Below are 144,179 nucleotides of genomic sequence, written 5' to 3' on the forward strand. Positions count from 1 at the left end.
ACAAATCTTAAGTAGTGGTTAGACTATATACACTCTTTTTTTAAGCATTCATTATGATTTGTTTATGGGACAGTTACATGACAATGACCGTTCATCCTGATTTGCGTGTTTACTGGTCTTTCCATTAATAACTGATTCATCCCACATTTTCTATTGAATATCCCTATCACGATTATGCGGAATCGGCAAAGTTAACAGTCAAAATAAGAGAACCTATGATGATTGTTTTGTGGAAGAATGGAAGCCTTTTGTGGATTACTTAAAGAAATACTATAGTATGATGAACTCGTGAGCAGGATTTGAACTATGAGCAACAGAAGGAATTAGAGATTCTTGTATTGTTGTTATGGTATAAAGGGCAGAAGATAGGGTGCAGCAACAAAGGGGGAGAAATAAGAAACACCATAGAAGAAGGGGTGGGAAGTCAACAAAAACAAAAGAAAAATTCATGCTATATTGCAGTGCACATGTTGACTTTTTGAACATTTTTATAAAATATAATAAAAACAAAAAATGAATTTCCCTATCAATTCCCAAATCTTTTTTTTAATCAGTTTTTTTAAAAGGGTTGTTGTTGTTCAGGAATGGGGAACCTGTGGCCCTCCAGATGTCAGTGGACTCCCATCAGCCTTGACCACTGGCCATGCTGGCTGGGGCTGATGGGAGCTGGGGTCCAACGACACCTGAAGAGCCACAGGTTCCTCATCCCTGTGCTAGGGCAACATAGTAGTACTTTAATTCATGTTAAAGAAAGTTAACATAAGTGCTTGAATCCCTCCCTCAAAATACTGACATTCTGGAGGCACCCATAGTCTTTAGGTACCACAGGACTTCTTGCAGCTTTTGGCAATAATAATAATAATAATAATAATAATAATAATAATGTAATAATATGGGAGGCTTTCAACAGAACATTAAAAACAGAATAAAACTTCAAAGATTAAAAACTTCCCTAAACAGGGCTGCCTTCAGATGTCTTCTAAACATGAGATAGTTGTTTATTTCCTTGACATCTGGTGGGAGGGCGTTCCACAGGGCAGGCGCCACTGCCAACTACCGAGAAGGCCCTCTGCCTGCTTCCCTGTAACTTGGCTTCTCGCAGTGAAGGACCCGCCAGAAGGCCCTCGGAGCTGGACCTCAGTGTCCGGGCAGAACAATGGTGGTGGAGACGCTCCTTCAGGTGAGGCTCTTTAAAGAGCTTTAAACACTTGAGAATAACTGTGTGTGGTGTTCATTCTGCTTGTTTAAGATTGCCTAAAGTTTAAAAACCTTTTTCTAGGATTTACAGCAAAGTTGGCTAATCTTTGGCCCTCCAGATGTTGCTGGACCAATGCTCCCATTGCCCCTGACTACTGGACATGCTGTCTGGGGCTGGTCATAGTTGGAGTACCATAACATCTTTGATATCATATAAAACTAGATATGATAGGAGCACAACCCAATGCAGCTTGGGTTGAAGTTCTGTGAAGTGGAAGTTCCAGGAGAGCACAGCATCGACAAGGGGTGGGGTGGGGGGCAAAGAATCCTGTCTCACCGTGTACCCCCCAAAAAACTATTGTTTCCCATCTGTTTTTCAAAACTGTGGGGATTACCTGGTTTCTTTTTGCAGTTTGAGCTATCTGCTATGACTGATAGTAGACTCTCTCTTTTGTAGTTTCAAAATTGTACTGTATAGCTAAATGAATGAAGCAGGACCCCAAGTATTATAGTCAATTGTGTTCACTGTTGTCCTAAGTAGGGCCAGTTCTGCATCTCTATTTGACATACTTTTACTGAGAATTGTCACTTTGATTTGAATGAGACTGAAGCATAAGTAAATAGGCTTAGAATTGTAAATTTGGTGATAATTTTACATATTTCAGGAGTACTGTAAATACTTTGTCACTGGTGGAGTGGCTCAGGTGTTGTGCTTGTACCATGGAGGTCAGAATTAAAATATCTGTTCAGTCATACAATGTACCTTGTTGAGTTAGTGTGATAACAACATGGAATAACAACAATGTATGTTGTTCTGAGTTTTAGAGAAAGGGCTGGATACAAATATGAGGGGTAATAATTTGTTCCTCATTCTCTGAAAAGGACGGGAGGACCACACAAGTGTATGGTATGTTGAATAAGCCACACAGTCATTCACTGAAGCATAAAAATGATCACAGAAACACATAATAGCACAGTAGCTTATTTACATAATTAGCCCCTGATTAATTCACTCCATTGAATTCATCTGTACTTGCTGGGTTTGATTCTGAACTCTCAAGAGAAACTGGGAGTAATGCCAGACAAATCAACAGTTACAAATGTGCAAAGAGTCAGGAGTAAGCCCTTGTTTCCAAACACTGCGCTATGAAAAATAAATAACTGAAATATCCTGGAGTTATTTTTTTGCTAAATTAAGTGGGTTTTAAGTGGTGCTTAGGCACTGTCTGACACACACAGCACATGGTGAATTTTGCTTGTAGCATGAGATCTGTTTTGAGAGATCAGCAACTGCCTCTCCCAGTCTTCTTAGTGCACACCAGTGTGACTCAGAGTATAATTTGGTTGCATAATTAGTCGAGTAGGTTTGAACTATTCCTTTTCATTGTGGAACACATATCTGCTCCAGCAATACTTAAATTGTAATCTGATGCATGCTTACTTGGGACTGAATTCTACTGAGTGGGACTTAATTCAGAGTAAACTTTCAAAAGGTTGTGTTACGCTATGTACAAAAACTGCATGACTTGAGCAGGAGAGCCACTTGGGGAGTGCACTCACCACTGCCTGTGCAAATGAACAAATCTTCCTCCAGGGTCAAGTTCAGGAAAATCTCGTTCTACTAGGGCTGCTACTCTAGTGTGCACTACAGTATATGCTTCTTGTCTGTTGACACAACAGTCAAAGACAGGAGCGGCAGTTAGGAACAAGACTTGATTTTATGCTATGGACAGGCCTGGACTTTCTATTCTTCTCTATACTAATTCCCACTGGCTATGCTGTTTTATGGCATCTGTGCCGAATTGGATGGAGGGGACACCTGTGATCTAGAAATAACTGGCATTGTTCTCGTGGTATTTGTTCATTATGAACAGATGTTGTTCAAAAAGTTGAAATCCTACAAGAATGATACAGATGACACTTCTTGGCTCTTTTGTTTCCAAACTGGATTACTGGCATCCCCCCACTTCCATGCGATCAACTCCTGCGCAACCATGGATAAAATTCATAACCAGAAATGGCAGGAGACAGCTGGAGAGTCCTCATGGCTCGCAAGGAAACCCTCCGCAGAGCACGAAGAGGACGTCAGTGAGGGCGAAGGAAGCCCTGAAGGGACAACAGGGCTTTGTTTACACTGCTCAGCCTCCCTGCCTAACAGCTGATCTGCGGGGCAACACAGCAGCCGCTTTCCCATGTATCCTCCAGCTTCCTGCCAGCCCCAGCTTCAATTATAGTTGTGGATATTTTTTGATACAGTATTAGATTGAAGAGAGAGCAGCAGAGAGGGTGTTTAAAGGGTGTTTAGATGGTGCCCCCCACTTTATGTGATTTCACTTATGTGTGTGGGGCCCCCAGAATATAACCCCTGCATAAGTTGTAGGGATGCCTGTACTGCAATGCAATGCACTGAATGTGGAGGATATAGATGGCCTGCAAATGTCAATTAGTGCAAAATGCAGCCCCCTGAATCCAAATAGGGACCAGAAGGCCTAAACATTTCACCTCACTTCTGTGCCAATTGCCCTAGCTACCAGTGTCTTTCTGAGCTAAATTCAAAGTGGTTGTATTAACATTTAAGACTGTGTTTGGGGATTGGTTCCTTAAAGGACTGTCTGCACCTGCTCATAATCTAAGAACCATGTTGGAGGTCCTTCTGCTTACGTGCCTACTTGTGAAATTGGTTAGGCTGGCAATCGCATGAGACAGGGCCTTCTTGGTGATGATTCCGCAGTTGTGGACATCTGCTGAGTCTCTTTAGTTATGGCATTCAAGAAAGCCTTAAATACTTAAAAAAAAAACCTATGTCCTTGCTTTAGGAGAGTTATGTGTTCTAATTCAGTTTATCTCATGCATCTATTTGTCTGTATCTACTCAGTTCTTCATATTCTACTACAGTGGTTCCCAATTAGCTGCAGACCCCATTTTTCAAAAGCCAAGTCATGGACCCCTTACTTAACATTTTTGATATATCTATGGTAGTTTTTGTTATGTGACTGGTGCCACAGTCCCTCTGAGTGGGTTACGTGGACCCCCTGGGGTTCATGGACCACCAACTGGGAACCACTGATCTACCATATAAGTGGTACCTCGGGTTAAGTACTTAATTCATTCCAGAGGTCCGTACTTAACCTGAAACTGTTCTTAACCTGAAGCACCACTTTAGCGAATGGGGCCTCCTGCTGCTGCCATGCCGCCGGAGTACGATTTCTGTACTCATCCTGAAGCACTATTTCTGGGTTAGCGGAGTCTGTAACCTGAAGCGTATGTAACCTGAAGCATATGTAACCCGAGGTACCACTGTAGTCTATTGTTTTTCTTTCTGTACATTGCTTTGTGAGAGTTCTGCTGTAAAAAGGGACAGAAAGATAACTAATAAGCTAATTTGTTAAATTGATGTGACTAGTAATACTGCTGCTGCCACCACAGCAGCCACAGCCTTTAAAAATATAAAGAATGGACAATAAATAATTGAAATGAATGTTATAGCACCATATTTCCATATATTTATGATTGATTTTAGAAGCCATTAATCAGGAGTTTTGAAACAAGTGTTTCGCAAATGGTAGATTGGGCCTAAAAGTGTGTCATATATACAGTGGTGCCTCGCAAGACGAAAAGAATCCGTTCTGCGAGTCTTTTCGTCTTGCGGTTTTTTTGTCTTGCGAAGCAAGCCCATTGACGGAGTAGCGCTATTAGCGATTTAAGGGCTAAAAACGGCTTTTTAAGCCTTGGGAGATTAGCGGTTTTGCTGCTAAAATGCTTTTAGCAGCTTAGCGATTCAAAATAAGGGGTTTTGGAGCAAAAAAAAAACAAAAAACAAAAAAAAACAAATTTTTTCGTCAATTTTCGTCTTGCGAAGCAACCCCATAGGGAAATTCGTCTTGCGAAGCACCTCTGCAGACGGAAAACCCTTTCGTCTTGCGGGTTTTCTGTCTTGCGAGGCATTCGTCTTGCGGGGCACCACTGTCTTTTGTGACTATTTCATCAATCCAATGGCAGTTGAAGTCAATCTAAAAGTCATGTGTTACAGTCAGAGGGTGGTAGATCAAGCTATGTTAATCCTTAAAGAGCTGGACCAACGCAAACTCCACTGTACAAAACTCCACTTTGTACAGGAAACATACAACTCAGTATCACATATTAGCAATTGTGTAGCAAGCAACTCCATGCAAGTAGGCAAGCTCATGCACAGAGTAGTTTTCAAAAGTTATAACTATGTACTACATAGAGCCATGTAGAAGCGGTGCTGTATTCACATGATGGCCATAGAATCATAGAGTTCAAAGGCCATGTTCAAACTGGCCTTAACAAAGATGGAGACATTGTATGTGACTTGAATGAACAGTCTCGCTGCAAAACTACATGGTGTATGTATATATATATATATATATATATATATATATATATATATATATTTGTCAGATTCCCCACCATTGTGCAGCATGGCTACTGAGGCAGCAAGTCCAATGGAAAGACCAATGGGACTTTTTAACCCTTTCCCCTCATTCCATTTTTCCTCTTTTATTCTGCAAGGAAACAGACATGGGTACCAGAAGATGGAGAGATTGGCTTCTTAACTCTGTCCCAAACCCCTATCTTCTGCTCTAGGCTGCAGCCTTCATGGCTACACTGTAGAAAACAAAAAGAAATTTGAGGCTGCAACCAATGCAGGTCATTGTACTGATTTCAGTGGGACTTACGGTACTTCTGAACAGACATTCACAGGATTGTGGAAAAACATAATGGAGTACACATAATATCCTAAGCTCTGTCCTAAGTCTGCAATCCTATGTACAACTAACTAGAAAGTAAACCTCACTGAACTCAAAGGCACATATTTCTGAGTAAACATGGATCAGAATGTTGAGATACTACAAAAAGTAAATATTTAATTTTTAATGTCATCAATGGAGTAGTTTATTTATTACACTTTCAGGCCTGGTACACATGCAGATGCGCCACAGATTTACATTGAGCTTATTTCCAAGTGAGAATGGGCAGAATTGACATTATAGTGGTACCTCTAGTTGCAGACATGATCCGTTCCGGGGTGCCGTTCGCACCCTGAAAAGTCTACAACTAGAGCAGCGCTTCTGCGCAAGCACAGAGAGCAACAGAGTGTTCTGCGCATGCACGAAGTGTGTAGAATGCTTCTGTGCATGCAGGGCAAAACGCTGAAGTGTATACTTCCGGGTTTGCCGTATTCGCAATCCGAAAAGCCACAAAGTGAAGCAAACGCAACAAGAGGTATGACTGTATTCAATAAACTAGCATTTAAAGAGCATGTAAACTAGCATACAGAGTATTCTTTAAGATCAATGGTTCAGATAGCTTAATACTGTCAACACTTGCTTGAATTAGCTTTGCTGCCTTTAGCTGGAAATACTAGACACCAACCCCGCCTCTTGCTTTGCTCTTCAAGGGGGGGGGGGGGTCTCTGTCAAAAGGAAGAGCCAGAACCAGGCTCAGATAGTTGATTTGTAGAGAAGTGGTGACTGTCTTTGCTTTGAATGAAAAACAACCACCACAACAAAATATACACCGAAAACAAGAAACTGTAAGCTTGTGCCAGTTACCATATTTTTCGCTCCATAGGGCGCACCGGACCATAGAGCGCACCTAGTTTTTAGAGGGGGAAATCAAGAAAAAAAATCTTATTTCCCCGCAGCCCCAAAGAGCAGCATACAGGCTGTGCGCAACCTCTCCCTGCCAGAGGTGTTGCGCGCGGCTATGGCACAAGCCAAGACAGCGAGCGGTATGAATCCCGCTCGCTGTTTTGGCTTCCTCTTTAGCTGCATGCCACCTCTCCATCCAGGAGAGGCTGCACGGGGCTAAAGAAGCCATAGCCCCACATAGCCTCTCCCTGCCAGAGGGGTTGCCCACGGCTATGGCACAAGCCAAGACAGCAAGCGGGATGGATCCCGCTCGCTGTCTTGGCTTCCTCTTTAGCTGTGCACAACCTCTCCAGCTGGGAGAGGCTGCGCGGGGCTCCCTGGCTATGCCTGAAGCCTTCTGAGCGCAGCACAAGTTCCCGCTGCACTCCTCAGGCTTCGGGTTCTTTTCGCTGAAGCCGGGAGAGCAAGACTCTCCCGGCTTCAGCGAAAGGAACCTGAAGCCTCCAGAACGCAGTGGGAACTCGCGCTGCACTCCGAAGGCTTCAGGGGGCTCTCCCTGAAGCCTGGAGAACGAGAGGGGTTGGTGCGCACCAATGCCTCTCGCTCTCCAGGCTTCAGCAAAAGCAACGCGAAGCCTCAGGAGCGCTCCCTCTGCGCTTCGGAGGCTTCGCGTTGCTATGCCTGCATTCGCTCCATAGGACACACACACATTTCCCCCTAATTTTTGGAGGGGAAAAAGTGCGTCCTATAGAGTGAAAAATACAGTACTTCACTGTATTACGTTGTCTGTAATGCAGCATGCATCTATTCCTATATCCCAATGGGAGGGTGAGTCAGCTGACAGTGCATGTTGGAAGACGGGATACCTCAAAGGATGCTGCCTATGCTGGGGTGGTAAAGGCAGAGTATTTGTCGAACTGTGCTCCCTGGATGAGATTTCCCAGAGAGCTGTGCTCTTGGAGGCAGAGGAAGATCACCACATTAGTTGGCAGATGCTGGGGTATGTTCATGGGGTCACTGATAACAGCTACTTCTTTTTCGCAGCCATTCCTCCCTGCTGCAGAACAGAACTATGTGTGACATGTGTGCTGCTGCCCTCAGGAGTGTTGCAGGATGATACCCCTTTGCCAGTGAAGATTGAGCTGTTAAGTCTTGTTGGCTTCTGTCTGCCAATCAGCAATATATCTTGGGTCAGCCCTGCAGATGGGACCTCTCCTGCCCTTGTGACTGCTCCTGTGCTCTCTTCCTATTAATTAGGAAAAGGGGCCTTGGGGAAGGGGCCAGCCCCCTTGTGGTCCTGGCTGGAATGCTGCCAGCCATTGTGCCACGTGTACCTGAGTGGGAGTGGCTCTCTCCTCCCAAGCTGAGACCTGCATTTCCCCTCATGTTTCAGATGCCATTGCCAGTCAGCAGGGACTTGGAGGCCTCACACTGACTTTGAAATGATCTGCACACAAACATGCACACTTTTCAGCTTGATCCACTTTGAGGACTCTTTCTTGTGACTTGAATCCATTGGTTTGGGTCCTACCCTCTGGAGGAAAAAAACAAGCATACTCCATCTTCCATGTGACAGCCCTTTACATATTGGAAGATGGCTATCAAATCTCCTCTCAGTCCATGGGCATAGCGAGGATTTATTTTGGGGGGACAGGCTTTATGCTGGGGGGGGGGGGTTTATCTGTGATGCAATTGGTCAGTTAGTTAAATATTTTTATTTATTTATTTACTTGCTGGGGCGGTGCAGCTTCCATGTCTCAATCTCCTCTTTTCCAGGCTAAACATACCAAAGTCCCTCTACCGTTTCTCATAACTTTCCATTTCCAAGCCCTTTCCCCCCAAAAGTGACACCGAAGGTGGATCTTCCCCTGACTAATGGTAAGACTGGCTCTAAAGTCGATCACAAAACATTTATTTACATTACTAATCTATCCATAAGAACCCACCCTGGGAGGTCATATTAAAATCCTCTTACAAGATCAGCATATGATATCTATATCTATATCTACGCTGTTAAAATAATCAGCTGCTTATCCTACCATTAAATGCTTGCTCATACAAACCTTGCATTCCTTCTAGAAGATCCTTGGACTTTTGAGGGTGCTTCAACACTAACATTTAGTGTGGCATTGCTACTGTTGCATTGCCACTGTTTGATCATTCATTTTTATGGGGTAACCGTGTGAAATGAATGTATCAAATCCTCATCAAGTCATCTTTTCTTTTCTGAGACTGTTTTTAAAGAATGGAACAGTAGCAGTAGGCAGTGCTTTTTTTCTTTAAAAATGTTTAGGGGTACTCTCATTTCCCTACTCATATTGAAATACTGCCTCTCAATGAGGCCAAACTTAGATTCACAAAATGCATACCCCTGCGTCCCCCCCCAGAAAAAAACACTGCCCATAGGTGTAGATATTTATTCACACATATATATTATTTACATACCTTCTTTATTACAGCCCAAAGACCCACAAAATCAATTTTAAAAGGAAAGTACAGCAGAAATACAGAAAATACATTACTAGGCAGTCACTGTGATTTCTCCAAGACATGTTGATTTCTAATTCTTACTACCTTCGAGAGAAATTTTGCCACACCCAGGGTTATATCATTTTGCTTATCTTCAAATAAGTACTTGGCCACCCCAACACCAACCCAGACAACATCAAATCACACTCCCCATTCCCCAACTACCCCAACAACCCACACTCTCAGCACCCCCCCTGCTCCAAGGACTCCACCCATAACAAAAAAAGGGCCACACATACAAAAATAGACACATACACCAACCTCTCCATCTCCTTCATCACACAAAGGCAACAAACAAAACAAGCAGGTAAAAGAAAAGGAAAACAAAGAAAGAAACCCACACCAAGTAAAATAATAACCCCAACCTCAATAAAACAATCCACAAACAGGCTAAAATCTGACATACAAGCAGCACAATGGTGGCTCCAGAGCGTGCCAACACCCATATTCCTACCCCAACATACCAATGATGTTGTTAATAACACTGACAACGTTGCTTATAAACTTATACCCAACACATGCGTCACAAAGACGCTTAACACCATCTCACAGGGAAGACGGTCTGTTTTTAAACAGGGCCCTCCATGCCAGCTGAGACCCAGGATGAACCGGCTAGATGCCAGATGGTCCAAGATACCCCAAATAAACACCTATATGACTACATATAGGCTACTTCTGTAATCTAGCCCACACTCTTTAACCCAAATCTAATCCTAATCCCCCTCCTCCCCCACCCACTATACTCTAAGTCAGCACACCTTAATAGGTTTGATAGACAATACAACGTGAGAGACACAGGGCAACCCAGATGGGTTGGCAGGGAATCATCCTACAAAGTAGATAAGCAAGATGGCTAGCTGAAAAGCAATTATATTAAATGTGAGGGCGTTGGGAAATCCTATCAAAAGAAAACGTATCACCTTGGATGTAAACACCATGAAACCACACATTGCCTTCCTACAAAGAAGTACACAATCCACACAAAGGAAGCAAACTCCTGAGCGATACCCACTTCAGTCAACAATGGATTGCACCTGGCTCAAGAAAGGCCGACAGAGTAGCCATAATACTCAGTAGAGAAATGAACTTTCAAGCCATGACAGTCCTAAAAGAAAAAAAGAGGCAGATTCATTTTTGCCAAAGGCACACTAGATGGCAAAACTAAACTGACAATTGGCTCTGTATATGCCCCAAACTCGAAACAACTAGAGTTCATCCAGAAAACACTAAACAAGTTCCTCTCCTTCTCTGAAGGGAAAGCAATCCTGGGAGGTGAACTCAACCTAAATATGAGAGGCATCTCCCTGAAAGACACCCACCTTACAACACCATGGGCAACCTTCCTCCAAAGGAAACCCCAAACAATTAGGGACTCTTACAAGTTGCTAAAAAACAGAGCTCTCTATGACATTTGGGGTGAAGAAAACCCAGGAGACACCAGCCACACATTCCAGTCCGGGCGGCATGGCACAGTGTCCAGACTAGACACCATACTGCTAACATATCGTTATATATCATTTCCCAGAAGGTCTTAATCCTTGGGCACGTCCACCAAAGATGAAAGAAAGTACCTTCCACTTCTTTACATTTCCAGCATTTATTGTCGGGCAAATGATAGATTTTTGCAAGCTTGACTGGTGTTAAGTACCAGTCATTTTCATTAAATTCTCCTTTAAGGCATTACATGCCGTAAATTTCATGCCTGTGGTCCATAACTGTTCCCAGTCAACCATCATAATGTTATGTCCGACATCCTGTGCCCATTTAATCATAGCAGATTTCATCATTTCATCTTGAGTATTCTATTTCAACAGCAAGTTATACATTCTTGACAAATTTTTAACTTTGGGTTCTAACAATTCTGTTTCCAACTTTGATTTTTCCACCTGAAAACCTATTTTTTTGTCCAATTTATATGCCTCCATTATTTGATAATAATGGAGCCAATCTCTCACTCTATTTTTTAGTTTTTCGAAACTCTGCAGTTTTAGCCTATCTCCCTCTTGCTCCAAGATTTCCCAATATTTCAGCCACTTGGCCTCCATATTGAGTTTTTTCAATGCTTTCGCTTCCATTGGTGACAACCATCTTGGGGTTTTACTTTCTAAGAGATCCTTGTACCTTATCCAAACATTAAACAGTGCTTTCCTAACAATATTTAAATATACCTTTCTGAAGAAACCAGAGGCCTTTCTCCTGGGCATGGTCGGCCAATTGGTGTTAAAGAAAGATAGAACCTTTTTCATTTATGCTACAATAGCAGCAAGAATACTTATCGCAAAGTATGGTTCCTCTTCATCCTGGAGAAGAGTGACTAGTGGGGTGCCACAGGGTTCTGTCTTGGGCCCGGTCTTATTCAACATCTTTATCAATGACTTGGATGATGGACTCAAGGGCATCCTGATCAAATTTGCAGATGACACCAAACTGGGAGGGGTGGCTAACACCCCAGAGGACAGGATCACACTTCAAATCGACCTTGACAGATTAGAGAACTGGGCCAAAACAAACGAGATGAACTTTAACAGGGAGAAATGTAAAGTATTGCACTTGGGCAAAAAAAATGAGAGGCACAAATACAAGATGGGTGACACCTGGCTTGAGAGCAGTACATGTGAAAAGGATCTAGGAGTCTTGGTTGACCACAAACTTGACATGAGCCAACAGTGTGACGCGGCAGCTAAAAAAGCCAATGCAATTCTGGGCTGCATCAATAGGAGTATAGCATCTAGATCAAGGGAAGTTATAGTGCCACTGTATTCTGCTCTGGTCAGACCTCACCTGGAGTACTGTGTCCAGTTCTGGGCACCACAGTTCAAGAAGGACACTGACAAACTGGAACGTGTCCAGAGGAGGGCAACCAAAATGGTCAAAGGCCTGGAAACCATGCCTTATGAGGAACGGCTAAGGGAGCTGGGCATGTTTAGCCTGGAGAAGAGGAGGTTAAGGGGTGATATGATAGCCATGTTCAAATATATAAAAGGATGTCACATAGAGGGAGAAAGGTTGTTTTCTGCTGCTCCAGAGAAGCGGACACGGAGCAATGGATCCAAACTACAAGAAAGAAGATTCCACCTAAACATTAGGAAGAACTTCCTGACAGTAAGAGCTGTTCGACAGTGGAATTTGCTGCCAAGGAGTGTGGTGGAGTCTCCTTCTTTGGAGGTCTTTAAGCAGAGGCTTGACAACCATATGCCAGGACTGCTCTGATGGTGTTTCCTGCTTGGCAGGGGGTTGGACTCGATGACCCTTGTGGTCTCTTCCAACTCTATGATTCTATGATTCTAAGTACTGGAAGACACAGGAACTACCCACTCGGGAAGAATGGCAGATGAAACTGATGGACTATATGGAAATGGCGGAAATGACCGGCAGAATCCGAGACCAGGGAGAAGAGTCGATGGAAGAAGATTGGAAAAAATTTAAAGTATATTTACAGAAATACTGCAAAATTAATGAATGTTAGAAGTATATTGGAATGAAGTTATATGGTTTTAGCAGAAGGGTTATTAAGAATTATATAAACATTAAGTGTTAATGTGTTAAACTGGGAAATTGAAAGTTAAATTCTGTTATGATAAATTACAGACCAAATTGAAGAAGAGGGAAAGGATTTGTTGAACTAGATAATTTGAACCAGAATACAAAAAAGGGAGGTGCGAGGAAGTCGAGGAAATAAGCTAATGAAAGTTTTGGATACAAAAATTTGGATTTGTGTTTTTGTATTTTTTTCCCTTATGTTGTATTGTTGTATTGTATTTTCTTCTTTTTTATTATTTCTTTTTATTGTTGATGTATTGTTTGTTGAATTTATGTATTGTTTTTCTTTTACTGTTTTTTCCTTATAAGTATAAAATATCTAATAAATTTTATTTAAAAAAAAAAAAGCATTCTGCTAACATAAGCTCTGATCCCCTTGGTGCAATCAACGAACATAGGTAACGTTAAAATCACAGATCACACCCCAGTAGAAGTTACCCTTAAAATAGGAGAAGGAACACAAACCACCCTATCATGGTCCTTCAGTACCATCCTAACCACAAATAAACAAATTAGAGAAAGTCTCACAAAAACTCTCCAAAACTACTTCAATGAAAATGATGTAGAAAATATAACAACCCCCCTCCTTTGGGACACAATGAAAACAGTCACCAGAGGAGCTTGCATAAAAACTAACCTCCTCAAAAATTAGCAAAATAGAACAAGACATCATGGCCCTCTCATCAGGCTACAAACGAACAGGAGCTAAAAAAAACTCCTTAAACTTATAGAACAAAAAAGGAGGGAACTAGACTCCCTAGAAATCAACAAAACAATGATCAACATTCTATCCTCTGAACAATGCTTTTACTAGTATGGAGAGAAAAACTCCAGACAATTAGCAAACGGGTGTAGGAAAAAAATCACTCAAAACAATAATACATTGCATCACCAAAAAAGACAGCAACATAACATTCTCCCTCAAAGAAATAACCTCAGAATTTCAGAATTTCACTTGAACCTATATACCTCCCACAACCCGCCAAAGGAGAAAATAAGAAAATTCCTAGCAGGACTGACCATGCCAACCTTAACTGATGAGGAAGAGAAATTCATGGATAGTCCTATCACCCCAGAGGAAACAGTCGTCAAAAACCTGAAGCCACACAAAGCCCCAGGCCCAGACAGCTTTACAGCAGAATTCTATAAGAAATTCAAAGAACTCCTGATGCCCTACATGACCCGCCTATTCAATGACATCATAAAAGTGGGCCCCATTCCAAAAACCTGGACCTTCTCCAAGATAGTCTCCATCCCAAAACCACTGAAAGTAGAATCAAAGTAGAATCAAAGTAGAATCATACTGCCCAATCTTATTAATAAACCAAGACTACAAGATATTCACATCAATCTTGGCCAACCACCTAAAAAATTTCCTACACAAAATAGCCTGAGACCAGACTGGCATCATCCCAGGTCGCAGGTCGCAATATAACAGACCCCATCAGGAAACTACTAAATCTGATTGCAAGGCAACTAAACTCCCACTGACAATTATGTCCCTAGACATCCTCAAAGCTTTTGATTGCTTAGAGTGGAAATACCTACTAGCAGTACTAACTAATATAAAATTTGGTCCCAACTTCTTACAAACCCTCAAACAAATATACCATAGCAATCCAAAGAGGCGCAAAACAAGGATGCCCACTATCTCCCTTCCTTTTCACCCTGACTCTGGAACCCTTAGGAATCTGAATATGAGCAGCCACAGACATCAAAGGAGTGGAAATAAAAGTCAGAACCTATAAAAAAAAAAATTATAAATAATTTTTATTCAATTTCCAATAAACATTTTATCCAAATTTATCATTTGTTTTATACATAAACATCTTTTGGACTTCCATCAGCCTATCTGACAATTCTCCATAGTCTCACTACATCTCACATTTCTTAAATTTATATTGCACTTTATCTCTCTTAGTCTTAACCTTTCTTTCAAACAACATTTCTATCAATCTTTTTCACAAAGCTTCTTGAAAGCCAACAAGCATTAGTTGTTCCTCACATTCATTTTTGATATATTCTGTAAATTTGCTCCAGTCCTCGGAAAATCTCTGGTCGCGTTGGTTCCTTATTTTCCCAGTCAATTTGTCCATCTCTGCATATTCCGTCAGTTTCGTTCTCCATTCTTCCTTGGTCGGCATTTCTTCCTGCTTCCATTTCTGGGCCTTCAAAATTCTTGCTGCTGTCACTGCATACCTAAACAATTTCACATCCTTCCTACTTATTTCATTCCCTACTATTCCAAGTAGAAATGCTTCTGGTTTCTTAATAAATGTATATTTCAACATTTTCTTCATCTCATTATAAATCATTTCCCAGAAGCATTTCACTTTTTTACATTCCCACCACATATGGTAAAATGTTCCCTCTTTTTCTTTACATTTCCAACATTTGTTACAGATTTTATACATCTTACCAAGTTTCACTGGTGTTACATACCATCTGTACATCATTTTCATTACATTTTCTTTTATTGTAGTGCATGCAGTGAATTTCATTCCCTCTTTCCACAATTTTATCCATTGATCAAATTGAATGTTATATCCAAAGTCTTTGGTCCACTGAATCATTACCGATTTCACTTCCTCATCTTTGGTATGCCACTCAAGCAATAATTTGTACATCTTTGACAGAACTTTAACATCATTATTCAAAATCTCCTGTTGAAACCTCAATTGCTTTTCTTGGAAACCTCTCTCCAACAATGTCTTTTTGAACATTGCATTTATTTGATGGTAATGCAACCAATCGTTTACATTTTTCTTAACTTCTTCATATGGTTTTAATTTCCATTTGTTACCTTCTTTTACTATCAAATTCTCATATGTAATCCAATTCCCTGACATATTGACCTTTCTTACACTCAAAATCTCCAATGGTGACAACCAGTGTGGCGTTTTAAATTCTAAGAGGTTTTTATACCTATTCCAAACCTCATTCAACGGTCCTCTAAAGATGTGGTTTTCAGAGCCTTTATGCACTCTGTACTTTTCACACCATAAATATGCGTGCCACCCGAATCTGTTGTCATACCCTTCTAGATCCAACAATTGTGTGTTTTCTAATTTTATCCATTCTTTTACCCAGCAAAGACACGAAGCTTCATAATACAACTTTAAGTCTGGCAGGGCAAAGCCTCCTCTTTCTTTCGCATCCATCAATATCTTAAATTTTATTCTTGGCCGCTTGCCCTGCCAGATATATCTTGATATTGTTCTTTGCCATTCCTTAAATATTGTCACACCTTTAATTATTAGGGCTCTTGGCAGACGACCTAATGGTCACAACATCAGACCCCATAAACACAGCAACCTCCCTAATAGGACGCCTATGAAAGCCTATGAGATGGCTATGAAAGCTGCTAAAAAATCTTACTTTGCAGCTTCCATTGCATCTGCTAGCTCTCGCCTGGCACAACTTTTTAGAATAATTAGGTCAATAACGTCCTTAGGACAACCAAATTTAAGCACAAATTCGACCCACAGCTGTGAGGCATTCGCGAGCTTTTTTGCGGAGAAAGTCCTGTTGCTCTGCCGTGACCTCCCTGCCAATTTAGATACAGTGACCGAACTGGAGGCCCCTCGACTGACTTCAGGTCCAGTGTTGGACCATTTCGATCGGATACTCCCTACTGACGTGGATAGATTCCTCCAAGTTAGTAGGCCCACCACCTGCCTCCTTGATCCGTGCCCGTCTTGGCTGATTAGGGAGTGTCCAGATGTTGCGCGGACCCCCCTGGTTGAAATTATCAATTTGTCCCTTGACACGGGGACATTCCCAGGGGAACTGAAGGAAGCAGTGGTGTGTCCACTCTTAAAGAAAACTTCATTAGATCCCTTAGACCTATCCAATTACTGCCCAGTTTCAAATTTTCCATACCTGGGTAAGGTAATTGAGAGAGCGGTTGCTGAACAGCTTGGTAGGTTTCTGGAGGAAACATCGGCATTAAATCCATTTCAGTCCGGTTTTCGTCCTGGTTTTGGGACGGAAACGGCTCTGGTTGCCCTAACAGATGATCTCTGTAGACAACTGGATTGAGGCGGGTCAGGACTGCTGATCCTTTTAGATTTGTCAGCAGCCTTTGACATGGTCGATCATGATCTTCTGGACCACCGCCTCGCAGACGTGGGGATACAGGGCATAGCCCGTAACTGGTTGTGCTCATTTATCTCTGGTCGGGGACAGAGGGTGGCACTAGGGAGGGAAATGTCGTCACGCCACTCCTTGGTGTGTGGAGTGCCGCAGGGTGCAATTCTCTCCCCGATGCTTTTAAACATCTTTATGCGCCCCCTTGCCCAGATTATCCGGAGCTTTGGGCTGGGCTGTCACCAATATGCTGATGACACTCAGCTCTATCTGCTGATGGATGGCCACACCGACTCAGCCCCGAACACACTGACCAGATGTTTGGAAGCTGTGGCTGGATGGTTTCGTGGGAGCCGATTGAAACTAAATCCTTCAAAGAAAGAGGTCCTATGGCTAGGTCGGGATGGCATGGGGATGAGGGACCAACTCCCTTCTCTTGCAGGGGCCCAATTAGTGCTATTGCCTTCTGTTAAGAGTTTGGGTGTAATCCTTGACGCCTCCCTTTCCATGGAGGCGCAAGTTACAGCAACAGCCAAGGCGACATTTTTCCACCTTCGCCGCATCAAGCAGTTGGTCCCTTACCTTTCCCGTCCCGACCTGGCCACAGTGATCCATGCGACGGTCATCTCCAGGCTTGACTACTGTAATTCGCTCTATGCAGGGCTGCCCTTGAAGCTGTCCCAGAAACTCCAGCGGGTACAGAATGCTGCAGCGAGGCTCCTCACGGGGTCTCTGCCATGGGAGCATATTCACCCAGTGCTTTTCAAGCTGCACTGGCTCCCGGTGGAGTACAGGGTCAGATTTAAGGTGCTGCTTTTGACCTTTAAAGCCCTTCACGGCCTAGGACCCTCGTACCTACGGGACAGCCTCTCCTGGTATGCCCCACGGAGAGCCTCAAGGTCCATAAATAACAACACCCTAGTGGTCCCAGGCCCTAAGGAAGTTAGACTGGCTTCAACCAGAGCCAGGGCCTTTTCAACTCTGGCTCCGGCCTGGTGGAACGCTCTGCCTCATGAGACCAGGGCCCTGCAGGATCTGATTTCTTTCCGCAGGGCCTGTAAGACAGAGTTGTTCCGCCTGGCCTTTGGCTTGGAGCCAATTTGATTCCCTCCCTCCCTCTCTTTCTTTTTTCTTTTCCTTCTCCTCCTGCGATGAGGCTACATTTTAATATTTTAATGTTCCATTATTTTAATGTTGTATTTTACTTTTGTTTTTAAGTTGTAATCATTCATCTTGTTTTTATTATTGCTTATAAGCCGCTTTAGAATCATAGAATCATAGAGTTGGAAGAGACCACAAGGGTCATCGAGTCCAACCCCCTGCCAAGCAGGAAACACCATCAGAGCACTCCTGACATATGGTTGTCAAGCCTCTGCTTAAAGACCTCCAAAGAAGGAGACTCCACCACACTCCTTGGCAACAAATTCCACTGTCGAACAGCTCTTACTGTCAGGAAGTTCTTCCTAATGTTTAGGTGGAATCTTCTTTCTTGTAGTTTGTATCCATTGCTCCGTGTCCGCTTCTCTGGAGCAGCAGAAAACAACCTTTCTCCCTCCTCTATGTGACATCCTTTTATATATTTGAACATGGCTATCATATCACCCCTTAACCTCCTCTTCTCCAGGCTAAACATGCCCAGCTCCCTTAGCCGATCCTCATAAGGCATTGTTTCCAGGCCTTTGACCATTTTGGTTGCCCTCCTCTGTACACGTTCTAGTTTGTCAGTGTCCTTCTTGAACTGTGGTGCCCAGAACTGGACACAGTACTCCAGGTGAGGTCTGACCAGAGCAGAATACAGTGGCACTATAACTTCCCTTGATCTAGATGCTATACTCCTATTGATGTAGCCCAGAATTGCATTGGCTTTTTTAGCTGCCGCGTCACACTGTTGGCTCATGTTAAGTTTGTGGTCAACCAAGACTCCTAGATCCTTTTCACATGTACTGCTCTAAACCCGGCCTTGGCTGGGGAGGGCGGGGTATAAATAAAAAATTATTATTATTATTATTATTATTATTATTATTATTATTATTATTATTATTATCAGAGAACTCAACAAATTTGCAGTGGTGTCGGGCCTACAGCTAAATTTTGCAAAGTCTGAGGCTATGTGCTTCAACACCCACCCTCATACCCAAAAATAATTCTCCGACATCACCAAGATAAAACTTTGCCGCACCAAGTTCAGATATCTAGAGGTACAAAAAACCAGAAACCTCAACAAATTATACCTCCACAACTACAACCCCTTGTGGTGACAAATCAACAAAGACCTGAGGAGATGGAACAACACCAACTTCAGTCTCTCAGACAAGATATCCATGATCAAAATGATCATCCTCCCAAAATTAACCTACCTATTCCAACCCCCCCCCCCCAAATCTGGATTATCCCAGCCCAACTTTGCAAATGGCAGAAAAAATTACATTCATTTATCTTCTCACACAAAAAACCAAGAATAAGCCCCAAATACCTGGACCGCCCCTCCTCAGAAGGAGGATGGGGAATCCCAAACATGGGAGCATATTACATCACATACACAGCCCAACAAAACAAGAACCTGCCAACAGCATGTGAATCAATCTGGCTAACCTGATCCCAAAAAAATCCACCCCCACCCCCATTCACACATGAAAACAAATTTCTCTACAGCCAATCAAAGACAACCAACCACACCTTAAGCCACCCCCGAACCTCACTCACCACCAAAGAAATACAAGCGGATAATAAAGAGAACCCACACAAGTGACGCTGACACAAAACCCCACACATACACTACGTAGAATAGAAGCATTGCCACCCACTCACCATTCCCCCTCCACCTCTTTCCCCCTTTGCTTCCTAATGTAACACTAATGTCTCAACAAATGAACCTGATCTGCAGAAAACGTAGCTTGAAAAAAGAAACATTGAACACACTTTTGTAAACCAATAAATCTTTAATAAAAAGATATTATAAAAAAGGAGATAATTGGGATAAAAGATATCAGAGTTTCCAGGTAAATTTACCAATGAGGGCTTAATTAATTGTTTATAGGGACACGGGTGGCTCTGTGGTCAATCAGAAGGTCGGCAGTTCGAATCCCCACAACGGGGTGAGCTCCTGTTGCTCGGTCCCAGCTCTGGCCAACCTAGCAGTTCAAAAGCACCTCAAAGTGCAAGTAGATAAATAGGTACCGCTCTGGCGGGAAGGTAAATGGTGTTTCTGTGATCTGCTCCGGTTTCGCCAGAAGCGGCTTAGTCATGCTGGCCACATGACCCAGAAAAACTGTCTGCGGACAAACGTTGGCTCCCTCAGCCAGTAAAGCAAGATCAGCGCCACAACCCCAAAGTCGTTCGCGACTGGACTTAGCTGTCAGGGGTCCTTTACCTTTACCTTTACCTTTTTAGCTTGTTTATACAGTCCACAGTGTGGTAAAAAATGTTTCATGCAATCAACAGCCTGAGAACATAAACAGAGTCTATTCTGGTAAGGTATACCAGTCAGTCTGCCATTTACGACTTCAGGTGGGAATACATTTAATCTAGCTTTGGTACTAACAAATTCGTAAGATATGAGGGTAAACAGAAAACACGCCCATAGTGAATTCTGGATGCAAATGGTCCTCAGGTTACATATGATCAAGAATGAAGATCGCTGTATGCCATATCAGCCATAGCCTCTGCCTCAAGGATTTAAGGGCTATCTGTATCATAACCCAAATGCGATAAAAAGGACGGTGAGAGTACAGTTGAGGCGGCTTTCTGGGCCATACTTTTCGACCAAGGGCTTATAAACCCCTCATTGGATAAATGTCCCAGTAATCCCTTATCCAGGCCGAAACTGACATCTTTAATCAGTTCAGCTGTACCTTGGTTCTTGAACGCAATCCATTCTGGAAGTCCGTTTGACTTCCAAAAGAATCGAAAACCAAGGCGCAGCTTCCAATTGGCTGCAGGAGCTTCCTGCACTCAAGTGGAAGCAGCATTGGATGTTTGGCTTCCGAAAAACGTTCAAAAACTTACTTCTGGGTTTTCAGCGTTCGGGAACTAAAATGTATGAGCACCAAGGTGTTCAAGAACCAAGGTATGACTGTACAGTGGTACCTTGGTTTTTGAACAGCTTAGTTCATAAACAACTTGGAACTCAAACACCGCAAACCCGGAAGTAGGCGTTCCAGTTTGCAAACTTTGCCTCAGAAGCTGAATGTCTGGTGTGGCCTCCAATTGGCTGCCGAACGCTCCTGCAGCCAATCGGAAGCCAAGCCTTGGTTTCTGAATATTTCGGAAGTTGAATGGACTTCCGGAACGCATTCTGTTTGAAAACCAAAGTACAACTGTATTTCAAAACAGCCCGCCACACTTGGATGGAAAGAAGTCATTCATCAGTTTCCAGAAACAGAACTGAATCAGAAACACAATTTGGGACCTGAAATAGGGATTGAAATAACTTTGCCTGGAACCCGTCTAGCTTTGGAAATGAACCACAGTACCAGACATTTGCAGCATTTAGGAGTTGGGAAACAGATTTTGCATTAAAAACTCTTATAGCTGATGGAACATACTGACCTCTATTGGGGGGGGGGACAGAGCATATTGCAAGTTTTCTCATCTCCACCTTCTGACAGCTAATCTGCCAGTGGAAGCTCCAAGGCTTTGTGCGGTGAAGCAACAACCCTAAGTACCGGAAACATTTAGTCTGCTCTAAATTATGGCTAATACCTATTTAGAAGGGGAATAACTTTCCATGAAGACAGGTGCTAGGAGCACCCTTAGAGGTAACTTCAGGGAGGCTTTGCATGTCATTTGCCTGAGTTCTGTGAAAAAAACCCCACTTTCCACAACTGGAAGCAAGTGAGAAAACTAGGCATGTCGCCTGGTAATATGTTACTTCTGTCACTATGTATAAAATCATGCATATGTACAAACAAATCTGCTGTCAAAGCAAATGTTCCTGTAAACAACTTCAAAAGCATCCATATGTACCCCAAACACTTTCTCATAGGCACATCTCCTTGGCACCCTTACGCCAGAACCCTCTCCCTGGAGCCCCCCCCCCCCAGCCCTTATCTCTGGCTTATCTCAGGAAGCTTCAACTCTAGGCAGCTACTTCCACCGCCCTCGTTATGACACTCGCTTCTCCCCATGTTCCTGATGGCGACCCTCGAATCTTCCTTTATTATTACTTTTATGATTACCAGTGCCCCTGGCCCATGACGGAGTCGCTCAAAGCAGAGGGATTCCTGGGATCTGTTAGGTTCCCCTCCCCTGCAATAACTTCGCCCGCATCACCTGCTTGCTGAGGAAAGACTGCGCTGGCGGCGTTCATTCGCCTTTGCCCCATGTTGCGGCGCAACTTCGAGGGGTTTTTTTGTGTCTGCACATGGTTTGAATGGATGCAGGAATGGTAAAATGCACAAGTTCAAAAACTTGGGCTTACTTGTGAGGAAGAGAGAGGTGGTTGCCCCAAGTGCTGCCGTCCTAGGCCCACTTCTTTCCACGGGAGTAATGCCACTGAACTGGGGGGGGCAAGCTCCTCGGGGCAGAGACCCCGGCGAAAGCCCCCCTCAAGGCTCTCGGCCGCTGCCCGGCGCCGCCAGAGAGCGAGCCGACGGACCCCTCCCCCCCCCCCGGCCGGAGGAGCCGTTGACGGCTGCGCGCCTCCCGCCGGAGGAGGGGGCTCCCGCAAGAGGCGCGGGCGCGCAGCATGGCGGAGGGGGAGGGGCACTCTCCCCTCCCCTCCCCCCCCCCGCGCCGCGCGCGAGAACAAAGAGCTTCTCCCGCCTTCCTTTCCCGCCCGCACGTGGGGGGCCGAGCAGGCCCCTGGCCCCGCCTCCCGCGGCCGCCGGTTGGTGGGTTGGGCGGCGCGCGCGCGGGCGGGCCCGTCCAATCGGGGCGCCGGCAGGCCCTCGCCAAGGAGCGCGCTGCCCATTGGGCCGCCGCCGCCGCCGAGTTTGCCGCCCGCGCTCTTGTCCTGAGCGGGAGGAGGAGGAGGAGGCGGAGGGAGACGGCGCGCGGGAGACGCGGGCGGAGAGAGGGCGCCCGAGGGAGAGAGCCAGGCCGGCGGCGGCGGCGGCAGAGGGCGCGAGGGTGAGCGGCGGGCGGGCGGGCGGCCGCCTGAGGGGCGCGGGGGGGGGCTGAGGGGCGGGGGCTGCCCTCCGGGAGAGAGCGCCCCTCCCCCTGCAACTGCCACGGGCGGGGGGGGGGTCGGGGCGCCGCCTCTTCTTCGGGGAGCTGAGCAGGTAGGGAGGGGGCGCCGGCCGGGCATGGGCGGGGGGGGGGTCCGGAGCCTCCTTCCCTCCCGGGCCGGGGGGGGGGGCAGGGGCGCTTCCTCCCAGCCCGGGACGCGGCGGCGCTGGGCTCGGGCGCCGAACTGTCCTTTGTTTGAATGGGCGCCGCCTCCGCGCGCCCGAGGAAGCTGCCGAGCGGGAAGCCCGGCTCCGGGCGAGGCGTCCCTGCCGCCGCCGCCGCCGCGCCCTTGCCTGCTTCATTGGGCGTCGGGGGGTGGGGTGAGGGAGGGGACCCTCCTCGCACCTGGCGGACCCCGGAGCAAGGGGGGCTTCCATGCATTCGCCGTGCGCTGGCTGCTCCTCAGACATGCTGCTTTTCAGTCTCAAAATGCTAAGAGCTCTAATCGGGATTTACCTTTTCTGGGGGGAATCCAGTAAGTGCAAACCCCGCCTCTGATTCACCTCAGTAGCGCCCCCGCACCAGAGCCCCCCAGGACGCCTCAGCCTTTCGAATCGAAGGTGCTTTCCCACTTTACCAGAAGCATGATGGGTGGTGCCGGTGGAAGAATTTTGAAGAAGTTGCTGCCGCTACTGTTTCCAAATTTGAAAAGCCTTGCGTATCAAAGCAGATCCTGTACATGTGTACTTCAAAATAGACATGCATAGGATTGTGCTGCAAGTCTTTTGTGTGACAGGTATTGGTAGAAAAGATTAATATAATGCTTGCTTTAAAGTAATCCACAATTTTGTTAACCCGGAGGATGGATTTAAGCAGATTCAGTCCTCCTGATGGCAGTGATAGTAATTAATTTTTGTGGCTGGTGTGAAGCCTGAAAATACAGTGTAGCCCATTGTGGGCTTTCACTAGAATTTCCATCAGTGGAAGTCCTGACATTCATCTGATGGCTGCAACTGTGTTTGAAGGTGTCACTTGATTAAACAAACAATGGATGGATTTTATGTCTGCAAATGAATGAGCAACATGGAAAGGAAAACATTTGCTTTTAGATAATGCCTGTATATGTCGCAGTAGGTACCATCTCAGAAGTATTTTAATTAATAAATAACCATGTGTAGAGGGGGGAGTGATTGTTTTTGTTTGTTATGATGTTAGTATTCTTGTGTTTTTATATTGTAAACTAACCTGTGATCCTCAGATGAAGGGTGATACAGAAATTTAATAAATAAAGCAACAATTTCTTGCTGTAGGGTAAGGAAGAATTCCTATTCTAAGAAGCTAGCTGCCACTAGCGGTTTTTGTAAGCTTTATATGAAATAGAAATCAGACTGGAGTCCTAGGCATACATTATTTCAGAGCTTTCCAAACTGTGTGTCATGACACACTAGGCTGCAGTGTGTAGGTGTGTTGCTCGAATGCCCCACCCCCTGCTCCTCTCAGGGCTGGAAAGGTGTTAGTTTAACCTGTGGTTTGCTAGTAAAACTGAATTACTGTGTCAAGAAATGATGCATGTCCTAAAAGTGTGTCACCAACATGAAAAGTTTGGAAAGCTCTGCATTACTTGCTAAGGAGTAGGCCTAATTGAACTCAGTTACTTCAGAGTTGACAGGTGTATTGTTGTATTATCAGTTTCTTTTAAGAAATGTGCTGCCAAGTTGATCAGGAATAATCAGGGAAACCCAGCCAGATAGCAGGGTACAAATAATAAATTATTATTATTATTATCAGAAGATTTTTGGTTGGTCAACCAATTAACAAACATTGCAAGCTTTATTAAACTGGTATCACTTTCTAGCCCACTTTAATATGTTTCCACAAAGCTTATTCTTGTGCAATATAAAAATAATTTTCTCTCTCTCCCCGGTATGTTTGGTAGGTATAACAATTTGATGCTTTTAAAATGGGTAGGCTAATGAATTGAACAAAATGAGCATGATACTTAAAAGGAAATAGTATGTCCAACTGTCTTTCTTTGTGTTTTTTAAAGATACCACATTGTGAAGATAGACATTACTTTTCTTAGGCAGCAGCACTAATTTTGAGAGAAGCCAGCTTAACTGTGTCCTAGTGCCACTGTTACTCATTGTGGAAAAGTCACAAGGAGGATGTTTAGTTTGATGCACGTTTATAGAGTATGCCTAATTGGCTGTGACTTTCTGTCATCTGATATATTTCCAGTATATACTGTTTACTGGCAACATACACACGTTTCACTTGTGCAAATTCAGCTTGGCCAAATAGGTAAAAAATCTGCCATTGCCCTCATCTTGGGAGAGCATTCAGAGGTGCAGGTAGAGTACATTTTTTGACAATATGCAATTTTGTTCAGGAAGCTATCCGCCAGCCTTGGGAGCCCGGCGCGACTTCCCGCCAGGCTCCCAAGGCTTGCGGACAGCAGCCTGCAGCCCGAAACCCAGAGAGCGCAGCGAAGCTACTTCTGGTGCTTCTCCAACCACGCAGCACAGCACCGGTAAGAGCGAGCGGTGGCAGCGGGCGGTGGGGGTCACCATGGGCCGGATAAACGGGTCCCGCGGGCCTTAGTTTGGGGGCCCCTTGTAGGCTGCCATCTGTGGCTGATAGACTTCATTTGAATTTGGCAGTCACAAGTTCTGTGAATACATTCGAAAGCCTAAGAGGCAACTGCATTCATTTCACATCACAGTTTCTCATTTAGGGGAAGTTTTTGACAATTATATATTGCTGAGTATTGCGGGGCATGGTAGCACATTCCTAATGTGCGCTTGACTAACATCTGTGTTCATAATCCACTAAATATTTTTAAACTTGCTGATGTAATAACAGAGCTTCCTTTTTCTAAATAATCAGCAAGCTATTATTGTATTAAACTGAAAACGTGTACATTGCAGTGCATTTTGGTATGCAAGGGGAGCGAGATCCATAGCACCCAGAAATTGCGTCCTGTTTTCTCTTCCATATTTTCAAATTCTTCTTGGTAGTAACTTCAAGATTAGGATCAGAATCCAGGTGGCAGTACCTGGCCCTCTTGAAGCAGAGCAAAAGTTTAGTTAGTCGCTGTGACAAAGTGGCAGAGTTCAAAGTTTGACTTGGTTGCTTTTGGGTAAAGTGTTTCCGTATGGAATTGGGGGAGAGGAAGGAATACGGACTTAATGGCCAGTGGGGTGTGGAGAAAACAAGACCCAGAAGCTATTAATTTATCACACAGTTTTTGTAAAAATAATATGATCCTGCTTATTCCAAGAGTATGTGTGTAGGTAGTTTTAAAAGTAGTTTTAAGAACTGTGTTAGTCATATTTTAAAATCCTACAAACCTTGTTTAAAATGAGCCTTTTAAGCGAGTTCCTTTAAAAAAAGAAGTCCCTAGTCTTCTAAATTTCCTTTTCTTTCTCTTTTAACCTCTCTTCTATTTCTTTTTTAAAAATCTCTTACTTTATTCCTTTCTTTCCCCCACCCCAATGTTTTTATTGTATTTAGATCAAAGTCATAGTTTGGACAAAAAATGGGAAAATATATTTGATATTAAGTTCTGTATTTTTCTCTATAATGCCTAATAAAGGTTTTTTGGTTTTTTTTTTAAAGGGGGGGGGTCTCTTGGAGCATACCTGTGTAGTATTTCAAAACAATTGAGTTCCATTATCAGGATCTAACTTGTGCCTAATAGGAGCAAAATAGAGCTTAAAAGGAAAGGGAGAGAAGTTGTTGGCTTGGCCCTGGTACTAGTTGTTAAGTCTGGCATTTAGATATTGCTGCTGTTAATCAATAGTCTGGACTGCATGGTGTTGCAGTGCGAGCCACATACAGCCTCTGGTGGTCCCATTTGTCGGTTGACTTAACATAGCATATATGTGGTGGCCATTAGGCAGGGTTTTTCATTTGTTCTTTTTTCTTAAGAAAAGCAATACAAATGGTTGAATATTTAAGGTGAGCCAGAATGGTTATCAAAATTAAGACAGCATGGCATGCTAGACAATAGTTGTTATTCCAGTCATGAGATGTGCAGATTTCAACCCAATAAGTATGCAAAGAAATAGTACTCCCAAGTACTGTTATTGAAAGGATAATCTCAAGGGCCAAGAGTCTAAGAAGAGGGCATTGTGTTTCTTTGCATATTTATTGGCTTGAAATCTGCACATCTCATGACTGGAAGGCCAGCAAGTGAAATTGTACTAGAAAATGAATAGGAACTTAGCAGAGGGCAATAAAATAAGGTACCTAAGGATCTTGATTTGAGTTCTTCAGTTAACCTACACTGTTGGTTGTCATTTCCAAAAAGACCTATAATTGTAATTTTAATGAAACAGCATTTCATTTTATCTTTGTGTCTGTTTTGGACATTCCTCAATCTGTTCAAAGAAATGAATATGGAAAGTCAATTTTTATCATATTGTGGGGGGACTGTTATCATATTGTGAGGCAACTCCCCATTTGCATGCTACCGAACACCCATGCGGTGCCAGGAACCCAGAAGTGTAAATCAGAAATGGGGAGCATCCTGGAGAGTCCTCCTGGCTCACAAGGAGACCCTTCCCAGAACCCGAAGAGGACATCCTCTTTGGGCTCTGGAGAGGGTCTCCTCATGAGCCGGAGGGACAGTGGATCTTGTTGAGCAGCTCAGCTGATGCACGGGGAAGAAGATTCCCCATGCATCCGTGGTGCAAGCCCCGCTGCCCCTCCAGGGTGCTCCCAATATATGTGATTTTGGTTACACGCAGGGAGGCCTGGAACGTAATCCTCACATATATTGGTAGTTTCCTGTATGTTTCCTTCTCCTTATGAACAATGTTACTAGCTGCTTCCACCACTGTATGCCAATTCCATATATTTATTAAAATAGCTACAGAAACTTGCTTATTTCAGATGCAATTATAATGTCTTCATTATTACAACCCAGGGCATAGACATGTCAGAGACCAGGCTGAGGAGTACTGCTCTGATGAGGAATGGTGAGAGCCTCTTCCTCCCCCTGCTCCTGATCAGGATCCTGAAGCTGCCCAGGAGCAGTGGAACAATATAGATTTAGAACAGTGGTTTTGCAGAGGAGCATAGTTCTGAAGACAAAAGTTGGGGCGAACCGGGGCGGGGGGTGAACAGCAAGGTGAAGAAGAACTGGAAGAGAGAGCTAACAGACTCTTGCTGGAAAGTGTCCAGTCTATCAGTCCAAGGTCACGTAGAGCAGATAAGGTAGCTACAGAAAAAGCACAGAGGTTGCGAGATCAGGTTGCAAGGCACGGAAGTGACTAGGGGGGAAGTTGGTGGAAACCTTAATTGGGAACATCTTCATTCTGAGAATGGCTGCTTTGTTCTTTTGCTGTGATCATTAAATAATCTTTAAATTGTAAGTGACTCTTTTCACTTTGTCCTGCTTATCTACGGCCAAAGGTGGGGGAAGGAAGCTGTGTCCCTGAAGCCTGACAGGACATGAAGCAGATCTACTAATTACACAGTCATTCATGTGTGTGGTTTATTTTAATTTGGAATCCAATTAGGAAAGAAGCTATATTCTATGTAACCCCATACTATGAAAAGCCTTCACTTTTATCATCCCTTTCCAAAAAGAAGTAGCAGCTGCCTGCTGTATGTTTTCAGCTACTCACCTTCATAGAATCATGGAATTGCACAAATTGAAAGGGACCACAAGAGTCAGCTAGTCGAACCCACTGGAACTCAGGAATCTTTTGCCCACGTGGGGCTCAAACCCACAACCCTGAGATTAAGAATCTCATGCTCTCCTGACTGAGCTATCCCAGTTCTCAATTGTAGGTAAAGAATTATCTTAATATTCTTATAAAAGCCTATTACGTTTAAAATAAATAATTGAGGGGTATCAATTGCTAACATGCAGATCACTTATTTTAAGAATGTTAAGGAAAGGCTCGTGTACTATCAACTATTTATTTATTTATTTGTTACATTTATGTGCCGCTGTTTTTTTCCAAAGACCTCAATGTGGTCCACATGATTCTCCTCCTCATTTCATCCTCACAACAACTTGGTGAAGTAGGTTAGACTAGGAGATGGTGACTGGGCCAATGTCGCCCAGTGAGCTGCAGGGCTGAGTGGGGATTTGACCCCTAGTCTCCCATGTCCTAGTCCAACACACTAACCATTATGCCACACTGGCTCTTACGGTGTTATTCTTACTTAGTTGTAATGAATTTAGTTTTGAAAAGAAGGCAAAGGCTATGATCTCTTTGGAGATAGATGGGGTACATGTAAAATACAATGATAATGTGATCTCCAGTTCTGTTTATTATTGCATCTCAGGCCATATATATCTCCCAGCATTCCATTGTTTGCTTATTGTATAGGATTTAACTTTACACAGACCTTTCTGTATGTGTACAAAAATAATTTTACAAATGTTAAAGGTAGCCCTGTTCTCCCATAAGAAAAAAAATCCCATGCTCAAAGCATGGGCAAGATAGAGACCTAAAGGAATACCATGACAGTTCATCTCCTTCCCTGTTAGTTTTGAACATGCATATTGTCAAGAAAAAGTAGTTGGAGGTGGCGAGGTGCCTTTTGTCTTCCCAGAGGGACAAAGCTGCAATTGGTAGCAACATGGGGGATGGTCCCAACCGGGGAAAGAGGCTGACAAGGCACTTAAGGAGCAGAGTGTCAGTGCATGGGCAGAATAAATGCTGACTCCGACTGAAGACTCAAGCTGACATAGATTACACCAAACATTGAAGAATGTTTAACATCTCCGTTGCTTTTAAATTGCCTTTAATTGTATTTGTACTTCTTTTTCTTACCATGCTGAATTCCATATCCTTTTTTTAAAAAAAAAAAAAGTTGAGCATTTAGTGCAGCAGATTACAAATGCTAAACAACAGGCAGAAAAACCATTAAGTGGTCTGCCAAGACACTTACCAATTTTCAAGTGGTCTGGTTGAAAGAAAGGAGAACCACTGTACTAGAATGAAATGCTCCTGGTAGTAGTAATTAAAGGGACATGGAGTTGAGGACAGTGACATTTACATTGTGTACCTCGCTGCGTAAGTTTACTTACATTATTGATGCTTGCGATTCTGGCTAATACGTTCCCCATGTTCTATATGCAATTCAAATGAAGTTTAAATTCTGCAGAAACGCCCTAAACAACTAGAGCTGCCGTTTAGTTCATTTTCTTCAAACCCCACCCCTCAACATAACCATGAGCTTTATGGTCCTCTTAATAATACTTCGCAAGTTGAGTGTGCTCTCATTTTGCCTGTTGAGATTTTATTTTTATTTTTACAATAATCTCACTCTATTAGACGCACCGGAAGATAGGATGCACCCAGGTTTTAGAGGGGGAATGCAAGAAAAAAAAGTATTCTTTAAAGGGAGCACTGAGCAGAGCCTGTATGCATCCCAGGCTCTGCTCAGCGCTCCCTTTCACTAGCCGCGTGGAGTGTGTGTGTGGCGCTTGCAGGCTTTCCCCCGGCTCTTGGGGGCTTTTCTGGGAGGTGGGAGAAGGGATAGAGCCATGCGCTCTCTCCCTTCCCCCACTTCCCGCAAAAGCCAGGGATAGCTGCACGAAGCCTCCGCAGGGCAGCGGGTTCTCGCAAAGCTAGAACATCTAGAGGGAGCGCTGTGCAGAGCTCCCTCTAGCTGTTCTGGCTTCTGGGGTAGCCCGCAAAGCCTCCGCAGGGGAGCGGGATGAAGGCTCCCCACTCCCCGGCAGAGGCTTCACGCACCTAAGCTAGAAGCTAGAACAGCCAGCGGGATCGCAGCGCAGCGATTCTGCTCGCTGTCCTGGCTTCTGGCTTAGCTGTGCGCAGCCTCTCCGGGCAAGGGGAGCCTTTATCCCCTGCTTGGGAGAGGCTGCGCGCGGCTAAGGCTCCCCCAGGAGCCGCGCTCCCTTTAAAGAGCTGTGGCTTTTCCCCGAGGAGGGAGAAGAGAGCAGAGCCTCCTGCCTGCAGTCACTCCATAAGATGCACACACATTTCCCCTTACTTTTTAGGAGGTAGACCTCACAAGGCAGTTTACATAAGATTATTTCAATAATAAGCATCATTTTTTAAAAAAAACTTGCAATGGAATGGAAAAGGCAACTTGTTTGTTTTGAAAAAATATGTAACCGCCCCTTCTTATTTGGCTCAGGGTAAGATGGTTCTGCCCTATCCATTCTTAAGGAAATCAGCCCTGAGTGCTCACTGGAAGGACAGATCTTGAAGCTGAGGCTCCAAGACTTTGGCCACCTCATGAGAAGAGAAGACTCCCTGGAAACGACCCTGATGTTGGGAAAGATTGAGGGCACAAGGAGAAGGGGACGACAGAAGACGAGATGGTTGGAAATTGTCCTCGGAGCTACCAACATGACTTTGACCAAACTTTGGGAGACAGTGGAAGACAGGAGTGCCTGGCGTGCTCTGGTCCAGGGGGTCACGAAGAGTCGGACACGACTAAACAACAAAAAGATGGTTATGCAGACTTCCCTGGGGTAACAGATGATGGGGCACTATGGGAGCTGCATGGCGACAGTTCCTTAGACTTCTTTCTTTCTTTGAGCCAGCGAACTGGAAGGAGACACTGAAGGAAATCAGTGGTCCCTTAGGCATTTGAGAACAGCTGGTCCTTGTGCGTATCCTTGGTTTTCAGATACCCTGTTTATAAAATGATACCAATGCCATGGGATGACTTTTTAGGCTTAACATCTGGGTCTGGGAAAACTAAACAAATCACAGTTTGTATATAACAGCCCTGTCTGTCGCCTTGCTATTTTTTGTGTGAAACACAACAGTTTTGTGGAGGAGCAGAACAAAGAAGAGGAAACTTTTTTCCCCTTTGATGCAAGTGATGGGAATACCGTCTCCATTTCAAATCTTATCTGCTCTGCAGATTAGCTCTGCCTGGTTTTCAGTAGAGTATGTTTATATTTACTTTGAGAAGTTGTGAATGTTGTTGCAGCTTTGCAGTCTGTTCTGCAGTGTTAACTAATGTTCCGTAAAGGAACTTGTCCTTTTGTTTTTTACAGTGAAGTTATTTCTTCTATAGAAGTAATACAGTACTAGAATTTCTGTGCTCTGAAAATTCATGCAGATGGTGTTTTCTTTCTTGAGCATTCAGTGAAGCTCCCTGTGGCACAAAAATGTCTTTACTTGATGAAGAAGCTGCAGGACATGAAATGTATAGGAATTAAATTAGTCAAAAGGGACTGGTACAGATAAGAGGATTGGAATCTGTGCTGGTAACAGCCCAGGCCTGGACTTGTAGCCTTTTGATTTGGTTTGCATGATGTCTGGGGTAGTCATGGGCTGTGTTTTGTCTTGGTTCAGTGTGAGAATGTTCAAGCCATTTGTTGCTTTTTTAGAGAAGGTCTTTGTAACTAACTTAAGTATTGACTGCTGTATACCAAATACATGCAGATAACAGCTTTGTAATTGTCTAGTTCCTTTTTAAGTTATTGGGGCAGTCAAGAGTTTCTGAATGTAGCATAATTGACTTCCTTCATTTTGGTTTGATATACTTTCTCTTTCTTAAACTTACTCATTTGTATATTTCTGCTCTTTGGGTTTATGCGATAATCAGATTCAGAATTAATTGCTGTTTTGCAGAACAATGCCAATTATTGTGCCATCCAAACCCGAGATCCATTGGAGGGGGCTAGGATACAGCAGAACTGGTTCTGTCCCAGATACCAGGAAGGGACCTTTGGGCCTCTGTGCCTCTCCAGAGGATGGGAGAAACTGGCATCCTCAGGAATAGGCCTTTTTTGTACCAGATTGTGGTGGCTAAACCTGAGGTGGTCCTGTGCATTCGTGATGGGGGCCTGGATAAGGAGTGCAGCAGGAAATGGTACACAAATGCTGTTGAGAAGAATAGCACCCTGGGCACCCCCCATCGGGGATTGCATGTTCGAGTGCTGTAATAACACTGTGTGCTTTGGGAGATCAAGTTTGTTCAGGCATGCCATTCCAGGAGGCACTGAACAAGAAGGCACTCACACCTATCATGTCTTATGAGCCAGTGCACGGCAGTGGTGTTGGCACCCTTACAGAAGGGACACACTAATGGAGTGGGGAACACAGGTGGTGGATACTGGCGTTACTTCAAGCATAGTGGTCATGCCTCTTCTCCTTCAGTCTTCTTGTCCAGTTCCAGTTAATCCCATGCTGACCCAGAATGTCTATGACAGTCAGCAGAATGCTGGTCACCCATCTGCACCTGTGGGCATGGTGGTCCGGCAGAGGAAGTGGTGGAGGGTGTGGAAGCTGCCTGCCTGCTCTGCCCATCCATCCCTTTCCTCTTTTTCTTTAGAGCCCCAACAGTGAAAGTGAGTTTCGTGCATGTCTTCCTGTGTTCCAGGGGTAGCCCCTATGGGCTTCTTTGTTGGGCACAGGGATGGTTCCCTGGACCCGGATTAGTAATGCCCCTTCCTTTGGTCCCCTTGCAGGCATTCTTCCCATCGGCCCAGCAGCCTTTGTGAACATAGTGGCTGGGCTCCCTCCGGCTGCCTGCCTGCCTTCTCTGGCCACCCTCCCATAGCACACACAAATACTGACACTGCTCTGGGTAACCACAGATGCCTCCAAAGCAGCTGTGAGGCAGAACCTGAGTGGTCAGTGGTGACTGTGGTAGAGTTGCACAGAGACATTGCGGTGGGGCTCTCCTCACTGCGGGGGGGGGGGGGGTTCTGTGGTAGGGGAAGGTGGTGGTGCTATGTCTGATGCTGCATAGCAACAAGGGTGCCAGAATGCCCCTCTGAGCAGGCTGTGGAGCCAGGCAATAGTCCACATTTGCATAAGGCATTTTGTTTGCAGTAAAGGCTTGTTTTTGCATTGGCCCCTGTGAAGTGCCAGGTTTCCTTGGTCTGATGTGGGGATCATTGAGTGCTTGCACTGCTGGCATAGCCATGTGCATGAGTTCTGCGTGTGCTGATGGTTGGCCACGTGTGTTTTGAGTGAGGCAAGTGTTCCTTTTAGGTGGTGTGTTTGGATTGGCTGGCAATGGCAGCATTGCTGTGAATGTCATGGGCCTGTGTTTGGGGCTTCTGCTGAGCTCTTAAGTTTTTAGCTGGCTTCAGATTCTTTTTTCTCTGGCAGAGTGCATGATTTTTTTTTAGCAAAGTGGCCTGCTCAACTACAAGCTAAATACTAAAGGCCCTTGTATGTGTAATATATCTGAATATTTTAAATTTCCTATAATTTAAACTTAAAAAGCATTAAGGCTTACTCAGCTCTGCAACCTTGTAAATTTCTGTTGTGCCTTTCTTTCTAACACAAGCTTCCATGGCAGCTATCAACATTTCTTCATCATAGTAAAAGAATTATCTACACAACTTAAAAATGATTTCTAATTGGGAGGCCCAGGCTAAGTTATCTTAGCACTGAGATCATCTCATGTTTAAGAGTGAGGATTGATGTTCATTATAACTCTGCTAATAACAGGTTTCTTTTCCCCACTCCTTGTGAGCACTCTGCATTTGTGACTAATGAATTGCTGGAGTTATTTGTCATGACTAGAAACTGCAATCTCTTATCAGCACGCAACCTACATTTGTAAGATTTGCAGTGGTGAATCTAAGGAACGGAGCAGAAAACAGCTGCCGCACACTGAACCTCAACCTAAATGTCAAGGATTATATCTTAATACTTCTGTGGTTTGTGGAACCCATACTATTAGAATGGAGTGGCAGCAAAGCCTAGACTTATTTACTACTAAGGCAGGGTTAAGGATAGGACTCTGGAGTATACTATCATTTGAATTTTCCAGCTGAAAAAGTAGCACTGTAATGTTGGAAATGAGCGCTGCAGATGGGCTATAGCCTGTTTCAGGTATAGACTCCATTGCATGCATAATCAGACCCTTGGTGTTAGAATAGATATCAGCCACTTAGTAGGCCTGACTGTGTTTGATCATATATCTAGGTTCTGTTCCTTGCAGGGATAATCATGGGTCAGACCGGAAAGAAATCTGAGAAAGGACCAATTTGCTGGAGGAAGCGTGTAAAATCAGAATATATGCGACTTAGGCAACTCAAGAGATTCAGACGGGCAGATGAAGTAAAGGTAACTAAGACACCTAATCCCAATAATAAGGTATTAAGATGACTCTTTTTCAGTATGAATTTGTTTTTCTACTGTAGTTTTGTAGTAAAATATTTTGCTTTTGACTTTCACCCTGTATTGGTTCTCATAAAAGGGCAACCATGAGAGCATTCAGCTTTAAAATGAGGCTGTCCCTCGTTGAGTTTTAACAATTGCTCATGTTGTGATCTATTTAGTTCTGATGATACCCTGACTCTGGAATAACCTTCTAGGGAGCCTTAAACAGTGCTGACATTAAAAAATTTTTAGAACACCAGGTTTAAAAAGTTATTCCCTTGGGCATTTTAAATTGTTGTTATGGCCTCTGTTCTGCCTTTGTATCTCTGTTTTGTTTTGTATTTTTATTGTCTCAATCAGGAATTACTGTGAAAATAAGAAGGGGGGGCACACACCAAATGTTATTCTTGCTCAGGGCACAATATTACCAACAATGTACAACAATAAAAATACATTATAATTCTAATGCAACAGAATATCCCTCAAACATTGATAACATTGACAAATTATTGTTATTATTGTTATTATTATTATTATTATTATTATTATTGTTATTGCATCCCCTTGGCTCCATGCCCTGTGCAGGGGAGCTGCCTGCACAGCCCTAAATACAGCACTGCCTGGAATCCATTTGAGCAAAGGGCAGTCTAGATATTTTAAAAATAAGTAAATAAATAGCTGTTTTCCATTCAGTATTGTTGTCCCTTTTAGAAAGATTCATATACTGCATTGGCATTAGAAAAAGTTATACTTATATATGCAAAGTGCATAATATCTTACCACCCTCAGTACAGAAATTGGATTTTTGCAACATAGCAACTATACTCTAAAGAGCCCAATGGGATTTCTGACTTTGAACAGTGGACCACCCATGTCATATTGCAAACTACTTTTGAAAGTGTTGTCAATTTCTGAAGGGATCTACTAAGTGGCACACAGGGCTGCTGTTTGAAAAACACAACCCCCAAGGAAATCTTGGGCTCATTGGCGAGCCCCGAATTATAATTGCCATATAATGCAAGTGGAGTAAGCAGAATGAATGGTGTCCTGCAAAATTTAATTTAAAATATTATTTTTGTTGAACACAAATTTAAGTACCTTCTAAAGGTGATGCTTTATTAAAACAGCTTTCATCTTTTCGAACTGTTTATTCACTTTAATATTGTTTGGAAAGAACTGTACTCTGTAACTTTTCAGGACCTCTTTCCCATAGCATCAGTCAGCCCTCCTGTTGCCAGTTGCTCCTAGAAGTCTGGGAACATGGAGTGGCATCTGGTACAGTGTGAGGGCCTGCGGTCAGAAATCAAAGTTGTAGACAGTCCAATGCTCTAGGTGCGAACATGTGGTTCTTTAATCAATATCTTAAAACAATAACCCTGATGGTAAGCTAATATTACCCATATATTGCAAGGGGTGTGGGCTGAGAGAGATGGTTGCCCAAAGCTGTCTGGAGAGATTCCTAGTTCATAAGTCATGTTCTTAAGCTCTACATTACACTAGTTCGCACCTGGTTTTGCTGTCTATAGCATTGACATAATGAAGTATGGTATTGTATGTGCATAGCTCTTGGTCCATCTTTATATGCTGCTTAGCAAGTCTTGTGATTGTCCATAGTAGAATGCCTAAATTAGTTTACCTCTTATTTTGTCAGATGCAATGAAAATATTCTAGTGGACTATTTTTGAGAAAAGGTGTGTCTGAAAATCAGTACGGGTCAAGAGTTCTTAAGCATCATTGTTTTGAGGACCTTGGGAACTTGCCCAGTGCAAATAGTGCAAACCTCACGGTTCTGCGCATCTTGTTTTAAGCTCCTAGAGTCCAGCATTTTGTCATTATTTGCTTTTGAAGAATATATTAGTTGTTTTCTTTCATTTTTTTATTTTGTCAGAGACCATTTGAAAATATACTGTGGACCACAGTTTAAGCACTCTTAAGGTAGATGATAAAATACCCTTGCCTCCTGAAATATCTGGACAATAATGAAACCTCTAGCAGTTTTGGTCAGATGCATATGGCATAGTTATCAGAAGCTGCTTTATTCTGAGTCTGATCATTGGCCGTGGGTGTCAGGGCTGAACCGGGGGTCTTCTGTGTGCAAAGCATGTGCTCTGCCACTGAACTACAGTGAAGTCAAACTCCAGTGTTTCAGATGGGAGACTTTCCCAGTCCTGCTTGACAATGCAAGGGCTTGAATCTGAGACCTTCTGCACGCAAAGCAGATGTTCTGCTATGGAGCTATATCCCTTCCCTGTCTTTCACAGTCAGACGAGCATTGTTTTTAGATACCCAAATAATTTTACAAATGCTTGTGGGTTCTCGGTTCTTAAAACATTATTTTATTTCCAGAGCATGTTTAATTCTAATCGTCAGAAGATCCAGGAAAGAACAGAAATATTAAACCAAGAATGGAAACAACGCCGGATACAACCTGTGCACATCATGACTTCTGTGAGCTCATTGCGTGGGACCAGGGAGGTTGGTTAACATGATGTGTTTGCTTGAAATGTTGTTAGAAAGTACACATTACCTTTACTATGTATGGTGTGCACCATACCTAAGGAACAACCCTATCTGAGTAAAAGCAAACATTTATAAGCACTTTTCAATGTTAGCATTTCTTTTTGAATTAAAACTGTTCACTTTATCCCTTCGAAATGCACACCTTTGTTTGTCAAGTCAGGTTTTTGCTGCTGTTTAAAAACAACATACTACTAGTAGTGTAATTGTATCTCTTCTTCCAGTGTTCAGTCACCAGTGACTTAGATTTTCCAAAGCAAGTAATTCCCCTCAAGACTCTGAATGCTGTTGCTTCAGTACCCATAATGTACTCTTGGTCTCCCCTTCAGCAAAACTTTATGGTAAGTGAAATACGGGACTAAACCAACTGAAATGGAAACCAGCAAAAGAGTCTGCTGAATAATAGTTGATGCCGTCTTTCTAGTATAGTGCTACTATGCCCAATAATAGTTTTAATGGTTCAGCAAACCTCATTGTGTGTCAAATTGATTCCTGATAAAATTAATTTTATTATTTTCAAACGCTGGATTTTGCAGAAAGCATCTGAATGCATCTTTTGAGTAAAGTCACAGTGTCATAATTCTTCTTCATGGATGAATAAATCTGGGCATATTTGTTTGAGGAAATTTTTACAGAACTTGCACCAAACATTTAAGAAATGTAGGAAGTGTTGGCTACTCACTGATGCTTTATGGTCTTCAGAAGCTGATTCACAAAAGGACTCAATTTTGGACAGATAATTTGGCATCCAATAGACAACTCAGAGTAGCCAGAATAAAGAATTAAAATAGAAGAGTTGCATTGAGCTGTGCTTCTCGGCTGATGGTATGGTTCGTAAGGTAAGTGGGAAGGGAAGCAATTTTCAGCGTCTTTCTCGCAGACTCTCCTTCGTTAGAGGCTTTAAAGCAAAGGTTGGATGGCCATCTGTCATGGATACTTTAGTTGAGATTCCTCCATTGCAGGGGGTTGAACTAGAAGACCCCCAGGGTCCCTTCCAGCTCTATAATAGCAGGTCACCTGAAGTCATTGTGATGTCAGGGGATTGGCAGATGACTCTTCCCACCAGTTAAAATTAGCCTGCAGAGGGTGAGAGAGGTAAGGATCTGGCCCACCAGCCTGATCCAATTCCCTTTCCCCACACCTTAAGAGGCATTTAAAAAGAATCATTAAGCCTATTTTTATTTGTTTTATTTTCTGTTCGAAAAATAACACCTCCAACAATAAATAAATAAATCATCCATTAAAACCAGTATTAAACTAAACAGAAAATTTGAAGGGCAGTATGAAATGTGTAAATAAATTGCTGGCGTTACCATGTCAGTTGAGCAACTTGCAATAGATAAAACTGATTTATAGAATTGCATTGACTGTAGCAGGTATATATTTTTGGTTTAGAAGAAATAGGTAGGCCAAATGCACCCTTTCCTCTAAATATACATTGGTACCTCGGTTTAAGAACAGGCCTGTTTACGAACGATTCAGTTTACAAACTTCACAAAACCGGAAGTAGTGTCCCAGTTTGCAAACTTTACCTCGGTCTAAGAACAGAATCCGAATGGTAGAAGGGCAGTGGTGGCAGGAGGCCTCATCAGGGAAAGTGTTCCTTGGTTTAAGAACAGTTTTGGTTTAAGAATGAACTTCTGGAACGAATTAAGTTCGTAAACCGAGGTACCACTGTATAGAGAAAAAAAATTTCAAAAAAGGTAGTAGCACAAAAAATAGTATAGTCACAAAATAAATATTTTATGCAACATTTGCAGCAAGGGAATTCCTTAATAGAGTTCCGCCTTGTGGGATTTACTTTATTTCTTTTTGCCAGAACCTATATAGAGAAAAAAGAAATACATTTAGAATTAAATATTTCTGTGTCCAGGTATTTGTTTTGTGTACAGGAACTAAGCTGAGCTCCGTCATCCCAAGCAAAAATTCACTTCTGGTTACCCCTAGCTAGCAGTATAATTTAGAGCAGGGAGACTTCAGTTGGGAGTCCTTGCTAATCTTTGCAGATTACCTACAGATCTATCAATAAATTCCAATCTACCTTCTGCCCACCCCTCCCTAAATAAATAGGTTTTTAAAAGTATTGTTTAACTATGATTTTATGTATTCATACACGCGTGCGCGCACACACACACACACATTCGATTATAAAATACAATATGCCTTTTATGTCTTAATATGAGTACAGAGCTGTTTAATCTATGCAAATGATTAACTACAGAAGGTCACTCTTCCCTCATAAATGTGCAGGAACATACACAGAAATGCTGTTACACGAGCTTCTGCCTCACATGGTGACTGTATACTGCATATGACTCCTGTAATGCGCATGACTATGGCATTTGGGAAAAATTTCCACTGAAATGTCTGCTAAAGAAATTGCTATGGCCCTTTGTGTATATTCTACAAGATCACTCCTGACTACACCCCTTGCAATGATCTGGATGTCCCTCCTGCACTTTTGTAGGGTCACAAAGTATGAACTGTGCAATAGTTTAGCTTACAAAACAGTTCATTACAGTGAATGCTCATTGAACAGCAATTTCTACCACAAGCCTAAAGGAAAACGAGTAAAGACCATTTAGACCATTGCCCAATCCAGAATCTAGCATGTGTGCTGGCCTCTTCGTTTCAATGGAAAAATCACATGCATGTGTACAAAGGAATGTGCGGTTGGCTTTGGTAATTCTGTTCTTAATGAAAGGGACATCGCTTTCAGATGAGAGGAGGAAGTAGAGATGAGATACCATTCTTAGGAGACCTTGCTATATAGAGGTACCATATATTAGTGGACGGCTATGGAATTTTGATTAAGTATCCATGGATTTGTTGCTTTTGATGCGAGTTGTTGGTTGCTTTGCTTTTTGGCTTTGCCGTGCCAGGGATTGATGAGTGATCAAAATTTGTGCTTGCGGTGAGAGACTTCTCCCCCCCCCCTTTGTTATATTTTTTACCTTATGTCTAGGTAGAGGATGAGACAGTTTTACATAACATTCCTTATATGGGAGATGAAGTGCTTGACCAGGATGGAACTTTTATTGAAGAATTAATCAAAAACTATGACGGAAAGGTGCACGGAGACAGAGGTGAGTTTGGATGTGTATGTTTGTAAGTTGACTGCTACTGATCGCCAGTCTGGGTGGCCTGTGCTGTTCTGAGCTTAACTAGCTAAAAAGCCAACCACGATATAAAAAGCACAATTATTTTGCTTCACACAGAATGAGAAACGCATGATTTAGTACAATAATTATGCCTTTGGAAATAAACATCAATTCTCATATTTAAAAACAAGAATGAGCAGTAGTACGTATTTCCAAAAATGTAATTATTATTCTAAATCACATGTTTTCCATGAAGCAAAATAATTGTACTCGCTGGCTTTCCAGATAGTTGGCTCCACCTGCAGAATACAGGAATATACCCTTTTTTACTTCTCACATAAGGGTTTTGTGCCTCTGCAGAGCTCATTCAAGGAGCCTGTAAAACCAGGCTAGAGTTTTGACCTGTGTCCTACCTTTTCATCCCTTCAAAGTATGTGGCGCCTTCTCACTTTTTACCACAGCAGTCGCTTGTTCAGAAAGCCCTTTGGGCCTGGAGCGTTCTGAGAAGAGACCTGTGTGGACCACCTGGGCTGTTCTGCACCCAGTCGGCTGAGGGTGCTTTCCCATGGCCAGAGTTGATGATGTCACAGAGTCTACAGCTGGCCCAGTCAGCTTCTGCAGCATTTTATCCTTTGCCTCAGGAAGCAAAATGTCTTTGTCCAACCTTGTCATTTGTCCATTTGCAGGGACAATGAGCAACTTTCTTGGTGTGAGTTTATTTTGCAGCTGTTTCTGTTCACAAGCAACATTTTAGTTGTAATAGCATGTGCTCTGAGAGCAAGTGAGGTCTGACCGCTGTAACTTGGCTCTGTATTGGGGTGGAGTGCTTGTTGAGACCTGATGCTTTCCTCCTTCTAAAACTTGTCATTGTTCCTCCTCCCTTGTCCTACCCGTATTTCTTCCAAGCCTGGCATTGGACATAAAGAGGGCTTTAGATACCTTGGATCTGAGCCCTCCTTTTACTTGATGTGTTAGGGGGAGTTGGTGGCAGTTCATCTGCTATAAGATGGCAAGAAGAATGAACCTCTCTCTACACAACATTTTGCTTCTGGATTTAATTGAAGGTTCACCTCCACAATGAGTTTGGCAAAGTTCTCTGTTCTGGAGTAAGTCCAATCTTACTCCACTAGGGTGTCTTCCCCAAGAGTCCTGCTGATGGACTTCTGCTGTGCTAACTCTAGGTTTCAACCTTTATTCATCTGCCATTTCTGACTTTATCTGAAAACCTGGGCAGATGACTTCTCTGAAAGGACCGTGCTCATCTCTTTCATTTCATAACACGTGCCTTGCATCTGGTCAGTGAGCTTACTACTGCACCTGTGTATGGGGATAGGCAAAGACCACAAGAAGGAATACATTGCTCCCTTGTTTATATAGTTGCACAACCCACCTGCCTCTCCCGCTGCATATGCTGCTGTGCCTGTTGCCCTTCTCTCCCTCACCTGCAGGGCTGCTGTGTCAGTCCAAAAATGGAGCTGAGTGGGAATTGGGGAAAATACTTCTTAATGCATGCACATGAAAGAGTCAGGTGGAGTCCCTGTGAAAACACTAGCCCAGTTTTGGAAGCTTCCTGTTTGAGTTCTGCACAAGCACAGAATCCATATACATGGCTAAACAGATGACTGCTTTAATATCTAGCGTTAGATGTTCAACCTGTTCTTTATAGCACAATCCTATTCATTTCTGCTCCAAAGTAAGTCCCATTGAGTTTGACTGGACTTATTCCCAGGTAAATGGACGAGGATTGCAAAAATAATACTGCTCTGAATTATCTGTGATTAGGGATAGGAATGATAATGAAATATTAAATATCTTTCTGTCTTTGGCTTGGCTACTCTCTCATTTTCTGCAAGAGAATTATCCCAGGACTCAGCTATAAAGTTGCAAATATAACATTTTAAGTGCATGATACAAATGTGACACTAGATGGCAATGGAGAGCTAATGGGAAATTCAATATATATATTACAATTTTTTTAAAAAAGGCATGTTCACAGTGTTTTTTATATATGTCTAGATTCAGTGCAAATAAAGTTCTGTGTTGTGTCCTGAAAGACTAAAAAAGCATAGTTGAAGAGAAATAGCTACAAGATCTTATTCATGTCCATTTTCCTGTGTTTCCAAAGTTAATTTACTTTTAATGTTTTTCTGCGTAGTGAGCTATGCTACCTGAGGATATGCACAGCCTGTTTGCAAATGCATATCTCTTCCATTTATGTCTATACCTGATTTCAGAATGTGGGTTTATCAATGACGAGATATTTGTGGAGCTGGTCAATGCTCTTGGGCAGTATAGTGATGACGAAGACGATGAAGATGACGACGACGATGGTGGCGAAGACGACAGTCTTGATGGGAGAAATGAAAAGCAAAAGAACCGAGAGGCCAGCAGAATTGGTAGGTTAATATGGTGCAAAGACATTTATTTAAATGCCTTTCCCCTTCTGCAGAGGTGGGAATGTATTAGAATGGTCCGCTCTCAGATGGTGATGGCTCCAAATAGTTTTCAGGTGGCTCTGGGGGATTTTCCAGCTGATATATATGACTGGCTCTCCTGTTGAACCCCTGGGTAATTTGTGGAATACAGAGGACCTAGACCATGGACATAATTGCTTCTGAAGGCCTTCCTCCTGTTGGGCTTCCCCTCAGGCCCGCCCTCAGGCTCTAGCCTGAGGCGGGGGCCTGAGCTCAGGGCAACAAAGCAAGCCGTGAGAAGGGTTGAATGCGAGTGGAGGAAAACACCAGGTGTGACGGCTAATTATTGAGCCTACTTGGTGGCAGTGAAGGCAATGAAGAAGAACCACTTAGTTGTTTTTATTGCTTTGTTCATATGATGCCTAGAGCGGCTTTTCTTGGTAGTACAGGGCCTCTTACAGTCTCACCTGAAGGGAAAAGCAGGTGGCCTGCTGTGACTTCTTTGTGAAGCATTTGGAGGACAGAAGCCACATCTGCTGGCATCTAGACTCCACTGTTCCATCAGATGAATTTCCAGAGCCACCTGGAACACTTTCTAGGCTTCTTGTGTTGGATAAGTTTCAGTTAGTATGGCTTGAAGACACAGACAAGGTTCGGTTGACTGCTTCTGATCTTGCCCCTCATGGCTGATTAAATCTAGCAAGGAGGGGACAGCCTGTTACAATCAAAGCCTCCATGGGGGAGTGGGTTGTCCGTGCCTGCCTATATAAAGCAGTGGTAAGAAACTTTAAACCACAGAGCCTAGGACTTGCCGATCAGAAGGTTGGCGGTTCGAATCCCCGTGACGGGGTGAGCTCCCGTTGCTCGGTCCTAGCTCCTGCCAACCTAGCAGTTCAAAAGCATGTCAAAGTGCAAGTAGATAAATAGGTACCGCTCCGGCGGGTAGGTAAACTGCGTTTCAGTGCTCTGCTCTGGTTTGCCAGAAGTGGCTTAGTCATGCTGGCCACATGACCCGGAAGCTGTACGCCGGCTCCCTCGGCCAATAAAGCGAGATGAGCGCCGCGACTCCAGAGTCGGCCACGACTGGACCTAATGGTCAGGGGTCCCTTTACCTTTAAGAAACTTTAAGAAAACTTCTATGGACCAGAAAATCTAAGCAATCAGTTGCTAGTGTCCCCTTTTTGGACAAGGTTCTTCAGTGTGTGGTCACAGGTCACATCCAGGCTCTCTTAGATGAGACTTGATGTTCTAGATCAATTTCAATTGGAGTTTCGACCCCGTTTTGGCACAGAAACTGCCTTGGTCACCCTGTATTATTATTTTTGTTGGGAGAAAGACAATGGGAGTGTATCCCTGTTAATTCTCCTTTATCTCTCAGTGGTTTTCAACACCATCAACCCTTGTATTCTTCTGCAGTGATATTCATTGTATTCTGGAATGGGCTGTACTTCTTTGCAGTGGTTCCAGAGGTTCCAATCCTACTTGGATGACTGTCTCCAGGGATGGTGCTTGGGAGGATGTTGCTTTCAGTGTGAAGTGCCACATTTTATTATCATAAAATATATGATAATATATTTTAGTATGTCAGTCTCTGGTAAATAGCACCTTGTACCATTGAATGGCACTGCAAAAACCAGTTACTGGCACTAAATATATAGAAACCTCAACTGTTTAAATCAAGGCCACTATACACATAATTGTATAGACCTAGTTACTTTTAAGTGTATAAAGCATTAAAGCTACTTTCTGTAAAAAAAAACCACACACCGTATGGCCAAGGGTATAGAATTGCTAAGAATAAGGTCATATCAAAATGGGGGGCGGGGAGGCTATTACATATGGTTGAAATACATACAAATTCAAATGTTCATCAAATTAAATGAATAACATTTTAAAAACTTTTTAACAAATGTTTTCCGTAGCTCACATTTCAGAACAGCCTATGGTGAATGACACAATTCCTAGTAATGTAACTGGATAAAATATAAATTATTCATTACTTACACTGGCAATAGCACAGCTTGACTTATTATTTACTAGATTTTTAAAATGTGGGTTGTAAAAAGGTTCTTACATTAGAATTTACAGTTTGTGGGGAATATTCTCCGGATAATTTTCTAGCAGAGAATATTCTCACCTCACATCACTAGGCCGGCCATATTGGGCCAATGACATGCTGGGACAGCTCCATGGTCACCATGGAAGTCATGAAGTCCTGAGCCACCCCAGAGCCAGTCGCTTTGGCACCTCAGAACCAGCAGTCTGGGGCTTCCGGTTCTGGCTGCCTTCATGGAGCCAGGTTCCACGACAACGGGAGATCGTTGGCATAGATGAATCAAGGATGATTGAGGATAATTATCCTTGTAAACCCCTGCCCCCCCCCCCCACAGGGATGGGGAAAACAGGCTGCACCTGCATATCGTCTTGGTACCTGGCTTTTGCTCTGGCATGGAATGCAGGAGGCAGGGAGGCACTGAGTGCAAAAGCACTTCGCCTGTTGGTAACCCACCTACGCCACTATTAAGAAGGTTCTGTTCATTAGAGATTATTTGAGACTAATGTACAGACGTACGCTGGAGAAGATGGGATAAGCTCACAAACTGCCAAATTGAAACAGCTACAAGGTCGTTAAGATTTGAATTGGAAATAAGACTTCATTTGATGCAAAAGACAGTATGTAGTATGGAAAATCCAAAGTTCATAGAGGATTTCTAAACCATATTGTTAGAAAATCAATTTATGCTGTTTGGGGGAAATATAAGAACTTATTAGAGAATAAAACCCCATGATAGATATCACCATTGGAAGCGTCAGTTAAAAAAAAAATGGAAAAAGAATGGGCAATGTATAATGAGTTGACCATGGAGGAAAATCAATTGAAAGTAAAAAAGTTTGAAGACATAAGGCATCTGTTAACTGATTGGCTCCAATATCACCAATTAAATGACATCTTTAGGTTGGATAAAGCGGTTGGTTTTGGTAAAGAATTTTCGAGATTACAGAAATAACTGTTGGGAAATAATGAAAAAGTTCTGTCAAAAATGTTTAAATTGTTGCTGGAATGGGAAAGAAAAGATGAGTAATTAAAATCTGTAATACACTGGGCAAAAGATGTGGGATATAATATACAACTTGCTTCATGGGAGAAGTTATGGAATGAGGATTTAAAATTTACAGCCTGCTGTACGTTAAAAGAGAATTATATGAAAATGATGTACAGATGGTAATTTGACTCCTACAAGATTATCGAAAATGTATAAGAATTCGACCAACAAATGTTGGAAGTGTAAAGCTAAAGATACATTCCATCATATGTGGTGGACTTGGAAAATAGCAAAGGCCTTCTGGGAAATGATTTATAATGAACTGAAAAAAATGTTTAAAATAATTTTTGTTCAAAAACCAGAGGCCTTTTTATTAGGTATAATAGGAGAAGAATTACCGAAGGATAAGGAAGTACTGTATGTATGCGACAACAGTGGTAAGAATGTTATTTGCCCAGGGATGGAAAAAAGAAAGAGCCCCATCGAAAGAAGTATGGATAATGAAGTTGATGGACTATGTGGAAATGGCAAGGCTGACCGGGAAGATCAGGCACCAATAGGACAGTAAATTCAACAAAGAATGGCATAAGTTGGCCCCTCTATTAGTCAACTTATTTACTTTAATTGACAAATTCAGGATATTACCAGATGATTGGCTAAACATAATCACTCCTATATTTTAAAAAAATGACCCGAAGCAGCCTAAGAATTACCGTCCAATAAATCCTTGGCAAAAAGCATGATTTTTTCTCAAAGTCATCAAATTGTCAAATGGAGACTAGATAATCACCCCACTGACCAGTAAAATCTTTCAAATACCTAGGGATACCTACCAGTCAAATTTAAACTGAACAACACACAGACGCCGAATGATCATCCAAGCAAAATGCACCAGATCTGCGATTCTTCATTTTTTCTTCCTCAGATGCAACCAGATGGTCCCGCTACAATAAATATTTTTAATGCCAAGGTCCTTTCTCAGTTATTGTACAGCATTCCAATTTGGATACAAGCATTTAATAGAGAAGTTGAACAAATTCAAGCAACTTTTCTTTGTAAGATCCTTGCTGCCCCTAAATGTATAAGTTACTTAGCCTTATGTGTTGAAACCGGTCAACATCTGATGGAAACCAAAGCATGGCTGACTACAACCAAGGCCTGGCTGAAAGTCCACTGTAGAACAACAGCTAACTCCTTCTTAACCTCTATGCTTGAAGACCGCATTTCATCTAGATGGTATAGAGCAATTCAAGATAAAATTTGTAGTTTGGGCATTGCTCTCGAGAGCCTTGAAGCATGTGACGAAAGTTACATATTCCAAATAATCGAGCAGCAACTCTACGACTACCAAAGACAGCGCTTGTTACTTCATACTCCGAGATCCTGTTCTCCGGAGGCCTTAGGTGTTACAACATCCTATGGAACCTGTGCCAAATATCTACTACTCCCCTCCCATTGAAGAGCCTTTATGTTCACGAGATTAAATGCTTTCCCTTCTGCAGTGACCAAAGGCAGATTCTCACATACTCCATATCAAGCCCGTTTGTGTACCTGCAACCAAGGAGTACCTGATTCAATGAACCACATTCTCTTAGTTTGCTCTCTACACAGCAGACCTCGCCAACTGATGCTGAGGAAAATGTTGGACTTCCAGCCTATAACTCCGAGAAGAAGTCAAATGAGGTTTCTCCTGGCAGATCGGGACAAAGATATCACTGCTTTAGTAGCCTCCTTTTTAGCCACAATCTTAACCAAAAGGTTTCCCAGTGATCCATCCTTTTGGGGAACAGACAGGGTGAAGCAGAATATCTAAGTGCACACGATCACAGTGTGACCTTATGACCCTTGACAACTTTTAATTGTCCCAGTGACTTGAAATGTTTTATACTTTAATGCCAGTAAAGGTATTTGATTTGATTTGAATGGCATAACTTTATAGAATATATTAAAGAACACTGTAAACATTTAAAAACGTTAGCAGGATTGACATAGCACTTGTAATTTAAAGTGAAGAGAACCCCCCCCCCCCCGCTATGTGTGTGGGCGCGCATGCACAGTCTGGCCCGCCACAAGCTCTGAGGGGTGGTAAACCAGCCCCCTCCTCAAAAAGTTTGCTGACCCCTGGTTCAATGTAAACAAGAGTGTCTGTGTTTAACAAATTATTGTTTTTTGAAACTTCGAAAATAAAAAAATTAAAAAAGAAAACAAACCACAGCAACAAATCCCCCCCACAAATTAAAAAGGTAAGACAGGGGAGGCAATTAAAAACAGTTAAAACAACGCATCATGTATTGGACCTTCGACACTTCTCAGCTTGACTTTTGGGCAAAACACCCTCTCCCATTTACAAGGTGGCTCTGAGACTAAAGGACGCCTGACAGTTAAGTCCAGTCGTGAACAACTCTGAGGTTGTGGCACTCATCTCACTTTACTGGCCAAGAGAGCCAGCATTTGTCCGCAGACAGTTTTTCCGGGTCATGTGGCCAGCATAACTAAGCCGCTTCTGGCAAAACCAGGGCAGTTCACGGAAACGCCGTTTACCTTCCAGAGTGGTACCTATTTATCTACTTGCACTTTGACGTGCTTTCGAACTGCTAGGTGGTCAGGAGCAGGGACCGAGCAACGGGAGCTCACACCGTCACGGGGATTCAAACCGCCGACCTTCCAATCGGCAAGCCCAAGAGGCTCAGTGGTTTAGACCACCTTCAATATTTACTGTGTTTTGAGATTCCTGCATTGCAGGGGGGTGGACTAGAGGCCCACCGGGGTCCCTTCCAACTCTCCGTTTCCAAGCTTGGAGAGTTTTTCATAGAACACTACTATAGAATCCAGCTGCATAGTCCTCACTGTTGGTATCATTTCAACTACCTCATTAGGCAGTCACATGATGGCTGCAAACTTGACTCGCACACTTCTGCAGCAACTGCCTTTGCTACAGAAGGTCCTTTCTCTTCTACACACAGCTACTTAACCTGTCCATCCAAAGTTAAGTAGTGGAGATCCCATTGGGAACATAACTGAATTTTGTTTCTGATTTCAGTTCCTTGGAAATAGGGGAGAAATTAATTAATGGAATTAGGGCGATATATGATAACCAAAAAGCAAAATTGCTAATAAATAACGAGATCACCGAAGAGTTCAGCATCGAAAGGAAGACAAGACAGGGGTGCCCTCTCTCCCCACTTCTTTTTATTGCCACCTTGGAACCACTTTTAATATCAATAAGAAAGGATAAAAATATAAGAGGAATTAACCTAGGAACTCGATACTACAAAATTAAAGTCTTTGCTGATGATGTAATTGTAACCACTGAAAATCCAGTGGAAAGTATCCAAAAAACGCTTGCACAACTGGAAGAATTTGGGAAGGTCTCTGGGTTCAAACTGAATAAAGGAAAATACAAATTATTAACGAAAAATTTACGTAAGTTGGAACAAGAGGAACTGGAAAATACAACATGTTAAAAGGTAGCCAATAAGGTAAATTATTTGGGGGTTTGGATCACCAATAAGAATATAAACTTATATAAGGATAATAATAATAATAATAATAATAATAATAATAATAATAATAATAATTTATTTATACCCCGCCCTCCCCAGCCAAGGCCGGGCTCAGAGCGGCTTACAATCAATAATAAAAACAAGATGAATGATTACAACTTAAAAACAAAAATAAAATACAACATTAAAATAATGGAACATTAAAATATTAAAATGTAGCCTCATCACAGGAGGAGAAGGAAAAGAAAAAAGAAAGATAGGGAGGGAGGGAATCAAATTGGCTCCAAGCCAAAGGCCAGGCGGAACAACTCTGTCTTACAGGCCCTGCGGAAAGAAATCAGATCCTGCAGGGCCCTGGTCTCATGAGGCAGAGCGTTCCACCAGACCGGAGCCAGAGTTGAAAAGGCCCTGGCTCTGGTTGAAGCCAATCTAACTTCCTTAGGGCCTGGGACCACTAGGGTGTTGTTATTTATGGACCTTGAGGCTCTCCGTGGGGCATACCAGGAGAGGCGGTCCCGTAGGTACGAGGGTCCTAGGCCGTGAAGGGCTTTAAAGGTCAAAAACAGCACCTTAAATCTGACCCTGGACTCCGCCGGGAGCCAGTGCAGCTGGAAAAGCACTGGGTGAATATGCTCCCATGGCAGAGACCCCGTGAGGAGCCTCGCTGCAGCATTCTGTACCCGCTGGAGTTTCTGGGACAGCTTCAAGGGCAGCCCCGCGTGGAGCGAATTACAGTAGTCAAGCCTGGAGATGACTGTTGCATGGATCACTGTGGCCAGGTCGGGGCGGGAAAGGTAAGGGACCAAGTGCTTGATGCGGCGAAGGTGGAAAAATGTCGCCTTGGCTGTTGCTGTAACTTGCGCCTCCATGGAAAGGGAGGCGTCAAGGATTACACCCAAACTCTTAACGGAAGACATTGGCACTAATTGGGCCCCCGCAAGAGAAGGGAGTTGGTCCCTCATCCCCATGCCATCCCGACCTAGCCATAGGACCTCTTTCTTTGAAGGATTTAGTTTCAATCGGCTCCCACGAAACCATCCAGCTACAGCTTCCAAGCATCTGGTCAGTGTGTTCGGGGCCGAGTCGGTGTGGCCATCCATCAGCAGATAGAGCTGAGTGTCATCAGCATATTGGTGACAGCCCAGCCCAAAGCTCCGGATAATCTGGGCAAGGGGGCACATAAAGATGTTAAAAAGCATCGGGGAGAGAATTGCGCCCTGCGGCACTCCACACACCAAGGAGTGGCGTGACAACATTTCCCTCCCTAGTGCCACCCTCTGAGATAAAAGAGCGCAACCAGTTACGGGCTATGCCCTGTATCCCCACGTCTGCGAGGCGGTGGTCCAGAAGATCATGATCGACCATGTCAAATGCTGCTGACAAATCTAAAAGGATCAGCAGTCCTGACCCACCTCGATCCAGTTGTCTACGGAGATCATCTGTTAGGGCAACCAGAGCCGTCTCCGTCCCAAAACCAGGACGAAAACCGGACTGAAATGGATCTAATGCTGATGTTTCGTCCAGAAACCTACCAAGCTGTTCAGCAACCGCTCTCTCAATTACCTTACCCAGGTATGGAAAATTTGAAACTGGGTGGTAATTGGATAGGTCTAAGGGATCTAATGAAGTTTTCTTTAAGAGTGGACACACCTGCTTCCTTCAGTTCCCCTGAGAAGAAGTGGAAGGAAATAAAAAAAGAATTAGAGACTTGGGGAAAATTGAATCTGTCCCTGTGGGGGAGAATATCCACAGTTAAAATGATGGTATTGCCAAAGATGATTTTTATGTTCCAAACAATACCTATAATTAGAGGCGTAAAGTGTTTTAAGGATTGGCAGAAAGACCTTGCCAAGTTTATTTGGCAAGGGGAAAACCCACGCATAAAATTTAAGCTACTAACAGAGTTGAAGGAAAAAGGAGGCTTCGCGGTCCCTGACCTTAAACTGTACTTTGAGGCAGCGTGCTGGACATGGATTAAGGACTGGATATTAATTAAAAACACGGAAGTTCTAGATCTGGAGGGATTGGATATTGTGTACGGATTGCATGGCTACATAGGCTATGACAAGGTTAAATCCCACAAAGGATTTTTAAATCATATTGTGAGAAGGGCATTATATGAAGTATGGGAGAGGAGTAAGAAATCAGTAGTAACCAAAACACCATGGTGGCTGTCACCAATGGAATCTATGTCGGTTCACAGAATGAATATGAACAGCGATTGGCTAACATATAAGGATTTAGTAGAGGAAACAAGTAGTGATCTGAAAATAAAGGACCTAAGCGAATTGAAACAGAAGGGAATAACCTGGCTGGAGTATTACCAATTAAAAGCCGCCCTTGAAAAGGATAAAAGAAGCAAAGGATTTGACAAAAAAAATATCCTATCTGGAGAAGGATATTTTCTATAATAATCAAAAGACACTTTCTAAAATGTACAAACTACTTTTGAATTGCACTTGGGCAAAAAAAATGCACTTGGGCAAAAAAAAATGAGAGGCACAAATACAAGATGGGTGACACCTGGCGTGAGAGCAGTACATGTGAAAAGGATCTAGGAGTCTTGGTTGACCACAAACTTGACATGAGCCGACAGTGTGATGCGGCAGCTAAAAAAGCCAATGCAATTCTGGGCTGCATCAATAGGAGTATAGCATCTAGATCAAGGGAAGTTATAGTGCCACTGTATTCTGCTCTGGTCAGACCTCACCTGGAGTACTGTGTCCAGTTCTGGGCACCACAGTTCAAGAAGGACACTGACAAACTGGAACGTGTCCAGAGGAGGGCAACCAAAATGGTCAAAGGTCTGGAAACGATGCCTTATGAGGAACGGCTAAGGGAGCTAGGCATGTTTAGCCTGGAGAAGAGGAGGTTAAGGGGTGATATGATAGCCATGTTCAAATATATAAAAGGATGTCACCTAGAGGAGGGAGAAAGGTTGTTTTCTGCTGCTCCAGAGAAGCGGACACGGAGCAATGGATCCAAACTACAAGAAAGAAGATTCCACCTAAACATTAGGAAGAACTTCCTGACAGTAAGAGCTGTTCGACAGTGGAATTTGCTGCCAAGGAGTGTGGTGGAGTCTCCTTCTTTGGACGTCTTTAAGCAGAGGCTCGACAGCCATATGTCAGGAGTGCTCTGATGGTGTTTCCTGCTTGGCAGGGGGTTGGACTCGATGACCCTTGTGGTCTCTTCCAACTCTATGATTCTATGAATTGGCAAAGAAAGGAGGAAGATATTAAAGAAATTACAGTAAAATGGGAGAGGGACCTGGGACATATGATCAAACCCAATATTTGAAATGAATTATGGACTGAAAATATAAAATTCACGGCTTGTTTCCTTATAAGGGAAAATCTTATGAAAATGTACTATAGGTGGTACCTGACCCCTGTAAAACTTGCAAAAATAAATAAATCAAATAATAACAAGTGCTGCCGATGTAAGGAACAGATAGGAACATATGTGGTGGTCCTGTCTAGAGATAGAAAGATTTTGGAACATGATTTATGAAGAGATAAAGAGATTGATAAAAACTACATTTAGCAAGAAACCGGAAGAATTTTTACTAGGAATGGTTTCAGATAATATTCCCAAAAATAAAACTAGGCTATTTATGTATGCAACGTCAGCAGCAAGGGTTATAGTGGCAAAACACTGGAAAGATAAAAATACACCCACTAAAGAGGAATGGGTAGTCAAATTGTGCGAGTACTTGGAGCTCGCAAAGCTGACAGATGCAATAAGAGAGAAACCTAAAAAATTGGTGAAAGAAGAATGGGCATGTTTAAATAATTATTTAGGGGACAAGGGCTCAGCAAGACAGACCTGGCTATGTTTAGAATGATACCGCATAGAGAAATGTTCCCTGATACCAAGATGAGGGATTCCTTTGGAATGCAGATAGAGATAATTGATAAGAATAATGATCTGTTGTGAACTTGACGGAAGTGTACAATAGATGAGCTTTCCTGCTTTGGCTCATCTTCCTTTTCCCTTTTCTTTTTTTCCTTTTCTTTTTTCTTTTCTTTTATCTTTCCCATAATTGCTTATGTTCTGTGTCATGTACTTCGATTTTTTTGTAGTTTTTTGTAGTTTTTTTCCCATTACTATTAAGGATTTTTTCTTTGTAATTTTGGTTGTCTATATTTATATGTACCTGTTTACATGTACCTGTTTAAAGCAAAATAAAAGTTAAAAAATAAAAATAAAGGCAAGCGGAATGAGGAAGCCAAGCACTCTGTCAGCCCCTGCCTTCAGTTTCTAAAGGAGGGGGGAAGCTAATGCCTTGTCCATCCCCAGCACTTCCATTTCCGTTGCCCTGGGTGAATGAGATGTCAGTGTGGAATTCTGCGTCTGACACAATTCAGTTTGCCTGCCCCTTTGAGAATCAATGTGGGAAGATTCTAAGCTTTAGAGAACATTGCTTGTGTTTTTGTTTCTATGTAGATAAAGAGAGTCATCCTCCTCGTAAATTTCCTTCTGACAAGATATTTGAAGCCATTTCCTCAATGTTTCCAGATAAGGGTACAGCTGAGGAACTGAAAGAAAAGTAAGATGTATTTTATTTATTTCATAAAATCCATACACCGTTTGAACATGGACATAGCCAAGGGGGACAGGGAGAGGCAGCTGCCCCCCCCCCCCATGTTTAAATAGGAATTGTTGACCAAGTTTTGTACAAAAGTTTACTTTGGTATGGGATATGGAATCTAAGTAATTTTGAGATGACTGGGCAGGGAGTCACTTTAATGGAACCCTGTTTAGTTTTATTATTTTTTAATTAAAACATCTCATGGGTGCAGCTGTAACCTCACATAGGGTATTTCTCTAGATTTATTAAATTACCAGAATGAATTATTGCAAGCAGGCGTGATCCAGCAAAGTTAAGGAATTCAAAGGCCCATTGATATTGATAGGCTTGCTGAGCACCTTTATAATTCCCTCTCCCTGAAACAAATAGAATTTGGCTAGGGCAATGCCATCCTCATAGCACTTAAAGAATGTCAGCATTGGCTATTTGATTAGGCAACTTCTTCCCTTTTCTTTACAGCATCACAGATCAATGAAATAAGCAATGAAGTAAATGGTTTTAGCCAGACAAATGTCATTTATGTCAATGCCCATTATTTAGATTAACTGCATAAGCTGTACTTTTCCTGCAAGGACAATAAAGCCGGGCGTTTGGCATATAAAATAGGAATGTTTTTACTACTTCTGTAGATACAAAGAACTTACAGAGCAGCAGCTTCCAGGAGCTCTTCCTCCCGAGTGCACACCAAACATAGATGGACCAAATGCTAAATCTGTTCAGAGGGAGCAGAGTCTACACTCCTTTCATACTCTCTTCTGTAGACGATGTTTCAAATATGATTGCTTCTTACATCGTAAGTACTAAAATATTTCAGTCTGTCCCTTGCATTCAAGAACGTTGAGATATTTTGCTTTATCTGCCCCAAGCCTTGGACTGCCTATGTCCTTTTAAACACGTTTGTGGGAGGGGGTGTTGGTTTGTTTTTGTTTTTATTATGTATTTTTAATTCTCATCTTATTTTTTATGTTGTGAACTAGCCTGTGATCTTTGGATGAAGGGCAGTATACAAATTTAATAAATAAATTTTATGTAAGTAAGTCATGGCTACCCCAGCTGTTAAAATCAATAGAAAAGGCTGTATATTAATTGGAACCTTTAAGTGTGCATGATTTATGTCAGCTGCCTAATTGATCCACTTTTGTGAGATGATTAAAGTTTGATTTTATGCCCTTTCTCAGCCAGAAGTACACCCCTGCAACAGTATATAACAGGTTAAAGTACAATACCAGTGGTACCTTGGGTTAAGAACTTAATTTGTTCTGGAGGTCTGTTCTTAACCTGAAACTGTTCTTAACCTGAAGCACCACTTTAGCTAATGGGGCATCCTGCTGCCGCCGCACCAAGAGCATGATTTCTGTTCTCATCCTGAAGCAAAGTTCTTAACCTGAAGCACTATTTCTGGGGTAGCGGAGTCTGTAACCTGAAGCGTGTGTAACCCAAGGTACCACTGTATGTTAAATAAAAGAAACAAAAATCCCACAATCAGTTATGCCGCACAGTGTGATGTACAACCAGAGAAGAGAGAGAGAATGCACAAAATCTGGGAGCAAAATAAAAGACTGAAGTATTATAAAAAGCCTGATTGAAGAGGATGGTTTTCACTTTTTGTCAGAATGAGGAAAGAAAGGAGGCTGAGGGAAGGCATTCCTGAGGCCCGCAACTGGGTCTGGGATTAAAAACCTCACCAATTTCATGCGGGATAAAAACCTCACCAATTTCACAACCAGGGAACCACACATCCCTCCAGACCACATCCAGCCTTTCACCCTACAAAATGGTCTAGAGAAAAAATTAACACACTCCCCCCCCCCCGCCCACTCAGAGAAACAGACAAACAACTCCACAAATAAAAGCATGGCCAATTTTTTAAAAAATGTGTTAAAAGCTCTTAAGAGAGCACATCGTTTTTTTCTTGGCTATTGAATCAGTTTACTCAAATGTTCCTCTCAAATTTTATTTTATTTTGGTTTTCTTTATGTGACCATATTTTGTTCACTTGTTTGCCTATTTATTTAAAACGTTTGTATACTCTAAAGTTTTAAAAAATCTCCAAGCAGCATACAATATAAAAACAATAAACAATATAATTAAAATAAAAATACAACATAAAACCAGTAAAATAGTATAAAGGCATATACAGTCAATCCTAATTTTCCATTCCAGACCCCTGTGCGTGTCGGCAGGGCGCACAGAAGCCCTCTCTGCCACTTTTCATGAGATTTTATGACGTATGGGAGCTGCTTCCGGGTTTGGTGCTGTGCACGTGGCACATGTTTGCAGTCCCACATCATTTGGACATGGCTAAACTGGGAGTTGCCTGTAAAACAGGAATTATGGTGATTCTTTCAAACGAAAACAATGTTGGAACAAAAGCTGGAACAAAAAGCTACATCTTTATCAGATGCCTCAAGTGTCTCATGTGTGGGAGAAGGAAGGACATTCTATGTTGCAGGGAGAAGAGTGGGAGACTCCCATTTTGGGGTCACCAACCTAGGAGATTTTATAGAGCACAGAACCACAAGTAGAATTTGGATCTTCCATCAGGGGTATCCAATGGAAGGGGATACCTGCAGGGGCTGTTGGACTACCACTTCCATCATGCCTGATCTTTCCCTCTGGCTGAGCTGATGGGAGTTGCAGTCCAGTGGCATCTGGGGGAAACCACCTTGTCTTTGCTCAGTCCAAGTGTACCATTCTGCTAGGTGGTCTTCCAGGTAATTTCACTTTTAATATAATTTCTCCTTACAAATATTAAGTTTGTTCTTCCTTGCATCTTTCAGCAAGCAAGTGCTCATGGCCAACACCAAGAATTAAACAAACGGCACGCCACCCCCAGTTCAGCTGGAGGCCTCTCCATCAATGATGTGGGGCGTAACTTTTCACAGAGCAATGTGTTATGCAACACTTTCTAAAGCACCTAGGCTTCTGTATACCATGGTGCCAGTGATGCTCTGGATTGTAGCTTATTATGCAAAGGGTTTTCTTAAAATTGTAGTGTAGCCATTATTATCCCTGCAATGCAAAGTAGCCTGTAAAATCCTGGGTACCTATAATTTATTGCATTGTTTTTATATTGTTTCATGCTGGTTGGAGACTCTTTGTTTAAATGAAGATTCATTATCAACTTTTTCAGTATTATGGTCTTTTCTTCTTTCTTCTTTTTAAACAATTTTCTGTAGCATTCCATGCAACTCCTAATACTTACAAACGGAAAAATACGGAAACAGCAATAGATAATAAACCTTGTGGGCCACACTGTTATCAACATCTGGTAAGACAAATGTTCCTTTGGCTTAAGAGTTAATTAGCTCTCTTTTTCACTCTTGGAATAGAAAGAAAGGTACAGCTGATGATAAAGTTGATTTTATTTAGCTGTTCCCAGGAAAAAAGTGCTGGAATCAAATAGGATTTATGATTTGCTGAATGCTAACATCTTTATGTGAAAATTCCTGAGGAACCTCCTACTGACTTTGAGCAGCATCTTTGGCTTTTGTTGATTGAGCTGTCATTTGGCTAGAGATGGGGCTGAATAAACTGGCACCGTTCTGATCATTGCGTGTTGCTGTTGCTGCCAACTAATTTGTGAATTCTTCAACAAAAGCTCAAAACTCTGTATTTTTCAGATTCTATGGTTGGGATGCACAATTTTAAAAAAGGTTGACCTAATTTGGCTTACACCTCCCACTTTCACACTTTGGGGTTTTCTTGACCACAAGCTGTCTACACATGGTCAAAGAGACCTTGGGTCCTGCAAGTATGTGCTGATTCTGGGATATTTCTTCAGAGCTAGGGCGCACTTAGAGTTTTGTGCTGGCAGTGTTGGAATACCAAATTTTGTGATGAAGCTAATATTTATCGTTGCTTCTTTCGTGGTAGCAGTGTGTTTTTCTGAGCTAAACCATTTCTCATAACTGATTCATATTACACTGAGGGTATTTGTAGGACTATAAAGGCAGTTTATAATTAAAAGAGAGAGTTTATACATAGGAGCTTGATTGGACGCATTAGATGCCTCTTACACCTACCTTAATATGCAGAACAAAAACACTGGAGAAGTGGAGTGGCTTATGGGGATACAAATGGAGAAAGTCTTGGCCTCCATACTGCTTGGCTTTTTGATCTCTACTAGCAGCAGTCTTTAGTAATTTTGTGAAAACTGTCAAATGTTACCTACTTTCTACACTCAAACTCACAGAGCCCTTGGGAATAAGCACATTGCAGTGCTTCGTATGCAAGGCTAGGTGGCTTTTCAGTTCCTCTTTAATTTCAGCCATTTATTTGACCAGCAGTAATCATCTTCCTGCTTTGTTTAACTCTGAAGGCCACGATCCATTAATTCTTCTCACACCCAATAAAAATTGTCACAAATTGAGCTCTCTGGGTTATCCCTCCTACTTACTACCTTTCTATACGACCCCACTTTGCTTAAAGCTTTTCACTTCCAGATTTTGTATGTGCCCAAAGCAACCAGTTGCACCCTCACTTTGTTCTTTAGAGAGAAGAGAATAACGAATCAGCTGTCTTCCCTTTGTCCTTGTGCAGGCAGCGTGTCAAGTGGCATAGTCCTGTGAAGAAATAGCTATGTCTGAAAAAGCAGCTTTCATGCTTTTCTTTCTAAAAAAATCTGTCATGTGATGAGATGAGTACAGTGGTACCTTGGGTTAAGAACTTAATTCGTTCTGGAGGTCCATTCTTAACCTGAGACTGTTCTTAACCTGAAGCACCACTTTAGCTAATGGGGCCTCCTGCTGCCACCATGCAATTTCTGTTCTCATCCTGAGGTAAAGTTCTTAACCCGAGGTACGATTTCTGGGTTAGCGGAGTCTGTAACCTGAAGCGTCTGTAACCCGAGGTACCACTGTATCTTCACTTTCAGTAACAAAGATATGACGCCAGATAATCTCAGTTCTTTGGAAGGATTGTTCTCTCGTCAGAGTTTCACCACTTTCATATCTTCCTTTCTACATGAAGGACTTTGCTTTTCATTATTCGATCAGATGGTGTGCACTAGATGAAAAGAAATTACCTACAAGTGAAAGTGCCTGGAAAGTATCCCCATCTTTCCATGCTACATTGATAACAGGAATGCCCTCCCATTGTCACTTCAGCTGCTCAGTAGTTCAGACACTGAAAGCCTCCTAACACTGAGGCTTCTAAGACGAGAAGCGTGGACTCTGTATGACAAGAGTGGACTGCTTTTCAATAACTTCATCAGCTTAGGGAGTTAATGAGAATTACCCCATGTGTTGAATGAACAAATCATGCTAATGGTTCCTGCAGCCACTTATATGAGTAGCATTTATACTGAACTGTTATTTATTTGTTTTGAACAGAAATATTGCTCAGAACATAACTAACGAGAGAATGTATGTGGACCACTAAAATGAAAGCTACATAAAACAAATATTTCTTAATAGTGCATCCCTCTTGTGTAGCACATATACCTGGTGAGCATGAGGTTGAGTGGCATCTGTCATGGGTGCTTTAGTTGATATTCCTGCATTGCAGGGGGTTGGACTAGAGGACCCTCGGGGCTCTTTCCATGTCTACAGTTCTAGGATTCTCTGAAAATTATCCTGAGTTGAAATTCAGCTAAGCAGTTGCTGTCTAAACAATAGAATAATAACGGAATATAACTTCAGCCAAAGAGCTGACTACCACTGTGCATCCAAGGAAGGTTGAACTTGGATTTTTCAAGAGCAATGTTACATTTTAAGGTCTGGCACAAAAGTAAGCATCTATTTTCCAAAGGTGCAAAAGGCAACAAGCAGGAAATCACCCTGAGCCCCCATTGCAGCTCTATTTTCTAGCTGAAAATGGTCAGCCTATTTTCAGCTAGAATACATCAGCCATACTTTTTTCTCCTTTCCTTAAAAATCCATGTCGTGCATGTGTTTCTATTCCTACGTAGGAAGGAGCCAAAGAATTTGCAGCTGCTTTGACTGCTGAGCGAATAAAAACACCGCCAAAACGCCCAGGAGGTCGTCGAAGGGGAAGGCTTCCAAATAACACCAGCAGGCCTAGCACTCCCACTATAAATGTGCTGGAATCTAAGGATACAGACAGTGACAGAGAAGCTGGGACTGAAACAGGAGGTGAAAATAATGACAAGGAAGAGGAAGAGAAGAAAGATGAGACTTCAAGCTCCTCTGGTGAGACAAATGTGGAGGGTTGCTGATTTTACTAAAAATAGTCATATTTTAAAATGCTTGGTTCTTCCAGTAATAACAACTACAATTTTATTATTTGTACCCCGCCCATCTGACTAGGTTGCCCCAGTCACTCCATATTCGGGGGGGGGGGGTGTCTTTGATGGACAGGAGGTTCCTTACAGATTTTTGTATTCAAGTATCTGCTTGTGAAACTTTAAAATTGAATCCAAGGACTCCCTGACAGACGAGGGAGGGGCATCCCTCGCTGAGGATTTGAATGCCTTTTTTGCCCGTTTTGAAGTAACATCTGCAGCAACACCTGCTGAGGCTTTACCAACACCACCACCACTCCCTGTGAACGCTTTGCCATCATCACCACCATTACCATCATCAGTACAAAGGAATGTAGTAGTCTCTGTGGAAAAAGAAGAGATGAGGAAGGTGTTGAAGGGAATCAACCCAAGGAAGGCCACAGGGCCAGATGGGGTAGCTGGAAGGGTATTGAGAGACTGTGCAGATCAACTAGCAGGAGTTTTCACTGGGATTTTAAATCAATCCCTAGCCCAGGCTATTGTTCCATCCTGCCTAAAGTCCTCTATTATCGTTCCAATAGCAAAAAAACCTAACCCGGAAGATCTGAATGATTTTCGTCCAGTAGCACTCACACCTATAATCATGAAGTGCTTTGAAAAGCTGGTACGAAATTATAATAATAATAATAATAATTTATTATTTGTACCCCGCCCATCTGGCTGGGTTTCCCCAGCCACTCTGGGCGGCTTCCATAGAAACAAAAAATACAGTAAAATATCACAGATTAAAAACTTCCCTGAACAGGGCTGCCTTAAGATGTCTTCTAAATGTCAGGTAGTTATTTATCGCTTTGACATCTGCTGGGAGGGCGTTCCACAGGGTGGGCGCCACTACCGAGAAGGCCCTCTGCCCGGTTCCCTGTAGTTTTGCTTCTCGCAATGAGGGAACCGCCAGGAGGCCCTCGGAGCTGGACCTCAGTGTCCGGGCAGAACGATGGGGGTGGAGATGCTCCTTCAGGTATACTGGGCCGAGGCCGTTTAGGGCTTTAAAGGTCAACACCAACACTTTGAATTGTGCTCGGAAACGTACTGGGAGCCAATGTAGGTCTTTCAAGACCGGTGTTATGTGGTCTCGGCGGCCGCCCCCAGTCACCAGTCTAGCTGCCGCATTCTGGATTAGTTGTAGTTTCCGAGTCACCTTCAAAGGTAGCCCCACGTAGAGCGCATTGCAGTAGTCCAAGCGGGAGATAACCAGAGCATGCACCACTCTGGTGAGACAGTCCGCGGGCAGGTAGAGTCTCAGCCTGCGTACCAGGTGGAGTTGGTAGACAGCTGCCCTGGATACAGAATTGACCTGTGCCTCCATGGACAGCTGTGAGTCCAAAATGACTCCCAGGCTGCGCACCTGGTCCTTCAGGGGCACAGTAACCCTATTCAGGACCAGGGAGTCCTCCACACCAGCCCGCCTCCTGTCCCCCAAAAACAGTACTTCTGTCTTGTCAGGATTCAACTTCAATCCGTTAGCCGCCATCCATCCTCCAACCGCCTCCAGGCACTCACACAGGACCTTCACCGCCTTCACTGGTTCTGATTTGAAAGAGAGGTAGAGCTGGGTATCATCTGCATATTGATGGACACCCAGTCCAAATTATGTCATTGCCTGCCTACCAGAGGGACTGGACACATTCCAATTTGCTTATAAAATGAAAAGATTGACACAGGACGCTGTGGCGATTGCCCTCCATGCCGTCCTTGCACATTTGAAGCAGCGGGGGGGGGGGGGGTTATGCCAGACTGCTTTTTTTAGATTTTAGCTCGGCATTTAATACCATTCTACCATTAGTCTGATGTCTAAACTGGAAGATCTGGGGCTTCCGTTATCACTTTGTAGGTGGATATTGGACTTTTTGTCAGACCGCCCCCAGAGGGTTCGGTTGGGCCCTTATACCTCTAATATGCTTAAGACTAACATAGGAACACCACAGGGATGCGTACTCAGTCCGCTCCTTTATATTCTTTACACGTACGATTGTGTCGCTACTCACCCTAGTAATAGGGTTGTCAAATTTGCAGATGACACAACCGTGATTGGGCTCATCTCTGAAAGGGAGGGTGAAATGGATTATAGAGATGAGGTGGAGCGGCTGACAGAGTGGTGCAGAGCTAACAACTTGCTCATAAATACAAGGAAGACAAAGGAACTTGTGGTGGACTTTAGGAGACAGAAGAGCAATGTCCAGCCACTTTTGATTGATGGGGTCTGTGTGGAGAGGGTAACAACGTTCAGATTTTTGGGCATTGAATTACAAGAGGATCTGTCCTGGAGTGTCAACACAAGGGGGCTTGTGAAGAAGGCGCAGCAGAGACTGTATTTTTTGAGAATACTAAGGAAAAACCATCTTCCGCAGAAACTGCTGCTTGCCTTCTATCACTGTGCCATTGAGAGCGTGCTTACTTATGGCTTATGTGTGTGGTACGGAAACAGTACTACCCAGGACAGGATGGGGTTGCGCAGGGTTGTTAAGGCAGCAGAGAGCATTGTTGGCTGCCCACTCTCCACCTTAGAGCAGATTTATGCCACAAGGTGCCATAGGAAGGCACTGGACATAGTAAAAGATCCATCGCATCCTGGTCACTGTCTCTTCGAGCTCTTGCTGTCGGGACGGAGATACAGGACGATGAAGACAAGAACGAGCCGTCTTAAGAACAGCTTCTTCTCCAGAGCGATCTCGGCCCTGAATGGGAAGCCCGGACTTTGAAAGTCATCTAATCTCCCTTGCTGTATTTTACTATATTTTTTAATTAGTGTTTTTATGGAGCAGCCAAGTAATTTCGTTGTCCCCGAAGGGGGCAATGACAATAAAGATATTATTATTATTATTATTATTATTATTATTATTATTATTATTATTTGCAGCACTTTAATTCATTGCATTATGTTGCTATAGATTCTGTGGAGAATGAGAGTTTGAAGGGCTGAGTTGAACTCCAGACAGTTCCAGTTTGTGTTTCAGGTTTCAGTGCTCCAAAGGATATGGTCTCCTTGTGTACCGGGCCCTGAGTGAACAGGGCACTCTTCCTGGGATGCTGAGGTTTAAAACCAAGAGGTCAAGTGTGGCAATCAGTCCATGCATGTCTCAAGCAGGGACTGTTGAAAAAGCTAGATTAGTCATTCCCCAACTGTGTATTGAGGCATGCAAGTGTGACTTGAGAAAACCTCTGGGGTACCATGAGAAATCAATTTAATTATACACTTAAAGGTTCCCCATAGGCTCCAGCCATGCCTCCTTCCAGTCTTGACTCCTCTGAGGGCATGTTATCCTGCTTTCTCGCTGAATCAGGTGTGAATGAACAATATGAGGATTGTCTCCCCCACAAGGAAATTGCTGTGTCGCTGCTCTGGAGGTGCTGCTAGTTTAAAGTAAAAATATTGTGTCCCTCAGCTGACAGATGTTTTGGGAACCCTGAGCTAGGCTACCTTTTAGGAGCTCAGCTGGGGCCAAAGTCAAGTCAAATCATGTGCTTTTATATATGAAGCAGCAGCCTATTCCATATGTGGTCTCTGTTTTTTTGTACATAGGTGTTATTTCAGGAGTCTTTTAATAACTGCTTCAGTGTTTTGTTTTTGATATTGCAGAAGCAAATTCCAGGTGTCAAACGCCAATCAAGATGAAGCCAAATATTGAGCCTCCTGAGAATGTGGAGTGGAGTGGAGCTGAAGCTTCCATGTTTAGAGTTCTCATTGGTACCTACTATGACAATTTCTGTGCAATTGCGAGGTTAATTGGGACCAAAACTTGTAGGCAGGTAAGAGTGGAATGGTAACTAAAAGCAAATGTTTTCCAACTGAGTAGTGCCTTGATACTTAGCCTTTTTTGTAGAGTGCAAGCAAATGACACACTGTTTTAATAAAAACCTAGTTGTGCATCATTAAACACCTTCCGGGCTCTAAAGCCACTGTTCCCTCCCTGCCCACCTCTGCTCCCTAGGGCTGTGCAGTTGCTCCACTCAGTAGGTCTGCCCCTTTCTTTGCTGCCTCTGGGGTTGTGAATTTCCTCCTGAGACCACTGCTCACTGCTGCTCTGCTTACCTCTCTCCCATCTGTCACCTTCTGTGGAGGCAGAGGCTGAGTTAGCGAATTCATTCAGTTCCTGCAGCCACACCAAGCCCCTTCTGGTTTACACTGTTTACATCCAGTCATGCCAGATGTAGCACAGTGCGGTGATCAAGGTTACCCTGGTTACCTCCCAAAAGTAGAGAAATAACTTTTAACAACAGGATTAATTAACAGAATTAATTCATTCATTATGTTAATATGTTGCCTATGTAAATATGCAGTCTCGCCCAAGGTGGAAGAAGCACATATATGCTAATGGGAATTGGCTGACTTCTGCCATTGAGGATCTAGTCCACAGTATGTTTGTCTTTACAGGTTTATGAGTTTAGAGTAAAGGAATCTAGTATTATTGCTCCTGCCCCGGCTGAAGATGTTGATACTCCTCCAAGAAAGAAGAAGAGGAAACACAGGTAAACCTATGGACTGCCGGCTTCCTGGCAAACTGAGGGCTAAAAGGCTTTTTAAGGGGAAAGAACAGCACTGAAAAAGTAATGCCACAATCAAACAGGTGGGGGACTAAACAAATATTAACTTTCCAATGTAGAAAACACATTTTTAATTGTATTTGCATGTTTTATGGCCTGATCACAAAATTTTCTGTACGTCAATATAAGTGCTTTTGGTAGATCAGCCACAAACCTACCCATAAAATGACCAATGCAGTGTTTGTTCAGGCATTGCAAGCAAATCCTGGTGGAATTTTTGTTTTGGAAATCCCACCTTGTGTTTGTGGTCTTGTACTAATAATGTTTTCTCTTTACCTTGGAGTAATAAGAGAGTAAGCCACCAGCTTTTTCTCAGCTCTCTGAATGACTCGGTCACTATCTTTCTCATTAACATTCCCTATCATCCACTTTGGAGAAGCAGAGAATTCAAATTAGTACTGTGATTGTGATGTTTAGGCAATCACTGCCAATATCAATTTGAATCTGACCAGGAAGTGGTCTGACTATGATAGTGAGGTCATCACAACCCGCCTCATTCCAGAGCACCCCTCCCCCCATCCTGTGGCAAACACCAGATCAAAGGCACTGCCTGTGCTACATGTTGGAGCCATGATTTACGAAAACAGCTCTCTGGCAGCCATAGAGTCCTGAAATAGCCCACTGAAGGCCTCCTTGGTGTGGATGCTGCAGTCCCTCAGAGCAGGCTTGTAGCCATGGAGGGGCAGGACAAGGACCTGACTGGCCAGGAAACTGATATTAGATGAAACATTCAGCTGAGGCTCTCCAATGCCACACCACAGCTATAAGAGTTCTGATAGATCCTCTTAGTAAATAGGAAGCAAGTGCCTACGCCACCAGCATCAGAGCGCACCAGAAATATTCTTAAAATGCAAAGCTCAATAAAAACTATAATTTGCAGTAAGCTATCAAACAGGCAGTAATGTAAAACTAATATGATTGCTGGGCATCAGGGATGGTGACCAAAATGCTAAACCAACCAGTATACATAGATATACACGTACACAGCTATGCCACTCACTCCAGCAACATCAAATTCACCCTTTCTTTCTTTCCAGGAGTTCCCCTACCCCATTAAGCCCCTCACACTTACTTAGGAGATAACGAATCCCAATCACTGGTTGTGCTATAAGACTTTCACCCTAGTAGGCCACCCTCAATAGGATAGGCCTCTCGTGCCTCCGCTTCAGATATCCTGTCTGATTTTGAGCATAAGCCAAATCAGAGAAAGACTTGCGTGGGTGGAGAGAACTTTAGACACACTATTGGTCCAGTAGATACTGTGTTGATATGACTTCTTTTCTTTATAACAACGAGTAGAAAAGAGTGCAAAACTCAGCAATGTACCAGAAAGCAGTTTGATATGTATCTTTCCATTTCAGTATTTAATTCATTGTCCAACCAAGTAAAGTGCCAAGTATGATGCAAATAAATTAAATCTGGCTTCATAGTTTAGGAAATATCATATATAAGATGCAATGTACCCCAGGCAATCCATCCATAAAGTTCCATGTCTGTGTTGATAAACTTAGGTTTTTGTCTCAATTTCCCAGCTGTAGAGTTAACAATGATTTATGATAGCATTGACTTTCAAAGACAAAGACTCATATACAGTGGTACCTCTGGTTGCACACTGGATCCGTTCCAGAGCTCTGGTCGGATCCCGAGGTATGCGTATCCGGAGATGCTGCTTCTGCACATGCGTGCAGTTTAACGCTTCTATACACACACACACACACACACACACACACACACACAGCGAAACCCGAAAAAATACTCCCAGGTTTGCCGCGCATGTATCCCAAAGGATATGTAACCGGAGGTGAACATAAGTAGAGGTACCACTGTACTGAGCAACTCTCCAAAGTGAAACGTACACTTAAATGTGTTTAAGCCCACTGAAATTGATGGACAAGCATACCTAACTGAATTGGATTGTGCTTGAAATGACTATGATTCAAATTGTAAGAATATTAAGATATGCACTGAAGTGAACATGAAATATTACACACACAGCATGCAGAATCATAGAACTTACTGCTTCCATTTTCAGTGATCATTCTATTCAAACATTTATTGTTATCTTAGTACATTTGTGTAGCCAAGGAGAGACTGTTTGCATAGAGAAAGTATTGTGTGATCTAACGCTGTATTGAATAGAAAGTTGACAGAATTCTGCACCCCCCAAAAGGTGTCCCTGTTCATTTGAAATATTCACTGATGGTTCTTAGGTAACAGTGTTTGTTTATTGAAGTTTTTTATTTACTAAGAAAAATACATATACAGTATTCAGATAGATTTCTTTAAAAATGGAACATATTGAAATCTCTTGTTATCTTGACTTTATTTAGGCTAGCAAAAATAAACTAGATGTGTAAATAGAAATACAAAGGGTCAAAAGCCTTCTCATGGTTGAACTTTGAAATCTTAGCCTCTAACTTAACTGTAGTATGATTAAATACTGTAGAATAGTTTAACTAGTGAAAATATCTGTTCAGCCCAACTTCAGAGCAAATTTAGATTTCTGATAACATTTTAATAAATTTTATCTTTACAGGATATTTTATTACCCACATGTGTAGAAAATGATAATTTTTCTCTGTGTTTAGCTTGTTGTTTTACTTGTACAAGACAGGCGCTCAAATACACTTTCTGAGATTCAGCTGGACAGTTGCATTTTCCAGCTCAGTACAGCCTGCCAACCTCATGCTCCGTTTGTGTTTTTACAGATTGTGGGCTGCTCATTGCAGAAAGATACAGCTGAAAAAGGGTAAGTATCTTTACATTCTACTTTATGTCCAGAAATTCTCAGATGGTGTTTCTTTTAAATAACAATAATACTGAACAACCTGGGAAACCAGAGCATACAAATCCCTCTTCCAGGGAATCCTTGTAAACAAGCGTTCTCCCTTTCACACATGGCAGTTTCCTGTCTCTCAGGGCTTCCCAGTTGATTTCAGGGAAGCAAACTGTACCCCCCCCCCCCCCGTAAGGAATGTGTGCATAGGAATATGAGTCTGGTGAGCAGGAAGATTTATATGTCTATTGCAGGTGGGGTGCTGAATTGCAAAGAAGAGGTAGGCTTTAAAGATAGTTTGAGAGAGATGAAAAAGTATAAGATGCTGTCTTGCTAATTGTGGCTTCTCTATATGTACATGTGTTCTATCTCTGTAGGCTTTTGATTTTAAAAATAAAATTGTGGCTTTGTCATCTAGATTTGCATTATCTGCTATGCTGCAAATACGCTGTGAAATAGACATGTTTGCAGTATTATGTTAATTTACAAGCATGGAAATGCTTTCTCTGTAATACATTCATAACGGTGTAACCTTAGTACATTGTAAAGTAATGAGGCCAAGACAAGTAAACTCGGTTAAAGTCCTAGGTTCATTTTACAGTACGTTCATCTGTTCCAACTTGAAACTTTAAGTATTATAGCTACGGTTTTCAGAGGATCTTTTCTATCAAATGCCATTTTCTTAAATTTGTCTTAATGTTATTTTTTTTATTCAGATGGGTCATCCAATCATGTTTACAACTACCAGCCATGTGATCACCCACGTCAGCCTTGTGACAGCTCGTGTCCCTGTGTAATTGCTCAAAATTTCTGTGAGAAGTTCTGTCAGTGCAGTTCAGAATGTAAGTCATTTTGGAAATGGGTACATTGTATGAGAGTCAATGCTTCAGTGAGTTGGTGGAATTTAAAAGCTCTGGGAAGTTTCATGTCTTGTAGGGATGGAAGTGTTCAGACCAAACTAGATGCCATGTTCCTCACGTTAGGGGTTTGCAGATGGTGAAAAGTTTAAAGGGCTCTGTCCCAGGAAGTTCTGAGAGAGCCATTTTGCTATGACTATTTTCAAATTTGACTTTTGTCTACATCTTTTTTTTGGCATGTTAAAGGAAGTTATTGTTGCTATATGAGAAATGAAGACAGCTCCAGCTACGTACAGGCAACTCGCCATTTGCATGTGTTCAAGGCACGCACAACCACTGACATGTGCACTGTTTTCGGATCCGGAAGGGGGCGGGCTGACACACACGGTGCCTCAGAACACAACCCCCACGCCAATGGGGAGTTGCCTGTAGATGATTGCCTATTTGAAAATACTGTCTGCCACTTCAGAGATTTATCAGGTCTCATGTTGCATGAAATAAATTTACTAGTGTGAAAATAAATTTATTTTAATGTACTAAGCATATCAAATTGAAGCTTAAATGACATTTGTAACTTTTCAGATGAACAAAATTCAGGTACAGGGCAGGTCTGTTCCATGCAAAATACAATGTTGGCCAAGCTGCTCATTCTTCCTGCTTTGTTCTTCTTAAAGGCCAAAACAGGTTTCCCGGCTGCCGCTGCAAAGCTCAGTGCAACACGAAGCAGTGTCCTTGCTACTTGGCTGTGCGTGAGTGTGATCCAGACCTTTGCTTGACATGCGGAGCAGCAGATCACTGGGACAGCAAAAATGTGTCTTGCAAGAACTGCAGCATTCAGCGAGGATCCAAAAAGGTGCTTCCACTTTTTATGCTAATCCCCAACAGCTCAGGAAAACGCCTCCCACTATAAAAGCAAGTGCTTTCTTGGCCAACAGTTTGGAATATGGTTTCTACTTAAACCAAATTGTATAGCACCACGTAGATTCCTTTAGAACTTTCACATTGGCCGTTTCTAATTTTTGACCCCAAGGGTGATTAACACTTGTAATTCGTTTCATGGGATGCTGGAAACGGTGGATTGGGTATTTCCTCTCACATGACCTACGGCAGGAGCAGAGACTTGTGGGAGGCAGGCACTTCCTCCTCAGTTTTTTCACCTGGCTCTCCTGCTTCTTCAGATACGTTTTTCAATTTGGATCTCATTTATTGTTGCTTTATTTTATCTAATCTTCCTTAGTTTTAGCAACTTAACACCTGTCTTTGAGTCTTGCACGCATACACACGCACGCACAAAATATTTTTTAGAATATATATCTTCCAAAAAATATTTTGTCTCTCCCTGCCACCATTTTTTCCCTTTAGCAACCTTAGTTCTTCTCGTTTTTATTTTATTTAGTTTACTTTCTTGCAGAGCGTCCCTGTATACTGCTCTCCTACAGGGTCACTGAATATGCTTGTTTTTTGCACACTGTGGCTCCATTTTGCCATGTGCCATTTTACAGATCAGATTTAAAGATAAGTTGGGGGGGGGGGAGGAATCCTACCTGAGGTTTTTTGCAATTGCATCTCACTTTCAGTGGCCACTGGCTCCATATCACCACCTCATTTCTTCGGTGATTTCTACCGCCTTTAGCCATTATTTTCTGTATCATTTAAGGCTTCATATTGACTGCTCTCCTAGTCCGTGGTACAGCAGAAGGAGTAGGGGTTATTGTTCCTCAGCAGTATATTCTCATCCCGGTTCGCAGTTGTGGTGATGGAGTGAGCAGGCACTGATAGATTGCTTCTGAACCTCCTAGTTAAGGAGTGATTCATTCATTCATTCATTCATTATTATTCTTTACGCTTATTGTTCTGTGACTTGCGGTCTATTTCCTCCTAGTCCACTTGTGACAGCATTGGAGAGATGCATATTTTTCCTTTTCCCATAGTCTACTTTTGTGGCATTGGAAGTGAACGGTACTCAGTCTGCCCTGCGTGGCTGCATGCAGAACAACTTCATTTGTTTCCATTTATTGAGCCTATACAAGGAGCCCCTGAACCTCTTCCCAAAAAGGCTAAACAAAAGCTTAAACACGGCCTACCCTCTAAGGGAAATAGGCGCAATGAAGCTTCTACTACTTCTGTTGCCCCAAGAAAGAATATTTCGACTGCAGTTTTATTGCAAGCTAATGAGCCTGGCCCTCCACAGACTCCAGTTCATAGGAATCAGTCTGTGATTCTGCTCTTCCACCCTATGTTACTGGAAGGGACGTTATAGAAGATAGATTGCTTCATTATCAGAGGATTTACAGTTTAACATACAACCTAAAAAATCTACCTCTGTGGTTAAAAAGGTGACCTCCTCTCAACGTGTGGCTAAATCGGGGGGGGGGGGGTCCTCTGTGCCCAATCCATTTCCCTCTATGGGGGAGGATTTATCTGATGCTGAGGATGTAGCACTTTCTTCCCAAATATCTTTTCTAGAGTCAGAAATTGAGGCAGAGTGGATTGATAGTTCTGTCTTTCCACTAGATTGTTCCAGGAAGCTAATGCTCCTATTTTAAAACGCAAAATGCATAATGCATGCACTGGAAATGGCCCCCAAGCCCACCACAATTCCCAGTCCTGCCTCTGAGAGTCCAGTTACTTTGCTCATTGATAACCGCACAAAATCTAACTATATGCTAGTTCCTTCAGTGCTAAAAACAGTAGTCAAATCAGAGTTGGATTCCCCTATGCAGTCCAAAAAGAATTTATCTCTAGCCTGTAAACTATGTGATCTGGATCCTGACTTCATATCATATATTAAGACACCTACAGTAGACAGTCCTGTTTTACTTTTGTCTTCTTGGAATCTTGTTCCTAAAGAAAGAGATGCCCAATTGAAGGATGTAACTGATAGGAAGTTGGAGTTTGCACTTCGAAAAATCCAAGCTGCAGCTGCCCTGTCTATGAGGGCATCTTGCGCAGCATCTTCCTCTGCACACGCTGGCATTGTGTGGCTCAAGGACCTCTTGCACTCCCTCCCCCCAGGTGCCATTCATCAGGGCCAAGCCATTTCTAAACCTTTACAAGCACAAGCCTTTATGGCAGACGCAACTATGGACACACAATTTGCAACTAGAGCTATGGCCTCTCAAATAGTGGCACACTGCATGCTTTGGCTTAAGAACAGGCATGCTGATTCTGCGTCCAAAGTAAAGCTCTCTACTGTGTCCTTTGCTTAGGAGCAAAGGTCACTTCAGTTTCCTTAGCTAGAGGGATTAGGGTGTGCATTTTCTTAGCTTATGATACTATGAAATTGCCCCACCCATCTCATAGTTTGCGCAGTCCTCTGGGTCAGCCTCGGCTTCTGCTGCCTTTATGGCTGATGCCACTTCAATAGAGAGTTGTAGGGCAGCCACTTGGTCTCCTCCTTCCACTTTCACTAGGCATTGTGAGTTAAACTAAATGTCCTCAGCTCAGGCAGCTTTTGGCCGTACAATGTATACCAAGTTTGGTAATCAGTGTGTCAGCCGTGTGGACCCACCCAGTTATTGGGAAGTGCTGTGGTATGTCCCAATCCACTGTTCCCAGCGTCCCATAAAATAAATAGAACAATTGGCTTACCTGAAGTGTAGATTTGTTAAATCGGGACGCTGGGGACAGTGGAACCATCCCTGTGATGGTCTGCAGTCACACTGGGGTTTTTTTTCCTATAAGAGGGGTACTCAGTTGCTGCTCTATTTAGTGATTTATGAGCCGGGAAGGGAGGGAGGCTGCTATTCTTTCAGGTGCTTCGGTGAACATTGCTGCTTGGCAAATCCAAAAAACCAAGGAAGTGCCTGCCTCCCACAAGTCTTTGCTCCTGCCTGAGGTCATGTGAGTGGAAATACCCAATCCACTGTCCTCAGTGTCCCCATTTCACAAATCTACACTTCAGGTAAACCAATCTTTCCTTTTAACTGCTTAATGATGACAACAGCAAGTGGGGATTTGTACAGACACCACTACTTGTGATTGTAGGTTCATGCATGTGTGAACTGCTTCTGTGCAAAAGCCACCTGCACTCTAATAAGTATTGGCCCATAATACCGCCAAATATGGGTTAACTACCCCCCCCCCCAATCCTAGGCCACCTTTGAAGAATTTGTTCATGATTGCTTAGGTAGCTTAGTTTGCATGTAATGTCAAGCCCCAAACCATGATGTTGCACACAGAGGCAAGGATGCGGGTTCCTTATCCAGCGACCACGACAGCAGCACACCTCTCCCAGACCTGCTGCTCCCTGGCTTCTTGGGGCTAAGCTATGGTTTAGTGCTGTTTGAACTTGGGCTCATGGTTTGTCTTGCTCTAGATATACCATGAGAAGCCAGCAAGGTTTGTTCTTACAACTTGAGGTTTCTGGGGAAGACAAATCGCAAGCTTGGGTTCAGGTGTAATGCTAAGACAAGCCATAGTTTAGCCCCAGGTAGAATGGCCTGGGAGTGGGCTGCTGCTGCTGCAATCCTTGCTCCAGGAACCCACAAATGTGTTTGTTCACACGAAGCTGTGGTTTGTCTTATTGTTATGTGTGAACTGGGCCATTCTTGTAGCAGGCAGGAAACTGGGGCGAGGGGAGCATTCAAGAACTGGCTTTGTACTTGCTGTTGAATTCCTGCTCCCATCAGCCCCAGCTCCTGGGGTCAGGGGTCAGGGCTGGTGGGAGCTGCAGCCCCACGTCAGGCGAGTCACAGATTCCCTGCTCTAGGGATTGCTACATTAATTTCAACAGAAATTAGCAGATTCAGAATTCTTGTGAACAGGTAGTTCTAAAGTAACATAACTATCAAGAAGATTGCTACCTAATCTTTCATTTGTCACTTGCAAAGCCCTTCCTATATCCCAATACTGAACTTCCCTCTTGCTTGCTTTCGCACTTGTGGCAGTGCTAGAGAGATCTCTACAGCAGAGATGCACAGCTCAAAAAACTTCTAAGTTCCGTTCATTATTTAATGTCTGAAAAGTGGCCACATGCTTTTTAAATAATAATTTTATGTATTTAAATAAAACCAGGATTAGAGGTTATGGCAATATAATTCACATATTATTAATCTCCAGATACTGATTTTGGTGGGAAAATAAAATACATGACAGTAGAGCTGTGAACACACACAGCAGCAGAGGTGAACTAGTTATATAAAATAAATGCTATACACTGCTAGAAGAATGGTCTACGGCCTGCCTTACAAGGGAGCATGCTCTGCAGGGATTAGCTCTTGGGATCGTTCTGTACCACCTGAGACAGCCATTGTGTGCACACCCAGGTTCCATTCCTGGCGGCGTGGCTTGCAGAGCAGGACTCATTCTGGCAAGGAAGCTTTGGGGAGGAGATGCTCCTCTGGAACATGCCAGCCCTTCTGTGAGTCTCAGCCAGAGTGTGACACTATTCACCCAAGTAGACTGCTGACAGGAGCATTTGTCTGAGCAAAGCAAGTGTTACTTTACTCCAGCTGGTTTCCTTTTCTGTAACAGCTGCATAGGTATTTGGATAGAGTTAAATCTTTTCTGCATGTTTAAGGGGCTTCCTTTTTCATTCTGCTAGCATTTGCTGCTAGCACCTTCTGATGTGGCAGGCTGGGGCATTTTCATTAAGGATCCAGTGCAGAAAAATGAATTCATCTCTGAATATTGTGGTGAGGTAAGAAACAAAATTTGAATAAAGTTAGCCCTTTCATCTACTACTTCATAATCCAATCTTCAGGAAAGTCCTCTGTATTGCATGCCTCTTAGTTAATACAGTGGAGCTTCCGGATATGGGGGTCCGTACTTAACCCCAAAAAATCCTTATCGGGAGGCGCCACTTCTGCACATGCGTGCACAGCAAAACCCAGAAGTATACATTTTCTGGGTTTGCTGCATTCGTAACTCAAAACTATGTTACCAGAAGGTAACGTAACCCAAGGCACCACTGTAATTCTGCTGTATGTCAAGCTGCAGTTCCTCAGCCCTTTTTCAAATAAATCATGACTTTGAGAGACAGCAGGGACAGATGTGAAAAAGAGAGTAACTTGATTTTTATGCTGTTGGTGCAGATAGCCTAAAGCAGTAGCAGACTTGCAAATGCTGACGGAATGTGGTGGTGGAGGATGATAAATTACTATTTTTAAAAAAATCCCACCTTCCTATTTACATGATAAGATGCCTTTCAGGGTGTACCAATAAGCAATACAAATCTTCAATAAAAATGTATCAACTTTATTGTTTTAACATATCAGCATGAAGTACTGCATGCCAAGGTTTAAACTGAGTATTAGGATACTCTTTCCCTATAATCTTATTAAAAGTCAGTTTTGGCATGCAACTGCTGGAAATATCTAAATATAGTGTTACCTTGTTTCCCGAACTCAATCCATTCTGGAAGTCCGTTCGATTTGTAAAACGTTCATAAACCAAGACGCAGCTTCCAATTGGTTGATTAGCCCTGGAAATAATGCTGACAGCTGAAATTGACATTTGGGTTCCAAAAAACGTTCGCAAACTTCCGGGTTTGCGCCATTCGGGAGCCGATTTGTTTGGGAGCCAAGCCGTTTAGGAACCAAGGTACCACTGTATCTGAATGCACCTGCCTAGAAGGCACACAGGTTTGATCTGGCTTTGAGTCCTGTGAGACTTTCTGCAAAAGTTGCCAAAAGGCAGTTTCTCTACTCAACTGCTGAATCAGCAATCGTGTAAAGATAGCTGGTAATTTGGGGGATGAGAGACAGTTCTGTTTGTGCATGTTACCATAACAGTGTCAAATAAATCTTCCTTTCAGATAATTTCTCAGGATGAAGCAGACAGACGAGGCAAAGTATATGACAAATATATGTGCAGTTTCCTCTTCAATCTGAATAACGGTATGTGTGCTACTCTTAATCCCTCCACTATTTAGCCTCTCTTGGGATATGAAAAATTGCTTGTTTTCATGTGACTGTTTCCAGCAAAGTACACCCTCAGGTTTCAGACAGTAGGAGGGGCATGGGATCAGAACAGCATTTATATTTAAATTAGCTACCTTGTTGGGGGTGTCAACATTTAGTCCAGACTTGCACAAATCATCACAACAAACCTTTTTAGGTGGTGTGATAAACAAGGCTGGTATATAAGGAAAGCAGAGCCGTGATGTAGCCTGTGGGGGTGGGGGCACAGGAGTGGTTGCTGCTGAAAACAGCTTCTCCATGTGAACCAGGAAGTGACCTCTCCAGACAATGGAACATCTTTTCTTACCTCTGCGGCTGCAATCTCCTAGGTGATGTGGATGCCGTTAGGCAGTTGAATGCGCAGGCGCACTCCATCCGCTTCCCTCCCACCCTCTGAGCGGCCCTGGCAACCCAGGCTACACCACTGAAGCAGAGAAAGCGTTTCATTAAAAAACATCCATTGTTTGAAATTAAAAACTTTTAAAAACGTGTGTAAGATAAGCTTCTTGTATAGCAGTAGGCACGTATGTAGGATTACAAGTAAACATTTTCATAGATAAACTGGCTGTGTTCAATGTTATTACAAGTTAAGCCAGAGACAATAGCATTTTAACTGTAGTGACAGTCTTCCAGATAGCAATTTCAGTGAATATTGCCATAGTATCCACTTTTCAGTCTGCTGCAGACATTTTAACAACAGTCTTTTTATTTAGATTTTGTGGTTGATGCAACAAGGAAGGGTAACAAAATAAGATTTGCAAACCATTCAGTCAATCCCAACTGCTATGCAAAAGGTGAGTGTTTATACATTTTACGGGAGTATAGCTAAATGAGCAAGGAATCCGATTAGCACTCAAGATATTTAAAAAGCCTTGCACCAACTTCACTTTTTGTTTTACAGTTATGATGGTTAATGGAGATCACAGAATAGGCATATTTGCTAAGAGAGCCATTCAGACTGGTGAAGAACTGTTTTTTGATTATAGGTATGTATAGCGTGTTCAATACCAACCACATTTCTCATTCAACAGCCCAAATTTATCAAGTGTTTCAGTGTTTAGGTCTTGGGAATGCAACCTGCTGATCATTTTACTAAGAAGGAAATGCCGAAAGTGTGGTAGCCAAAGAACTAGCAGATGACAGAAATGATTGACTACAGGAGTCATTTCTGTGCCACCCAGAAAATGTTTCTGCCCTGACACCCAACAGCACTTGCTCCAGCCTGGGATCTTCCACAACTGCCCTGCTAATCTGACTTGACTTGTGTAGAGGTTTTGAGTGGTAAACTCAATTTGCAGACAAATTGCTTTTCATCTTTATTTTTCCTTTTGTTTTGACACTTTAGAAACTCCTAAATTTAACAAATCATTTTGTACTTTGTTTCAGATACAGCCAGGCTGATGCCCTCAAGTATGTAGGCATTGAAAGAGAAATGGAGATCCCTTGATACCAACTACCTCTTCTGTAAAACAGCTGCCTTATCTTCAGGAGTTTCTAGTACTGTGGGCAATTTTTTTGAAGATTGAATTGATGCAATTTCAAATGCAGAATTTGCAAAGTACTGTACCTGTAATTTATAGTGACAAATTTTAAATCAACTTTTTATTGCCTTCTCACCAGCTGCAACCCTGTTTTGTACCGTTGAACTTTTGCAATAATGCAATATGGTACATTTTTAAACCTTGAATAAAGGATACTTGAACTTTGAATTTAAGTGGTCTACTTCCATCATTAATCCAGGTCCAAGGCTGGATGAAAGTGTGTTTGAGCTTTTGGCTGAGAAAAAGCTCATGTTAGGTACTCGCCATGACAGATCAAACTGAATGTAATGGATTCTCCTGTAGTAAAGCCTGTAACTATCGTTTGCAGCTACTGCTAGCAAACTGTCCTGCCTCCTAAAAAGGAAGAATGTTGAATCAAAAACATACTTGAGCTTGCAGCCGGGGTGGATTCAACCTAAGATGACAACAAGAATCAGTATGCTTGGCAGAACTTGGAGGCATAGGTTCAAATCCATGAACCCCCATGAAACTTTCACCAGTAACCACCCTTCATTTGATTTTTTTAAGCAGAGGTTGGAAGGCCACCTGTCCTGGATGCTTTAGTTGAAGATTCCTGAATTGCAGTGGGTTGGACTAGATGACCGTTGAGGTCACTTCCAACTTTGATTCTATCATCACTCTTACAGGTTTGCAATTTTCATCCCTTTTCCCATCTTCAGTCAACAGCACAATGAGCAGTGAGGGCCTCAAGTATAGATGTCCTTTTCTTGATCACACAGCTGACTTTGTCTCCCTAAACATCTGCTTGATTGTAGAGGGTCTAAAGTAAGAATAAATGTTTTCATAATTTTGTGACATTTGACATTTATCCACTGAACTTAAATTATCAAATGCATCTTTGTGAAGTCATCTCTGTAAAGCACCCAACAAATAAGAACTAATTTTAAATCTTCCCAGAATACCCAAAGATTTGTGTATTATCACAGAGTCGTAGAATCATAGAATCATAGAGTTGGAAGAGACCACAAGGGCCATCAAGTCCAACCCCCTGCCAAGCAGGAAACACCATCAGAGCACTCCTGACATATGGTTGTCAAGCCTCTGCTTAAAGACCTCCAAAGAAGGAGACTCCACCACACTCCTTGGCAGCAAATTCCACTGTCGAACAGCTCTTACTGTCAGGAAGTTTTTTCTAATGTTTAGGTGGAATCTTCTTTCTTGTAGTTTGGATCCATTGCTCCGTGTCCGCTTCTCTGGAGCAGCAGAAAACAACCTTTCTCCCTCCTCTATGTGACATCCTTTTATATATTTGAACATGGCTATCATATCACCCCTTAACCTCCTCTTCTCCAGGCTAAACAAGCCCAGCTCCCTTAGCCGTTCCTCATAAGGCATCGTTTCCAGGCCTTTGACCATTTTGGTTGCCCTCCTCTGGACACGTTCCAGTTTGTCAGTGTCCTTCTTGAACTGTGGTGCCCAGAACTGGACACAGTACTCCAGGTGAGGTCTGACCAGAGCAGAATACAGTGGCACTATTACTTCCCTTGATCTAGATGCTATACTCCTATTGATGCAGCCCAGAATTGCATTGGCTTTTTTAGCTGCCGCGTCACACTGTTGGCTCATGTCAAGTTTGTGGTCAACCAAGACTCCTAGATCCTTTTCACATGTACTGCTCTCAAGCCAGGTGTCACCCATCTTGTATTTGTGCCTCTCATTTTTTTTGCCCAAGTGCAATACTTTACATTTCTCCCTGTTAAAGTTCATCTCGTTTGTTTTGGCCCAGTTCTCTAATCTGTCAAGGTCGTTTTGAAGTGTGATCCTGTCCTCTGGGGTGTTAGCCACTCCTCCCAGTTTGGTGTCATCTGCAAATTTGATCAGGATGCCCTTGAGTCCATCCTCCAAGTCGTTGATAAAGATGTTGAATAAGACCGGGCCCAAGACAGAACCCTGTGGCACCCCACTAGTCACTCTTCTCCAGGATGAAGAGTAACCATTGATGAGCACCCTTTGGGTTCGGTCAGTCAGCCAGTTACAAACCCACTGAGTGGTAGCATAGTCAAGACCGCATTTTACCAGCTTCTTTGCAAGAATATCATGGGGCACCTTGTCAAATGCCTTGCTGAAATCAAGGTAGGCTACATCCACTGCGTTCCCTTCATCTACCAAGCTTGTAATTCTGTCAAAAAACGAGATCAGGTTAGTCTGACATGACTTATTTTTCAGAAATCCATGCTGACTATTGGTGATCACAGCATTCCTTTCTAGGTGCTCACAGATTGTTTGCTTAATGATCTGCTCCAGAATCTTCCCTGGTATTGATGTCAGGCTGACTGGGCGGTAATTATTTGGGTCCGCTCTTTTCCCCTTTTTGAAAATAGGGACAACATTTGCCCTCCTCCAGTCTGCCGGGGCTTCGCCTGTTCTCCAGGAATTCTCAAAGATGACTGCCAGTGGTTCTGAGATCACATCTGCCAGTTCTTTTAATACTCTTGGATGCAGTTCATCTGGCCCTGGAGACTTGAATACACCTAAACTAGCCAAGTATTCTTGTACTATCTCCTTAGTTATTCTGGGCTGTGTTTCCTCTGCTGAATCATTTCCTCCAAATTCTTCAGGTCGGGCATTGTTTTCTTTATCGGAGAAGACTGAGGCAAAGAAGGCATTGAGGAGTTCAGCCCTTTCTGTGTCCCCTGTTTGCATTTCACCATCTTCTCCTCTGAGTGACCCCACTGTTTCTTTGTTCTTCCTTTTGCTACGGACATACCCATAAAAGCCTTTTTTGTTGCTTTTAACCTCTCTAGCAAGCCTGAGTTCATTCTGTGCTTTAGCTTTTCTGACTTTGTGTCTACATGTGCTGGCTATTTGTTTGAATTCCTCTCTGGTGGTTTCCCCCCTTTTCCATTTTTTGTACACATCCTTTTTTAATCTTAACTCAGTTAAAAGTTCTTTAGATAGCCACCCTGGCTTCTTTAGGCACCTTCCATGTTTCCGTCTCATTGGTATTGCCTGAAGTTCTTTTACTATCTCCCTCTTAACAAACTCCCAGCCATCATGAACTCCCTTTCCTTTTAGTATTACTGTCCATGGGATCTCACCCAGCACTTCCCTAAGTTCTATGAAGTCGGCTTTCTTAAAGTCAAGAAATGGAGTCCTAGTATGCTTGGCTGCTCCTTTCCGCTGTATAGTAAACTTCAGAAGTGCATGATCACTCGCGCCTAATGATCCTTCCACTTCTACCCCATTAACCAGGTCATCAACATTGGTTAGGACCAGATCTAAAATGGCTGTTCCTCTTGTTGCTTCTCCCACTTTCTGGACAATGAAGTTGTCTGCAAGGCCAGTGAGGAATCTGTTTCACCTTATGCTCTTGGCTGAGTTTGACATCCAACAAATATCCGGGTAATTGAAGTTCCCCATTACTACTATCTCCCTTCCTTTTGCATGCTTGGCCATCTGTTCCAGGAAGGCATCATCTATGTCCTCCGTTTGGCTTGGGGATCTATAGTAAACTCCCACAATGAGGTCACTGTTATTCTTTTCTCCCTTTATTTTGACCCAAATGCTCTCACTTTGGCTTTGAGGTTCTAAATCTTGGATCTCTTCACAGGTATACACATCCCTGACATATAACGCCACTCCTCCTCCTTTCTTGTCTGGTCTGTTTCTCTGAAATAGATTGTATCCCTCCATTATTACATTCCAATCGTGGGACGTATCCCACCAGGTTTCAGTGATGCCTATTATGTCATATTTAGTTTGCTGTACCAAGAACTCAAGCTCATCTTGTTTATTTCCCATGCTTTGTGCATTAGTGTACAGACATTGAAGTCCATTAATCATTCCCCCATGTCTCTTATTTAAGGATTTTTTCCTCCCACCACTAGGTCTGCGTGCTGTTTGCTCCATTTGGTCTATGACATTTGGATGATCATCTTCATCAGTTGATAAGACTCCTACCTTCAGGAGCACTGTCTCCCTCCCCCACATTAGTCAGTTTAAAGCCCTCCTGATGAGGTTTCTGAGATTTTTGGCAAAAACACTCCTCCCAACCGTTGTGAGGTGCAGCCCATCGCTTGCCAGAAGTCCATCTTCAAGAAACTGCAGTCCGTGATCGAAGAATCCAAACCGTTCCTGTTTACACCATTTGCGAAGCCAGCTGTTCACTTCCACTATTTTTCCCTCTCTCCCTGGGCCACGTCGTTCAACTGGGAGGACAGATGAGATGACAATTTGTGCATTTAATTGCTTCAATTTCCTGCCCAGAGCCTTGTAGTCTCTTTTGATCTTCTGGAGGCTATTGCTTACAGTGTCATTGGTTCCCACATGAAGCAAGAGGAAGGGGTATTTGTCAGTGGGTTTTATGATTCCTGGCAGTCGTTCAGTTACATCTTGGATCTTAGCCCCGGGGAGACAGCACACCTCCCGAGACATCTTGTCAGGCCCACAGATCACTGCTTCTGTTCCCCTCAGTAGGGAATCCCCTATCACAACTACACGCCTCCTCTTAGGTTTGGTCGGGGTTCTTCCGTGAGCTGTCCGTTCCAAGGTCGCCTGCACATTCCCTGAGGACTGACTTTGCTGCTCGTCTTCATATTCGCTTGTAATGAGGGAGAGATCTCAAATGGAGTCTGCTCTTCATCTTCTATGCTAGGGGAGAGGACCTCAAAATGATTGTGTATTTCTAAACAATCAGAGCGAACCCTGGGCCTCCTACTTCTTTGAGTCACGTTTCTCCATATATCTGGCTCCTGTGTTGGTGAACTAGCCTCCTTCTCAGGGGAGTCCCCTGTCTCCTCCTTGGTGGAGATGGTGTGCTCTGTTGCTTCCAATAAGAGCTCCAGCTCTCTAATTCTTTGGAGCGTAGCTACACGTTCCTCCAGTTGCTGGACTTTGTCTTCTAAGAGGGCAATCAACATGCAATTGCTGCAGGTAAAGCTGCCTGCAACCTTTGGCAAGATGGCAAACATTGCGCAGGAACCGCAGGCGACTGCAGCTGTTCCCTCCCCCTCCATCTTGAGAAAGTGTCGTTGGGGGTGGCTACAGCGGTCCTGCATCATAAAAAGCGTGAAGACAGGACAAACAACTCCCCCCCCCCAAAAAAAAACCCCTAGGTCTCCCCCAACAAACGTTTGAGACTAGCTCCCCTAAAAGATGGATCAAACTGCCCTGCAAGGTCTGATAAGCGCCTCCCACAGCTAATCACCTGCCTCAGCAGAAACCCTGCCCCCTCTGACCTTTGTACAGGGAGAGCAGCTAATTAGCCACAAAGAATCACACACACAAGAAAACCCTTTTGGCTCCTTCTTCAGCCGCTGGCCTGCAAGGTCTGATAAGCTCCTCCCACAGCTAATCACCTGCCTCAACAGAAACCCTGCCCCCTCTGACCTTTGCAGAGGGAGAGCAGCTAATCAGCCACAAAGAAACACACACACAAGAAAACCCTTTTTGCTCCTTCTTCAGCTGCTGCCCTGCAAGCTCTCATCCAATCTCTCCTTAAAAACCTCCAAGGAAGGCACTGGCTGTTGACGTTCAAGAGCAGGCTGGTTAGACTTGGGCGAACTGAGCAGGCATCAGGATACATAATAGGAGCTTGAAGGGATAGCTGCAGAATCTGGGTAGACTTGCACAATTTGGCCGAGCTTGCCCCAAGAAATGCCTCCACCTTTGTAGTACTTCTGTAGTAGTAAACAAAACAGGAGGAAGGGAGGCATCAGGTTCATGACAGGCTCCCTGTTGTTACTGGAAGGATCAATGAAGTGCTGAAGCAGCTGCTGCTTTAGAAAAGGCAAATTTGCAGTGTGCTTTGGTGGCAGCAGGGACACGGGTGGTGCTGTGGGTTAAACCACAGAACCTAGGACTTGCCGATCAGAAGGTTGGCGGTTCGAATGCCCATGACGGGGTGAGCTCCCTTTGCTCGGTCCCAGCTCCTGCCAACCTAGCAGTTTGAAAGCCCGCGAAAGTGCAAGTAGATAAATAGGTACCGCTCCAGCGGGAAGGTAAACGGTGTTTCCGTGCGCTGCTCTGGTTCGCCAGAAGCAGCTTAGTCATGCTGGCCACATGACCAGGAAGCTGTATGCCGGCTCCCTTGGCCAATAAAGCGAGATGAGCGCCGCAACCCCCGAGTCGGCCATGACTGGACCTAATGGTCAGGGGTTCCCTTTACCTTTGGTGGCAGCAAGCCTTATTCCAAGCAGTGAGATTGGGTGTATCACAGCAACCGTGCTTTGAGACAGCCACCATAGCAGGCCTCACAGATGACCAGGGTTGTTCTAGAGAACGAGGCAGCTGCCATTAAGCTGTTAAAAACAAGTGTGGTTGCTGCCAAGTCAGCACACACACTTGAGACTCATGAAACACACAGTATTAGTCATAAGGACTGAAGTAAAAAGCAGAGGCTTAAAAAAATCAGCTGCCCCTATAAAAAGCAGGAAATGGACGGGATATTCAGTGGCCCTACTTCCTTGAATTTGTGTGCATTTCCTGCCTTGTACGCTAGGTAGCCACAATAGCCCCTTTGATGGACCATCATCCACTAAGAATGTTCCAACCATTAAGTTCAATAACCTGAACAATCTTAATTGGCATAGATTTATTATTAAAAACTGAAATCATTTTAACTTAGGTCCAAATTTCTACCTGATTTCTATGCAGTGTTTATATGCAACTGACAAAATTTAAAATATCTAAAAATTAGAATTGCTCAAAGCTGTCTCTGTATTTTAATGACCATGAACTGTGTTCATAGCATCTTGTCATGAGTCACTATGCTTGAAGTTTGAATCAACTGCAATGCCATGTCACATGTCCCTGTATCTGTAAATAATCATGGCGAGTTTCCATATACAGTACCATCCTGGGGCTTTAAAGTCAGTGTGTGTAATATGGCCAGGCAGCTGCTTGTGTGCCCCACATATGCTAAATATCACATGCCCCCATACCTGATGATTATGATGATGTATTCATCCACCTGGGTATAACTGGCGATTCTATGAAAGTGAATGATTATTGGGAAAAGGTGGATTTGTAATACCAATATTAATTTCAGATGGATTTTCTGGCCAAGGAAATATTCCTTTTAACTCCCTCTCACTTTTCACATTGCAATAAAAGTTTTGGGCAAACTTCACTTTTCCAGTACCTGCAACCAGACTTTGACATCACTAGAAGCAATACAAAAAGCAAAACAGGACTAGTTTATCTGGCTTTCATAATTATACCTTTTATTTACATTTAAGAAAGAACTCATGGAACTTAACAATAAAACCAAATGCAACTTGTACAGAAAGTTTTAAGTTTTTATTTATCACACATTAAAAAATGAAACACACTATACAAATGATTTTATAGCAGATTACACATGGGCCAAATTAGACTCTCTCAAACTGCTGCCAACATGTATGTATAAATGCTGCCTGGCAACAACTGTTGCTGTATAGCCAATGTATTGATTTAAATGCAAGTAGCATGCAACCTCCAAGGGAGGTTTCAGATTCCTTTCTGTTCTTAAATTAGGTTAAATGGCATTGGTGTCCATATTTACATACTTGAAATGTATCAATCCTGAGCAGGTCTGATGTAATTCCAAGACTGGCAGATGGAAGTCCTAGTCTTGGTTATAAAAATGGAGGTCCAGACGGCAGCAGGCCAACAAGTTCTGTTCTCATTTCTTCAATCACTTAACTACTTGCCACCCAGACAGCTGCTGAGAACCGTTAAGCCAAGTAACTGTAGGTGTCCTTCTCGCCATCCACTCGCTCCAAGTATTCCTTCTCTATTAGAATGTCAATGCACTTCTGAAAACAGAAAGATGTGACATTGTTCATAGCCATTTTAGGAAAAAGGAAAAAGTACTGTATTTTTCTGTCTATAAGATGCCACCTATTTTTGGGGAGTCGAATTTAAGAAAGTGGGGGGAGATCTATCCGTGTATAAGGCGCCCCCAAATTTTGGACATTATTTTTTAGGGGAAAAGCCTAGTCTTATATACAGAAAAATACAGTATGTAAGCTACAGCACTATGCTATAGTACAACTTCAGTATTGTAGCATTTTTTTAATGGGACTTAGGTAGCAATAGAGGGGGGACAGGCTAGAGGCAGTAGCACCAGCATCCCAAGTCTGAACCAAGTTAAATGTCCTCAGAGACGACATAAGCGCAGCAGGCACTGCATGGAGCCAGAGGGTTCTGCTGGGTCTCATCTGAGCAGCACAGGAGTACAGTCAGCCCACAACTTAGTCACATTTAGCTTGTGCGCAATCATTTTCACATGCTTGGCAAAATAGTAATAAATAAAAAGAGGGTGGGCATCTGGGGGGAAAAGACTTTGGGCAATCCCACCTGCCATTGCTCCCAATGTATTTTGACTATACGCAATTCTGGCTTTAGGCGCAATCCCCTGTGTAAGTTGAGGGCTTACTATATCCAAAAAAGAATTTACAGTCACGGGAAATAGAAAGCACACCCTTGAATTCTGTGGTTTTACATGTGAGGGTATAAGAACAACCATCTGCTCCTTACCAGGTCTTAAATTTAGGTAAATACAACCTGAGATGAACAACACATGGCATATTACACTGTGTCATGGTTTATTTCCCCAATACTAGCAGTCATCTGCATTTGATAACAGTAATCTTCGTTACAGCTGATAAAAAGTGTTTGTAAGAGTGCACAGAGCAACTTTAAAAAAACCACACACAACAACCATGGCTTTCTACAAGAACAATCTATGTAATTATAGTAGCTATGTAATTATATAATGATTGTGCACACACACACAAACGGGGGGAAGGGAGAGTGAGATTTTTTAGGGCAGGAAACCTTTCCAACTTGATTCCCTGCAAGGCATCAGAATGTGAATAGTGAAAGGAGTGAAGTCCTTTTTGAAATCCTGCAAAGGGCAGGCAACTTTTGCAAGAGCAAAGGAACAGCAGGTGCTGTTGTAACAAAAAATAGTCACAGACAATATATTGGGAGGTAAGGAACGGTAGAGAGATCTCTACGTGGTGCTCTTGCACAAGAGCCTGGGGTGCGTGTCCAGGAGTCACCTGATCCTAGGTCAGTTTGCCAAAATTGCAGTTTTTCCTTGCTACTGCCCCATAACCCTGAGCGCTGAAATGCAAGACGAAGCTGCCTTCTAGCAATTGTGGATTTACCTCCGTATTGTCTACACTGACTGGGCAGCTTGTGTCCAGAGAAGGAGCAAACTGGTAGTGAGGAGAGTGAGAGGTCACCCAGAACTTGTAGCCACACGTGACCAACCCACCAAAAATGCACTAACCAGCTTCTAGACAAGCACAGACTACAGATGCTGATTTTATTTCTTGGATTTGCTGCAGAAAATCTGTATTTAAATGGGGTAGTATGAGCCGTGATTTGGATGAAGGTGATGTGAGATTAGACACTATGGAAACCTGTCGTGTGGAAGCACCCTTTAAAGTGTTGCTGAAAGTTTTACATTGAAATATAATGAAACAGGATCAGACAGTGTCATAATTCTACTTGAAGCTTGGTATATTTTATGCTAATCCCTATTTTTCTGTATGTGGAAAGGGCTGCAGATGCATACTTCAGGAGAAAGATTTGTTTTTCCAACTACAAGATGGCTCTTTAGACAAACCTTTATTACTGGAACTCGTGGCTTGAACCTTGATGACAGTTGTGTGAGAACTTCTCCCAGCAATTGCTGGTGTTTCAGGACTTTTCTCATCTTCATAATCCTTACAATGGCAGCCTAGCATGCAAGGGGAGGGGGGGAGAATCATTTTAGTCATCCAAGATCAGCCACTGGTTACCAAAAACTTTTGACCAATCACAATTGTTATTATGGAGACCGTGTTTTTATAGCAAAACAAATCTATTTGGCTGTAGGAACATTTCAGCAGAAATAGCCAATCTTACAGATTTTCCCCCTTCTTACTTTATTTCATAAAATTTATATACTGCAGTTTAAATGTTGCTCACTTATGTGTTTGGAACACACAATTTTAAATTCCTAGATGGCAGAATATTTCCTTTATAGTATCACCTGAATTAAGTACCATATATAATCGAGTATAAGCCAATCCGAATATAAGCTGAGGCACCTAATTTTAGCACAAAAAACTGGGAAAACTTATTGACTCGAGTATAAGCCGGTTCACCACACCACAAACCTGGTGGTGGTGGCAAAGGCAGAGGAGGAGGAAGGAACAGCCCAAAAGGGCTCCTTTCAGGCCACTCGTCCCTCTGCCGCTCGCAAGAGGGGCGCAGCGCAGCATAGTGCCTCCCCCAATCGTGGCTCCTGTGCCTGCCCTTGCAAGAGGCGGGCGGCGGGACCAGCGGTGAGAAAGGGCTCCTTTCAGGCCGCTCATCCCTCCGCCGCCACCAGCCGCCTCACTCGAATATGAGCCAAGGGGGGCTTTTTCATCATAAAAAATGTGCTGAAAAAGTCGACTTATACTCGAGTATATACGGTAAATTTAAAAGCCAGCTCTGCATTAGATATCCCACAAGATCAATGAGCAATTCCCTCAATCTAGTCAAGAGACTGACCTCCCCCCTGGCTGCTGCATGGAGGAACCTGCCCTTTGGGACGGAGAGCTGGAAGTTAATGTGGGAGTCACTAAAATACCTGGGCAAGTGCCGCCGCCATTCTACTGCCTCAAAAAACCTTTTTGCTTGTTTGTTTAGATAAGCTGAAGCAGACATGTACTTTTATATGTACATTTGCTTTAAAAACTGTTGGTATTCATTTTATTATGTCTACTGTTTCTAAAATGTTTTCATTGCCATTTTAACGAGCATTGTATACCATTTTATAAAAGGTATTTAAATCCTGCAGGACTGCATTCTGCCCCATGGACAGTTCTATAAGGGACATCTGCGTGCAAAAGGGCCCTGCTCAATCCGGGGCCTCAGGCAGCTGGCCTGGGAAAGATGGGAGGTTTTCAAGAGCCTGTCTGAACAGACCAGGGCAAGATGGAGCAATGGGTCCAACTCTGGTGTTTTCCTTTCTGCTTATAGCCATGAAATCTGTACACTTCTGACACAAACCTCTGGCCAATATGTTACAATCCTGGGAATGAAGCCCCTTTAGCTCTTGTGGGGCTCCTCCAAAAAGAGTCTTCTGTAATTTCACTTTGCTAATCACCAATATTAACCATTGCAGAGGTAAGTTCTGTTAAAAGCAAAATTATTTCATAATTCTGCCAGCCATGAGAACAAAGAGAATCCCACTAGATAAAGCTCAGCAATATTCAGAACTTCTGCACATGGTCCAAGTTCCTGAGCTACCTATTCCAATTCACCTGGATTAGTAGTTTTCGGTCTTCCTCTATATTCTTATGTGTAGCTTCCTGTTCTTGTTTCTGCTCAGTCTTCATTGGCACATTAATGTTCACTCGCAATTTTTTGCTGCCAGGAGAAAGGCAGATAAATAACTTTACAATGCACAGATAAAGAAAAACAACAACTATAGAACTGCCTGGAAATTTTACTAGATAAAAAATGTATGAGCCCTATTCCACTTACTGGCTTTGCCTTTTTACTTTTCACTTCGGTGCATTGAGGAATGTTCTCCTTTGGCCGAGGGCTGCAGGCATCCTGGGGGGGGCCACAGCCTCTCCTTTCCCCCCTCCCCAGCACACAGGCTTCCTCCCTCCCTCAGCCACTCATTCTCCCTCTCCACCTCCCAGGCCACTGCCTGCCTAGGTGCTCCTGGGCAAGAGAATGCCAGAAGGTCTTCTCGCAGGTGCTAAGGCAGCCCCATGCCAAAGCAGAAGGCAGACTCTCCCTCCAGCGTGTTCTGTGTCAGCCCTCTGCCCAGGGCAGCTGGAGCATCTTGTGGAAGGCACTCAAAGACATGGACTTTGGTAGACTGAGAAACTGGATGGATGGACACCATGGATGGGCCCCTAGGACGGACACAGCAGGACTTCTCCTGCATTCTCATGACGTAGAAGGCTGCAATAAGACTTTAAATGGCAGGGGAAATGTGCTGGGAATTGGGGACAGGAAGGGGCTGCAGGGGGGACAATGCAATTGACACGGCTCTTTCCCTTCCCCCTTCTGAGTCCTCAAGACGGCTTGTTTATTTTGCCCCCATTTTCATTTTAAAAAACTGATATACAGTGGTGCCCCGCAAGATGAATGCCTCGCAAGACGGAAAACCCGCTAGACGAAAGGGTTTTCCGTTTTGGAGGTGCTTCGCAGGACGAATTTGCTATGGGCTTGCTTCGCAAGACAAAAATGCCTTGCGATTCCTGGGGTTTTTTTTCCGCTCCCCACCCCCTTTTTCTAAGGCACTAAGCTGCTAATAGCCTTTTAGCAGCTAATCCGCTAATCCCTTAAGCCTTTAATAGCTGCTAATAGCCGCTAAACCGCTAATAGCACTAATCCGCTAATGGGCTTGCTTTGCAAGACGAAAAAACCGCTAGACGAAGAGACTCACAGAACGGATTCTTTTCGTCTTGCGAGGCACCACTGTAAAGACATTTCCAAGGAGATGCAATGGTTCCAATTGTATTCTTTAAATATTCCTATATATGCACTTTCTTACATTTATGCTTACTTGCAAGCCAACTTCTGTTGTTTAAACAACGCCAACTCAACCATTTAGAATCACAATATTAACATCCAAGTTATTTTCAAATATGACTAAACGAGGGCATTCCCAGTGAAGTTGTGGAACTCTCTCCCCAGAGGTGTGTCTAGCACATTCGCTAAACAATTTCCTGCAACTAAAGTTGAGGTGTATATGTTTAGGACCTCTTCTACTTTTGTCACTGAAATTTCTTTTAAACTGTTTTTCATGCTGTGCTTTGAATTGTTGTGGCCTGGCACGTGTACCCAGGGCACCTTAGGGTGTAGGGCAGGTAACAAATCAAATTATTAATGTATAATAATAATAATCATCATCATCATCATCATCATCAGGGACGCGGGTGGCGCTGTGGGTGAAACCTCAGCGCCTAGGACTTGCCGATCGCATGGTCGGCGGTTCGAATCCCTGCAGCGGGGTGTGCTCCCATCGTTCGGTCCCAGCGCCTGCCAACCTAGCAGTTCGAAAAGCACTCCCGGGTGCAAGCAGATAAATAGGGACTGCTTACTAGCGGGAAGGTAAACAGCGTTTCCATGTGCTGCGCTGGCTCGCCAGATGCAGCTTGTCACGCTGGCCACGTGACCCGGAAGTGTCTTCGGACAGCGCTGCCCCCCGGCCTCTTAAGCGAGATGGGCGCGCAACCCCAGAGTCGGACACGACTGGCTCATACGGGCAGGGGCACCTTTACCTTTACATAATAATAATAATAATAATAATAATAATAATAATAATAATAGCAGCAACAGCAGCAGCAGCAGCAATCACTGTTCTTCCAACAAGTAGCATTTGCCAGAAGCACTAATCCACCTTATGGCAGATTCAAAAGGCTTTTTACCCCAATCATTAATTTTATTATTATTATTTATTAAATTTGTAAAGGTAAAGGACCCCTTGGTAAAGCCCAATCGTGGACTCTGGGGTTGCGGCGCTGATCTCGCTTTACTGGCCAAGGGAGTAAACATTTGTCCGCAGACAGTTTTTCTGGGTCATGTGGCCAGCATGACTAAGCCACTTCTGGTGAACCAGAGCAATGCACAGAAACGCCGTTTACCTTCCTGCCAGAGTGGTACCTATTTATCTACTTGCACTTTGACGTGCTTTCGAACTGCTAGGTTGGCAGGAGCTGGGACAGAACAACGGGAGCTCACAAGGTCTTTCAAAATTCAGTCATTGTGAAACAGCATTTCAAATTCTAAAAATATACTGCAACAAATTACACAGTTCTAAGAAAGAAATCTTCTACGGTTATGCATAAATGGCTTATATTAGTTGATCTGCCTTACTTTTTGTAACCAAGATAAAGTTTTATTAAGGTATCTGGCTTCAACTCCACCTCGTCGACATTTGCATTTTCATCTTCCAACACCTACAAACAAAAGAAACAATGCAGGAAAAAGTTGTCAACAAATCATTTCTCTCACATCCTACCCCAGCAAATCAAGAAGACTTACCAGCAACTTTGACTTTAGCAAAATCTGTAGAACTTGTCCCAAAATATCCTAAAAGACAAAGGGAAGGGGGAAATATTAGTCCTTCATTCCATTTATAGGTAGGAGCACACATACTTATTTTGCAGCTGATGGGGAAGAAAGCAGAGTGCTTCACTGCAAGCGCATTGGTGCATTAGTGTGTTAGGTTTCCCCTCCCTCAAATATTATACCCTAAAGAAAGACAAAATTAAGAAAAGCAAAATGCCATCCTGGGCTCTGCACTGTGAAGAAGGGCCGGATATGAAATGAACAATATAAAATTCCACAAAAGTGGAATGGTGCAGATTAAGTATTTTACTTCACTTCTACTAGATATGGGAAAGGTCAAAGAGTTTATTATCCAGGGCGCTCCAGCTCTACCTCCCTCAACCAAATCCAAGAAGAACCCTTTTATGGCTTTGAAGGTTTCACCATATTAATGTCTTTCTAGCCTGCCATTAGTCATCAGAGCTAGGAAGCCTGCTTTCTTTTTAAAATGAAAGACGAAATTGTCAAGATCTAAATTTTGGAATTAAAAAAAGCCTCCAAGAGTGCAATAAAAGCGAGGATATTGTTGGGTTTCCAGAGGCCTACAGCAAAAACAAATGCTTGGGAAACTTACTGTGAACGTAACAAACGCTTACCATTTTTATCTGAGTACTGTCTGTCAGTTGTTGAACAGTGTAGGCATCTTCTGTGTTATATTGCAGCAAGATTGCCATTTGGAATGTAGATGCCTTCAAGGAAAAAATGGGACAAATGTTCTTTTTGAAATAAAATCCAAATTTAAGCAACTCAGAAATGATTTTACTGCTTCATACAAAAAGCAAAGCAAACTCTAGAGCAAACCTGTTCTCCTAGACTCAGCTGTTCTGCTTTTTGTACAAATTCTTATTTTTAAAAACCCCTTCCTCCTGATCATTTTTAAAAATCTGGATTATGAATAAAAGCCTATTCATGAAATGTTCCAAAAGACTTTCTCCCCACCAAGAGCCTCAGGACACAAAGCAGACAAATGAACAGAAGAGCTCGTCTGCGTTTCAGTCCCTTTCTAAGGGCATCCAAACTTTTTTCAAAGAGGGACAGATTTGATGAAGTGAACATGCCAAAGTTGTTGAGCTTTTTTTAGGGTTTTGCCACAGGAAATAAACTGCCACAGGGGCTAGATTAGGCCCCCAAAACAGACTTTGGACATGCCTGCTTTTCAAATGAGCCAACTGGAAGTGTTAGCTATTTTGGCTTTACAGAGCAGCCTTCGCCAAGGACTCCTCTAAAATCGGTTCACGGATGCGTGTGTATGCTCAGGACTTTGCTATCAAGAGCCAGCCAAGAGCCTTATAGGAGTGAGAACGATGCAGGGGAGGGAGAAGAAAGTAGAAAGTGGCTATTTAAACCATTAACGGGCAGCATAAAAATGAATCTGGGGAGAGATGCAGCTCCTGTGTCTCACTCCTTTGCACCAAACCAAACCTCACTCCAGCCTGTATACTTCCTTATTCTGGGAGATAAAGCAGCTTCCGCAAGCTGCTCTCCATATGCAAACGTAACTCTAAGAGCAGCAGTCAAGTACGGATTTCTAAATTTGTGGAACTGACTCTCACAAGAGCTAGTGGACTCGCCTCCCTTGGAGGTTTTTGAGCAGAGGTTGCGTGGCCATCTGTCCTGGATGCTTTGGCTGAGATTCCTGCATTGCAGGGGGTTGGACTAGATGACCCTGGGGTCCCTTCCAACTCTACAATCCTATGATCCTACGAACTCTATACTTAGTGACTGATACTTGTAGAACCTTCGTATCAACAGCACCTTACCTGTAAAGTGTATCTGTTTTTGAAGCAATTGGTAACCAGTTCCCCTTTGGAGAGCTGATACAACCAGGTCAGTTTTCTTCCACTATGGCGACTAGCGTAAAAAGCAGTAAATCTCTGGTAACTGCGCTCCAGCTACATATTGCATAGCAAAGCAAAAACACAGCCATGTAAATGTCACGTTTTCAGCCTTATTTTACCAACCTAGTTTTAAAATCAGATTAGACCTTTTATCAGCGTGTCTTCATTGAAAAACAAAAGGGCATTTGCAATATGCCTGTAATAGAATTGAAACAATGTGCAGGAAGCTCCTGCACTGTAACAGAAAAAGCCCTTATGATGTTCCCTGGGTTCCCAACAAGGGCTTATCGCCCGGAGGTCACTAAGATCAGTACCTCAACTGCCCCGCTGAGTTCAGACGTCCCTCAAAATACCTGCTGCCATTAGCCACTGACTTAAGAGAGCAAGAGAATTCTCCCTTTATATTTTTATTCCATTACAGCTAACCCAGAGTCCCCTTAGAATCCAGCCAGACCAGAAGACAGACAGTTCCAAATAAATACACTAGTTTAATTAAGGGACCTAATTACATTCAGAATATGCCTTCTTTACACAGGGTTACTATAGTTCCAGATTCCTGATCTAACATAACTGCCCAGCTTATGTCACTGACCGTAATAAAAAAGGTACCTTAGGTTTCAGAATAGCATCCTATTTAAAATACAGTTTCATCCACCTCCCTTACAGCTACACTCTCCAGCCAGTTGCTCACTTTGACTCCTCCCGACATCCTCTTCCACTCCCCCCTACTGTGAATACTGTGGAGGAATGAATATCCACCAGCAATTCTGCAAGAACTGCCTGGCTCTTATTGAGGAAGGCAGTCCAAAAGCAAGAATACAGACAGAAGGCAAGAGTTCCCTTTCTTTTGACTGCAGAGATTCAAGTGCTGCCTAGTACAGAAAGCATGCTGAAACTGGACTGTTCTCGAAATGAAGTGGAGAGGTTGGAACAGCAATTCATTGTAAAATCTGACCATACGCCATCGCGGTTAAATGTGTTTCTCCAGACCTCTCTGGGGTGTTGTGATTCCTGCACTGAGGGGGTTGGACTAGATGACTCTGGAAGTCCCTTCTGACTCTACCACTCTATGATTCTTGGTCTGCTTTACATCTGTGACAGCCACCCACTAATACCCCACCATTTCAAGTGTTTAAGGAGCATTTTACAGATGGCTCTCATCCAGACTGAACACATTATAGTAAGTGCTCACTGAACTGTACACCTCATAGATGTGGGAGGCGGGGAAGCCACCTTTATAAATTGCACAAAGCACCTTGGCTTCATTCATTCATTCGTCCCACAGATTACAACCCTCATGTAAATGGAAATGCAAGCTTAAAACACTAATGCACCCACCTCTGAGGGGAGAGCAAATGCACAAGACATTTGGAAGGGCCACGATCCGGAGCTCAGAACCTGTATGCTAAAGTCCACTGGAAGAGAAAAAAGGAAAACACATATACACTCTTTCTTTCAGTATTTATATACTGAATATATAAAAACAGAGCTTTCTGTTCTTTCAAATAAAATGTATTGGGGAAGATTAAATAGGCTTATATTTAAAACTTAGGGTCTAATAGATCACATTTTGAATTACAGTAGCTCTTGCCAAATTAGACCAAATATGAGCCAGTTGCACAAATAGTATGTCCAATGCACTTTTGAGTTAACCAAACCTACAAGACGACCGACACCACTGGCACGAGACACTTTGCTCGACTCAAACACATTTTACCAACACTTGCTTATTCTTGAGAGCAAAAATTGTCATTTCTTCATCAATTGTTCACTTTCATCACAAAAAAAAAAAAAAAAAGAAATTGGCTACTCAACCATTCAGGTTCTAAAACAAATAGTTAGATTAACTTACAATCCAATGGCTCCGAATTGGACAGGTGCTTTTTAAACTGTTCATTCAAGTCTTTGCTTACACCAATATCTTGGAACATCCTCTGAAGCTTTGAGGTGTACTCAAAGCCACAAGCTTGCTGTAATTAACCACAGAACAGTTTATGAGAGAGGAGAAAAGACCCACACATCTTACAGCAGGACCCAGTTTCCAAAATTATCCAATAGTAGAAACTACCACGAACAAAACACACCTATTTAAAAAGGCGGAAATTCCAGACATAAGGCAGCCCTAGCTGAGCAGAACTAGAACACAGCAAAGCCAACAGGAAGAGCAACCACACAGCAATAAATTTGTAACTTGTCATGGTTGAGGTCTACCTCAAGTTGCAGAAGACAGACACACAAGTGTTATGATCCCCCCTCTTGTTAATTTGACCCTACCAGTCACTGGGCTAGAATGGGTTCCTCAAAGGCAAACCTAATGGGAAAGTTGGATTGTTGCTTCACCTCACTCGCTATTGTTTTTCACAGGCATGTAGACAATTGAGAAAAGCCCAGACTGTCACTTTTGTGAGCTTACTTGGGATGTTGTAGCTCAGTGGCAGAGAACGGGCTTCACATGTAGAAGGTGTTTTAAAAAAAAAACCAAATGGCAGGGCTGGAAAATATCTCTGACTTGAGACTGCAGACACCAGTCAGCACTGACATATTGAATTTGATACTACAGTGGTGCCCCGCAAGACGAATGCCTCGCAAGACGGAAAACCCGCAAGACGAAAGGGTTTTCCGTTTGCAGAGGCGCTTCGCAAGACGAATTTCCCTATGGGCTTGCTTCGCAAGACGAAAAATGACGAAAAAAATTGAATTTTTTTTCCGCTCCAAAACCCCTTATTTTGAATCGCTAAGCTGCTAAAAGCATTTTAGCAGCAAAACCGCTAATCTCCCAAGCATTAAAAAGCTGTTTTTAGCCCTTAAAATGTCAATAGCGCTAATAGCGCTACTCCGTCAATGGGCTTGCTTCGCAAGACGAAAAAACCGCAAGACGAAAAGACCCGCGGAATGGATTATTTTCGTCTTGCGAGGCACCACTGTATACCTAAGAGCTTCATGGTTCTTATGCTGTTTAATTATCCTGAATAACCCCCAAACTAAGACTGAGCAGGCTCTTCCCAGCCACTGACAGCCAGCTTGTGTGCCACAGCCACACAAACGAATCACCAGGAGTCGCTGTGTGACAGAATTTGTAGAGGCTCTTTTGGCCTATAGATGCTTCAGCAACATTCACTAAGAAAGTTTGGTGAGCCGTTTGGAGGCTGATTACTATTCTACAGCCATCTAACTCTAGTAAAGGAAGTATGTAAGAATCCCAGTACATAAAAAAGAGAAAATCCAACCAGCATGCTTATGTATTTTTCTCGGGATTCTTTTAGTGTGGGAGTGGGGAGCCTTATTTGTCTTCCACCAGCATAGCTGACAGTCAGGGTGAGGGAAACTGTATTCTAGCACCTTCTGGAGGGGCTGCTTTGCAGTGCAATCCTGGAAAGGAAGGTGGTGAGGGAGAGGCCCAAAGACAACTCACCTTCAGTTTGGAGATCATGCTTGCCTCAGCATCATCACTAGCACTGTTCTGGTGCACAAGCCGTTTTGCCAACATTTTGGCATAGAATTTTTGAAATACGTCTTTGTCTTCAATATACTTAAAGACAACCATCTGGAAAAAGCATGTATTCTTAGTATTATTTTCTAAATGCAAACAATTCAAAAGTATTCAAAGACAAAATCTCAACTTTCAGCTCACTAAAATATTACAACACTTTTAAAAACATTTAAGATTTCAAACCTTTCAAATCTTTCAGAACATGTAGCACAATATAAATTTACATAAATGTAAGCATACACAAACCAATGTTCACTTTAATTATTTTTAAGGGTTGTAACAAATAGTTTAAAACATATGCACAGATGTTGATAAGTTTTCTTCCACAATTCTCTCAATCTTCATTCAATTTTCATTCTAAAGCAGTCTGCAAAAAGAATTACTTGAATGCAGAATACAGCTTAGAGTAAGAACCTTACCACTTGATTGAGTGTGTCTTCAAGCTCGGCTTCCTCTGGATTCTTTGAGCTGTGGTAAAAAGGGCATCATTTTTGTTACAGTTCAACATGCTTACCATTTGCAATTCATAAAATCTCCTTTACTTTCCAGTACAAGCAGCTCAGGATACACACAGCTTAGTTGCAGCAATAAAGCTCTCCAAAAGGCAGCAGTTTACAACAATTAAGCAGCATCTAACCCATGGGTAGGGATGCAGGTGGCGCTGTGGGTTAAACCACAGAACCTAGGACGTGCCGATAAGAAGGTTGGTGGTTCGAATCCCCGCAACGGGTGAGCTCCTGTTGCTTGGTCCCTGCTCCTGCCAACCTAGCAGTTCGAAAGCACGCCAAAGTGCAAGTAGATAAATAGGTACCGCTCCGGCGGGAAGGTAAACGGTGTTTCTGTGTGCTGCTCTGGTTCGCCAGAAGCGGCTTAGTCATGCTGGCCACATGACCATGCTGAGCTGTACGCCGGCTCCCTCAGCCAATAAAGCAAGATGAGCGCTGCAACCCCAGAGTCGGCCACGACTGGACCTAATGGTCAGAGGTCCCTTTACCTTTACCTTAACCCATGGGTAAACTAAGGGCCAGGGCCCAAATCCGGCCAAATCGCCTTCCAAGTCTGGCCCACGGACGGGCTGGGAATCAGCATGTTTTTACATGAGTAGAATGTGTGCTTTTATTTAAAATGTATCTCTGGGTTATTTGTGGGGCATAGGAATTCATTCATTCCCCCCCCCCTAAATATAGTCCGGCCCCCCCCACAAGGTCTGAGGGACAGTAGACTGGCCCCCTGCTGAAAAAGTTTGCTGACCCCTGATCTAACCGTTCCCAAGCATTGTACCAACAGGAATGTTAGTCTCCCCCAGACAGACTGGACACTGATCTCTCACTGAACTGCTGCTCCCTTACCTACCCTCTTTTACTGCTGTGAGTCATGAATGAATGAACCAGGAAATCCTGCAGATATTTTAGCGCAAGATTTTTCTTAATCCTGGAAGACTGCATCCTCATTAAAGAGTGCACAGTTTCAGTCTCTCCCTGTGGAAAATCCTGAGTCAAAGTGGGGCCCCAGAAAGGTAATGTAGCTGAGCATTTCTGACAGAATTTTTCTGTGTGTAAGGGATTAAAGGAGGTTAACATGTAGGAATAACCAGACTGAAACCTACAAATAAGTTTTCCCAGCTACAGGTAAAGATTAGAAGTGTGCACAAGACTCCTTGATCAACAGTTAGAATGGAATTTCATTTCATGAATGGTGTGTGAACAACTCTAGTCTACTACTAACTTGCAGAAGTCACAGAGTTCCCCATGGAACACATACCTTTTCTTGAGCAGAGAGTCACAATACCGTGCCAACAGCTCTGGGGATTTACTGGATGACTGAGCCATTTTTGTTACTGCATTGTTATTTATAAATCGACCACAAGCCTGTGATACACACAAAGAAGTTAAACTTGCAGACATCCTCAAAATGAGTAATTATCAAGGACAACTACAAAGTTTAAGTCCATTTACCTTGTCTAGAGCAGCCACAAAGCCAGCATCATTGTTGAAAGCAGACATGACCAGTGCATTGTATTTCTTATGGACATCCAACACGGTCTGTACATACATTTTGGGATCCTAGAAATTAGAGAGGGAGATGACAAAATTGCCCTATTTCAGAATTCTCTCACAGCTACAGATTTTAAGGCAACATTTTCAGCACTTAAACAACCGACAAACAATAAAGACATTTCAAAAGCAGAACTTGACTGAGTGTTAAGTTTCAGAAAAACATACTACACTGAACACCTCATCATTTCTTCCGACAGAAAATCCTTTAATTACTTCAACACAATGCAAGCTCACCTTGGAGAAAGCTTAACACCCCTGGACCCTATAATATCAAATATGATTGTAAAATGTGAATCAAATAATGAGTAGTCCTCCTGACTGACAAAAACTTCACAAGAGAGTTGAGGCAGAATTCAGGAAGCTCTACGTCACGAGAGACCAGGATATCTTCAACAAGTCACTTGTCTACTTAGGGCAAGTTCACTGGCCAAGCGGCTCAGGATCTCACATACAATGACCCCCCTTTCTTATCAAGAAAAAATACCCAAGGTTAGATGAGGTGAGAGAACTGGTCTATTATCCGGCAGAGATGCATTCAAGCTTTTTAAAGCCATATTTTGAAGCCATCATTTCTCTTTAGCTCAGTTTGTATCACAGCACGAGGCTATAGCTTGAGAGGTCACGGGGCACCCACCACCCCCAGCCGTAACTCCCTGCTTGCGTATACTGTCACCGCCTATTACAGACCCAGTCCTGAATCAGCAATGTTTGAAGTCCCTGTAGATATTCCTGATCCTGCAGGAAAAGTCTAGTAATTCTTACACTGCAGTTGGTCTGTCTCTTGCTCTTTCAACTCCTTATCAAACCTATGGTGAATCTGGGGCAATGTGCCCAGATTCAAGATATCAAAGTTCCTTTGGAAGAAATACTTGCATTAAGAGCAGCTTCTCCACACTTTTCAATGGCAGAGAGACCCTGGCTGTGGATGTGTGTTTCCAAAAGTCTTTTGAGCTCCCCAAGGCCATCTTGGATTCGAGACACAAGGCTGTACATGCGCCCCAAGTCTGGAAAAGAGAAAACAGATCCTTTCAGTTGTACGAACGTCAGTTCTGCATCTGAGAACTGCTCAGGAAACAAGAAATACATTTGCAAACATATCAGAACCATCTAAACCATCGTAATTCCAGAGCAGGAAAACTTTAAAACCTTAACGCTTAAATTTAACTATTGTCAATGTTATCCAAAATCATGAATATGCAGCACAAAATATGACATTGAGTTTTAACTTGATGATGAATGACACGAGTGGTGCTCCACAGAACAGCTTCACTGAGGTTAAGGGTTCCCCTCTCAATAGCGCAATCCTGATAAATTTAAGGCACCTATAACTGGGCAGGTAAGTGAAAGAAATGTCTGCCAACCAAAAATCCTTCAGGAGATCTAGAGCTAGCAATCAAAAAACATTTTTAGGAAAAAGTTGATTTTGAGGGATATAAACTTTGTAGTTTTTAAAAATCAAACCACTACTGTTGCAAGGCAAATGACTAAATTCTATAAGCCCACATTAAATTTATTCATCCTTTTATGGATAACTATTACATGTTTACACTTGCTTGATGTTCTACAAAAATAGGACAATACTTGGTTACTGAATAAGGCTCAGTACTGCTCCGCACAAACACAGTGGACTCAGTTTTAAATTGCTCAAAACCAGTGAAGTTGTGGGGAAAGCTTTTAAAGGTAATACGCATTGGTTTCATAAAATTTATTTGCAGTATAATGAATGGATATAACACAAGTCAAACTAAGCGACTACAAAATATACAATACCATTCAAATCTAAAATCAAACATAACAAACTTTTCAGGTGACCATCCCTCAGAAACAAACTTTATTGTGTGTTAGTTTTTAGTATGAAAAACATGTTAATGGTTTACAGTGCCTTAATTTTCATCTTGAAAATTTAAATTATTCTGTCATGTCTAAAAATGTTCAGAAATAGTCAAATAAAAATAAGTTTTTTTTATTCTTTGCATGAAAATCTACACTACACTAAGTGCATTTACTGAATTTTATCCTAAACACATATTTCAGTTCAACTAATTTTGGCTATGGGAAAAACCTGAAATATAAATAAATTAATGTAAAATGAACATGGCATCTGTTTTAAATTTGTTACCCTAAACTATATCCACTCACTGATGAATTTTATGGGAAAATATGGTTTTGAACAACTGCAAAAAATTCTGCATCAGAAACTTTCCCACCCCACCATCACTGACATCTGGTGACATAGCAGGAGACCTAAAACCCATCCTATAGAAAGTGTCTTGACAATTCTTTAAGGCCAAGCTATAAATAACACTTTTAGGTAAACATTTTTATTACAATGGCTTTTAAGCAGCCTGGAAAGTCAATTATGTCTAACGAATACTGAAGTTTTCAATCAGACCCATGAAACTAATGTCCTATACCACACACACACAAATTCCCCTATTTGCACATTTTTATATGCCTGTTGTCTTTGTCCATGGAGTTTTCTTGGCAGGGATACTGGAGTGGCTTGCCGGTTCCTGCTCCGGGAAGTCGTGCCACGAAGAGTCGGACACGACTAAATGACTAAACAACAACAAAATTTGCATATTTTAACCCATTTTCCTATGCTTAGCATCTGGCAGTATTTATAACTAGGCCAAACTGAATTTGTCTACTAATGCAAGTGATGGTCACCTTAAAATCCTTGTCATTTAATTTTAAAAGCTATTAATCACAGAAATTGAAAGTAGATTTTTCATATGGCAAAAATACATTCCTATGCATTGTAATTCTTTGAAAAATTACAAATCAAGTATTTTTAAATTTGTTCTTCTCCCCCACACCCAATTTTATGTAAATTTTAAGTAGAGGAAGCCACCCTGGGCAAAGGTCTATCACATTCTTCACATTACTCATAAATGTCTAGAAGTCAAGTCTGAGAATGCTAACCTTCATTTTTGTCAGCATCCAACAGGTTCTGAAATTCTGTATGAAATATCTCCAAGTGTTTTTCAATCAGTACTTGTTCACATTTCCGAGCCAGCTCATCTTGCGTGCTCTCGTGGAGATACACCTGAACCCTCCTCTGCTCCTCCAGGAGGCGGGCTTCGGCCTGCAAATAAGCAAAGTCTGAAATGGTCCTAACGTCCAAGTCGCAAGAAGTCGCAAGTGGATTTGCTGCTATTTCTATGATGAAATGTTATTAATTCATATTTGAAGAAGCATATTAAGAACAAGTTTTCAAACCCTTTCCCAGTGGCACGTATATGGACCTACCTTAGACTCAGATCACTGATCTATCTAGCTCAATACTGTTGAAATGGAATCAGTTTTCAACAAATCTCAGGAATTATTATTGCTGTTATTGATTATATTTCTAAGCTGCCCTTCATCCCAAAAGAACCCCAAGGTGGCATATAAAAAGCAATAAATACAAAACAGGGGTGTGTGGGTATGAAATAATGGCTGGGGAACCCGATAACCTAAGAATCCACAAAGCACAAACTGTGCCGTTGAGTTATGTGTCACCTCCATACACTTATTTGGATCATCAGGGGTTATGCAAGTACTGGCTTGGCTGACAGTCAGCCTCTACCACAAACCACTTTCCTTTTCCTGAAGCCCTCTGACATGTGCAAAATGGGCAGCATGAAGAGGCAGAGATTTATTGCATTTGCAGTGGGATATGGATAAGGTAAGAACAGCAGTGGTGGTTCCTGTTATTTATCTTCTCCAAACTGTGGCTGAAGTGAGAACTCAAGAGAGGAGCCTGTGATCTGCTCTTGTCAGAGTGCCAGAAAAATAGCAGAAGGATGCTCCTTTTTAAAGAAAGGTTTTAGTAGAAAGATGGCTAACAGAGCAATCCAACCCTCCTTTGTATTGACTTTTTTTGGGAGGGTGGGGCATAGGTTGGATCAGGCAGGCCTTCTGGCATCCACTGGCATCTTGCCACCTGCAGAGTGCTTGCCATTCCGCCTGACAACCGACAGGCAGAAAGCCCCCCATGGCTGAGCTGGACAGGATCAGGCAAGATTCGGAGCTGGTTGTAGCGCCAGCTCCAGACTGGAAAGCACCCCCAACTTAGAATATAAACATTCTATATTAACGTTAGACCAGCTGACAAACGAAGAGGAGGAATTTTATACAAACAAAACCTAAACTACAGGAATTATGAAAAGAAGGTGAGGGATTCAGCTTGACTAGAACTAACTAACCCCTCGAACCTCTACCATGCAAAAACAATCCTATTACTTCTAATTCCATAAGCAGTTTCAAGATCTAGGCAGCAAGTACTGCAAGTGCACTTACTTTTTTCATGTATTCTGTAACTGGATTCTGTTGCAAAAATTCAGTGCTCTCTCTTGTGTAGAACCTCTCTGTGTCAGCAAGAAACTGAGACTCAAAAGACTCCTTATACACTGTCAGTGTAGGGCCCTTAGCAAAAGTATCATCTTCATTCAGACCTAGCTCCACTAGAAACATAGGGACAAAGCAAATAAATAAATCATACAGTTATTCTGCTGAATAGGAAAGGTTCTATGTTTGTACCTATGCCTAATGAACTGCAAAATTATCAATCCATTCAGAAAGATTCCATCAACTTTATCTAAGAATGCTGAAAGTGGGATGAAGAACCTGCACATAAAAAAATTACAAGATTGCACGCTTCTGCAGTTCAAGCCAGTCTCACAGCATAGCATATCGCCATGGCTATAAATTCTATTAATTTTGTTTTGTTTGCAGAGGTGTTTTTTAAAAGTTCAAAATGGTAAAAATTTTCTCTTTTAAATTCAAGCTGTTAGAACTGCAGACAAAAGTATTATTTCAGTAACTGCAGCCCAAGAACTTGGATTGTGAACCTTTTCTGGCCACAAAGCCACATCTTCATCTTGCCAGCTCCTGACACAGTGATGTCAGGGGATGCTTCTCTTTCTAGCCCCCAACACTGGGACTTCAAAGCAAACCACAAGGCTTTCAAATGCCCCCTTGTGCTTCTGTTTAAACCCCCACAAGGGTTTGAAGAAGAAATGCAGAGGGAATGTCTGAAAACTCAGAGTAAGGTGAGCTCCTACCAACCCCCCCCCCATACTTCTCCTTCAAACTGCAGAAGCCTGGAGTGCTACATTTGATCCACAGACTGAAGTTCCCTATCTGTGACTTGGAGCAAAATCCCAACCAAGATTAAAAAGATTTACTCATAGATAGGAGCACCCTAGGACAGCAGCCTTAAAGGAAACATTCAGACAAAGTAGTTTTCATTTGTGGCAGCTGCATCACAACATATTTTCCCCCAAAACAACATTGTTTATTAGGCAAAAGTGGCTTCCTGAAAAGGCTTTTCACTGCCACATACCTTCATAGTGCTCAAGTCTCTTGCTTCTACATCTGAAGCGAGCTCTGTCTTCCACATCATAGTTGAAGGTGTCCACAAGATTTAGCGCAGAAGTGCATAACTTTTGCTCCAATTCCTTCTTTCAGCACAATCCTAGCCACGTCTACTCAGATGTACTACTGAATTCAGTGCTTACTCCCCAATTGGTGGGGTTAGGATTGCAGACTTTTTCTTCCTTCAGTCTTCAATTCTCTATTGCTCTATTCCTACCTCTCTCCCCTGCTGTTTTATACTCTTCAATCGATCATTGTGTGATTTACAGTGGTACCTTGGTTTACAAATTTAACTCAATTTACAAATGGAACACACTCAACAGGAAGCAAAACATGTTCTGCTTCCAAGGCAAAGTTCACAAACCAAAACACCTACTTCTGGGTTTGCAGCGTTCTTAATCCAAGTTGTTCTTAAACCAAGGTACCACTGTACTGTGTTTAGCAAGCAGCCATTACACACATAAAAATAAGAAGAATACAGCTAACAATAGTGGTTTACATTTCTACTCCCTGACTTTTACACAAAAAATCATTTCCCATCCCCCCTTTAAGTTTTATTACACAAATCTGTAAAGTCTTGGCAAGAAATCTGGATGTTCTAAAGGATATATACCTCTCTATATCAGACAACAAAAAACAGGTCTTTGTAAGAGATGTTCTTCCCTTCTGCCATCTTAACAATGGGTGGATGTAATTGTTTCTAAGGGCATTATAAAAAGGGCATTCAATATAAGCAACATATAAAGCTTTCACTCTCCCAACTATTTACACACGGAGAGTAGGCAGGTATATTGAACTTCATGACGAAGCAGGCATTAGACCCAGATTGTGTCATACAGTTTGTTGTTGCAAGTCTTAAACACCAGGCTATGCAACTTAACTGATTAGCTGAAGCAGCTGATATTCTGCTAACTCTACAACACACCAGGCATGGGGTGGGAAAAGGACTGCAAATAAGGGAGATTTCAAATTCGTCCACAGGGTTGCAAATAGTTGGGAGTTGTACAGGTCTGGCATGGAGAAGTTAGCAATAAAAAATATTTTACCATAAGACTGCACAACTCCACTGATCAGTCTTGTATTGATTGTTTCACCATTTCTTTCCTTTTCAATCAGCTTCAGCACAGCATTTGTTACCTTAAAAAAGGAAATAAAGTGAAGACAAACTAGTTATTTAAACCAATTACACAAAGCACCAATACATACATTTGAAAGCTTAAAGGATATGGATATATATTTATACTATTAGTCCTATAAATAATTCATTAGTCCTATAAATAATTAAAGCAAACCTTTTAAGAAAATACAGGAATCACTGCAAATACATACCTGCTTATTTAATGGCCTGAACAAACAGTCCCTCCAGGTGACAAGGGCAAGCTAGGATTTAATAGAAGAAAATAGAAGTTTGTGGTCTACAGCACAAACACACTGTGCTTTTCAGAACTTTCTTCTTTCAACAAACATTTTCTAATGAACATTGTCTTTCAATGGATTCCCAAGCCCTGTAAAACTGCATGGAGGCTGCCTGCTAAGTGGACTTACTGAGCAACACCTCTGCCTTAGGGCAAGACTGGACAGACTGCAGGCTTGCTGGAATGTGGGGTTTCTTTGTTTTTAATTAGAACCCGATGTTCTATCACCTACAAGCAGGTGCAAAATAGTGAACTGCAGGAGAAGGAAAAGGGAATGAGCATAAGTTTGTAGTACAATCCTATGTATGCTTACTAAAATGTCCAGGAAATTGTTTTCAGTGAATTACACTTTCACAGAAAAAACCAATTGTGGTCTTTCCCTTAAGCTTTCTGTTTCTCCAGCCTAATTTCAGAGGCACTTCATGCACAAAACTTATGCCATAATGCATTTATTATTCTCTGAGAGAGTACAAGACTCTTTTACTGTCACATATCAGTGAATGGCCAAGATTCAGAAACTCTGCAAATTACCCAGAGATTCAACAGCAGGTCCCGATGATGTTCAAATGCAGCCACTGAGAGATCAAGAAGACAAGGAACATAACTGCCCCTCTCACGCCAGTAGTGCATGTTCTATTTTATAGCAGAAGTGTGACCCTCCAGGAGTTGCTGAACTCCAGCCCTATCAGTCCAAGCCAGAATGGCCAATGATCAGGGATGAGTCCAAAAACTTGTGGATTGCCACAGGCTAATGGCTCATGTTTCATAGCGGTAGAGCATTCATAATAAAAAAAGCTTGCTATGAACATTTTGTGATGCCGCAGTAGAAACAAAGCTACACAAAGCTCTTGTGTCTACCCATTTAAAAACAAACAAGACATCCCACAAATACTTTTCCATTGAAAGTTACCACCTTCTAGGAATACTTACTGAATAGATTTCATATATTCCCTTGCGGCCTTCATCACACTCACGACGAACCCAGTGTCGATTGAGGTAGGCACAAATCCCATTCAGCACTTTGCTTGAAAACCTATAATCCTCCCACTGTTGAGTGTAGAATTTCAACACACTTTCATCCATCAAGTCTTCGCCATCCTGAAAGAGAAATTGGGGGGGGGGGGGTAATGCCAGACACAAGCAGGACGTCTGTGATATGCCCGAGGTCAGAGTATAGCGGGAGCCTTAGCAATCCTTGATTGCTCCTCACAGTGATTTGGATCCCAAGGAGACACATTTTCTAAGGCATGGGACCATGTCCATCTTTGCTTCCTGCAAAGTCATAGGCTTATAGAATTTCTTCAGTTTTCATCATTTTGGAAAACTGGTTACAGCTCTCCATAATCTCAGATAGCCAGAGATGTTTCTGCAACTGTTGCCATATTATTTATGTACTTAAGCCCCACTCCCTGCGTTAAGCATTTCTTTTAACCCCAGAGGGCTTACTCCAAATTGACACTGGGAATGCAACCACTGGGCAGAAAGGTAGCACCAATTTTATGAGAGACAACAGACATCTTAATACTTCTGTACCTGAGCAGGACAACCATAGTTCAATTTAAATCATCTTTAGGAAAGTGCCTCTTTAATTCTATTCCAACTGGAATGACAAAAGCTTGCTGGGAACAGGTCTGTGAAGAACAGACAAGCATTTGAAAAAATGTTTGGTGGGATCAACCTCCACCTATTTAATCCTATTGCTGAATACTATGTTTCAGAGCAGTCTATGAACTAATGAGAGGTGCCAAGCACTGTAATTCAGAATCTGAGATTCCAGAGACTGGCAGGCCCAGAGCAGGTGTTATGCCAAACCATGATTGTTATGGGCCCAAGCAGTAGCAGAACAAGGCACCTGCTCTTAAAACCAATTGAGAGTTTCTCATTACATCCAAATTGGGGTAACTCTGAATAAGCTAAGAAGGAAGCAAAAGCCTTCTTCTGGTATGCCCCACAGAGGACCTTACGGTCTGCTAACACCACCTTGAAGATTCCGGGCCCCAGGGAAATTAGACTGGCCTCGACTAGAGCCAAGGCCTTTTCAGCCGTGGCCCCAGCCTGGTGGAACGCTCTCCCCCAAGAGAACAGGGCCCTGTGGGATTTGACATCTTTCTGCAGGGCCTGCAAGACAGAGCTAGGATGCAGTTTGACTTACTTTCCTTTGTATAAAACAAGCCCAAAGGAGGCCCCCAACCCGTTCATAGGTCCTTTTATGATCAGTGGAGACAGTTGGTCCTAGCAAGTATTAACCACTCTCAATTCCAACCTGACAATTGCCACCTGCCCAGATTTTAACTTGTCTGAATTACTTTTAAGATGTATTTTAATTAATTGATGTCTGTTTTTATGCATATTGTGTTGTTTTTATGATGTTAGCTGTTCTGAGCCCAGCTTCGGCTGGGGAGGGCAGGATACAAATAAAATATTATTATTATTATTGTTGTTGTTGTTGTTGTTGTTGTTGCAGCTTATCTTCCTCATGGTCACATCTAAGAGTGAAGTGTACAAGGGCTACACTTCCAGCTGCCAGTGTTTGAAGTGCTAAAGTATGGCTCAATATTACATCCAAAAGGGCCACAGTAAGAGGCAGAAACCCAAAGAAACTGATGTACCAGAACTTGTTACTTCCAGGTTTCGGCGCTTTGCGCATGTGCAGAAGTGCCGAATTGCGACCCACGCATGCGCACACGCGGTGCTGCGGGTTGCGAACGTGCTTCCTGCACGGATCACGTTCGCAACCCGAGTGTCTACTGTACATGTATTTTAAAAGTGACAGCAAAATGCTCCACAGAAGTTTAAAGGCAACTTGTGCACCACCTTAAATCCTTAGCTTTTGAGCTGATACAATTACTGTCTTACCTTAAGAAGATTTGTCAAGTAATTCTTCAGAAATTCTTTAAGCCGCTTGTACAGTTCCAAGCCAACAAACTGAGCTCCTCCAGGTGTTTGGCCTTTTTTAGACTTAGAAGTCGGCACACCAGCCCCTCGTGCTTGATTAGACTGATGGACACTAGTACAGTAGTTATAAACATGACTGGTAGAATAGTTAAGGAATATGCAGTGTAGACTACATGCTATAATCAATTAACAAACGAGTGTGAAATTAATACTTTTAAATATTCAAAATGGTTCACCTACGTTATCTTTTAAATCTTGAAAATAGTCATATATAAAGGTAAGTCAGGACTATCCCTATATTCCAGAAGAGCTGAAGTAGGTTCAGGGCAGAGGTGGATGTCCCGATTCATACAACGGCATACTTTTAGAAGGTTTCAGTATGGCAGACTTAGATTGGTTGGTTGGGGCATGTTTTCTAACAGCAAGAGAGCTATGGAAATAGGATGTATGGAAAACCTGCCTTACCTTCTTTTTTGGAGAAGGAAATAAAATGAACATCCGTTGAGAATAATTACTTTTGCTTTTAACTACAGCAATGATAAGTTATCTTCCAGTTCCAAATCACAAAGACAGTTCTCTACATACTATGGATTTGAACACAGTCTCAGCTTTGTTGACCAACTTTAATTTATCTTAGAAGAAACAATAAATTTACATGTACTGAGAAGAGTCAGTGAATACGTTTACCTAAATAGAAGCCAACAGAACTAACAGAAAGCCCAAGGAAAGTAAAAAATGGGACAGCAAAACAACATTGCTGAAGGTGGGGGAAAGAACTAGCTGTAACAGCCAATGCCATTTTTACTCTCAATTAAGAGAACATTATATGTCCTCTTTGGATATAGGGTCCTAGTCATACAATACATTTACAACATATTTAAAGCACATGGCTTTCCCCAAAGAATCTTGGAAACTGCAGTTTACATCTGCCAGAACTACAGTTCCCAGGATTCTACTGAGGCAGGTTACATTTTGTGTGTGTGTGAAGAAAGTAAAATACAAAACCCTCTATCAAGGTTATATCTTTACTCTTAATCCACACAAAGGTAGGTAAAACCCTCCCAGCTCCCCCCGGGCGCTTCCCCCTCTTCCCACAGCCTCCCACCGTGAGAGATCCTCTATACCCTGCCTCTCATGTAGGGCTTTTCATTATCCATCCTTCACGTATGTTCCATATAGAGTTAATGAAAAAGAAAAATAATTATAAAGAAATCAGAAGGACTTCCGATTCTCCATCTGTCAGTTTTGAGTTTGAAGATGATTGAAAATTTTCAAAACGCGCACTCCAAAATAACATCTACCTGTGTTTCAAGATAATATCCAGCTGTTTCTCACCCTGCTAGTCAGTGTTCTCCTAATTTCAGCCCCAGACACCTCAAGATCATTCATTCCTTTTTCCACCCAAAAAGTCCAGAGAGGCTCTTCTTGTTATTATTAAATATCAAAGAGAATCCTTCTCTGATCCAATAGGAGGAATTTCCTTCCACGGGTTCCAACAAATCTAAACAATATAATAGTCCGCAATTATTTACTTCTTGAGTCATCATTAAATTGTACCCAATTCCATGTATTCCAGCCCCATTTCCTGCTGGCCATTCTTCTCCACCTTAAATAATAAAAGTCACACACACCCCATTTTTTTCATTCACAAAGAGTTTGGAGGCTTTTTCTTCTTCACTTCAGCTTGTACACAAGCCCCCCCCCCCCTCTCAGCTCTGTCTCTGCAATCTTGCTTGGCAGGGGTTGGACTCGATGGCCCTTGTGGTCCCTTCCAACTCTATGATTCTATGAATCTCGTTGTTTCTTAGTGTCTCCGATTCCATTCATCTCTTCCAGCATCCCAACAGCATTCTGTGTCTGCTTCAGTCCTGAAGAGCTCTATGGGTATCCACTCAGTTTCAACGCCTGCTGTTACCCACCTTGCCTTTGTCTTCTCAAGTTCAGGCAGACCTAGGTCAAGATCTTTTCCCACAGGTCCTGTGCGTTCTTTAACCCGCTGTTTCTCTGCTGGAAGTGCATTTACCATTCTGCACATCTCTCGAGTTCTATCAGCGGTTCATCTAACATATGAAACCAACAATCGATGAAGCATTCATCAGTATCTTTTGCCATACTGGGTGCTGTTCATCTCCCCCTTGGCAGTCTCTGCTTCTAGAAATTTGGGCCTGTCTCTTCAAGCCAGCATTCCATTCCCCACTGGTTAGCTGCAGCTTCACTTTTGCAATCAATACCACCCCAACCAGAGAATCACAGGTAATATAAAGATTTTATACCAATTTCTCATCTGTTATCATCTTTTGTAGTCACCAGTAACTAAAATAAGCCTTTGAGCCTGCTCCTTAGCCTGCTGATTAGTACTTTTTCACCCTCCAGCAGTCTGTTTGCTTTCTGCGTACCAATCAAGTGGCAGATAGAAAATCCAAGTTGTGCTTAATTCCAGTCTTGAAATAATCAAAAGAATGTGGTTTTGCTGACCTGGTGCCCTGAATTATGCCATGTGTGGGCCCAATGAAAGTTCCTCACTCAAGATGTTCTTCCATCCCTGAAAACTTCTTGTCTCTGGTGTGATGAAGTTGATCCCTGACCTCCCTTATTTCAAAATGGAGTTTAGTAACCAAGATTTATACCATGATTACTTTTAAATCACTGCATTAACTATTTATACCAATGGGAGCACCAGCAGTCGTCATAGTCCGCCATCATTCCTCCACGTAAGTCCAGAGCCAATGAATGTTCAAGAGATGTGACCTAATTCAGGGGAAAGTGTCGCTGGGACTCAAAAATAGACTTTGTTTCTTCCAAACCCTACCCACACCACTATGGCAAAGGGCTTAAATATAAATGGAAACAGATGATCAGAGAAAGTTTCAATATACTTTCCCCCAAATATTTAATTCGCTCTTATGGAAAAACGCTGTAATTCTGACAACAGACTGTAGTCATTTGGCATGGAGGACAGGTGAACAAGTCTAAAAGACCCTTTGATCACACTGAACTAGTTCTGTAGTTCAAAATCATCACTATACAACAATCCCACTCTACTCAACAATCATTCCTACTGTAACCAACATTAAGCTAATTTTTGCCATGCCTGCCATGTGAACAAAACCACAGATTGAAGAATTAATATGTAAATAACCTTATAAGTGGTTTTCAGTTAGCCAGCTACCCAGTAAGGAAAATACAAAAAGATTAAGCATGTAGGAAATCACCTAGAAGCTGCATAAAAAGTAGCAAGCAAATCAGCCAATCCATTATAACTTTACATGCACCATTCACACAAAAGCTGCTCAAGGCATTTTCTATCTAAATGCTAACATGCTTAAGACAGAAACTGGGAAATGATAGCTGGGAAGTTGCTCCAAGACTGTCAGCTTCTCCCTATCTTCTAGTGTAACCATGTAAATAGAATGTACAAAATTTACTTCCAAGTAATCTATCAGAATACTGCTCTTATAAAACTTTCTATATTAAATATCCAAATCAATTACTTGTGCAACTGATGTTTACAGTCTTCTGCCATCTGTTCTGCCTCAGCTAATGTCACAAGGACTGATTTAAAAACAAAACAATCCTAGTATCACAAGGATAGATTCAAAACAACAGAACAAGTAATATATCTGCAGTGTAGCAACGAAGTACACTGCAGCTAAGTCAGAAATTCCAAGGAGTCCTATAAATGTTGATTTGTGCCAAAAAGCAGCACATATTGGAACTCCAACTCTGGTAAAAGATACCAATTATCCTAAATTTAACACTGTCCAATTACAAGCTAGATAGAACATTAGTAATATGTACCTGATAATCCTCTAAGGACAAAGTCCTATGCACATTATTTAGTCAGTGGAACTTGCATCTGAGTAAATATGCATAAAATCAGGTTGTCAAATACAAATTAAGTTTCAACAGATTTTGCCTGCTTATAATAAAAATCCTCACTATCTGCACAAAGAAGTTCGGATTTCAAATATGAATATCCTTTTAAGTATTTGACAACTTCTTTTTATCTTTAATCAGCTTTGTTACTATTTGGAATTCTAGTAATAATATTGCAACACAAATAGGGAATTTCAATTCAATATTAAATTTTATTTTAAGGTGTTTTTTTTATATTTAGATTGTAAAACTCTGTGAAGCATGGAGCTTTTGCTCTCTGGTAAGCACCATTCCTTCTTACATAAAAGTAAAAATGGAGGTGGCTGGTGTAAAATATTTGGATTGCTTACTCACAAAGTTGTCATCAGAGCATTGTCATCTTGCAACAACCATTCCTACCTACATGAACTCGGCAGCAACATGGCATAACAAAGACAGAATAATTTAGGATGACATTTATACCAAAGAGGATAACCCTGCTACTTTTGTCATTTAACAACTTTTTTTTACAGAATATCAAAAGTGAGCCGAAGACTCTGGTTTTGCCAAACAGCCTCCGAGTCTCTCATTTAAGTTCCTAGGGCAAAAAGTGAACCTAAACACAAACCAGAGGTTCAAGTGAAGTCAAACATGCTTTCTCTCTCTCCACCCAAATACTGAGATCCTGGGCATTCAAGGCCTGATTGGAAAAAACTAATTAAATTGTATCATCATAAGTGAACAACTAAAGTTGCCCATGTAGAATAATTCTACATCAACAGTAAGATTAGTAGCTGATTGTTGAGAAATGTGTTAGGATACGTGTAGAGTTCCATATATCTGGACTTTGCCATACTTTGCCTTGTATAAACTTGCTGAATTCCAGCTCTAAGGTCATCCCATATCTGGTCAAGACCAATTTGTTTAAGTCCATGTGGGTTCTGACTCCGATTTGATGACATTTTGTATCTCCTGTGAAGTCTTTCAGTGCAGGAATGAGAAATCTGGTTATTCCTCCATCAGAGGCAGAAACAAACCAACATTCCAAGTTCTGCCACAGTTGCTCAGAAGAGATGCTCTTTGCATATGCAGGCTGATACTGACTCACAAGAAACCCTGCAGAGGAAGAGAAAAGATGTTTATTCAATTGTCCACTTAATTTCACCAGTAACTAATATAAAGCTGTAACATATTTGCTATGATACCAAATGGAAAGATGTCCTGGAACATTTGCAAGTATGTCTGGCTATTTTAAAATCATGTTTCCCCAGTGGTGGTCAGATATTCTTTCCTCAATGTACTAATCACCATATTATCAGTTGAACACAAACCAGTGAAATCAGAATAGCTGGATTCTATATGGGTGAATGTTATAGTTTCAGTAGCAAAGTTGTCAATTGATTTTAAATTGTATCTTATACAACAGAAAAGATTTAGAATTTATTGGACTTCATAACATTTGTACAGAAAGGAATTAAGACAACATGCTGTTAGAGATGAAATAAGGATAATGCTTCTTTGAAACATATGCAACATCTAATCCAGGCTTCCTGAAACTCAGCCCTCCAGATATTTTGAGACTACAATTCCCATCATCCCTGACCACTGGTCCTCCTACCTAGGGATCATGGGAGTTGTAGGCCAAAAACATCTGGAGGGCCGAGATTGAGGAAGCCTGATCTAATCCTTATCAAGTTTGCAGAGAAAGTACTATATTGTATAAATATAGTATACTATTCTAAAGTATTTACCTACTATATGGAATTTGACAACTTGTCAATGTAAATGGATTCTCTGCACCCTCACTATGGCTAAAAGACTGATATTGATCCAAATCTATGGCCCTCATTAATCAATGGAGAGAAGATATATGACAACTCTTGAAACATACAAAGGAAGGGGAGAACACACTTGTGCTCGAATCCTGTTTGCAAGTTTCCCTGCAAGCATCTATCTGGCTGGCTCCTGTGAGACCAAGCAGCTGACCCATTCCTGCAGGCTCTTCTTAAGGACTTAGTGCCTTTCCCACTCTACAGCGAAACACTACACCACCTGGCCCAATGTAACTGGATTGGAGTATCATTATCCTGGACGCTAATTCCAGTCAAATTTTCTGACTACCACCACTTATGTAGCCATGCACAAGATGGCAGCATCAGCAGACATAAAGGGATCCTATGGTTTGCATTAATACTAACTTTAAAAATTAAAAAAGCAACAACAGCCCAATGAGGACGGAGCCACAGAATGCTGACTGTTGGGAGGGGAAGAAGAGCTGGGTTGAATAGAATGGCTGTGTCAGATTGATAACCCATAATTAACAGCATTGGTACACCTATAATCAACAGCTTAAACTATGCTCATGATCAATGGTTTTCATTAGGGCTGCACAATATCTGTTTTTCAACATCGCTATATATTCCCAGCTAAACACAGTGATATCCTGATATATCACAATGTCCGAAATAAGGATAGAGCTATGCAGAGGCTAACAGTAGGGCTGGGAGATGTCTGGTTTTCAACTTCGTGATAGAAGCCAGCTAACAACGTGATATACTGATATATCATGTCTGAAATAAGGATGGAGCCAGGTAGAGGCATTGGCTGGCTTCAAATTTTTCCCCACATCATGAATACTGCATTCTCTCTCTCTCTCTCTCACACACACACACACACACACACTGATTCAGAATATATTTCCAGGTCAAAAATTATGAAACCAATATCATAATATACCAGTGTGAAAGCAATGATTCTTCGTTGGACTGGTCATGTTGTTCAGAATCCTATGTCCCCACTGTGGAAGGATGTGTGAAGGTCCAGTGTGACTGTCTGGAGGCAGTTGGAGGATGGATGGCGGCTAACAGATTGAGGCTGAATCCTGACAAGACATGAATACTCTTTGTGGGGGGACAGGGGACAGGGAGGACTCCCTGATCCTAAATGGGGTAACTGTGCCCTGAAGAACCAGGTGCGCAGCCTGGGAGTCATTTTGGACTCACAGCTGTCCATGGAGGTGCAGGTCAATTCTCTGTCCAGGGCAGCTGTCTACCAGCTCCTTCCGGTATGCAGGCTGAGAATCTAGCTGCCTGTGGACTGTCTCGTCAGAGTGGTGCATGCTCTGTTAATCTCCTGCTTGGACTATTGCAATGCACTCTGCATGGGGCTACCTTTGAAGGTGACCCGGAAACTACAACTAATCCAGAATGCGGCAGCTAGACTGGTGACTGGGAGTGGCCGCCAAGACCACATAACAATGGTCCTGAAAGACCTACATTGGCTCCCAGTAAGTTTCTGTTCACAATTGGAAGTGGTGGTGTTGACCTTTAAAGCCCTAAAAGGCCTCGGCCCAGTATACCTGAAGGAGCGACTCCACCCCCATCGTTCTGCCCAGATACTGAGGTCCAGGTCCGAGGGCCTTCCTTGGCGGTTCCCTCACTGTAAGATGGGAACCGCGCAGAGGGCCTTCTCGGTAGTGGTGCCTGCCCTGTGGAACGCCCTCCCATCAGATGTCAAGAAAATAAACAACGATCCGACTTTCAGAAAATATCTGAAGGCAGCCCTGTTTAGGGAAGTTTTTAATGTTTGATGTTTTACTGTATTTTTAATATTTTGTTGGAAGCTGCCCAGAGTGGCTGGGAAAACCCAACCAGATGGGCGGGGTATAAACAAACAAACAAATTATTATTATTATTGACTCACTGTTAAACCCGTGTTTATGGAAGACAATCATAGAATCATAGAGTTGGAAGAGACCACAAGGGCCATCGAGTCCAACCCCCTGCCAAGCAGGAAACACCATCAGAGCACTCCTGACATATGGTTGTCAAGCCTCTGCTTAAAGACCTCCAAAGAAGGAGACTCCACCACACTCCTTGGCAGCAAACTCCACTGTCAAACAGCTCTTACTGTCAGGAAGTTCTTCCTAATGTTTAGGTGGAATCTTCTTTCTTGTAGTTTCCAATCTTACTTGGCTACGAGTGATTGCCAAAGAAAATGATAGACTTCAAACCGGTTTTGAACAATATGACACCCAGCCCTAGTTTTCATTTCTGGTAAGTTGCAACCTCCATATTGATCATTTAGCACTGGTTCCGTCAGCTTTGCAACTTTAGAGCGGTTTGAGCTTCTGCGCATGCGCGAGCAGCAAGCCCGGAAGTAACCCGTTCCAGGGTTTGTCACGGACGTTCGCTGGAATGGACGCTAGACAGGGCGGATGTTTGCAGAGGTATTACAGTATTTAGTAGCACCAGGAAGGTAACTGTGTTCAGTGCTGTAGGCCTAAGCCTGTGGACCTCCCTCCCAACAGAGGGAGGCACACTCCTTGTTTAACTTCCAGTGGATGACAAAGACTTCCTTATTCCAGTAGGCATTTTAGGGTAGCAGTCAGGTTTCTGCTTGATTTTTGGTGTTTTCTTTGTCTTATCCTCCTTATGTTTTATTTTAATGTACTCTACTTTAAAATGCTATCTTTTAAGCAGTATATAGATGCTTTAAATAAATAAGATGAGACCTATTGGGTTTCTCTGTAGTTAGAATCATAGAATCATAGAATTGTGGTGTTCAAAGGGATCCTGAGGGTCATCTAGTCCAATCCCTTGCAATACAAGAATAGGAGCATTTGTAGCCAGCCATCAGAACAAGGTGGAAATGTCTTATTTCTGCAAAATACAAACTCTTGTTGCCTTTGCTAGATATTTAAAAAACAAGAAACACAATGACATTAAGCATAACATAGGTAGAGACACCTTTCTGAGACAAAAGTAAGCCTCTTGGATCTTGTAAAAGCTGGTTTCCCTTAAAAGGCCTTGTAACTTTGGGGAGTTAGCCTAAACCAAAACAAATGTCACACACAGCTCAGCGTCCTTCGTGGTCCTGGAGGTATCCATGCATGCTAGTTAATATCTTTTGTTACACAGCTTCTATTTTATGTAACAGAGAGCTTGCTATTCTAATTAAAGTGTTACAAAAATTTGTCTTCTTGACTGGGTAACCAGTCACTCTCTCTTACAACGTTAAAATTTCAGCCTGATGTGGAAATTCAGTGGTGTGGAAAAAGAACTGTTGATTTGAATTTTATAATTAATTCAGCCCATTAGGCATACTGTCATAAAGTGAAGTTCTAAATTCAAATTAGCAAGCCAACCAAGAGTAACAGAAGAGTGATTATCAGATTTTCAGTTAACAAATCAGTGAACCGCCATCACCCTCCATTTTGTTTTTTTAAAGCTATAAATACAGAGTTAGAACCCCCCTGTAGGTCACGTGTAGATAGATAGATAATTTTTGCTGTATTTCTTAGTATTTGTTTATAAGTTTTAGCAAAATATAAAGCAGAATTAATATTTCTACTATTAGTTCAACAGAACACAGAGCTCAGAGCTCATATAGTTAGAATGGAAGCTGGAAGAACAGGCAGAAATTTTCTCAATATGAAAAATGATGTAAAAACAGTGCCCCAAATTGTTCACAGATCAGAATAACCAATAGGTTTCTGATTCTGAATACCACAAGTATGCAATGACACTTCACCAAAGGCTAGATGAGAGATAAGACATTACCAATTAAATGCCACAGTTAAACACTTACTGGATACAGATATAGGAAGGAAGAGGTCTCCTGAATAAACCCTCTACTAAATTCCATGAACGTATATTAAACCTATCACAGAAACACATGTAAACTGCATTTCAGAGGAGTGATTATATAATACTATCATAACCAAGTTATACCTGCATTCAATGCTGTTGTTTTAAAAATGTTAAGCTACATAGATATTACTCCTATTTAATTTATTTGTATTTCTTTCTACTTCTATCGTCTTCTGGGATGCTTGAGACCAGCATTAAACATTAGAATATTAACAAGGGAGATGAAGTACAGTACACTCAAAATTGACACACCTTTAACTTGTGCACATTCAGCTTTATGTGCTTGAAGGAATTAAAACAAAAATTAAAGCGGGGGCATCCAAGAAATAAAACCTTGGCATTCCACCCGCCATTGTACCTAATGTGTTTTGACTACAGTGGTGCCCCGCAAGACGAATGCCTCGCAAGACGGAAAACCCACAAGACGAAAGGGTTTTCCGTCTGCAGAGGCGCTTCGCAGGACGAATTTCCCTATGGGCTTGCTTCGCAAGACGAAAAATGACGAAAAAAATCGAATTTTTTTTTGCTCCAAAACCCCTTATTCTGAATCGCTAAGCTGCTAAAAGCATTTTAGCAGCAAAACCGCTAATCCCCCCCCTTAAAAAAAGCCGTTTTTAGCCCTTTTTTTAGCCAATAGCGCTAATAGCGCTACTCCGTCAATGGGCTTGCTTCGCAAGACGAAAAAACCGCAAGACGAAAAGACTCCCGAAACGGATTCTTTTCGTCTTGCGAGGCACCACTGTATATGCGATTTTGGCTTTAGGCACTTTAGGCACATGTACATTAGGAAGAATGAACATACACTTCAAACCCTTGTTTAGAAAATACAGAATAAAATATCCTATGTGCTTGATGCCTATGTAAGGCAACTGTGGCTTAGACTGGAATGCAAGACTCCAGAACTAAACTCAATATACAGAAGACAATCAGAATTCAATTTTAGGGTACCCTTCTCTAGGCTTGACTGATATTTCTTTTAAGGGGCACCTGTTACGTGATCTCAGACTCTTGGTTATGGATTCAGAAAGTCATTTAAGACAACTGAGTGCTGTGTGTTTTTCTTTTTCCTGCCCCCAAAGTGGGTGGGGAACAACACTAGAAGCAGAGCAATACTTCTCTGATTTCAGAACTGCATGTACAAGCTCACATGATACTGTGTAGAACAGTATGAATATCAAGGCCATGTATATTAAGCCTAACATGCAATCTAATGCCTTTTGAACACAGCAGGCTATGCAGTTAAGTTAGAGAAGTGGTCATATCTATATTGCTTCCTACTTTCTACAGAAAGGATCTCTCTATTATTTATAAGATTTGATGCTTACTACATTTTTTCTCAGCGCAGCCTGCTTAAAAAAAAAAAAAAAGAGAACATATAATTTCACATTTTAAATGCACCAGAAAATTACGGAACATTATTAACTAACAGTGTTCATCCTGGAATAATATAAAGAGGACATTCTTAATTACATTAATGGGGGAGGGGAGCTAATAGTGTCCTGACAATTGGGAGATTTGCTGCTCAAGTGACACCCCACCAATACAGTGGTACCCCAGGTTAATAACTTAATTTGTTCTAGAGGTCCATTCTTAACCTGAGGTACTTTAGCTAATGGGGCCTCCCGCTGCCGCTGCGCCACCACCACACGATTTCTGTTCTCACCCTGAAGCAAAGTTCTTAACCCGGGGTACTATTTCTGGGTTCATAGAATCATAGAATCATAGAGTTGGAAGAGACCACAAGGGCCATCGAGTCCAACCCCCTGCCAAGCAGGAAACACCATCAGAGCACTCCTGACATATGGTTGTCAAGCCTCTGCTTAAAGACCTCCAAAGAAGGAGACTCCACCACACTCCTTGGCAGCAATTTCCACTGTCGAACAGCTCTTACTGTCAGGAAGTTCTTCCTAATGTTTAGGTGGAATCTTCTTTCCTGTAGTTTGGATCCATTGCTCCGTGTCCGCTTCTCTGGAGCAGCTGAAAACAACCTTTCTCCCTCCTCTATGTGACATCCTTTTATATATTTGAACATGGCTATCATATCACCCCTTAACCTCCTCTTCTCCAGGCTAAACATGCCCAGCTCCCTTAGCCTCATAAGGCATCATTTCCAGGCCTTTGACCATTTTGGTTGCCCTCCTCTGGACACGTTCCAGTTTGTCAGTGTCCTTCTTGAACTGTGGTGCCCAGAACTGGACACAGTACTCCAGGTGAGGTCTGACCAGAGCAGAATGCAGTGGCACTATTACTTCCCTTGATCTAGATGCTATACTCCTATTGATGCAGCCCAGAATTGCATTGGCTTTTTTAGCTGCCGCGTCACACTGTTGGCTCATGTCAAGTTTGTGGTCAACCAAGACTCAGTGGATCCTTTTCACATGTACTGCTCTCAAGCCAGGTGTCACCCATCTTGTATTTGTGCCTCTCATTTTTTTTGCCCAAGTGCAATACTTTACATTTCTCCCTGTTAAAGTTCATCTCGTTTGTTTTGGCCCAGTTCTCTAATCTGTCAAGGTCGTTTTGAAGTGTGATCCTGTCCTCTGGGGTGTTAGCCACCCCTCCCAGTTTGGTGTCATCTGCAAATTTGATCAGGATGCCCTTGAGTCCATCATCCAAGTTGTTGATAAAGATGTTGAATAAGACCGGGCCCAAGACAGAACCCTGTGGCACCCCACTAGTCACTCTTCTCCAGGATGAAGAGGAACCATTGATGAGCACCCTTTGGGTTCGGTCAGTCAGCCAGTTACAAACCCACTGAGTGGTAGCATAGTCAAGACCGCATTTTACCAGCTTCTTTACAAGAATATCATGGGGCACCTTGTCAAATGCCTTGCTGAAATCAAGGTAGGCTACATCCACTGCGTTCCCTTCATCTACCAAGCTTGTAATTCTGTCAAAAAACGAGATCAGGTTAGTCTGACATGACTTATTTTTCAGAAATCCATGCTGACTATTGGTGATCACAGCATTCCTTTCTAGGTGCTCACAGATTGTTTGCTTAATGATCTGCTCCAGAATCTTCCCTGGTATTGATGTCAGGCTGACTGGGCGGTAATTATTTGGGTCCTCTCTTTTCCCCTTTTTGAAAATAGGGACAACATTTGCCCTCCTCCAGTCTGCCGGGGCTTCGCCTGTTCTCCAGGAATTCTCAAAGCTGACTGCCAGTGGTTCTGAGATCACATCTGCCAGTTCTTTTAATACTCTTGGATGCAGTTCATCTGGCCCTGGAGACTTGAATACATCTAAACTAGCCAAGTATTCTTGTACTATCTCCTTAGTTATTCTGGGCTGTGTTTCCTCTGCTGAATCATTTGCTCCAAATTCTTCAGGTCGGGCATTGTTTTCTTTATCGGAGAAGACTGAGGCAAAGAAGGCATTGAGGAGTTCAGCCCTTTCTGTGTCCCCTGTTTGCATTTCACCATCTTCTCCTCTGAGTGACCCCACTGTTTCTTTGTTCTTCCTTTTGCTACGAACATACCCATAAAAGCCTTTTTTGTTGCTTTTAACCTCTCTAGCAAGCCTGAGTTCATTCTGTGCTTTAGCTTTTCTGACTTTGTGTCTACATGTGCTGGCTATTTGTTTGAATTCCTCTCTGGTGGTTTCCCCCCTTTTCCATTTTTTGTACACATCCTTTTTTAATCTTAACTCAGTTAAAAGTTCTTTAGATAGCCACCCTGGCTTCTTTAGGCACCTTCTGTGTTTCCGTCTCATTGGTATTGCCTGAAGCTGTGCTTTTACTATCTCCCTCTTAACAAACTCCCAGCCATCATGAACTCCCTTTCCTTTTAGTATTACTGTCCATGGGATCTCACCCAGCACTTCCCTAAGTTTTATGAAGTCGGCTTTCTTAAAGTCAAGAAATTGAGTCCTAGTATGCTTGGCTGCTCCTTTCCGCTGTATAGTAAACTTCAGAAGAGCATGATCACTCGCACCTAATGATCCTTCCACTTCTACCCCACTAACCAGGTCATCAACATTGGTTAGGACCAGATCTAAAATGGCTGTTCCTCTTGTTGCTTCTCCCACTTTCTGGACAATGAAGTTGTCTGCAAGGCCAGTGAGAAATCTGTTTGACCTTATGCTCTTGGCTGAGTTTGACATCCAACAAATATCCGGGTAATTGAAGTCCCCCATTACTACTATCTCCCTTCCTTTTGCTTGCTTGGCCATCTGTTCCAGGAAGGCATCATCTATGTCCTCCGTTTGGCTTGGGGATCTATAGTAAACTCCCACAATGAGGTCACTGTTATTCTTCTCTCCCATAATTTTGACCCAAATGCTCTCACTTTGGCTTTGAGGTTCTAAATCTTGGATCTCTTCACAGGTATACACATCCCTGACATATAACGCCACTCCTCCTCCTTTCTTGTCTGGTCTGTTTCTCTGAAATAGATTGTATCCCTCCATTCTTACATTCCAATCGTGGGACTTATCCCACCAGGTTTCAGTGATGCCTATTATGTCATATTTAGTTTGCTGTACCAAGAGCTCAAGCTCATCTTGTTTATTTCCCATGCTTTGCGCATTAGTGTACAGACATTGAAGTCCATTAATCATTCCCCCGTGTCTCCTATTTAAGGATTTTTTCCTCCCACCACTAGGTCTGCTTGCTGTTTGCTCCATTTGGTCTATGACATTTGGATGATCATCTTCATCAATTGATAGACACCTACCTTCAGGAGCACTGTCTCCCTCCCCCACATTAGTCAGTTTAAAGCCCTCCTGATGAGGTTTCTGAGATTTTTGGCAAAAACACTCCTCCCAACCGTTGTGAGGTGCAGCCCATCGCTTGCCAGAAGTCCACCTTCAAGAAACTGCAGTCCGTGATCTAAGAATCCAAACCGTTCCTGTTTACACCATTTGCGAAGCCAGCTGTTCACTTCCACTATTTTCCCCTCTCTCCCTGGGCCACGTCGTTCAACTGGGAGGACAGATGAGATGACGATTTGTGCATTTAATTGCTTCAATTTCCTGGGTTAGCGGAGTCTGTAACCTGAAGCATATGTAACCCGAGGTACCACTGTACACTGTTCTGTTCACCAACCAGATTAGGTTCCAGTCTCACCTTTTCCCACATTTTCACACTTCATAAGGGTATATGGGCTACCCAGAACAAAAAGAGTATTTGCAAAGGAAAACAGAACACATTTTATGCAAAGGGGGTTCAATGAAGAGTCAGAATCTATGTGTCTCTGACAATATGCACGCTGGTTTGAATCATAGAATTGTAGTTGGGAGGGATCCCAAGGACCATCCAGTCAAACCTCCTGCAATGCAATAATCTCCACACGTAGTCCGTCCAATTTGAAGCTGAACACAGATTGCCCATTGTCAGTTTGCCTCCGTTATATGCATACAAGTCTACAATCCTGCACACACTTACTAGACAGTAAGTCCTCTGAGACATACTTCTCAGGAAACATGCATAATTTTGTGCTGTTAATTTTTGAACCAATTTTAGCATTGGGCTCACACTTGGGGTTTATCAGCTTGTACAAGAGGAGCAGCCTAAGATCGCTTTACCATTCAAGATGTTTGACATAAAGAGGGGGTTTTGAACATCGATGGGCGTGCATGTGACTTTTAACTTCAATGAACAGAATTACAAAACTTCCACTAGTATTAATAGAATGACTGATTTAGAAGGCAAATCCCCATTTGTGCATACTCTATTTGCACACAACCACACATATGTGCAGCGCTGGGATCCCAGAAATGGGGGGGGGGGGGCATGCTGGAAAGTCCTCCTGGTTTGCAAGGAGACCCTCCCCAGAGCTTGAAGAGCTCTCTCCTCGTGAGCCACCAGGACTCTCCAGGGTGCTCCCCATTATACATGATTTCACGTACGCATGCAGGGGCCCGGAACAGAAGCCCCACGTAAATGCAGTCTCACTCCTTAGTAAACATGGTTAAGAATGCGCTTAGTCAGGTACCAGCCTATGTAAAAAATCACTTGACTGAAAAAACCCTACAGCAGTTTATCTGCAAACATTATGTGAAACCACAAATTATGTTATTATAGGTACATAATTTCAGGACTGATTTGGTATTTACAGGGGTTTATGATAGGTAACATTGCTATCTAAATTTGAGGGCCCCCCCCCCCTTTGCACATGAGAGTTGGCCCAAATGGCCCTGCTACATCACCTCCATTTGCCCTGCAGCCAATTAGTATAGAACAGGGCCCAGCAAATTTTTTTAGTAGCAGCTGGTCCACTGTCCCTCAGACCTTGTGGTGGGCTAGACAATAAGCACCGGGAGCTGGAAGAAGAGGCAAGGGGGGCAAGTAGTCCTCCTCCCCACCCCCCAGCCCCAGTGCTTACCTTCCCAGGGGCTGACGTTGCCGCCACCACCACCACCGCTGCTTCTGCTTCTCGTTGGTAGGCAGAGCAAGCTCATCCGCTCCACTCTCTGGCCCAAAGGAGCACCAGAGCAGTGACAGTGGCAGCAGCGGAGGGAAGATGAGTGGCACGAAAGGGCTGGCTCCAGAGAGGGGGTTCTTAAAATGGCACTCAGCCCAGCTCCCTTCTTCCTCTAGGCAGGGCGGGGAGAATCCAGGAGGGAGGGAGGAGGTGCCACCGCAGTGGGGGGGGGGTGGAATGCCACAGGGGGGGAAATGGCGCAGCCCGAACGAACAGAATCCCCACGCCAATCCACGGACAGTCCGTGGGCCGGATCCTGAAGGCAATTGGGCCTGATCCGGCCCGCAGCCCTTAGTTTGCCGGTCCCTGGTATAGAGCAACCCCTTTTATTTAAGAAAAGCTCATTTTTAAAAAAGTACAGTCAAACCTTGGCTCCCAAACACTTCCGTTTTGGAACGTTTCAGCTCCCAAATGCCGAAAACCCAGAAGTAAATGTTCTGGTTTTCGAATGTTTTTCGGAAGCCGAACGTTAAGTGCAGGAAGCTCCTGCGACCAATCGGAAGCCGTGCCTCAGTTGTCGAACATTTCATAAGCCAAACTGGCTTCCAGAACGAATTACATTCAAGAACCGAGGTTTGTCTGTATTTACAATAACTGCAGGTACTGTCTCAGAAGATGGAATATATTTTCTATTGACCATTTATACTGCACCACAGTCAAAGCTTGTGTCTTCTTCAGTGCAATTACTTTATTAAACACACATCCACGTAAATTTGATCAATCTATTACAGCTCATATAATTTATTATATAGGTAATCATCCCAATTCAGATCCAAGAGAGGTTGAAGAGTTTGGATTTGATATCCCACTTTATCACTACCCGAAGGAGTCTCAAAGCAGCTAACATTCTCCTTTCCCTTCCTCCCCCACAACAAACACTCTGTGGGGTGAGTGGGGCTGAGAGACTTCAGAGAAGTGTGATTGGCCCAAGGTCAGCCAGCAGCTGCATGTGGAGGAGCGGGGAAGCGAATCCGGTTCCCCAGATTACGAGTCCACCGCTCTTAACCACTACACCACACTGGCTCTTGTAAACCAGTAACATATAGTTTTAAAGCTGAAACAGATGGAATATCCACCATGCTTCAGAAACAAAAATGGAAACTTTAAAAAAGTAAAATGAAATAAAGAAACCAAGAGAGGAGAAGATGCACAAGAACTGGTAAGATCAAAAGGAGTCATGGTAATAGAGCCAGTAGCCTATGCTGCACTGTTATACACAAGAAAGCATTAAAGTACTTCAATATTGGTGTCTTATTTCTTATTTGCACATAGTTTTGTAAAAGAGGAACTCATCTGAATACAGAAAACATGTGTAGCAGAGCAATGAAAAAAAAACCTTTCCAGCTACTGTTTTGTGTTCAACTGTTTTGTGTTTTTAAGTCTCCTTCTGAACACATATACCATGACTCAGCCCCACAGGCCCTAACCTATTTGACAGTGTATTCAGAGAGTATTATTACATCTCACATAAGGGTTCTCCCAATTATTACAATGTGAGCATTTGCAAAATTATGCTAACACTTGATCCACTGTAGAAAAAGAAGCAATTATTTAATTCACAAATAAAAAAGAATAGCTTATAAACAAGTCATCTAACATGCCTCAGAGCAAGTTTTGAGCAAAGCAATATAGGAATTGATTATAAAGTACCCCAAGAACAAGTGTCTGTAATAATTATATATACATGTTTCCCCTGGTGGTTCTACTGAGATACTCTTCCATGAGAATATAATTTATTTACAGTCCGCCAACCACAAAGCTACACTTCTACACCCAACTTAAGATGCTGATGAGTCATTTTATGTTGTACTTTTTTTAGGTAAATCACGTCTCTATCACAATACCATTTTGCCAATAAATTTCAAATGCTGTGAACATGAAGAACATTTTGGAGGTGGCAGTTAATACTACCCCAGTTCATGCTTTTATGCAAGTGAAACCCCTAATCAAGCTTGCAATTAGATTTCACTCAATTTGTCTGATCAGGAAATAGTTCCACAATCCCACTAACCTACTTAGGAGTATGCACTTCCTTGTTTTCTTCTGCTGAAGAATTAAGACCTGCTGTCAGGTCTTAGGTTTTTCCAAAATGCACTAGCATTCCCCCCCCCCCCACTTAATACAGAAGTGCAAACTAGAAACTGAATGATACTCTTATCATCGCAAGTTACATGCAAATGTTTTACCACAGTAACAAACCATACTAAGTTTGGCTGTTTACAATTTAATTTAATTTAATTAGTGTCATTTACATAATTCCCTCACTTATCCATTTTGTCTTTGCACAACCCTGTGATGTAGGTTAGGCTGGGGGAAAAAAAAAAAAAACCCTCCCAAAGCCTCATACTTTTGTTTTCCCATACTACAGAAATCAATGTGCATATAACATGTATACTGGCTAATTTTGTTTCACTATTGAAATACGGCAAATTTCAGGGATTTGTATGAAAGACTTTAAACGGGAACTCCACTAGGAGCTACGAAAGTGCGGTTTTATTTAAAAAAAAACCACCATACATAATCCAAAAATAGCACAGTACAGTATAGGTTTCTCCGCACCAGTCTCTCAGCAGATGAGCTTTCAAACATCAATATTCTCTCTCAAAATACAGCTACGTATTAGGGCAGTTAGAGCAGGGATTCAATGGAATGAATTTAAGAGGAATTGCACGTCTGGCAGAGATGCGCTTGCTTCCTTAGGGAAACGAAATCTAAGCAGTCGTGTTTCCTTCCTGTCCACCACAAAGCGACTGCGAAGCGGAGGGAGCGCGCCTAAGGAACGGGCGGGCAGAAGGAGCGACGCGGCGGATTTCGAGGGGGAAAGGGATCTCTGGGCGAGGGAGCGAGGCGGAGCAGCCGCCCTAAACAGGGCGAAAGGGATCCCCAGGCGGGCGCAGCTGAGCCTCGGAGTCCCTGCGGAGAGCCATGGGGACCAACGGGGGGTGGGTCCCCGAGGGGATCCCCGGGGAGGGCTTTCCGAGGGAGCCACGGCGAGGCGAGGGAGAGGCCAGGCCCCGAGGGAGGCCAAGGCAGCGCCGACCGAAGCCCTTCCGTTCTCCGCGAGGACACGGGACCAACGAGCGAGGGAAGCTCCGGGGGCGCCGCCGGGGGACAGCAACGGAGCCCCGGGGAACTCGGGGCGGGCGGGAGGCTCCCGCGAGGCCTCCCTCGGAGGCGCTGCGAGGAGATGCCGGTTCGTGGCCGCCCTCGCGGCCCCCCTGCGCCGCCGGACTCCCGAGGAGGAGGAGGAGCGGCCCCGGCCAACCCCCGCCCTCCCCTCGCCGAAGCCCGCGCGCGCCGCGGCCTCCCTCGCCCTCCCTCTCGGGCTGCGCCACAGCCCCGGCCAGGCCCGCGCCCCCGCCGCCTCCGGGCCTCTCCTCCCGGCCAGACCCCCGCCGCCTCCCGCGCCCGGCCGGACTCCCGCCTGGCCTGGGCCCCCCGGGCGACGGGCCCCGCCGACTCACCGGCCCCATGGCGCGCGCCTCGCAGAGTCCGTCAGGCAGGCAGGGCCCGGCGGCCTCGTCTCCACACAGGCCAAGGCAGCCCGCCTCTTCCGCTTCCGGGTCGGGCGCCGCCGAGGAGTCGCGTCACCGGAGCGTCATCCCTGCGTCATGGCCCCGCCGGGCGGCCTGCCGGCTCTGCTCCGCCTGCGCGCCCGAGGCCCGGAGGGAGGCCGGGAGGGGCCAAGGCGGGGCGGGCGAGTCGCGGGCGGCGGGGCGGGCGCCCCTCCGGCAGGCGGCGCCGGAGGATGCTGGGAGTTGGAGTCCTCAGGGCCAAGACGAAGGTGCAGCTGCGGCGCTTTAGGCTGACCTCGGCCTAAAAATGCAGGCGGCGTCATCTTCATCCTCTTCGTATGCCACCTTTCCACAGGGAAAAGTGCTCCAGGCCTCTTACAGCAAGTCAAGAGTTGCCCCATGGCAACTACGAGAGAGATGGGCAATAAATAGAACACAAAGTACACAAGACAATTTCCATGTACAGTGGTACCTCGGGTTACAGACGCTTCAGGTTACAAACTCTGCTAACCCAGAAATAGTGCTTCAGGTTAAGAACTTTGCTTCAGGATGAGAACAGAAATCGTGCTCCGGCGGCGCAGTGGCAGCAGGAGGCCCCATTAGCTAAAGTGGTGCTTCAGGTGAAGAACAGTTTCAGGTTAAGAACGGACCTCCGGAATGAATTAAGTACTTACCATAACCTGAAGTACCTCTGTAATCATAATGAGACCTAAAAATAAAGGCACACAGAACAACCACCACCCAAGGAAACACGGAGCAAGGCCACAGCCCAGCAGGCCCGTCTGTCTGCCTGCCCACCACTCCAGGCCTCGCCCTCCCCACTCTGGGCAGCTTCCAACAGGATATTAGAAACACAATAAAACATCAAACATTAAAAACTTCCCTAAGCAGAGCTGCCTTCAGGTGTCTTCTAAAAGTCAGATAGTTGTGGGAGGGCGTTCCACCGGGTGCATTTTTTTATGCTTTACTGGTTTCCAAATATAAAAAACATCACAAAACAAAAAAAACCAAATCAAACAATATATAGTAATCAACACAAGGCATTCCAAAAGCGAACTAAAGACGATTTACACTTCTTGCATACCAAAATTGAGTTCATCCTTCGCTTGATCTAATATGACTTCCGATCCCCCCACTGTGGTTCCAAGGTTTCCTTTCGCTGCTCACTAGGCTTTATTTCCAGCTCTGCTTCCCGCCAGCCACTGGAGGACATTGCCGGCTACTCTTTGCACAACAAAAGAGAAGAGGCAGGAACAGAAGCCAACTTGTACCTGGATAGGTTCCTTCACCCAGAAGATGTTCCAGTGTCATTACCTGGACCAGCAGAAGCTGAGGGGATTGAGGCAGGAAGCGAGAACAGTATTGCAACAATAGGGGAAAGCAGATATAAATCACAAGGAATAACTACAGCCCTATTGTTGTGCTTGCTAATAGTATTTTAACTCATTTTGCAGTTGGGAGCTCTGACCAGGGAGACTTCCACCATGAAGCCCAACTGGTCAGGTGGTACCCTGTGCGGAAAATTTCTTGTCACCCCCCCCCCCTTTGATATTTATTTATTTATTTTTGTCTGCAAAAATGGTTTTACATTATTTCATATTTTCTTACAAAGGAATGTGAATTCTGAGCCTCTGATAACAAGTAGGCGACTATGGACAGATACTTAAATCTACAGGATGGATTGTGTTATTTTATTTATATTTATTGCTTATTTATTTAATAAAATTTATTTTAAAAAACTTGCAAAGTGGTTTACCAAAACAAAAAAACACCACAGCAGTAAAATCAAGAAAAATTAACAATCCTACTTTAAAACATACAAAAGTAAAATATTAAGATTAAAATTACTTCACCTTCCTAAGCATCTAGGTATGCTTGCCTAAAGAAGAAAAGAGTCTAGCAAAGTCACGTGCTTTGTTGAAATTTCAGCCTTCACGACATAGGAAAATGGCCAAGTAAACAGCTATTTTTTTGGAAGAGGGTCAAGATATGCATGCAATTTCATATGTAGCTATATAATCCCTAGTGTAGTAAGACCTTTAGAACAGGCATTTTGAAAAAAAAAGTTTTTTTATGAACCGCCGGGTGGTGCTGTGCGTTAAACCACAGAGCCTAGGACTTGCCGATCAAAAGGTCGGCGGTTCGAATCCCTGCAACAGGGTGAGCTCCCGTTGTTCGGTCCCAGCTCCTGCCAACATAGCAGTTTGAAAGCACAAATTGCAAGTAGATAAATAGGTACAGCTCCAGCAGGAAGGTAAACAGCATTTCCGTGTGCTGCTCCGGTTCGCCAGAAGCAGCTTAGTCATGCTGGCCACATGACCCGGAAGCTGTCTGCGGACAAACGCCGGCCAATAAAGCGAGATGAGCGCCGCAACCCCAGAGTCGGTCACGACTGGACCTAATGGTCAGGGGTCCCTTTACCTTACCTTTAGTAGGGCAGTAATTGTTCCTTGATAATTTGTCACCCCCCTCCATGATGCCCCCCCTTTCCTACGCCCCTGGATTCTTCCATTTCTCCATGGTCTGAGCTGAGCCCCTACTTCCCATATCTTATTTGCATCTCTATTTCTCTGCTTTCATTAACATAGAAAGCACAAGTCTGATTGATACAGTCTAATTGATGCTCTAAAACCATTTCCCCCAAAGAATCTATTTCTGTCTGGAGTCCAATTATGGCCTCGTAAGTGCTGTTAGCTAAGCCCTCCATTCCCTTAGAAATCCAGGATCAGGCTACTCCTAGGTTAGGGAAGATTATTGCAGGAAACCTATCCCCTTCTGTGATGTCACTGCACCCCCCCCCCCATTGTGCTGAGGTGGGGGTTAATTGATGGAACCCTGCTGGAAAATCATAGGCCAGTGTACATGTTCCATCCTATCATGGAAGAAGGAATTTACCTGCCCATGTTCCACTTACCTAGTAGATTCCTGCTGACAAGTCACAAAGTACCTGAGCCTGGTACACAGACTTCTGCAGGGCAGCTACAGTTTGGGTAACACCAGGAAACCTTGAAATTGCCAAAAGGGACAAATTCACCTTCTGTCCTTTTACACCATTTCCCAACAGAATGTTGCTATGATTCCCATAGACCCAGGGGTCATTAAGATTTTTGAGGCTTGACACATTAGCTATTGGTACAATAAATGGGCAATTTGGGTACTGGCCAACATTCTGCTTTTTCCAGGGCCTAGTGCACTTATTCAGTGGCGTAGCGTGGGGGGTGCCAGGGGTGCGAGCCGCACCGGGCGCAACATTTGGGGGGGCGCAAGTCCAGAGGGAAGGGACAAGCAATCGAGGCTTGGTTGGGGGGAGGGATCGTCGTCTCCGTTTGGCCGGAGGAAGCGGGAGGGAAAAGAGCCGCTCAGCAGCTGCAGCAGCAGGGAGGAGGAGGTGGAGGAGGAGGAGGTGGAGGAGCAGCAAAGCCGGGAGGAGGAGGGTGGAGGCACCGCCTGCCTGCCGCAGGATCCAATCCGAGCCTGCTAATCGCTTGCTCAAAGAGGCAAAGGAAGAGGTGGAGGCGGAGCCACTGGCCCGGCAAGGAGGAAAGTTGGAGAGAGCAGCGCGCCTGGGCGCAGCGAGGTTGGGTAGGTGCGTGCGCCCTGGCTGGCTGCCCGCCTCCCGGGCTCAGTGCCTCCATGACCCCTCCAGCGGCGATGGGAGAGATCGGGGGTCTGGGCTTCCGAGATACCCTGGAGTGAAATCCTGCTTCACCTTCTTGGGAGTCCCTCTCTTATGCTTTGGGGGGGGGGTAGCAAGGGGGAAGAATAATGATTTCCTCCACCACCAGCCCCAAATTCTATAGTAAGAGAAATTGGGGGCCAAGCCAACTGGGGAAATGGTGAGTCTCTAACTATAGAGCTCAGGTATTTAGGAGCAAGCTGGCTCTGCCCATAGGGAGGAAAAGCACTCTGTGCAAGCTCAGAAAACCCATGCCATGCCACTGCGCGCTCGCACTCGCAGCTCTCTGCCCCTACCTGGCTCACTCACTCTCTCTCACTGCAGTGCTGGCTGTGCGAATCCGATCGGAGCCGCCGGGTCGCCGCCCACTGTGGAGGGGAGAGGGTGCCAGGTGTGCGGTGCGGTGCGGAGAGTGAGGGACTATCTGGGGGAGGGACAGTGCAGCGTGGGGGGGGGGCAAATTACTTGCCTTGCCCCGGGTGCTGACAACCCACGCTACGCCACTGCACTTATTCTTAGGAATTTCTCCTTCCCACTGGAAACATACTTCTGCAGCACCCAGAAATCTCTTGTTTGGGGGTAACTTTCCAAACGTTTGCACCACACGATGGGAAATGTGAGTAACATTTACCTGCAGTATCACTGGGAACATTCGGGTGGTGTTTTGTTCTGAAATACTCAGGGGTTGTGCACCAGAAGGAAATCCTTGCTGGGAGTAGGACATGGGGAACAATTAGTGAGGTTAACCTGTTTCATTATCGTGTTGGTGTATGCTAGGAAAGTATTGCTTTCCCATCCTGCCCAAATCCAAGCAGGGCCAAAGAGCAATATCCAGACTTTCATTGTGGTGACAGTTGGAATAGTCTCAGGACAATGAGTTTGGCAAGACCTTTCCTTGGCCTCCCTATGACAATGACCACTTCAAGAGGATTCTGGTATCTCCACAGATCACCTCCTGCCTTTACCGTAACTGTTGTCTTGTGTTACTACAAAATGGAAATGGGAGAGGTGTCCCCTTGGTTCCCCGGTCAAGGTAAAGTGTAAAGTCCTATGCCTAATTTTTTGTTAATCCAAACCCTTTTATGTTTCCTGTTGACGTGTGTTTCCTGTAAACAAATGATGTCCTATTTCTTTTTCATTAATATGTACTCTATTTTGTTTCTTTTTGACTTGTTGTTTTTACATTTATATTCTATGAAATAAGTTTTAATTCCATTACTTTTTATTTCTGTAGACTCTTCAAATAAACAAAAACATAGATACACCAGTAAAAAACAAAATATTTTTATTCTATTTTTCTTCTTTCTGTTTCTTCCTAATCCCCTTTGGAATCTTCCTTTTCTTTCTGACATGCCTTGTAGACCACCATTTTGCCTGTACTTTCTCTCTTCCTTTTTACTCCTTTCCACCTCCACGCTTTCCCCTCTCCTCATTCTCCGTCACAATGAGACCCCCGTCACTGCTCCGTTTTGTTGGGGACCATGCAGACAAGCCCCAGCTTAACAGCAAGGCCAGCCATCTGCCCTCTCCTTCCTCGGTCACCCTGCCCTGTTCCAAAAGCCCTGTTCTTCCTTTCAACAACAGTCTCTGATGGGAACCAAGCCCCAAGTCTGCAAGATCTCCCAGTCGTAAATGCCTGTAAGCTAGCCAGTTCTTATGCCACTCTTTAATATGCAATAATTTTTTTATTCTTTAGAACGTTCTCTTTTGCAAAGTTCTTTTCCACAGTTGTTAAAACTGCACTGAGGTAGACCTCCTTTTCTCCTTCCCTCTTGCCTTTGTTTTAAATTCCAAGTTATTTCTTTTCATTCCACATACCTTCGTTATGTAAAATTTGTTCTTTATTACTGAAGAGCAATGTTTGTAACTTCAATTCCACTCTTCAGAGAAGTTTAGCACCGGTTTGCTCAAGTCCTGAGGCGTCTCACAGCCGGAAATGCACTGTTCCAAATGCTGAGGTTCTCCCTTCCTCCGTCACTTTTTAAGCAGTGCTGGAGCAATCGAGAAACCCCTTTTCTGTGTTGCTTGATACTCCTAAAGCTTAAGACCCCCTCTTAAGCCTTTTCAGAGGTTTATGTTGCCTTTGTTTCACCCCTCAACACAGCAAGGCAACTAAACTCCCACTGACAATTGTGTCCCTAGACATCCTCAAAGCTTGTGATTGCTTAGAATGGAAATACCTACTAGCAGTACTAACATAAAAATTGGTCCCAAATTCTTACAAACCCTCAAACAAATATACTCCCAAGCCTCAGCAAAATGCAGGACTAACAGCATGGACTCTAATACCATAGCAACACAAAACAAGGATGCCCACTATCTCCCTTCCTTTTCACCCTGACTCTGGAACCTCTAGCAATCTGAATATGAGCAGCCACAGACATCAAGGGAGTGGAAATAAAAGGCAGAACCTATAAATTAGGGCTCTTGGCAGATGACCTAATGGTCACAACATCAGACCCCCATAAACACAGCAACCTCCCTAATCAGAGAACTCAACACATTTGCAGTGGTGTCGGGCCTACAGCTAAATTTTGCAAAGTCTGAGGCTATGTGCTTCAACACCCACCCTCATACTCAAAAATAATTCTCCAACATCACCAAGTTCAGATATCCAGGGGTACAAAAAACCAGAAACCTCAACAAATTATACCTCCACAACTACAACCCCTTGTGGTGACAAATCAACAAAGACCTGAGGAGATGGAACAACACCAACTTCAGTCTCTCAGACAAGATATCCATGATCAAAATGATCATCCTCCCAAAATTAACCTACTTATTTCAACCCCCACCCCCAAATATGGATTATCCCAGCCCAACTTCGCAAATGGCAGAAAACATTACACTCATTTATCTTCTCACACACAAAAAAACCCAAGAATAAGCCTCAAATACCTGCACCTTCCCTCCTCAGAAGAAGGATGGGAAATCCCCAACATAGAGCATATTACATCACCAACCAAGTACACCACATAATCCTGTATAGACTAGAAGATGAGACAAAACAATAGGTACACCTAGAAAGGACACAATTGAAAATACCCGCACCACAGCATACCCATTCCTCCCAAAAAAACTAAGGAAAATCCCCACAACACTAAACAGTTCACACAGACCATGCTTAAATCATTGAAAGAAGAAGTAGGTAAACTGTCCCTAACCCACTAATACGCCTAGCAGACTTCTACAAAAATAACAAACCCAAATCAACACAAGAAATAGAAGACAAACCAGGGGACACCCAAATAGAATAAGATGCCTTCACCCTGGTGTCAGAGAAGTTCCCTTTCTGACAGATGGAGCGGAATCTGAAGGGCAGAGGGGAGAGCCAGAGACTAGCAGGAATCTGACTCCTTTTCACAGTGAGAGTGAGATAAACTTATCTCGCTCAGGAGTGCAGCCTAGCAATTCTGAAAGTAACAGAGAAAGGGATGAAGAAGAAGAGGGGGAAGGCTAGGAGGAGTAGAGTCACCAAAAAGCCAGAAATTGAGCACCCCAAAAAGTGCATGACAGGAAAAGTAAAGGGGAGGAGGCTTGCTTCCACCAGGGGGAAAAAGAGGCTAGATCCGGCAACTGACTCCGAAAGCGACGAATGAGTTAATGAAGCTCAGACTGCTGATTAATTGCTGAATTGTTAATTGCTGTTAATTGTTAATTGCTGAATAAATCTGAAGTAATAAATCTGTCAGAGACTGCTTTGTGTGAAAGAGCCTACCAACCTGACACCTGGCATGGTTCCCCTTTATCACATACACAGCTCAACAAGACAACAACAAAAACCCACCAACGGCATGCAAATCAATCTGGCTAACCTGATCCAAAAACACCCACCCACCCCATTCACACATCAAAACAAATTTCACTACAGCCAATCAAAGACAACCAACCACACCTTAGGCCACCCCCCCAACCTCTCTCACCACCAAAGAAATACAACAAGCAAATAGTAAAGAACCCACACAAGTGAAGCTGACACAAAACCCCACACATACACTACGTATAATAGAAGCATTGCTACCCGACCCCACCCCACTCACCATTCCCCCCTCCCCCTCTTACCCCTTTTCTTCCTAACCTAAACAAAAAGAAAAAACACTTTGTACTATGGATAATTAGATTTGAATTTCATTTATTACTAAGGCTTCCAGTGTTTAATCAGTTTTAATTGTGTAAATGAATAAAGTATGTCAAGGTGGAAAAAAACCAAACAAGCAACCCTATCCAGAAGGTTCATAGCGTTGAGAAGGTTATCGCCTGCCAAATAGACATCAGGGTAAAGTTGTCCCTCTTGGCTGTGGCCTGGCAGGTTGGTGGCTTGCGCCCAGCCGAGGACAGCTGTGGGCAGGATTCCTGCATGGCAGGGGATTGGACTAGATGACCCTTGGGGGTCATATACCTTTAGGCACCAGGAGAGAACATTCCCCTTCAACCAGGCCGTGGGCTGATTAGTCTTCTACAACCTTTTAGATGTATTTTGGGGGCGGGCGGGTATAGTTTAGTTTTCCTTTTCTTTTATCTATTTGTGCTTTTTATGCAATATTTTTATCCTGTGAATTGCCCTGAGATCTTCAGATGAAGGGTGGTATATAATTTTTTTTAGCGAGGTATGTGTGTGTATATTCACGGAGACACACACACACACACGTGTTTCCTGTGGCGGACCTGCAGTTGGTTCATTGGAAGTGAGGGATTTAGCAACCATAAAAGGGATCCTGAACTACTCCTTTTCTGAACTGCCTTGTGTTTTCACTTGTTTGATGTGACAGAGAGTTGGACATTTTGACTAAACAACCTCCAAATTCACATATTTGGCCGCTCTTAAGTAAGTACAGAATAAAATGTGTTTTTTCATCTCATTGGCGTTCTTCCCTTATGCTTGGCAGAAAAACCCATTGCCTCAGATAGCAGAACCAGTCATTTTCATAAATTGACAGCAGGTATAGTCTACCAGCATGGAAACACCTTGTTGTTTTTGCTATTTCTACCATTAAAAACAAAACACAAAACAAAATTCCCCTCCCTTTGACTCTAATGAAAATCAAGAAATTGCAATAGCTCTCTCTGCCCCTCAGATAGAGAGATCTAAATAATCCCATGGTCCCTGGGTCAGTCTCCTAAGCCTAAAGTGGTGAGGGGGGGGGGAGAGACACCTCCCAAGCAGCCTAATGAGAACAGTGTGAGCAATGGTCACAGATTGCTTGATGGCTGACTGCTGAGGGGCGGGAAGGGGAAAGGGGGGGGCAAGTACTCCACAAGGCTCCATTCTGTTGCAGGTTGCCTTTCTTTCTTTCTTTCTTTCTTTCTTTCTTTCTTTCTTTCTTTCTTTCTTTCTTTCTTGTAGAATGTAATGGTCCACTTCAGTTTGTTTCCGACCGCTTATAACATGAAAAGGTTGTGATACACTGGGGAACATTTTTTTTTTTTTTCATTTTCTGTTGCATGAGATTTTTCAACTGTTCTTATATGTTATTTCAATGCTGATTTCAAATCTGAAATCGATTTTCGTGTACGTGGTATAGTTATCTTTCAATTTCCAACTTTTGCAGATAGATATGTCATATTAACACTGGGGATAGGTGGACACGTTGATCTAACCTAACCAGATGGTAATTATTGTTTTGCAAACTTAATTTTTCTTTATTTTTATAGTTTTGTAACCTAAATATTAGTATTTTTCAGAATGGACACATGACAAAAATGGGTAAACAAGCCTGATGCCTTTTGTTATGTATGCGGCTGCTACGCACTTCCTCGTCAAAGATGCAATATAACAGTGTTTGTGAGGCATGCCTATAAAAGCTATTTTGAAATTCCCCTGAGCGACCAAGACAAGAAATGGGCTCCGCATATTGTTTGTCACAATTGTGAGGAAATGCTTAGAGACTGGACAAAAGGAAAATGGAAGAGTATGCCTTTTGGGGTTCCCATGGATCACACAAGTGACTGCTATTTTTGTCTGGTCAATACGAAGGGTATCGGCAAGAAAAACCGACATGCTGTCGCCTATCCCAGTATTCCTTCAGCATGTGGGACAGCCGAGCTTGAGACAAACACTGGATACAGAAGGAGTGACCCATCTGTGAAACTCTGGAAGCAGGGATGCCAAACATTGTGAATGAACCAATCATCTGCCAAGACAGGATCATTTCGCCTCCACTTCACATCAAGCTTGGATTGATGAAACAGTTTGTGAGGGCATTAAATACTGAAGGTAAATGTTTTCTGTTATGTACTGATGTTCTCCCCCTGGGCCAACAGGGGGATACTGTAGATAGTTTTCACTCAGGTCCACGTCAGTTATTTTAGGCGGGAAACCCTGGGTTGTTGTTGATACAATGTTGACAGCCGGCTCCTATAAAAGCAGGCCGGCTGAGCTGTTTGCTGTTCAGTTCTGTCCAGCTACAATAAAGAGCTGCTCTGGAGAAATCACTGTGTCATCTACTATGTTCGCCCACAACTTAACACTGGCGACGAGGATGGGATCGATGGACATCAGAGCACAGCCAGATGCAGGCACCCTCTGAGCAGAGCTGAATCACTGAGCTGAATCACTGAGCGAAATCACTGAACAGAACCAATTCAGAGCTGACTGTTCTGGCTAGAGCTCGGTGTTCCATCCATCGCCCTTCACGCCAGCATCGGAACCATGGCTTCACTTGTGCCTCTACCGCCATTTGCGCCAGCCTCTGAATCATGGGACTCCTACCTCGCTCGGTTCGACTGCTACCTCCAAGCCAATGAGCTGACGCAAGTATCACAGGAGCGTAAGCGGGGCCTATTCCTCAGCCTCTGTGGGCCTGAGGTGTTTGAGACGGCCCGAGCATTGGTTGCGCCTGAAGCAGTCCAGGCAACACTGTGGGACACCATCCAAGAGAAGCTCCGCAACCACTATGCACCAAAGCCGTCCAAGATTGCTGCCCGCCATGCGTTCTACCACCGGAACCAGGCAGAGGGGGAGTCAATCAACAACTACACCACCGCCCTGCGACAGGCTGCAATGCTCTGCGAGTTCCGAGACTTAGACGATGCCCTGATGGATCGAATCGTCTGCGGGGTCCGGGACATCCATCTGCAACGGCGTCTCCTCGCCAAGCCAGACCTCACGCTACAGAAAGCCATTGAGGAGGCTGTGGCCTCAGAAGCTGCTGAACGCTCCGCCCAGGAGATCCGCAAGTCCAGCAGCCCGCGTCTTGCTAGGTAGCCAGTTCCAGTGCATCACGAAGAGGCCAGCAGTGATGAGGCATCCTCCAGTGAAGACGATGACGTGCACCAGACAAAGCGGGAGCGCAGGAAGTTCCAACAGAAGTCCAAGGGCCAACCGGAATGTGCCGGCTGCGGAGGCAACCATTCCCGTGCCAAGTGTCGATTCAGAGACGCCATCTGTAGGAAGTGTTCCAGAAGGGGCCACATCGCTAAGGTCTGCCGATCGGCTCTGTCTGACACCCCCCCTTCACCAACTCGCAAGTCCAAGTCTTCACTCCAGTCTGCCAAGGAAAGCTGTTTCGCTCTCACCAACTGCCGCTGCCCGTCTGGAACCACGATTGGCCAAACCGACTCGCCTACACGACGCAAGCTGAACGTCACGGTGCTCATTGAAGGAGCTCCATGTGACATGGAGATCGACACCGGATCTGCCCTGTCCATCGTGTCTTGGAGCACCATCAAAAGACTGGTACCCAGAGTGTCCAAAAGGCAACTTGACTCTCACCGCGTACACCTGAGAGACTACCAGGGAAACGACATTCCCGTGGTAGGCGTTGGCCGGTTCCGGATCGCATTCAAGGATTTTTCGGGCCTGCTCCGGTTGGTGGTGGTCGAAGGCCAGCGGCCAAGCCTCCTAGGGCTAGACTGGTTTGATGCCCTCGGCCTGGAAGTCACCGGCATCAACTGCATCTCTAACGCAGAGACTGAGGGTCTGATCAAAGACTTTGCCGAGGTTTTTGACGGCACTTTGGGGCAATATACAGGTACGCCCATCTCCTTTAGCCTTGATCCACAAGTCGCCCCCATCAAGCTAAAGCCACGCCGGGTTCCCTTCGCTCTCAAGGCTAAGGTGGACGAACAACTGGACAAGCTGATCGCCCAAGGAGTTTTGGAGCCGGTTGACCACGCCAAGTGGGAAACCCCCATCGTCACGCCTGTCAAGCCAGACTGGTCGGGGAGAATCTGCGCTGACTACAAGTGTACGATCAACAAGGCACTTCAGCAGCACGCTTATCCAGTTCCTGTTGTCCAACACCTGCTGCATTCCCTGGGTGAAGGTAAGGTCTTCGCTAAGCTGGACCTTGCCCAAGCCTATCAACAACTGCCCGTTGATGATGCCACTGCTGAAGCCCAGACGATCGTCACCCACCGAGGGGCATTCCGTTGCCGCCGGTTGCAGTTCGGGGTGAGTGTGGCTCCTGGCATCTTCCAAAGCCTTATGGAGCGTCTCCTGCAAGGGCTTCCGGGCGTGGTACCATATTTTGATGACGTCTTGGTGTCCGCAGACTCACACCAGCAGCTGTTCGAGCGCCTCCGTGCCGTGCTGACCAGGTTCCAAGAGGCTGGGCTCAAGGTAAAGAGGGAGAAGTGCCAGATCGCCGTTCCACAGGTGGAGTTCCTGGGCTATCTTATCGACGCCTCCGGACTTCACCCGACCACATCCAAGATCCGCGCTATCCAGCAGGCCCCCATCCCAAAGAACAAGACGGAGTTGCAGGCGTTCCTGGGGCTGCTGAACTTTTATAACATGTTCCTGCCCCACAAAGCCACGGTGGCTGAGCCTCTTCACCGACTCCTCAGCACAAAGACGCCTTGGTCCTGGGGTCATCGGGAGATGGCAGCCTTCAACGCGGTCAAGGCTCTCCTTTCATCGGACAGTGTGCTGGTACAGTACAGTGAATCCAGGCCGCTGGTCCTTGCCTGCGATGCCTCACCTTTTGGCATCGGCGCTGTCCTTAGTCACCGTTTTCCAGACGGAAGAGAAGCACCGCTCGCCTACTTTTCCAGGACGCTATCTCAGACGGAACGGAATTACAGCCAGCTCGACAAGGAGGCACTGGCACTTGTGGCTGGAGTGAAGAGGTTCCATGAATACCTCTATGGCAGGACTTTTGACCTCATCACTGACCAGCTTTACGTGCAGCAATTGCATGTTGATTGCCCTCCTAAAAGACAAAGTCCAGCAACTGGAGGAACGTGTAGCTACGCTCCAAAGAATTAGAGAGCTGGAGCTCTTCTTGGAAGCAACAGAGCACACCGTCTCCACCAAGGAGGAGACAGGGGACTCCCCTGAGAAGGAGGCTAGTTCACCAACACAGGAGCCCGATATGTGGAGAAACGTGACTCAAAGAAGTAGGAGGCCCAGGGTTCGCTCTGATTGTCTAGAAATACACAATCGCTTTGAGGTCCTCTCCCCTAGCATGGAAGACGAAGAGCAGACTCCATTTGAGGATCTCTCCCTCATTACAGTTGATCACGTATACGAAGATGAGCAGCAAAGTCAGTCCTCAGGGAATGTGCAGGCGACCTTGGAACGGACCGCTCACGGAAGAACCCTGACCAAACCTAAGAGAAGGCGTGTGGTGGTGATAGGGGATTCCCTACTGAGGGGAACAGAAGCAGTGATCTGTGGGCCTGACAAGATGTCTCGGGAAGTGTGCTGTCTCCCCGGGGCTAAGATCCAAGATGTAACTGAACGACTGCAAGGAATCATAAAACCCACTGACAAATACCCCTTCCTCTTGGTTCATGTGGGAACCATTGACACTGCAAGCAATAGCCTCCAGAAGATCAAAAGAGACTACGAGGCTCTGGGCAGGAAATTGAAGCAATTAAATGCACAAATCGTCATCTCATCTGTCCTCCCAGTTGAACGACGTGGCCCAGGGAGAGAGAGGAAAATAGTGGAAGTAAACAGCTGGCTTCGCAAATGGTGTAAACAGGAACGGTTTGGATTCTTAGATCACGGACTGCAGTTTCTTGAGGACGGACTTCTGGCAAGCGATGGGCTGCACCTCACAACGGTTGGGAGGAATGTTTTTGCCAAAAAACTCAGAAACCTCATCAGGAGGGCTTTAAACTGACTAATGTGGGGGAGGGAGACAGTGCTCCTGAAGGTAGGAGTCTATTAATTGATGAAGATGATCATCCAAATGTCATAGACCAAATGGAGCAAACAGCAAGCAGACCTAGTGGTGGGAGGAAAAAATCCTTAAATAAGAGACACGGGGGAATGACTAATGGACTTCAATGTCTGTACACTAATGCACAAAGCATGGGAAATAAACAAGATGAGCTTGAGCTCTTGGTACAGCAAACTAAATATGACATAATAGGCATCACTGAAACCTGGTGGGATAAGTCCCACGATTGGAATGTAAAAATGGAGGGATACAATCTATTTCAGAGAAACAGACCAGACAAGAAAGGAGGAGGAGTGGCGTTATATGTCAGGGATGTGTATACCTGTGAAGAGATCCAAGATTTAGAACCTCAAAGCCAAAGTGAGAGCATTTGGGTCAAAATTAAGGGAGAGAAGAATAATAGTGACCTCATTGTGGGAGTTTACTATAGATCCCCAAGCCAAACGGAGGACATAGATGATGCCTTCCTGGAACAGATGGCCAAGCATGCAAAAGGAAGGGAGATAGTAGTAATGGGGGACTTCAATTACCCAGATATTTGTTGGAGGTCAAACTCAGCCAAGAGCATAAGGTCAAACAGATTCCTCACTGGCCTTGCAGACAACTTCATTGTCCAGAAAGTGGGAGAAGCAACAAGAGGAACAGCCATTTTAGATCTGGTCCTAACCAATGTCGATGACCTGGTTAATGGGGTAGAAGTGGAAGGATCATTAGACGCAAGTGATCATGCTCTTCTGAAGTTTACTATACAACGGAAAGGAGCAGCCAAGCATACTAGGACTCAATTTCTTGACTTTAAGAAAGCCGACTTCATAAAACTTAGGGAAGTGCTGGGTGAGATCCCATGGACAGTAATACTAAAAGGAAAGGGAGTTCATGATGGCTGGGAGTTTGTTAAGAGGGAGATAGTAAAAGCACAACTTCAGGCAATACCAATGAGACGGAAACATGGAAGGTGCCTAAAGAAGCCAGGGTGGCTATCTAAAGAACTTTTAACTGAGTTAAGATTAAAAAAGGATGTGTACAAAAAATGGAAAAGGGGGGAAACCACCAAAGAGGAATTCAAACAAATAGCCAGCACGTGTAGACACAAAGTCAGAAAAGCTAAAGCACAGAATGAACTCAGGCTTGCTAGAGAGGTTAAAAGCAACAAAAAAGGCTTTTATGGGTATGTTCGTAGCAAAAGGAAGAACAAAGAAACAGTGGGGTCACTCAGAGGAGAAGATGGTGAAATGCAAACAGGGGACACAGAAAGGGCTGAACTCCTCAATGCCTTCTTTGCCTCAGTCTTCTCCGATAAAGAAAACAATGCCCGACCTGAAGAATTTGGAGCAAATGATTCAGTAGAGAAAACACAGCCCAGAATAACTAAGGAGATAGTACAAGAATACTTGGCTAGTTTAGATGTATTCAAGTCTCCAGGGCCAGATGAACTGCATCCAAGAGTATTAAAAGAACTGGCAGATGTGATCTCAGAACCACTGGCAATCATCTTTGAGAATTCCTGGAGAACAGGCGAAGTCCCGGCAGACTGGAGGAGGGCAAATGTTGTCCCTATTTTCAAAAAGGGGAAAAGAGAGGACCCAAATAATTACCGCCCAGTCAGTCTGACATCAATACCAGGGAAGATTCTGGAGCAGATCATTAAGCAAACAATCTGTGAGCACCTAGAAAGGAATGCTGTGATCACCAATAGTCAGCATGGATTTCTGAAAAATAAGTCATGTCAGACTAACCTGATCTCATTTTTTGACAGAATTACAAGCCTGGTAGATGAAGGGAACGCAGTGGATGTAGTCTAGCTTGATTTCAGCAAGGCATTTGACAAGGTGCCCCATGATATTCTTGTAAAGAAGCTGGTAAAATGCGGTCTTGACTCTGCTACCACTCAATGGATTTGTAACTGGCTGACTGACCGGACCCAAAGGGTGCTCATCAATGGTTCCTCTTCATCCTGGAGAAGAGTGACTAGTGGGGTGCCACAGGGTTCTGTCTTGGGCCCGGTCTTATTCAACATCTTTATCAACGACTTGGATGATGGACTCAAGGGCATCCTGATCAAATTTGCAGATGACACCAAACTGGGAGGGGTGGCTAACACCCCAGAGGACAGGATCACACTTCAAAATGACCTTGACAGATTAGAGAACTGGGCCAAAACAAACAAGATGAATTTTAACAGGGAGAAATGTAAAGTATTGCACTTGGGCAAAAAAAATGAGAGGCACAAATACAAGATGGGTGACACCTGGCTTGAGAGCAGTACATGTGAAAAGGATCTAGGAGTCTTGGTTGACCACAAACTTGACATGAGCCAACAGTGTGACGCGGCAGCTAAAAAAGCCAATGCAATTCTGGGCTGCATCAATAGGAGTATAGCATCTAGATCAAGGGAAGTTATAGTGCCACTGTATTCTGCTCTGGTCAGACCTCACCTGGAGTACTGTGTCCAGTTCTGGGCACCACAGTTCAAGAAGGACACTGACAAACTGGAACGTGTCCAGAGGAGGGCAACCAAAATGGTCAAAGGCCTGGAAACGATGCCTTATGAGGAACGGCTAAGGGAGCTGGGCATGTTTAGCCTGGAGAAGAGGAGGTTAAGGGGGGATATGATAGCCATGTTCAAATATAT

At 43.3% G+C, this 144,179-nt stretch overlaps 2 protein-coding genes and 1 long non-coding RNA gene across 10 annotated transcripts in view; 2 read left to right on the top strand and 1 right to left on the bottom strand.

Moving 5' to 3' along the window:
- The first annotated feature begins 22,868 nt into the window (after positions 1 to 22,868).
- Positions 22,869 to 77,352, top strand: EZH2 (enhancer of zeste 2 polycomb repressive complex 2 subunit). Of its 7 annotated transcripts, none has more exons than XM_083407035.1 (20): positions 22,869 to 23,039; positions 34,989 to 35,113; positions 37,496 to 37,624; positions 37,891 to 38,007; positions 40,632 to 40,752; positions 43,002 to 43,163; positions 54,178 to 54,280; positions 54,952 to 55,115; positions 57,502 to 57,593; positions 60,234 to 60,474; positions 64,144 to 64,313; positions 64,939 to 65,033; positions 67,817 to 67,857; positions 68,601 to 68,726; positions 69,416 to 69,594; positions 74,287 to 74,382; positions 75,499 to 75,580; positions 76,357 to 76,437; positions 76,545 to 76,629; positions 77,030 to 77,352. In XM_083407035.1, exons 2-20 carry the CDS (start codon positions 34,997 to 34,999, stop codon positions 77,088 to 77,090), a joined length of 2,262 nt encoding a protein of 753 aa, XP_083263161.1. In that variant the 5' UTR covers positions 22,869 to 23,039; positions 34,989 to 34,996; the 3' UTR covers positions 77,091 to 77,352. The 7 variants fall into 7 exon arrangements, with proteins under 7 accessions (XP_083263161.1, XP_083263160.1, XP_083263163.1 ...); XM_083407034.1 differs by having other exon boundaries at positions 22,882 to 23,039; positions 34,989 to 35,143; XM_083407037.1 differs by having other exon boundaries at positions 22,882 to 23,039; positions 37,496 to 37,597.
- Positions 77,353 to 84,347: 6,995 nt separating this feature from the next.
- Positions 84,348 to 127,886, bottom strand: CUL1 (cullin 1). 2 transcript variants are annotated; one of them, XR_014503863.1, is made up of 22 exons: positions 127,691 to 127,886; positions 112,976 to 113,269; positions 108,260 to 108,434; positions 106,334 to 106,501; positions 105,318 to 105,368; positions 105,035 to 105,125; positions 102,912 to 103,075; positions 101,553 to 101,715; positions 99,501 to 99,631; positions 98,526 to 98,633; positions 98,332 to 98,438; positions 96,990 to 97,038; positions 96,493 to 96,624; positions 94,933 to 95,050; positions 94,419 to 94,495; positions 93,003 to 93,134; positions 91,839 to 91,931; positions 91,177 to 91,224; positions 89,606 to 91,091; positions 88,434 to 89,245; positions 86,765 to 86,878; positions 84,348 to 84,941 (listed from the first exon to the last, which is right to left on the bottom strand). XR_014503863.1 is itself a non-coding variant. In XM_083407042.1 (22 exons), exons 2-22 carry the CDS (start codon positions 113,113 to 113,115, stop codon positions 84,861 to 84,863), a joined length of 2,331 nt encoding a protein of 776 aa, XP_083263168.1. In that variant the 5' UTR covers positions 113,116 to 113,269; positions 127,691 to 127,886; the 3' UTR covers positions 84,348 to 84,860. The 2 variants fall into 2 exon arrangements, 1 of the variants encoding a protein (XP_083263168.1); XM_083407042.1 differs by having other exon boundaries at positions 88,434 to 88,539; positions 91,009 to 91,091.
- LOC310661331 overlaps positions 89,562 to 144,179 on the top strand; it is a 125,222-nt gene continuing 70,604 nt past the window's right edge. The window contains exon 1 of the long non-coding RNA XR_014503909.1: positions 89,562 to 89,609. This is a non-coding gene — a long non-coding RNA (uncharacterized lncRNA). The remainder of the gene's footprint in view (positions 89,610 to 144,179) is intronic.

This window comes from Podarcis tiliguerta (genome assembly GCF_965153285.1).
Source record: "Podarcis tiliguerta genome assembly, chromosome: 12".
In the NCBI taxonomy this organism is placed as follows: Eukaryota; Metazoa; Chordata; class Lepidosauria; order Squamata; family Lacertidae; genus Podarcis; species Podarcis tiliguerta.

Excerpts from the sequence above, each read along its gene's own strand:
- EZH2 (XM_083407032.1), top strand. The coding sequence starts at position 23,547 with ATGCTGCTTTTCAGTCTCAAAATGCTAAGAGCTCTAATCGGGATTTAC. Across the intron at positions 37,625-37,890 it reads CATTGCGTGGGACCAGGGAG|TGTTCAGTCACCAGTGACTT; the intron begins GTTGGTTAACAT and ends CTCTTCTTCCAG. Across the intron at positions 40,753-43,001 it reads AAAGGTGCACGGAGACAGAG|AATGTGGGTTTATCAATGAC; the intron begins GTGAGTTTGGAT and ends ACCTGATTTCAG.
- CUL1 (XM_083407042.1), bottom strand. The coding sequence starts at position 113,115 with ATGTCATCAAATCGGAGTCAGAACCCACATGGACTTAAACAAATTGGT. Across the intron at positions 93,135-94,418 it reads CATTTGCTCTCCCCTCAGAG|CTGGAGCGCAGTTACCAGAG; the intron begins GTGGGTGCATTA and ends TGCAATATGTAG. Across the intron at positions 91,932-93,002 it reads AAAACAGATACACTTTACAG|GCATCTACATTCCAAATGGC; the intron begins GTAAGGTGCTGT and ends TTTTCCTTGAAG.